This window comes from Pleurodeles waltl, chromosome 1_1, assembly GCF_031143425.1.
Source record: "Pleurodeles waltl isolate 20211129_DDA chromosome 1_1, aPleWal1.hap1.20221129, whole genome shotgun sequence".
In the NCBI taxonomy this organism is placed as follows: Eukaryota; Metazoa; Chordata; class Amphibia; order Caudata; family Salamandridae; genus Pleurodeles; species Pleurodeles waltl.
Window position 1 is genome coordinate 391478096 of NC_090436.1, and position 144179 is coordinate 391622274.

Here is a 144179-nt window from a genome sequence, read left to right on the forward strand (position 1 = left end):
GGGGGGCCCGGATGTTGCCGCCACCGCTAGGGAGCTCCCATCCGAGGCCGTGTCGGTGTCGCTGGTGTCACCACCGGTCCCCGTTGTGGTGCTCCCCTCGCCCTCCGTATCACTGGTGCCCTCAGTGTCTGTACCACGGCCCACCGGGGCCTTGTGACTTGCAGCTCCCTCGTGCTCCGATGCCAAATCTCCTCCGCCTGATGATGCTAATGCACAAGCAGATTAAGAAAAAGGGGGGGGGGGAGAAATAATAAAACAGGTTGAGTGCATGCAATGTCAACACCGTTGGCGGAGAGGACAGACACAGGAGCCTCATGCACTACGCTGCGCAATCGGGGTATACTACTCAGTACTTGTGACCAGGCCTACAGGTCTATGCACAACAAATACACACCTGGATGATGCAGGACCATGGATAGCTGTACTTGGCACCCTACAGAGGTGGGGGGCGGGGGCACAGGGCCATGCCTAAAGGAGAGGACTACACTACAGGAAACGCCCTGGCCTAATGTCACCCACAACCCTCCTCCCCCACCCAGACGCCTCCACTGCGCATAAAGATAGCAGAATGTGCTGATACTCACCCCCTTGTGTCTGCTGTGATGTCCTCAAGCGCCCATCCAAATCAGGGTAGGCCACCGCCAGGATCCGGGACATCAGGGGGCTCAGGGTACGACTGGCACCCCTCCTAGGTTGGGAGGCCATCCCCAGCAGTGACTCGGCCGTCTTCCTGGTCCCGCGGCGGATGTCCTCCCACCTCTTGCGGCAGTGGGTGCCCCGTCTGATGTGGACCCCCAGGGCCCGGACTTCCTTGGCGATGGCACGCCAAATGTCGACTTTCTGATGGGCGCTGACCTATTTGACATGTACAGGATGGGAAAGGAAAATTCATCATTTATCTGAATGTTAGATGCGATTGCCCCCCCCCTCCCCAACTTTGCCATGTGGCACATGCTCTCATCTGTCGTGCGTTGCACTCCTCATTCGCTCCCCTCCCCACCATCTTACATCCACCCCACTCAACACAGGCATAGCCCAATCAATGTGCACCCAGTGTACTTACCTGTTGGTCTGGAGGACCGTAGAGTAACGCATACTGGGGGAGGACCCCATCCACAAGTTTCTCCAACTCTTCAGACGTGAAGGCAGGGGCCCTTTCCCCAGTCGCAGCAGCCATTGTCTCTTCCAGACCGAGGTCACAGCAGCACATGCAGTATAGGTCCTCTCCTGTGGATGATCAGGTCTCGAGTGATTAAGCAGATAGAAAATGACGGTCACGCCCGCGGCGGGGCGTACCGCGGCGGTGCGTACCGCGACCGCCGGCGCACCTCGTCATTGGCTCCTGAAACCCATAGGCTTCAATGTTAACCAATGCGGCTTCGTATAGCGGTCTTCGACCGCCTACCGCCACGGTGTGCCACGCCAGCGCATTGACCTCACATCCCATTGTCCCACTTCACAGGTCAGGCAGCCGCCATTTCAAGGGCCCACATGGCCTAATCTGTACTGCGTCACACAGGCCTAGGCCTTGCATTGACACACATACACGCCTTTCAAAACATAGATAATCGTGTGCTAAGCAAGCTGTGGTGAACGTACCTGTGATTTGCTTGACTCTGTGCTCCATGTTGTCCTTCCTAGGCACCGTCCGCTGGGACTTGCGAGGAGAAGGATGAATCCTCGCGTGTACTGACCGCTGGTGGACCTGTCGACAATGGAAGAACGCCATATCATACTACGATACCGACTTGACCGAGCCACTATACATGAACTGTGTGCCCAGCTGGAGCCAGCCCTGATGTCCCCCATCTGCCAACCCACAGGAATTCCCCCTCTTGTGCAGGTTCTGTCAGTCCTCCATTTTTTGGCAAGTGGCTCATTCCAGACAACAGTGGCCATGTCATCTGGAATGTCTCAGCCTATGTTTTCTAAGGTTTTGTCCAGAGTGTTGTCTGCCCTGATGAAACACATGCGGATCTACATTGTTTTCCCTGAGGAGGTTGATTTGGCCACTGTGAAGGCTGATTTCTATGCCCTTGGACATATCCCCAACATCATTGGTGCCATTGATGGGACCCATGTGGCTTTAGTACCCCCAAAAGACGATGAGCAGGTGTACAGAAACAGGAAAAGTTACCATTCTATGAATATCCAGGTGGTCTGTTTGGCTGACCAGTACATCTCCCATGTGAATGCCAAGTTCCCTGGGTCAGTGCATGACGCGTATGTTATGCGTAATAGCAGCATCCCTTATGTGATGGAACAGCTACAGAGACAACGTGTGTGGCTAATAGGTGACTCTGGTTACCCCAACCTGCCTTGGCTATTGACCCCAGTGAGGAATCCCCGGACCAGGGCAGAGGAACGGTACAATGAGGCCCATGGGCGAACTAGGAGGATCATAGAAAGAACCTTTGGCCTCCTGAAGGCCAGGTTTAGGTGCCTGCATATGACTGGTGGATCCCTGATGTACTCACCAAAGAAGGTGTGCCATATCATCGTGGCCTGCTGCATGCTTCACAACCTGGCTTTGCGATGCCAGGTGCCTTTCCTGCAGGAGGATGGTCCAGATAGTGGTGTTGTGGCAGCTGTGGAGCCTGTGGAGAGTGAAGAGGAGGAAGACGACGGGGACGACACAGACAACAGGGACAGTTATCCAACAGTATTTTCAGTAGCACACAGGTAAGAATCAACCACGCCATTTAACATTTGCAGAAAGCCTCCTGCATCTTTACTTTGTGTATTTCCCCCCAGTTCTTTTAAAATGATGTTTGATTTTCCCTTCCCTTTTCAGTGCTGTATGACCCACTGCGTGACTTCAGCTTGGTTAGCCCATGTACTAATGCTTATTGACATCGGTATGTTGTCATCACAAAATTACCTGAACATTATTGATCAATAATGTGTTTTACATTTGTAAATAATACAGGCTGACTCCTGAATGATTTCAGTGCAATGAGTGATTTATTTTAGTGCTAGATATTGGTACATGATATTAAAACGGTGATGGGTGAGGGTGGAGTTATGTCCATGGCAGAGTCCAGTTCTCAGTCACACAGGTGCATTGTCCATATGCCTGTGGAAGGATGGAGCAGGGGCAGTTCAAGGTTGGACAGGGTGACAATGTGGGACAGTGGGATGACATCCGGGGGTATCTTATGCTGGCGGGGGTCTTGGCATCCTACTCTGTCTTCCTTTGGGATCTCAGGCTCCTCTTGCAGGGTGGTTGTTCTTCAGCAGGAGGTGGGGTTCTGGTGGCCTGTCGTTGTGGTGGGGCCTCCTGTCCACTAGCGCCGGCGGAGGTGGTAGGCTGTTCCTGGTCCTGGCTAGTGACAGGGGCCCTTTGTGGTGCCACATGGTCCCGCAATGTGGTTTCTATACGGTTGAGGGCTTGGACTAGGGTCCCCATAGTGGTACCGATGTTCCTGAGTTCATTGCTGAACCCCATGTACCGTTCCTCCTGCTGTGCCTGGATCTCGGTGAACCTGGCCAGTACCGTCGCCATTGTCTCCTGGGAGTGATGGTATACTCCCATGATGGTGGTGAGGGCCTCTTGGAGAGTCGGTTCCCTGGGCCTGTCCTCCCCCCCCGTCGCACAGCAGCCCTCCCAGTTGCCCTGTTTCCCCGGGCCTCTGTCCCCTGGATGGTGTGCCCACTACCACTGCCCCCAGGTCCCTGTTGTTGTTGGGGTGTTGGGTCAGCCTGGGTGCCCTGTAGTGGCGGACACACCGCTGATTGACGCGTCCTGGAGACAGAGGCATGGGCCCGCTGGGTGGGAGCTGTGCTGGTGGTCCCAGAGGGGGTTGGATCTGCTGTGGCCTGTGTCTGTGTGTGGGGAACCGACTGTCCAGAGGTCCCCGATAATCCGGGCTGGTCATCAGGTTCTAGGTTGACAGAGCTGCTGTCCTCACTGGGGGCCTGTTCTGGGGGTGGGATGGACATATCTGGACCCTCCGTGGCGGTGTGCTGGCGTTCGGGCCCTGCAGGGGTGAAAGACTATGGTTATTGTTTTTGTGTGTGCCATGGCGTGCATTTTGAGTGCCCTTGTCCCCCAGTGCTGGCATTCCCTTGTGGGAGGTGTTGTGAGGGTGGGGGGGGGGGTGTATGGGTATGTGCAATGGTCATGCTTTGGTGATGGCTGTCTATGGGTTGTGTTGGCATTCAGGGGTTGGTGTTGTTTAGGGTGGGTTGTGCTGGTGAGACATTGGCAGGGAGGATGTGTGCTGGGGGGTTGAAATTGGGGGTGAGGGTGGGGGTTGGCATGCTGGTGGTTGGGGGGGGTGAAGTAGTTGAGATTCGACTTACCAGAGTCCATTCCTCCGTGTACTCCAGCGAGGCCATCAGGATGCAGGATGTTTACTACCTCTTGCTCCCATGCTGTGAATTGGGGTGGTGTGGGTGGGGGTCCGCCGCCAGTCTTCTGCACAGCGATGTTGTGTCGCGACACCATCGAGCGCACCTTCCCCCGTAGGTCGTTCCATCGCTTTCGGATATCTTCCCGATTTCTGGGATGCTGTCCCACAGCGTTGACCCTGTCTACGATCCTTTGCCATAGCTCCGCCTTCCTTGCTATAGTGGTGTGCTGCACCTGTGTGCCGAAGAGCTGGGGCTCTACCCTTATAATTTCCTCCACCATGACCCTCAGTTCTTGGTCCGAGAACCTGGGGTGTCTTTGGGGTGCCATGGGGTGGTGTGGATGAGGTGTGGGGTGGTGTTTGTGGTGATGTGCGTGGTGATGTGTGGTGATGTGTGCGTAGATGTGGTGTGTGTGAGGATGTTGTGTTCCTGTGTGTGTTGTGCTTTGCATTCCCTGTGCTCTCTCTCAGTGTATTGCGCCTTCTCTCAGATATTTGTGGTTGTAGGGGTTTGTGGGTGAAGTGGGTGTGTGTTTTATAGTTAATTGGGTGTGTGGGAGTGGTGTGTGTATGTGTCTCAGGTGTGTGGATTTCGAATTGTCCAATGTGGCAGTGTTTTGGAGCTGTGTGTGTATATTGAGCGCGGCGGTGTGTACCGCCAATGGAATACCGCGGTTGAAAGACCGCCGCGTGGATTCGTGGGTCAGAATGGCATGGGCGTGATTGTGTTGGCGTGGCGGTGGAGGTTTGGTCATCTCCAGTTTATCGCTGCCCGCGATGAGGCGGAGTTCCGTGGATGTCGGGTTTTTGGCGGTTGCACAGTTGGTGGTCAGAATGACTGTGGCGGTTTACCGCGGCCGCGGCGGTAGAATGGCGGACTTCTGGCCGGCGGTAAGGGCCTTTTACCGCCGAGGTTTATTATGACCCCCTTTATCTGGTAGAGACTATCTTGCCACAGATTACTTACCGACCCTCCTATCCTTCCCTTTGTGCGAACTGTATGTCATTTACAAATGAAGAGGTCCTTCAGGACCTAACTTAGCTTACTAGGCTTTCTTCCTCAGCTTGGCTCTGTGCATCTGGTGCAGAAAAACAGTCAAGAACCGAGATCAGCATGCTGGGGTGGCACCTGTATAGGCACCTCACTCGTCACTTGCGGTGCGAACTACGCCACGCGGAGCTAAACAATGCCACCTGCCAGCACGCAGAGGTTTGCAAAAAAAATTCCATATCCAGTATCAGGCCTGGGGAATATTCTAAAGTAAAAAATCTGTGGCTAGATAGACTCTCTACCAGATAAGTGTTACCAAAGGCAAGTAACTTGTTCTTTTAGCCAAATCCTAGATTACACACCCAACCACCAAATCACCCTCAAGCCACCCATTAGAACCACTGCCCATCAAGGCATAAGTCTTCAGACAGCTACTAAGGCACTCATGGGGGTGCCTTCTGACAACACTCAGAGCTCTCCATGTCTGTGACCTGGCATTCCTGTTCTCTACTTCCAGCATCCAGATGTCTGTCAGGCAGCAACGTGGGCCTTCCTGCTGACATTTACCAAATACTACTGCCTGGACAGTCTGGTCCGTAGGGACAGGCACTTTGCCCATTCGGTTCTGCAGGACTTTGTGGTGTGGTCTGTGTTCGTAGACCTACTTCCAGGGGATGTTGATGCTTATTCTAAGGTAAGGAACCTGCAGCTAAATGTCTCTATCAGATGGACACGTTACTTACCTTCAGTAACGGTATATCTGGTAGAGACAATATCTAGTTGCAGATTCCTTACTGAGCCACCCATCCTTCCCTCTCTGTGAACTGATTTCTAGTGGCAGGGACTCCCCTTTCAAGGGCCTAGCTTTGATGCACCAGTGGCTCTGCGCTTCTGGTGTGGAAAGTCGTGAAAAGAAACTGACGTCAGCATGCCGGGGTATCACCTTTATAGGACTCGCTACGTCATTTCTGGCGTGAATGACGCCGACAATGAATGTGGATCTGATCGACACCAGCTAACGGTTCGCAGGGGTATTGCTCAAGAAAAATCTCTGGAAACAGACTGAAGCCTGGGTTTAATTCTAAAGTAAGGAATCTGCAACTAGATATTGCCTCTACTTGATAAGGCATTATCACAGGTAAGTAACTTGTCCACAAGTTTATTATACTGATTATGGAATCATCAGGAAGAGGCTCATAACATTGCTTTTAAAACTGAAGTATCTTCATATCCTGAATCAGTTGAGAGACTCAACAAATACGTTTTTGATATCCATTGCTTCCAAAATAAGACTCTTATTAATTCTGATCTTGCTCTAGGAAAAATAATAAATTATTCTTCAAAAAGATAAAATAACCAACCACTAGTTTTCATCAGAAGACAAAAATGAATAAACATGGTTTACGAAAAAAAATGAAACAAGCATTTGCAATGCAGTTGGTCTCACATTTGTTCGACTTAGAGCTATTAGCATTGAAAAAAGTCCTAACTGAACTTTTCTTGCCACATAATTTGAAAATGAAAAATAATACAGCTTTACATAAGCAAGCCGATTGAAAGCGCCATGCCATGAGCATGAAGGAGCACACAAAATGAAACAGAAGTTTGCTTGCAGTCAAACGTATCGGCAGTTACGCAATTATCTATGTAACAGGGTCGATGTCAAGCAAAGTGCTCGACTACTGCCCAGCGAGATCACGCTGCGTACGAAATTAAAAGAAAAAGTAGTCCAGAAGCCATGCGGAAAACATGGAGCCTCGTATGTTTTCAGTAGTTTACCGATGCTGTCCAGGAGGGCTAACCACCAGAAAAGGCATGATGTATGCATGCCTTTCACAAATGAAATAAAGTGAATTTTAAAAGGCAAGCCCACGAACCAACAAAACTGATGGGCGTGGTTAAAAGCCCACTGAGAAATTACAACAGGGGCCAGAGCGCTTGCGCGATCGACCCTAAAAAAGAATATAAAGTTGAATTTTCTAAATTCAGCTAAATACCCCTCTAATTTCCATATTATTTTCCTTCTGCAATAGTCCACATCTGTCTCAAACCAAGTGCAAAATATTACCTAATAAAATCTGGTAAATTAACTCCTCGATTAGATTTTGATCTCAACTTTTCTTAACATTGATTTTCTTATTCAATTTCACAAGAATTTGGATAGTTACCCAGCCCCCCTTAAAAAATAAAATATATTTCTGAGGGATACTACTAACCTCAGATTCTTTGCACCTAGAGTATACCCCAGGTGTTAGAGTGAATCCACAAGCCTTTCAGCAGTGCTCCCGCATGTTGCTAGGTTGTGCTGTGCTGCTACACCCTGCCTCCATACTGCCACAGAAAGGACAGCAGAGAACTGCATATGAGCACCCAACACTGCACACTGATGTCTCCCATTTTTTTGTCATGCAGTCTGCGTGGATTTGGAACTCAGCTCACATATTCATTGGCCCTTCACCCATCGAAAACCATTGTGCTAAGTAACTTTGTCCCTTCCAAAATTAACAGGCTTCAATCCATTTTATGATTGCAGAAAACAGATGTCAGTCATGGCCTAACATGAGGTGTGCAGCTCAGGTTTTGGCTTGGGGCATGGAGTGGTACAAGTCGTACAAGGGACCCCTAAGGTAAGCTTTGATCATGAGGCAAAGCTGAATGTCTTAGCGCATCAAAAGAAGTCGAAACCTTCACATACGATCTGCTCCTGGTCCGGTCTCACTACTGGGGCCATTCTTGCAAGAAGTCCACCTTGCCGTCGAAGTCCTCCAGTATGTGTAAGTTGAATTTTAAAAAACCACAATAAGGTTTAGCGTATACATCCCAATTCTAGCACTCAATGTCTAAGGAGAAGGTTTAAGGGTTACAATGCTAGTCAGTCTCCGCCAAGGACCTAGAGAATAGAACTGTTTCCCCAGCTGATCATGATGTGCTCCAAGTTTCCCTGGTCATCGACAGTGCTGCATCAAATTGAATCCTTCAAAGAGCCCATGTTGCAGATTTTCACCACTCCCTCTGGCACAACTATTGGGACAACTGCTGCCCCTCCTCAACACCACTGCCATCACCAAAAGAAGGTAAGATTCTGGTTCTAATGTCTGACTCTGAAACAACTTCAGTCCGATCCCAACTGATTTCATGTTACCAACCAATAGTCACAGCCTGATTCTGCACTGATGCCTCTACCAGGGAAGTTGCACCACCATAGACTCCATTATCTTTTTGCTCTGATTCTGAACAAGGTACACCACCAGCGGGAAATGATGATGATGGGCTTGATGTTGGAGATATTCCCCATCATTATGATGGCAATTTCTGTACTTACTTGCTAAAGGCCAGTGGGCTTGATATTTCCCCTGATACGGGGTTGGACTTGCCACTTAGGCTACATCCGGAGGTAGTGTAGTGTCTTTTCAGTGTCACTTGTGATTGTAGTTCAGGTCTTGGATTTACAGTTACCCTCTGTCAAAACCAAGACTAATTTTCTCCCCGAAATTCTTCACCCAAGGCCTGCCACATCTGAGGCCTTTGCTTCTCTTCATCGAGGCAGTCACAGATACTTTGATGGACACTTGATCCAAACCATGTTCCTAGCTGTCAGTGAATAGGCAGTTGCCTAGGCTTCACAAGCTGCTACCTGCAACTCTGATTTTCTCACTAAGCACCCTACGTTAGAGAGGTTATTGGTGTAGGCATCTACCACTAAGGCTAACCCTAATTCTTTCCCTATGACTTCTCTAGATAGGGAGTCAAAGCTGATTGAGACTTTTGGGTGTTCGTTTTGACCAGCCTGGTGATGAGATCACCCAATGCAGTTTGTTCACTATGGCGTTGTTTGCATGCGATTTGGGACATAGGCAGTGAGGTCTTGCTGGTGGTTCTTGAATACCTTAGGGTGTTTCTGGACCAAACAATACATGATGGGCAAGACTCAGACAAGTATTTGATTTGTGCTAGCCTAGACACCACTGATTGTTTGGAAAGGATGGTTGGCAACAGTGTAAAGTCGCATCACTACTTATAAATAAGTTCCTCAGGATTTTCATGAAACATGCAATCTTCTGTCTAAGAAATGCCATTTGATAGCCTATGCCTTTTTGGCGAAAAACGTGCTCTACCCTTGAGTGTTTTAAAGACAGCAGAGATACAGTATGCTCTCTGGAACGGTTTTCCACTGTCCAGCACTTCCCTCATCCTTTTAAAATATTTAGGGGGCTACTCCAGGTTGTTGGTGTATAGATAGCGTCAGTTGCCACAGCCACTACAGCAATCACCTCAGTCATTTCTAGGCCAGGGAGGAGGTGTGGCAGATATTGCACAGGCTAGCAGGGGCACCAGTTCTGCCAGTCCCCCTAACCTGCAGCAACTATCTCCAAGTCATTTAGTTTGCACTTAGGGCACACACCCATGTTGGGAGGGTCAGGCTACTTATTTTAATTCCATGGCCTGTATTACTGACACAGCCCACTCCCTGTTTGCGCCACAGTGCACCTTTAAGCAGGTGCACCAGGTGCAAGCAGGAAAAGTGCACCATATTATGAAGAATGGGCTGCCCTCAAGGCAACCGCGAACTTTCGCTGGCCTCAGGTGAAGTGAAATATGGAGCAGATGCTCAAAAGCTGCTCTGTGTTTCTCTGTGCAGGTGGCAACTGCCTGCACTTTCAAAAGGGATTGCAGATCCCCTTCTAGCAGGTGCAGTAAGTAACTGCATGTGCCTGAAGGGGGATGTCTGTGGGGTGCATGGAACCCCCATTTGCCCCTCCAAAAGGGCTGGCCTCAGGGGTAGCACTGACAGTATGTCACTTTTTTTGTTTCACACTTTCAGTGCGCCTCCTAAGGACGTGTTTGCCACTGCGCCCGCATCCGTAATACCGCATAGGCAGAGAGGCAGTGTGATTCCCACATTTGCATGGGGCCACGCCCCCAAGCAAATGAGGGAACACCCTCTCTCAATAGCTCTGGCAATACATGAGCTCCAGCCTAATCTGTATTACATAAGGGGTTGCACAAGGGTTTGCGACCCCTTTTGCAATACCCAGTGCTCTAGGGGCATGTAAAGCAGGCACAAGCACTAGTTGAGCCTCTGTGACATCTGTAACATGGACCCAGGGTGATAATCAATCTCATCCGACAGATGAGTCATTCATTTTTTCCAGCATAGCTAGGCCATACCCTTTCTGTCTACTCCATCTTCCCTCCACATCCTATCAACTTTCAGATGAGCACCTCTGTTCTGCTGCAGGAGGTGCAAATGTTGCTTTCCAAGGACACCTTAGAGAAGGTTCCGGACTTAAAAAGAGGAGAGCGTTGTTACTCTTATGATTTCTTTATGCCGAAATAGGAAGACGTTTCCGGCCTATATTGGACCTTTGACCTCTGAATACCTTCCTGTGGAAGGATAAACTAAAAATGCTGACTTCAGCCCAGAACAAAGCTGCACTGGAACTAGGAGACCGATGACATCATTGGACATGTATTTTCATATAACCGTTCAACGTATCCACAGACATTACTTACAGTTCAAGGTCAGCCATGAGCATTTCCAGCTCACAGTGCTCTCCTTTGGCCTCACCAGTCTCCCTCTGTAGTTTAAAAAAGTAAAATGGCAGTGCTCACCGCCCACCTTCGCTTGTTGGGGGATACCCGTCTCCCACTGCCTTGAGGATTGGTTGAGACAGCCTCACATCTGCCGTGCTGGCTGCTTGAGTGCAGTTGGTCCCTCTCCTTTCTTTGCCTAGGGTTGACGGTGGTGACAGTACTAGGTTGGGGGAAGTTGTCTGGGTGAGGTGGACATCAGAGGACTCTGGTCTCCAGCAGAAGCCTAGCGTCATGTGTCTGTTGGAGATGCGAGCCATTCAGTTAGTGTTGGAGGCTTTCCTGTCATCCATCAATGCTGGCTGGAGTGTCCGTGCATTTTTTACTGATCATGAATCTCCTGGCGGGATCATTAAAGACCAGAGACAACCTCAGTCAGCAGCAGCTTACAGATGACAAATGGAATCTACATCCCTAGGTTTCATAGGGCTTCCTCTGCCAGTGGGGAGAACCCTGGCTAGATTTTTTTGGTGTCATTGAGAACGCACCATGGCAAAGGTATTGCGCATTGGAGTTGCTGCAAAAGGATTCGCTAGTAGGTGCATTCCAGCTGGAATAGAACACAGGACTCATGTAAACGTTTCTGCCTCTCCCTCTCCTGCCCTGAGTTTTGAAAAAAATCATGGATGTCCATGCCAAAGTCATCTTAGTGGCTTCAGATTGAACAAGCGAGTAACTGGAACTTCTGGACATGAGCATCTGCACTTCAGCCAGGTTCCCACTTTGAGAGGATCTCCTGTTGATGCGGAAGGGTGTTTCACCTGAACCTGCACAATCTACACCTCCGTGCATGGAGTTTGAGCAGCAGCAAACTGCATTTCATCTGCTGCCTGAAGTGGTTGATTTTGTCCTTCCCGCCAAGTGTCCTCCCATGAAGTCCATTTGCCCCAAGCTCTGAGACAAACTTGTGGCTTGCTGTGCAGTCTGCAAGACAGACCCCTTTTAAGCTAAACTGTTGGATGTCCTGTTTTTATCTTTGGTCTAGAAAGGCCTTGTAGTGGGCACTACTAAAGGTTATTCATCCTCCCGTTTGGCCTAGTTTAAATCACCTCTTGAGATACAGCTTATTAAACTCATGCTCCCTCTCAAACCGTTTTTGATACCATAATGGAACCATAACTTGGTCTTGGCATTTCTTATGTGCATATGCAACTCTGCTTGTTGTGTATTTCGATATTAAAGCCTGTCTTCTTCATCACATTCACTTCAGATCGTTGCATGGGTGAACTTCAGGCACTATTTGTCCAACTGTCCTAAACCACCTTGCTTCCAAACAAATGGATGCTGAGGATTCTGATGGCCGTCTTGCATAAAGTCTTGACTTTCCACTTTGGAAAATTCATCATTCTCCCAGGGTTCTCTGCCCCTCCTCACTCCTTTAAAGCAGAAGAGAGGTTCCATTGACTGGACCCAAAATAGCTTTAAGATTATACATCATTCATACCAAGGACCACTGGGTGGACAACCAGTTTTTTGTGGGGTTCACTAAGGTGAAGACAGAGAGGGCTATGCAAAAGAGGACTCGGTCATGGTGGATAGTCCTGTGCATTAAGATCTGCTATGCGCTGCCCAAACAGCAGCCCCTGGAAGGATTGAGAGCCCATAACAGCAGAGCTAAGGTTGCTATTACTGCTGTGGCACGTGGAGCGCCTGTCCTTGACATCTGCCAGGCTTCGACGTGGCCATCTTTGCACACATTCACGAAGCACTGCTTCCTTGACAACCAGGTCTGAGGGGAAGGACATTTCGTCTGTTTGGACCTGCTGGAAGTTTGGTTCAAGTCTATTCCACAGACCCTCCACCTTTGGGAGATACTGCTTTGGTATCTGTTCAAAGAATGAGGAATCTGTGGGTTAGAACTGTCTATCAGAAGAGCAAGTTACTTACCTCCGGTAATACTCTTTCTGTTAGATACTCTTAACTGCAGATTCCTCTACGCCTTCCCACCTCCCTGTTCTATGAAGTGGCCTTTCTTTAACATCTGAAAAGGGCCGAAGTTAGAGAGCTGCACACTGCTACCAATTAGTTAATGCTTGTTATCTGAAGGTGCAGAAAGTCAAGCAAGACTGATGTCAGAATGCATAGGTGGTGCCTATACACATCCTGCTTTATTTGTTTTGTCTTAGACCTACCAGAGGACTTCGACCATAAGGTGGACTTCTCATGAGAGCAGGGCTGAGAGACCGACATGACATGCACCTGTGCCCTGGAGCAGGACCTACATGAAGGTTTCAACTTCTGCTGCTGCTCTGTAACATAAAGTTTTGCCTACCAGTCCAGGATCACATTAAGGTTCATAAGAGCACACTTGTTGCTTACATGACTTTGAGTGGCGCCCGAGCCCAGACTTTAGAGACATGTCAAGGAGGTCCGTAACTGACATCTGTTACTGCAATCACAGCACGGCTTAAAGCCTGTCATTTTTTGAAGGACACTGTTCCCTAGTGCACAGTTTTTCTTTTTTAGAAATTGTTGAAGGGCTGACAAATGTGGCAGCAGAGCTCCAGATCCACATCAGAAGTCATGAAAGGAAAGGAACTGATGTCTGTGCACAGGCACGGGCAATATATGTGGCACCGCTCCATTATTTCCAGGGCGGTACGTAACCAGCGTGAAGCTGTATGGCACTACCTAGCAGCACACAGGAGCATTGCGGAAAAGCTTGTAGATCCAGTCTGATGACTGCCAAATATCTAAAGGTGAGGAATCTGCGGTTAGATAAAGTCTCCTTCATAAATAATGTTACTAAAGGTAGGTAACTTGTCCTTTGGTTGTTTTCACAGGCAACATTGATGGGGTAAAATGAATAACCAAAAATCATTGTTTATTGTATCAAGTTTACCTTACTAAAAATGAATACTTCTCTGTCAGAGAACATCTTTAGTTTTAATCTCAAAATTAGAATTCCTTTGTTTCTCTATATTAGAGTACCAAATACCTAGGCATTTTATTTTAATACTCCTACACATTAATCCAAACCATTGAAATATTTGCATAAAGCAAAATTTGTTAAGGGGTAACACCTCTGATTTGGCAATATTTAATTTGTAGCATGAAACTCTGGCAACAAAATGCTGTTAAATTACCACTAGACTCAGAAACATATCATAAAATATAATCTGCTACAGCTGTTCACGTCACCTCTCTCCATTGACATGAACATACCCTACCATGGAAACAGACCTCCTCAACCTTTCTAAAAACAAAATGATTTCAGCACTAAGATAAACAATGTGTCAGGAGGCATTGCTTGCTGGTGATGGCTCAGCAGGAGAGCAATGCTCCAAACTCGCTTGCACCCAGTCAACTGAATGCAATGACAGGCTGGTGCTTTTCACGTAGCGTCAGTGCTGTCTGGAGTGAGGCTTCTTGAACGTGGAGAGCGCACGATGGAATGGTGCCCCGATGACAAACTATATTCTCCAGCAGTCTCTGAGGGTCCACTTTGCTTGGAGATGAAGGCGGTCATTTTGCACTGTGAGGTGCGTTTCCTTTTGTTTTACTGCGTCCTTCCTGAGTAAGCATGCTACATATTGTTACAGTCAGGAACCTGCTACTGAAATTTAGGATTTCCTTTTAGAAAACATCAGTTGCTTCTTTGCATGTTCGTTGGAGGACATTTGTGAATACAGAGAATATTCTGAAATTCAAGTTGTGTTGAGAAAATGAATTTTGAATTACTTTGAACAGCTGATTTTGAACATTTCTAAGACTTGAGAATTGTTCATTCAGACCTGGGGATGATCCTCTGGCAGAACAGGAAAAATTCTTATATCAGGATAAGGCTACACATAAAATGTAAATATGTTAATGCATACAGCAGTAGAGTTCTTTGTAAGTGATATTGCGTTATTATGAACCACAGAATATTAATTTATGTTACTTCCTTCTCCATTGCCACAAAGAGTCAAATACAACCTGCGCTTAACACTTGTTATCCTTCAGTGTGGGACAGCAAGTTTGATTAGAACACCGAGTTGGTTGCACAGAGATAGCGCTAGAGTATGTCCTTCCCTTTTATGGCGAGATGCAGGAACTTAACCATGGTTGCTAATTTATTTCTCATTTCGTTTATATATTTGCTTCGCAGGTGCCTGTGCCTAGCAGAAGACATGAGTCAGAGTGGTTCGTGTATGTGGTGCTTCAGTTTCCTTTCATATTGCATTGCCCTTTTCCTTTTTCAACTACTGACCTGATGTTTTCATTGTATGCGTCATTGGTGGAAGGAGTGAGAGGCGGAAAAGTACATCGCTCTAATTGGATCCAGAGTACAAGGATAGCACGTTCTGACACAAGCGAAAAAGAGGATGTCCCTGACCAGTCCCCCCTCTTAAGGGAAAAATAGGGAGAATGAAAACCAAAAAAGTTGGTTTAAGGCAACTGCAAGTAAACTATACGTATTTCAGAAATGAAAATCTATGGTCATTTGATCAAAACACTTTGCAGCATCAAGTGTAATCATCACCATAAATAATGCAGTTCCAGGTGAATAGTAATTACATTTAAAAATGTTGCAGAATTAACTTTTATGTAATGCCCCTACACAAAAATGGCTGCATTTCTTATGTCAACTTGGGTATAAAACTATCAGTGTGCTTAGCCTATATTTTAGCATACATCTTGCAGTTTAAAGTAATGACTGGTGGGCCTCTTTTTTGCATAATGGAGTATCATTTTGTTTGGTATCAGAGTAAACACAGCTTCTGAGATAGACCTTTCAGTCTTATTGCTAGAACAAAAACAATCAAGCATAACTTAGGTGCAAAATGTTTGAAAAGTTGCAAAACAAACTCTACTGAAAAACTATTCGGGCCTTAGGAAATTTGTTCAATTTCTGACAAATCTATATCCCTCTTCAGAGCTGTCAAATGCATTTTTTTTTTAGCCTTTGTTTGTAGAAATCTGAAAAAGTTGTGTTATAATGTCTCAGTGAGTGTTATTTGATGTATGTACATATTTTTAATAGTTTATTAGCAAACCATTTTCAAATGTCAATCTATAGAAATATTACTACCCTCCTCATCAATAATATTCTTAATCTGAAATTTCTGCATCCATCTTTATTTTAAGATAGTTAACTAGTGATGTATCTAGATCTGCCTTGGTTCCCATAATATCTTTCTCTAATGCTTAATAGAAAAACACAAGCAGTATCATTAGATTTCTCATTAAGTTCCCTTTTCGCCTTTGGAGGCCGTTCAACACTCTTTAGTATTGTGTAATGTGTGTGTTCCAAATGTTTAAGTATTGATAAGAATACCAACTGGTTCCTTCTCAGGCTTTTTTCTTTAGCATAACATAATTCTCCAACTAATTGTTTTTCTTTTTTTTTACCATAAAGCATCATCTTAGCTGAAATGGGATTCCAGAACTGAATGTCTATAACATTGTGCCAATAGTGGTTTAAAATAGCCATTGAGATCGCAGTAAACATCGAATCTACAAGGCTACATTTACCTTGTGAAATCAGTTTGTGTGATAATACCGCCAGCTTCGAGGATTTATGGCAAAGAATTGCTAAATCTTTCTTATTAACTTTTGGAATGTGTCCTATCTCACCAAATCAAGTTGTTGCTTTTGTTTACTCATAGCATCAGATGAATTAATCTTTTCTAAGAAAGTATTCTCAGTCTGGATTTCGTAAGCCTATGTCCTTTTATGTAACTACACATAAATTATGCTTTTAAAAATAAAGTAAGTGATCATGAAAACCCACAAAATGCAGAGTAAGTAAAGATGTGTGTTGAGATTTAAACATCCTCTTCATGGTAAAGGGTGTGAAGCTCTGAATGCCTATTGTACTGTTGTCTGGATCACTGATGCTGTTTTTATTGTCGTAGGCAAACATGGTTCATGTGTGTGCCCCAGGACGTCAGCCTATCTCATGGATTGAGGTCTTGTTGGACTGGGCGGGCAGTGGTGGAATACTACTGCCTTCACCAGGAGTTAAGCAGCACAGTTGCAGTGGTGGCAGCATACCATATAGTGGTCAGTAGGAGTATGCATGTCCTTTTTCCCTGTGTCACTGGCGTGAAGCCTACAGGCTCACTCACCTTTTAAAAAAGTTCAGCTGCTGTTTGCTTCATTCATCATTGGCCTACATCAGTTAGATGTAAAATGCTTCCCAGGACTAGTGACTGTGCTAGTTGCATGTGTGCCTGGAAAGGGTACAGTACAGGTATAGGGCAGTGCTCTGCAGTACATACATTGTGAGTGCATGCACTGAGTATATGTATTTCTGTGAAGAATCCATTACATGAAAGATGAGGCATGTGCACAGTGGAAGCATGTGCTGGGTGTATGTATGCATGCGAAAAGTACAGTACATGAAAATTTAAGTATTGTGCAGCACACGCATGATGAATGTGTGTACTAGCAGTGTGTGTGTTTACAAGTAGAACACCTTGGCACAACACAGAAAGGCTACAGCACTAAACAGTAGCAACAAGCAAATGTGTGTGCAGAATGAATGTGTGCTTGGTAGGGCACAATGCTTGAAGATATCAGTACTGAATACAGTGTGTGCTGTGTCCATACACTGAGTGCAAGTGTGCCTGCAATCACAGGGAGGACCCTAGGTTCCATTTTGGGAAGCTCAGGCCTGCCAGGTGAAGACATGAGGAGTAGAGTAAATCCCCCCGATATATTTGTGTATTGCTGCATTCCTGTGAGCTGGGTGGGGCACACTGGAGCAGGGTGAGAGAGACTCCACCTCTTCAGGTCAAGAGGTGCACTTTGATTCATTGATAGATCACAAGGAAAGAGCCTGGACACATCTCAGGGAGGAGATGGGGCTGACAGAATCGTGAAGAGTGGCTGGGAGCCTAGTATTAACCTTTTAATGCTCCTATCACTGTGGCTGGCATCCAGGTGTGAACTTGACTTGTGCTGGGGGACTATCGGCTTCAGAATCTCTCCTGGAGTGACAGAAGGCCTTCCGAGAGGAAGAAGAGAGAGGAAAGTGCACACTCGAAAGAAGCAGAACGCCAACATAAAAAACTTCATAGGCCTAGACCTTAAATCACATTTGGGGGCATATTTATACTCTGTTTGCGCCGGAATTGCGTCGTTTTTTTTAACGCAAATCCGACGCAAAGCTAACTCCATATTTATACTTTGGCGTTAGACCCGTCTAGCGCCAAAGATCTTGGAGTTTGCGTCATTTTTTAGTGTGGACACCTACCTTGCGTTAATGATATGCAAGGTAGGCGTTCCAGTCTAAAAAATTACTCCAAGGCATGTGCGCCTTATTTAAACTCCCGTGCAAAAATGATACATAGGAGTGGGCGGGTCAAAAAAAATGACGTCCAGCCGCTTTTGCGTCATTTTTTAACGCCTGGTCAGGGCAGGCGTTAAAGGACCTGTGGGCTCGGAAGGAGCCCAGAGGTGCCCTCCCATGCCCCCAGGGACACTCCCTGCCACCCTTGCCCACCCCAGGAGGACGCCCAAGGATGGAGGGACCCATCGCAGGGAACTTAAGGTAAGTTCAGGTAAGTAATTTTTTTTAAATTTTTTTGTGGCATAGGGGGGCCTGATTTGTGCCCCCCTACATGCCACTATGCCCAATGACCATGCCCAGGGGACATAAGTCCCCTGGGCATGGTCATTGGGCAAGGGGGCATGACTCCTGTCTGTGCTAAGACAGGAGTCATTTCAATGGGGGTTGGGAGTAAAAAAAAATGGCGCAAATCGGGTTGAGGCCAATATTTTGCCTCAGACCTGACTTGCCCCATTTTTTGACGCCCAAGCTCCATTTTCCCCTACGCCGGCGCTGCCTGGTGTGGGTCATTTTTTTTGACGCACAACGGTCAGCTGCTCCGGCTAACGTCATTCCATAAATAAGGCGCCCGAATGGCGCTTTGGAATGGCGTTAGCAGGCGTTAAATTTTTTGACGCACAACTGCGTTGGCACAGTTGTGCGTCAAAAAGTATAAATATGGCCCTTGGTGTCTAGAAATGGACTATAAGATGGGGAGGTTGAGAACACAGACTTTGTCATCTGTCAAGCAGCCAGACTGGCTGTGTAAGGATGGGAAGCTCTGCAAGACTTCTGCCTGTGACCAAGACTGGGGGACAAGGCCTGCTAGTCACCCTGCTGGGGGAGGAGACATCACCCAGGGAAACCAAGACCATCTGCTCTGGAGCACCAGCACCTGCCTGCTTTCCGAGACGAGTGTGCACTGTGAGGAAGAGGAGAGCATTGTGGAGGCAGTGAGGTCCAGTGGGGAGCTCTGCTGAGAGGACTAGAGGTGTGAGGGTGTGGCTGTGCACTGAGCAGGTTGCGTCCCATGTACAGGATCAAATTGTTGACCATCCATATGCCAGGAGAGGGTTACTGTGGAGTCAACTGTGAACTGAGTGCTGTGCGATGAGGGTGAAGCTCGTACCGCTTCATTACTGTGACCCTTGTGTGCCAGGAGGGGCCACCGCGAAAGTAACTGTTTCAGACAAAGCGCCAAGACCTGTATGAGCCATAGCAGCGAGCCCATATGCCAGATGGGGTTGCTGTGGTTTAGGTGGCTGCACAGTACGATACCTTGCGAGTAGGTACTGCAGCATCCCTTTATGCTAGGAGGGGCTGCCGGTTTCGGGAACTGCAAAAGTTTGGGACATCACCAGGGAAAACTTAAGCTGTGACCTTCGGGTCAGAAAAGGCTTCGAAACCTGCCCCCTGACCTGTCCTGTATACTCCGAAGGCACTGTTGGGAGCATGAGGATCAAAACCATCCCTCTGTGTGGGGAAGAGCTGAACTTACTGGATCAACAAAAGCCAGGAGCATCTTCGATCACTGTTGAAGCCAGATTCACCACTTCGAAGAGAGCCTGTGCCTGTTAGGTGCTGCTGCGTGTCCTGTTTGCAGGTGGATTCGACCAAGCATGACTGGAGCATTGCAAGTGTCCACGATCTGGGCACCCACTGTAATGCTCAATGCTTCCTTGCTGCTGGAATGGGTTAAGACTTGATAGGGGATTGTTAGGACTCGGACAACTTGCTGCTAAATGTGCTGCAGCACCATAGATACTTTAACTGTTTTCCTAAGAGTCAGAGTGGCCTACTAATGAACATTCCCTGGATGCGGTCACCAGTAAATGGGGAATAACCCGGACCATAGTACAAGATGGTGGGACAGGAATTAGCCAGCTAAACACTAGAGCTCCGACTTCAAGGGAACTGTATTATTGCTTATGAATGGCGTAATACTTCTTTGAATGCATAGAGTTAGAAACAAAATACTTCTTTTTAATATAAGCATTTGACTAGACATTGATTTATTGACATTACTGAGTGCACTTTGAGTTATGAGTTGTGTTCACTAACCTGTATCTACACTTTTCCCCCGAAGAAGCTTTGACTGCTCTTCCACAGCTACCACTAAGTATCAAGTGCAGAAGAGATACTTGGCTCAATTGCACAAGATTCATAGTAGGTCAGGTCACAGGACATCAGGAGTAAAAGGCCTCAACCACCACGGTTGGACTCAGTATCCCCAGAGTGCCCCGTTGCCCTCTGAAAGGGGTTTTGCCCATGTGAATTTGAAACTAATTTGTGGAACGGAAACAAATGAATACCAATGGAACATGAGAAAAGTAGGAAAAGAGGAAAAGCATAAATAATAAAGGGGAAACAAACTGACAAATCTGTATACAGTACATGAAGTACAATAAGAAACTATTAAGACCATGGCTATAAGATTACTGCCTTTGTTCATTTTTTTGCCAATATGATCAGTGTGTGTGTTCCTTGCTCTGGCCTGGAGGACACAATAAAGAAATCCACTGTAAAATACATAATGTGAAATTTGACTCACAACCATAAAATAATGGTGAGCCACATCAGAAAGAAAACCCACCTTGGCCCCCCACCACCGACATAAAGAAATTAATATGATCCATCATCAGAAGGTAGAATAGAAACTATACATATAAGATTCAATATTGCTGTAGCACTGCCTATTTTTATTGAATTTTATATGTGCTGTCACTTTATTCTTCATCTGTTAACTTTGCACAAGCACTGATGTCACTTTGTTTACAAATGTAGCAACCTTGAGTTTATTTCGCATAGAGGATTTTCACATGCTTCTGCTAAAATACATACATTGTGCAAGAATCATCTGTTCCGGTTGTGCCGTTTGTTTCCCTATTGTGCAGTTGACCTTTAAATAATTTGTTGGTCTCCATTGTGATTCCCCTCTGACAGGATTGTTGTTGTGTACACCAATTGTTACCCAGATCCTGAGGTTCACTGGCTACCCCATTAGATTGTAATGGCAGTTTGCCATACAACACTCCCCAGAGGTGTTTCTCCTCCTTTTGCACCTCTGGGTACTAAACACAGTATTATAGTGAATGCACACTTCCTTGGGTGCCATGAGTTCATTGTGAAGGTTTTACCTGGTGTTGCAGTCCTCTTAAGTAGCCATGCCTGTTCTTTGTTACTATGACATTGCAGATAAAATTGTCAGGTACTTGGTGACATCCGGTACATTATGCGGCTATCTGATGCACCTTTGCCTGTATCAGTGTCCCTCCTGCCTAATATGTACAGTGATAGGTATGATGAGTGCCTTGCTTGCAAATGTACTTCCTGATGTAAGAGTGATTGCTGCAAGCAAGCTCCCTCACAGTCACCTGCTATTAGTTGTGACCCCCAACTACAAAGTGGTACAAATAACTGTTATTCCTAAAGTAGAATTATTGGACACATTTCAGAAACGCATTGCTGTCAGTCATACCCATTTCTTAATAATTGGATTGTACATGTTAGAAACACAATAAAAAATTACCATATGCCACAGCTCAGTTTACCCTCTGGGTGCGGGCGTCGGCCACTGCCTGACGCTCGCACACCCTCCCTCGTGCAGGTCACGACCAGTGGCCAACACCAGGGAGGCGAATATATATATTTGCCACCAGTTCTCTTGCAGCTTGCATCTTCAAAGCACTGCACATACTTCAACTGACCCATTTCAACTGTAGCTTTTAGGCAGCAATAAAAAAGTCAAGTAACTCTTGTGATTATGTTTCTGCTAGAAAAGGATCTTATTTTTGTCTAGTGGCAGTTTTGATGCCATAAAGTAGAGCAGATGGTTTATACGCCTACTGCAAAGATCAAATCTGTATTTTATGTGAATAGCTGAGTGGATTAGTAAAGCCAGCCATTACCTGCGCTATAATACAAATGTGCGAGGGGGGGCTATGGAGAGATGAAGGGCACTTTTGCTGGGTGGTAGTGAGGGAATCCGAGGAGGAGGTCATGGGAGTGTCGTGGGAGTGGGAGCACCAATAATGATTGTTGGACTGGACGCCAGAGGTGCTAAAGACTGTGACGATTGGTATGTGACAAGGTGAAGTAATAGTGTGTCGTTTTTGTTTTTTGAGTGTCTTGAGAGAACATGCGGATCGAGGGAAGAAGTGAAGGTAAGGTGACCTTTACTGTTGCACGCATCACATACACACACCCACCAGCAATTTTGTGACTGTCTACGTAGGCTAGTGTTTTAGAGCGTCATGTTAGCCAGTAGAAGAGATGGCGTCTCGTTGGATGACTGCTGCTCAAACCCTAACTCTGGTTATAGAGGACAGCTATGACGTAGGAACAGATACTGAGACAGCATCTGAGATAAAAGACAATGGCACAGACTCTGGGAGTGATTTTTCAGTTGGAGGAGTCCCATCCGATAACTCTTCTTACAGTGATTCTGAGGGAGATGATGAGGACAGTCCTGCTGTCCCTTCAAAAGCACAGTGTGTGCAGCGGGACAATAGCAGGTTAGCCAAACCCAGAGAGCAGGTGCATGCGGCTGCATGCACAGAGAGAGTGCTCTCTTGGGAGCTCCCCAATTTAGTTCAGCCCCAAATTCCACTGCTCAAATCGTATTGTGGAGACATCAAAATTATCGATCACAAAACAACCTGGTTTTGTAAGGCAGGCACCTGCGTTTTTGATCCTGGGCTCAGCGGCCATATATGGAAACCTACCAAACCCAGACATTTCTGTAACCTAGACACCCGGGGGAGTCCACAGAGGTGTGGATCCCCCAAAGTTTTCTTACCCAGCATACCCTGCAAATGTGAAATGTTGAATATAAAGTATATTTTTATTTGCATTTCTGTCACACAAACTACAGGAATATGCTGGGATCCACAAACTTCCTACCACGCAGTGTTTCGCCACGTGTCCTGATAAAATTGCTACCCCACTCGAGTGCCTGTACCTAGTGCCTGTGTCAGGAATGGATCACCCCAGGGTCAACAGTTGCCCTCGTGTAAGGACTAACATTAACTGTTGTGTGATCTATTCCTGACACGGGGACTAGGCCCACCCACACGTGCTGTTTTTATCAGGAGACTTGGGGTAATGCTGGGTGGAAGGAAATTTGTGGCTCCTCTCAGATTCCAGAACTTTCCATCACCGAAATGGGAGGAAAACATTTTTTTTTTGCTTGAGGTTTGCAAAGAATTCTGGGTAACAGAACCTGGTGAGAGCACCACAAGTTACCATATCCTGGGTTGCCCTAGGTGTCTAGTGTAGGAGGCTGGCCAGGTTTGTAGTGGGTACCTTGAGTACTTACACCAGGTCTAGTTATCCCTTATTAGTGAAATGTAGTAGTGTTCTAGCAGCTTAGGCTGGTAGAGGTAGCTGTAGCAGAGCAGCTTAGGCTGAACTAGGAGACATGCAAAAGGCCAAAAATATCACCGAGGCAATACTCCTTCTGGAGGTAAGCATTATACACAATATATACACTAGACACAGAAATAAGGTAAGTAATTAGACATAGGATAGTGCAAACAATAGGCAGTGCTATAGAATGCAATAGGAGAAAATAGGTCTGGTTCAACACAAACCATATACTAAGAAAGTGGAATGCGAATCATGAATTCCCCCCTAGACAAGTGTAGTGTGTAGAGAATCGCTGGGAGAGTAGGAATACCACAAAGGTGAGTAAAGTACCCCTCCCCAGAGCCCAGGAAAGTAGGAGTAAAGTACTGCAAGTTTCCTTAGGACAAGTCATGATTAGAGTTATTGCAAGAACCAAGCAAGACTGCAAACAACAAATGGTGGATTCCTGGACCTGAAGACCTGTAGAGAGAGGAGACCAAGTCCAGAAGTCGCAGAAGATTCCAGGAAGGACAGCAGCCCCTGCCAACCTAGAAGAAGGTGCAAAAGAGGATTCTCTTGTTGGAAGAAGACTGCAGAAATGCACCAAGGGAAGATGGCTACCGGTTCCTGCATGATGCAATGGATGTCCCACGTGGAGATGTTGGATGCAGGCGAGTTTCAGCGCGGGATTCGTCCAACAAGCCTTGGTTCAAGCAATGTTGTGGTTTGCGTCAAAGTGGCACTGCCTGGACCCAGGAGGGACATGTGGGCCTCAACTCGGAATGAGGAGGCAGAGGGGGCTCCCAACACTGGAGGGAACCCACAGATGACCAGGCAGCACCCACAGAGGTCCCTGGACATGGGGACAAAGAAGGTGCAAATTGCAGTTGTTGCAGCACTACAAAAGAGGGTCCCACGCAGCGAGTTGAGTGTCACAGGATAGTGCTGGGGACCTGGGCCAGGCTGTGCACGAAGGATTCTTGCAAATAGTGCACAGAGGCCTCAGGAGGTGGAGATGACGTGGTGCACAGCAGTACTGTCGCTAACCGGGAAGGCAAGCTCTTACCTCCTCCAAATTTGGACAGCAGGACCTTAGGACAGTCTGTGTCGAAGGGGTCCACCACCTGTGTTCCAAGGAGCACGCTCGTCGCCAGGAGAGGATTCCAAGAAAACCGGTCATCGTCTTAGAAGGTGCCTGCTGGAGCAGGGAAGTGACTCCGTCACTCCACTGGAGATTTCTTCGTCCTTCTGGTGCAGGGTGAAGATAGGGAGTACCCAGAGCGTGCACACCATGGAAACTGTTGCAATTGCTGGCTGCAGCTGAAGTTGCAGAGGAAAAGCAGCCCTTCTGGATACTTTGTTGCAGTTACAGCGGTTCCTGGAGCAGTCTGTGGTCGATCCGAGGTCAGAGGATGAAGTAGTAGTTGCAGAGGATTCCTGATGGAAACTTACAAGTAGAATCTGAAGAGAAACCCACAGAAGAGACCCTAAATAGCCCTGAGAGGGGGATTGGCTACCTTATCAGGTATGGATCTATCAGAAGGGGTCTCTGACTTCACCTGCTGGCACTGGCCACTCAGAGGCCTCCAGAGTGTTCCCACACTTTGGAAAACAAGATGACTGAAGTCTGGGGCACAGTGGAGGAGCTCTGGCCACCCCCCTTTCCTTTGTCCAGTTACACGCCAGAGCAGGGACTGGGGGGTCCCTGAACCGGTGTAGTCTGGCTTATGCAAGGAGGGCACCATCTGTGCCCTTCAAGGCATTTTCAGAGGCTCTGGGAGGGTACCCCTCCCAAGCCTGTAACACCTATTTCCAAAAGGAGAGGGTGTACCACCCTCCTCCAAAAGGAAATACTTTGTTCTACCTTCCTGGGACTGAGCTGCTCAGACCCCAGGAGGGCAGAATCCTGTCTGTGAAGTGGCAGCAGCTGTAGCTGCAGTGCAAGCCTCAGAGAGCTGATTTGGCAATACTGGGGTTCCATGGTGGAGCCCCCAGGAAGCATGGAAGCGGCTCCCCTATACCAGATTTGGAATGGGGGGGGACAATTCCATGATCTTAGATACCTTACATGGCCATATTCAGAAGTACCATTGTGAAGCTACATATAGGTACTGACCTATATGTAGTGCACGCGTGTAATGGTGTCCCTGCACTTACAAAGTCCGGGGAATTGGCCCTGTACAGCGTGCGGGCACCTTTGCTAGTGCAAGGGTGCCCTCACACTTAGTAACTTTGCACCTAACCTTCAGTAAATGAAGGTTAGACATATAGGTGACTTATAAGTTACTTAAGTGAAGTGATAATGGCTGTGAAATAGTATGTGCACTATTTCACGCAGGCTGCAGTGGCAGTCCTGTGAAAGGGTTTATCTGAGCTCCTTATTGGTGGCAAAAGAAATGCTGCAGCCCATAAGGATCTCCTGGAACCCCAATGCCCTGGGTACCTAGGTACCATATACTAGGGACTTATAAGGGGGGTCCAGTGTGCCAATTGAAATTGATAAATGAAGTCATTAGCCTACAGTGACACATTTTAAAATAGAGAGAGCATAAGCACTGAAGTTCTGGTTAGCAGAGCCTCACTGACAAAGTTAAGCACTACTGACAACACACACATTAGGCCACAAACTATGAGCACTGGGGTCTTGGCTAGCAGGATCCCAGTGACACAGGCAAAACACACTGACATATAGGGTTTTCACAATGAGCACTGGTGTCCTGGCTAGCAGGATCCCAGTGACACAATAAAACCACACTGACACACACACACTCACAAACAGGCCAAAAGTGGGGTAACCATGCTAGAAGGAGGCTACTTTCTCACATCTAGTTTTCAGAAATGTCCAGGTTTGCTAGGATTTCCTAGGTGCCGGGTGAGCTAAAGGCTAAAATCCACACTAGGCACTTTGCAAAAAAAAGGTCAGTTTTCATAAGAAAAATGTGATATGTCCATGTTGTGTTTTGGGACATTTCCTGTTGTTGGCACTAGGCCCACCCACACAAGTGAGGTACCATTTTTATCGGGAGACATGGGGGGGGGGGGAAGCTGGGTGGAAGGAAATATGTGGCTTCTCTCAGATTCCAGAACTTTCTATCACTGAAATGTGAGGAAATAGTGTTTTTTGGGCCAAATTTCTAGGTTTCCAAAGGATTCTGGGTAACAAAACCTGGTGAGAGCACCACAAGTTACCCCATTTTGGGTTCCCCTAGGTGTATAGGTTTCAAAAATGCACATGTTTGGTAGGTTTCCTTAGGTGGCAGCTGAGCTAGAGACCAAACCCCACAGCTAGGCACTTTCCAAAAAAAATGTCAGATTTCAATGTAAAAATGTGATGTGTCCATGTTGCGTTTCCTGTCGCGAGCACTAGGGCTACCCACACAAGTGAGGTACTATTTTTATCAAGAGACTTAGGGGAACACTGAATAAAAGAACAAGTGTTATTTCCCCTTGTCTTTCTCTACATTTTTTCCTTCCAAATGTAAGACAGTGTGTAAAAAAGAAGTCTATTTGAGAAATGCCCTGTAATTCACATGCTAGTATTGGGACCCCGGAATTCAGCGATGTGCAAATAACCACTGCTTCTCAATACCTTATCTTGTGCCCATTTTGGAAATATACAGGTTTCCTTTATACCTATTTTCACTATTTATATTTCACCAAATTAATTGCTGTATACCCGGTATACAATGAAAACCCATTGCAAGGTGCAGCTCCTTAATTGGCTCTGGGTACCTAGGGTTTCTTGATGAACCTACAAGCGCTATATATCCCCGCAACCAGAAGAGTCCAGCAGACATAACGATATACTGCTTTCAAAAATTTGCCATAGGTGGAAAAAGTTATAGAAGAAAACGTGGACAGAAATGGCTCTTTTTTCACCTCAATTTCAATTTTTCTTTTATTTTAGCTGTTACTTTCTGTAGGAAAACCTTGAAGGATCTACACAAATGGCCTCTTGCTGTATTCAGACTTAAGTCTACATATCAGAAATATTTAGCTGTCTGGGATCCAGCATTGGTTTCACACCCATTTCTGGAGGCTGAAAGCACAAAATATTGTAAAAATGGTGTAGGTCCGAGTAAAATGTCAAAATTGTGTTAAAATGTGGTTTTGTGATTCAAGTCTGCCTGTTCCTGAAAGCTTGGAAGATGGTGATTTCAGCACCGCAACCCCTTTGTTGATGCCATTTTCAGGGGAAAAAACACATGCTTTCTTCTGCAGCCCTGGTTTCCCATTTTTCTGAAAAAAACGAAATTGTAGTTGTATTTTGGCTAATTTCTTGGTCTCCTCCTTGGGAACCCACAAACTCTGGGTACTTTTAGAATCCCTAGGATGTTGGAAAAAAAGGACGCACATTTGGCGTGGATAGCTTATGTGGACAAAAGGTTATGAAGGCCTAAGCTCAAACTACCCCAAGTAGCCAAAAAAAGGCTCAGCACTGGCGGGGAGGGAGGCCCAGCAGCTAAGGGGTTGATATATCTGGGTATCGTGTTTTTGTGGCCAGTTCAACAAAAACTATATACTTCTGTGACCAGCTGAGTCTGATGAACATAACGGTGTATTAGTTTAGTAGATCAGCTTTAAATAAAAAAAATTGCAGGTAAAAATATTGTCACCAATTTCTGTTTTATTCTACTTATGTTCACTATTTGTTTTATTTCAAATGTTACTTTCTTTGGGAAGTCATCAATGATGTACACAATTGACTACTTGCTGAATTTAGAATGTTCTCTACTTTTCAGAAATGTATATCTTTCCAGTTTTCAAACCCTCTTTCCCGCACAAACTGCAGCAGGTAGAAATCACGGCCATAGGAAGTGTTGTCCACCACTTAAAAACTATGGTGGCAAAAAAAATATTTGAACAACTTGGCCTGTTTTTCAAACCTGAGAAGGGGGGCAATCTTAGCACCACAAACCTTGAGTTGATGACATTTTTATGTAAAGAAAGTACCCTTTCTTGTACAACACTTTTTTCCTTTATTTATTTGCTACATTTTGGCTGTTTCCTTGGTTACTATCTGGGTATTCCACAAACTCCCTGGGTACCTTTATAATCCCCAACATGTATGGGGGCGGGAGTTTAGAATGAGGCACGTTTGCCCTGGTTATGTTTTGTTGAAAATAGTTAAGAAGGCTTAATCCCGAAATGCCCCAAACATGTTAATAAAAAAGGGCTCAGCATTTGGGGAAGGGTGATGATGGCAAAAGCCTCAGCCCTTAATGAGTTCAGGCGTTTATGTGTGGTAAAGTTATGGCCTATCTCCATACCAGGAACCCTGGAACGAGGAGCTGCTTACTACGTTTGAAAGTCAGTTTCTCGTTTTAGGAAATATGGCTATCGATGGTGGCCTGGATGGCATAGAAACTGGATTTTTATGAGTCCTGGGATAAAAGGATAAGTAGACAAGCTGATTTACTGGCTTGCTTCACAGGAAGATGACCTGTAATTGCCTAGACTAGCTGTAATTTAGCAAACAGGCTGGTCTATGGGGCTGAAAATATTGCTGTCACAGTTGCTGATTAACTTAGACAACTCTGTGGGCCTCACTTATGTTAATATTCAGTGGCCTTTGAGGAGTTCCTTTGGGACTTTCCAGTGCGACACCTTTGGACACCGACTTAACCACCCACCCTTGATCACCCAATAACTCCATAAAAACTTATATATTGTGTTTTATGCAGTTGTGGAAGACGCCAAGCCAAAACGGCTTCCCATTAGAATTATTTAAGGCACTTGCCCCTTGAACATATCATTCTTGCCTATTTAGTGAAACTAGGCAGACCTCCTGCCCACTCTGCTTTTTTTTCAACCTATTTCTTTAATTAATTTGCAGGTTAAGACTCTTGCTAAAGGCTGCACCAATAACCTTGTCCTTTACCCTCTCTTTCCGTGTGGTGCACGGGGCAGGCCAGCCTGTGTTGCTGCTGCTGTTCGCTCTGGCTTCAGAGACTTTGGCGGGTTGGATCAGATGGATGGCTTGGTGCAGGTGTTTGAATGGAGGGGGCATTGCATGATTGCGTATCTCTCTAGGCAGATGACATGCTATTATTTGAAAATGACCCTGGTTGGACAGGCCAGCAATTATTGGGGATCATGAATACATTCTGGAACATATCTATCTGGGTTGCAGATCAAGTGGGAGAAATCAATAATTTTTTCCGTATAGGATGAACAGTTTGTTTTAGTTGGTAGGCACAGCTTCAGATCGAAGGAGTCCGTTTCAAATACTTGAGAATATGTAACAACTGATCTCCAGCAATCTTGTGAACGTAGTATGGAGTGCGTACTCGTGATGTTTCACAAAGACCTACGGTGTTGACCATAGCTCATTTTGTCCATTTTCGACAGAATCGGCATTTTTAAAACGGTGGCTCATCTTAAGTTGCAGTATATTCTCTAGAACTTCCCTTATGACATTCCCCACACAATACCTCAACAAAATATGTTAATACTGTTGTTCAATCTTGTTGACTGGCAGAGCGCCCCAAGTGGAATTTTAGGTGTGTACTCCTGTATACAATGCCATTTTTGGCATGGCAGGTATACGACTGTATTACTGGGCGAACTAGCCAAATATTGTAAATGACTATTTTCAGCTGTAGAGCCGAACTAAACTGCCTATCCGCTTGGAACTTGATTTGCTGTCCGACTTTTTGGGGTGGATTTATGGCAACCCACTGCCTATGGTGGTTGCACATCCCTGGTGCCAGGCACTGCACTGTGGGATTGCATGTTGACCTAGGAGACTCCTTTGTGGCACAGGATCAGCGCGAGCCATACAGCACACACTGCAGAATACCGACCTTACAGACACATCCACGTTCGGTGCCGTTAGTAAGGTGGACCCATATGAAGTTATTATGCGACTTGAGTGATTTTCAGCTGCAAAGTTCTCCGATTTTTAAGGTATCTTGGATGTGACATGACCTTTCAACATACCAGCGATACTTGCTAGCTCTTTCGGAATTAAGTCCATTAAAATGCAGACATTTGGTCCCTGTTGGCCCCATTTTCAGATTTCCGTGTAATGTTTTTATCTACCTAGTAATGACAATGTATTGTATGGAGTACTGCCTTCTGCTTATGGGACTGGAAGGAGGAGCCCTCTGGAATTCATGTTCCTTAATTAATGCTGATTGTATATTAGCTATGCGCCTTTTCTGTCTTGCCTCAAAAGTACCATTAATTCTCTAGTTAAAAAAGATTGTACTTCTCGTTACCTATTATTGAACAAGATACTGAAATGTATCTGAATAGTAATGCTTACATAAGCTTCTCATGCATTTTTTAAACTCAGAAATCTTTGTGTTGCCTTTGATTGCTGCCTCATTAAGGACAACATTCAAATCTGCCTATTTTTGGGTACACAAGAAAAGCACAGGACCAGACCTCACTCTGCCCACTTAAGGGAACCTGGGTATGCTGAAACACAAGGCAGTTAAACTATGATACCTACGTTGTGGGTATCCATAATTCAAAGTGATCAGTCAGAAGCTTGGATGCTTTGAGTGAGTGGGTGTGGAGTGTTGAGTTAGTATTGACGGCAAGGTAGCTTTAACTCACCAGGAGAAGAGAACGTTTTTGAAATTGGGTAAGAACTTTACAAGTGCAAGATATGTGCAGTTGAGAGGTACTTATTCAGATGGATTTTTTTTGTCCTGAGGAGACCCACCATAAATAATTTGTGGGTCGAAACGTCAACAGTGACATGTGGGTCTCTCAATATGAAATAATTTTGTATCTTGGATCTGTAATTGTGTTGGACTGATTATTTTAAATTTTAGGTACCTACGATGTACATATGTATCATATTTACATTTTTTTCACTATTCCACCAATGAGCACTGAACAATCTGCATTTAATTTCTATGCTCCTAGTGTAAAGAACAATACAACTGTGATCTATGTATATGATCAAGATTGACATGTATCCAACCTCATGGATTATTTTCAGTGAGCCCCACTGAACCACTTGTGTTACATTTTCACGTACAAAGCATTTCTAAAGGGATGAACACATGATCCATATTTATGCTACTGTGGTGTCTAATGTGCAATATTGTGTATCCATTCAGCTCAGACAAAAAAGTGGTTGGCTAGTTTATTATCTATCCAAAATAGAGGCATTAGAAATCTCCTGTAATAAGAACAAGAAATTCCACATTTCTATGGCCACAAAAGAAACCAAAGTGCCTTACAATTGGGAAAACAAGTTGAAAATATAGATTTGTGCATAATGTGAAAATGGTTCATGGTGTTTCTCCAACATGCCTCAGATCAGTTGAGGTTTACAAAGCAGCAAAAGTATTGATTCACCTGCAAAAATACAAATATTTGTCAATAATACAAAAGGGACTCAGTGGATGGAAATCTGAAAGTCGAAGTCCAAGTTAAGGAATGCTCTTCCCGACTATGTAAACAACCGTATTCATTAGTTTTATTTATACATCCTAATTTGAACCCTTACTGGAAAAGGTTTTATGCACATTTTTTTATGTTGGTATTATTGTATGCTACTTTTAATATTAGCTGTAATTTACATTTTTGCTAAAGTTTTTATTTTTTCACACAGTTTTAGGTAGTTTGACATGTACATGACATTCAATGGTGTGTTCATAATAAAGTACTGCTATTATTGCACGGAATATGATTCTTTCTCAGCCCCCCTTACTTTACACTATCCTTAATGTGGCCTGCTTGGCTAAAGTTAGGTTTTGGGGAGAGGCGTGCAGCACTCAGCCCCTACCATAGTGCAGAGACTCCCTTGTGATGCTAGGAGATAATCTAACATTATTCTATTTCGTACGACTATGGCTTTGTTAGCATCTGATCAGTAATCAGTCCTGGTACGGTGGCGCCGGCATTCACTACTGCTTCCGATATCTTGGCATTGCGTCTAGTATCTTGAATAGCCTCCCCTACTACACACATGGGAAGAGCATGGACAAATATCCATAGAAATGTAACAATGGCTGTGCCGCTTCTGGAGAGGGTGAATAGCAGATTCTCTAAAGGCAGGTAGAACATAGCCAGGGTAACAGACCCCACCCACCCCTGTGGTAGCAAGGGATAGGCTCTAGACCCAAGATAAAATGAGCATGCACCTCTTGATGATGTTGTTTTTCGAACACTATACTAGTGGGAAGTGGAAGTCAATGTTCATACGGAGGAGATTCAAAGTCTGTAACCGCTACTATAGTATTGCACTTACTTCAGCCCACAAATGCCTTTTGGGTGCTTGGTTTGCTGTGCTTACAGACCTTTCCTTGTTTAAACACAAGAAGGTGGATGACATCGGGCAGGTAATGGCGAAAGGGTCGTTTTCCTTTTCAAGTGTTTTGTAACTCTGAGCAGAAAGGGCAGTACATTTAGGCAACCTGTGTCCATGGTAGAACACGTTGGTGAAAGTTAATTATTCTGAAGTAGGACTCTATAAATAGGCATGTGAGTGCAGATCCATCAAGAAGAGAGATTATTAGGTTGTCTGTATTTCTCAAGAAACAGAAGGTAGGAGTTGTTTGCATAAGGACTGCTTCTGTACAGTTAGCTTCTTGACAACTCCCCATTCCACAGCATTGATGTATCCCACCGCCAACCAATTACTAATGGCACCAGCAAAGATAGTTTCCAGACCCACAAAGTGATCCCATGAAGGCCGCTAACATCGGACGGAGGTTGTAACGATGGGGAGTGATGGCTACATCATTACGCAGCTGTGGAGGGCCAGCCAAAGCATTTGTGCCAAGCTGGTATTGTCCACTAGCAGGAGGTTGATGAGAATCAGTAACGACAGTGGTAGCAGAGAACCCTGGCTCACAGTTGGATGCAGGTCCAGAAGCAAAGGAGGGTGTGCTGTTGTCTGTAGGCAAAGATCCACATCACCATACCACGACTTTTAACAGCTATGGTGGTGATGAGCAGGACTTCATGTCAGTGAGGTTGCATACCCGTTTTTCTTTGGTGCATGTTGACATAGATGTAGATCCACGCTGGAGGGTGTGGCAGATCTTAGTTGGACAATCAGGTAAGGTACCTCAAATCTGAGAACAGAAACTGTAAAAATAGTGTATAAGCTTTCTGCAGTACTGTAGCACAGCATCATCATTCAGTATGTCTAACTTTCCATCTGAGACTGGAAAATTCAAAGGCAACCCCATAGATCGCCTTGAGATAATATTGTAGAGGCACAGTTAGGTTTTCTGAGTCGGTACTCCTCTAATAAACCATATTGCTAAGGATGGGGCATTGAGGCCATTTTAGCTGTATTTCCAACCATATCTTTGCCAACTTAGTCTTAAGAGTGCAATTGTTTTGCTCTTCCTTGTTCACTGATTCTGGATGGTATGGACAGTGAAAATGCTGATCTATCCCTTCAGCTTTCCAAACTTCCTGCACTACTTTTGTCATGAAGTGTGTTCCTTGATCAATTGAAATTTGATTCTGTATCCCGAATCTAGGAATGAAATCTCCAAGTATATGCTTAGCTACTGTAATGGCATCTGCTCTGGCATATGGATATGCTTTCACGCAACCTGAAAATATACAGTCAGTAAAAATAGAAAAGGATGCACACCTCATCATTTGGATACAATCTATCTGGAGGTGTACAAAGGGGCCCCAATGGGAATAGGAGCAGTGGGGTGGTCTTAATTCCTTTCCGGCACTGTGGGACTGACAAGCAGACAGGAGGGATAATGATTTTGAGCCATTGAGGAAAAGAAGGGCACATAATAAGGGATTGCTGGGGCAACTATCATACCGTCCTTGGGCATCTCCATGATACAGCCGTGTGAGGCTGGGGACTTGAACCTTTCAGTGCAACCACATAACCAGTGCCATCCCTCTGTATCCCCTTAAGAGTCTTTTTCACATATCCGCCTGATTCAGTATTGTTTCATGCTTAGATGGGCTTGTTCCTGCAATAGAGACAAATCTTCTGGGGTGGCACAGTAAATAAATCTGTTTTCAAGAGATACTAAGTTATTTGGGGGTACCTTTTGTGAGGTTTGATCTTGATCTACACTGCTTCCATCGATTATATAAACCCTACGTTATTGGCCTCTGTGGACCAAAACATGTACTGTACCAGGGAAACCAACTCAAATAAATCTGTAGACATAACATTTTTATCCTCACTGGACTGACAATTTGTATTTTTGCTTAGGAGGCAAGGATCCTGTACTCGCATTGTGGTATGTTTCAGCATAGATCAACAGGGGTACAAAACATGGTGCAGTAGAGCTTACACAAAATATCTCTACTTAATAGGTTTGTGGGTTAGGATGGACTAAATAAAAATATATGTTTATCATTGATAGGTCGTAGAGATAGACAAGATTAAAAATGTAGTGAGGAACCTGATTAGAAATACCATCTGCATCTTTGGAAGTGCATGAGAGAGGTAGTGAAGGGAATTCGGAAATGTTTAGGGTGGAGCGACTGCCACCTATGTCAATGAGGCTGGTGATATGTTTAGCATTAATAAGACAACTAAATAAGGGCCTTTTTTATCTATGGGGATTAAGGTATTCATGACACAGTTGGAACATCTTGTACTGTCCTAAAATTCAGGATAGGAATTCTAGGTCATTTTGTGAAATTCAGGCTGATCAGGGGGACCTGGTGCATTGGACATTCCCATTTCTAAAGGTCCACAAGCAAATTAAGAATCTCCCACAACTCAGCCGCCTCCAGGCCCATCTGTTCCCTTTCACTCTGCACTACATTTCCTGTCTCCTCTCTGCTCCCCCTTTGAAGGGTATCCATCCACAGTCCCTTCACTGTTTTTTGCAATTTGAGAGACACCAGCTTTGATTCAAAATCCTCTTCCTTTTTTTTAACTGTGAAGCCCCACAGTATTGTCAACAGTTGCTAACTCGGCCAACTTTTTTGTTTGCTACACAATTCATATAGTCATTAACTGGCTTCTTACTTTCGCTGGTACCACTGTACAAAGCTTCCGTTGGACATGCTATGCCCCATATTTTTCAAACATATCTTTAAGTCTGTAAAATAATCCACGGGTGTTTCTCCCTTATTCTTCCTAACAGTTTGAAGCCTTAGTCCAATGCGTTTTAACAGGACACACCTCCAAGCGCTTTTGCAGTGTTCAACAATCCTCAAGTCTTTTTCATGCCGAATTTTCGAAAAATCAATGTCTCAATTACCTGAGCACCACCACTCTCATCACCTGATTCATAACCACTCAGTTTGGTCTGTGTACTTCAAATACACCCTGCAGCTCCTCTCAAAATGAGTAGGTTCTGTCACATGTTCGGAATTCTTTTTTTCTAAATAATTTTATTTGGCATTTCCACTGTTTCAAAACAATACAACCTGTAGTACAGTACTTTATTAAACCCGCCTGCGGCAGCAACCTCATCAATATACAATCTTTACCAACTTTAACATCAAGTAAACATGTAAGCATTATTGCGGGAAAGAGCAGTGGAGTATAGTCATGGGACAGTAAAAGCAGGGGTTACATTAGCGAATATTCCTACCATTTGCTCCAAATTATTTGTGTGTTTTTTTTAAAAAGATGCATGCCTTGTACACACAGGAAATTGCTTCTTTGGCTGCGCTGTGGAATTATGGTCTAAAATGGACAGGGAAGGTCCTTTCTCATCAGCATCATTAGAATCGGAGAGGGAAACCATCTCCTAGCCAATCGGTCTGCTGTCCATCTTAAGCTCTTTCTAGTAATGGTAGGGCTGTGCCCTTGGTGGGTCTGTAGGAGGCTGGCCCAGTGTGTGGTGAACACGTATGGTGTTACACCTAATACTGGGTCCAAGCAACCCTTATTGGATAGTTTTACAGTGTGTAGGTAGCCAGGGCACTCTAGTGGTAGCTGTGGTGAGCAGCCAAGACTTATCTAGGAGGAATGTGAAGCACTTGCAATCCCACAGTAGTCAAACAGTAACTTACCACACATGAAAGGAACCACACAGTGTTGCAAAAATAAATGTACTTTATTACAGGAACACCAAACTAGATTACAATAGGCAAACCCCCTTCTGGAGGTAAATTCACACAAAATATACACAGGTAAGTATTAAGAAATAGCATAAAAAAGCCAGGGCCCCATGGGGGGGGGGGGGGGGAAAGCAAACCATATACTAAAGAAAAGTGGAATGAAAGAATGGGTCCCCCACCAGAGGATATGGAGTAGTTATCCAAGGGCTGGAAGAGAGTAGAGCCCCAAGAGGTGAGTATCTAGAAGACCCCCAGCAACCAGTAGAGGAGAGGTAAGTCACCTGGTCATCCCATAAGCTAACATGGGGACTCTTAAATGGAATATTGCAAAAGCAGGACCAGGCCAGTGAAACCCAGCGGTGGATTCTGGATGAAGAGGACCTGTAAAAGAAGGAGACTGAGTCCAGTCCACACAGGAGTGTCCAGGTGGGATAGGAGGCAATGCCCACCATCCTGTGGGTGAAGATCCGGGTCGAAAGTGATAGAGAAAGCCCAGCTGCAGAGTCCAGGAGCTGCAAAGGAGTCCCTGAAGTCACCTAGGAGCTGTCTCTCATCGGTCACCGGATTGCAGACGGGTCAGTGGTCAGGAGGACCACCAAGAAGCAAATGCAGCTGGAGCTGTTGGAGATTTGCAGAGCTGAAGAGGACCAGCAAAGTCCCAGGGACTTGACCCTTGGAGGGGAGTCTGGGCTGACCCTGAGAAGACAGGAGAGCCAGCAGAAACAGTCACAGCCCCCACGAATAACCCACTGGCAACAGGCACAGTAATTCACAGTGAAGCCAAGGCAGCACACTTGAAGAGGTGTCTCACATTGCTGGAGCAGCAGAGAGGAGACTGTCCTAGCAGAGGTAGAGTGCTGGGGTTCGGGGCTTCTTGGAGCCTGAAGATCCCTTGGAGCAGGAGTCAACAAGCTTTGGTTGCTGCAACAGTTGCGGTGTACAGGAGTTCGGTCTTGGAAGAAGAGGGCTCACTGTCTCCCAAATTGGACAGAAGGCAGAGCAGACCTAGAGGACCCCTCAGAACCATGACCTGTGTTGAAGAATCTTTGCAAGTCCAGAGGACAGCAGATCCCAACAGCCAGACATTGTTGGCTTTGGTGCCTGCGGATGCAGGGGAGTGACTCTTTCACTCCAACAGAGATTCCTTCTTGCTTCTTTGGTGCAGCTGAAGTCTTGCAGACCCCAGAGGATGCACAGCTGTGGGAATGTTGCAGGTGTCTGACAGGAGCCGCGGGAACAATGTTGCAAGGAGAGGTTGTCTCGGGGTTGCAGTCTTGTTCGGATCCTGTGGAGTCCAGCAGGGGTTCCTTTGGCCTGGAGCAGAAGAGAACTTTGCAGAGGATTCCTATTGGAATCTTGCATGACGACCCACCCTCGAGGAAGTCTCTAAATAGCCCAAAAAGGGGCTTGGTCACTCTGCAAGGTGACCACCTATCAGAGGGGGTCACTGACGTCAGCTACCTACCCTGACCAGTCATATACTCCCACGGGCCTCTGCAAATCTTGATTTCAAGATGGCAAAACCATGAAGCCACCTGGAGGTGCTCTGGGCACCACCCCTGGGGTGGTGATGGAGAGGGAAGTAGTCACTCCCCTTTCATTTGTGCAGTTTCATGCCAGAGCAGGGAGCGAGAGTCCCTGGACTGGTGAAAACCGTATTATGCAAGGTGGGCACCAAATGTGCCCTTCAAAGCAAACCGGTGGTGTGGGAAGGCTACTCCTCCCCAGCCCCATAACACCTACTTCCAAAGAAGAGAAGGTTGCACCCCTTGCCCACAGAAAATCCTTTGTTCTGCCTTCCCCCTGCTTGAGCTGGTCAAGCAGCAGGAGTACAGAATCCTGTCTGAGGGGCTGCATCAGCGTGAGCTGCTCGCAGTCCCTGAAAGACTGGTAGGAGCAATACTGGGATGTCCTCTAAGGAGCCCCCAGAGTGCATGGAATCATGCCACCAATAGCTGCATCAGTACTGGGTATGATTCTGACATGTTTGATACCAAACATGCCTAGGTTCGGAATTGCCATTATGTAGCTGGACCATAGGTAGTGACCTATGGCCAGTACATAGTTGAAATGGTTTCCCCGCACTTATAAAGTCCAGGGGATTTGAACTGGAGTTCATAGGGGCACCTCTGCTCCTGCGAGGGTGCCCACACACCCAGGGACCTGCACCCTGCCCTTAAGGCTGCAATGGCCTACCATATGGGATGCTTACAGTGACCTGGTGTAGTGACCAGGAGTGAAAGAATGCATGCACCATTTCACACAGGTGGCTAATGGCAGACCTGCAGACACAGTTTGCATGGGCTCCCATGGGTGCCATAATACATGCTGCAGCCCATTGGGGACCTCTGGTGTACCAATGCCCTGGGTACCTAAGTAACATATACTAGGGACTTACAGGGGTACACCAGTATTCCAATTGTGGGGTGTAAACAGTACCAAGACAACCAAATAGACAACCAAATTTAGAGGAGAGAGCACAATCACTGGGGTCCGGGTTAGCAGGATCCCAGTGAAAACAGTCTAAGCACACAGGCAAAAAGTGGGGGTAACCATGCCAGAAAGAGGGACTTTCCTACAGGGTCTATGAGCCCTGTAGGAAGAGAACGTACTTGCTCTCAAGTCTGATTCAAAGTAGTTGAACCGGCATATTGTCTACTCACTCCCACCCTTTTACTGGGCGCTGTACTCAGTTGCATCGCAGTGCTCGTACACTACCTCTTTGTGGTCAAAGTGGGAGGCTTATGAAGGAAACGACGTGCCCATACTTTTTTAATTAAAAAAAATAAAACAGGTCCCCCACTTTAAGTGAAAAGACAGCCATCCAAAGACAGTCAATTCAGAGAGTTGAAATGCTTTAGCTGAAGTGTATGGCATTGAATCTCCTGTGCTGTGAAACCAAGTATAAGAAGCTGGCCTGGTGAGTGGTGGGGACCCAAGGTACTTACACCTTATATCAGGTCCATGTATCCCCTCTTAGTGAAGTGTAGGCAGTTTTTAGAAGCCAAGCTCTCTAGAGGTACCTGTGGGTGAGCAACCAAGGCTTATCTAGGAGACATGCAAAGCTCATGCAAAACCACTGTAGTCACACAGCACTTACACACATGAAAGAAAACACTCATTTATACACAAATAAAGGTACTTTATTTTTGGAACCCAATACCACAAAATACTAGAAGGGCAAGCCTCCAATCGAGGGTAAGTAATACACTAAATATACACAGTAGTATACAGTAATAGACGGAGAAAAGGTTAGAAAACAGTGCAAATAGCAATAGCCAATAGTGACCCTAGGGAGAGCCCATACCATGTTCCAAAAAAATGGAATGCGAGCGCAGGACCCCCACCTAGGTAAGTATAATGTGTAGATGGAAGCTGGGAGTACTAGAAAACCACAGATGTAAGTAACACAGTACCCCGAGTAATCAGGAAAGCAGGAGTAAATCACTGGAATTTCCACAAACCATCCAAAAGGAGGAAAAAGAAGACATCCAGACAAGACTTCAAGAAACCAGCAGTGAATTCCTGGAGAAAAATACCTTTGAAGAGAGGGGACTAAGTCCAAAAGTCACAGTGGAGTCCAGGAGCAGTATGAGCTACTACCCACCCAGCTGTACTTGCAGGAGTTGGTTGATTGTGAGGAATAACAGGTCTGCACTGCAGCCCTGGAGCCGGAGAAGTGTTCCTGATGGATGCGGAAAATGCCCCATGCTGGAGTGAAGACTACAGATGGGTGTCGGTACAGGAATTCCACCAACAAGACTTGGCAAAGGCAAGTTCGCGGTTAGTGGAAAAGTGGAGCTGCCGGAGACCAGTACGGCCCAGGAGGCCTCACCCCGGGAGGGGGAGTCCCAGGGGACCCTCAGCGTTGCAGAGAGTCCACAGAAGCAGAGGCAGCACCCACAGGAGTCCCACTGGACCGGGACACAGAAGTTTCAGAAGGAGCCCACACAGCACTACAGAAAAGGATCCCACACCGCAGAAGAAACACGCAGAGGGCTGAGTATCGCTGGAAGGAGTGCTGGGCACCCTAGCTGCACGTCTCCTGAAGATCCCTTGGAGAAGATGCAAACAAGCCTTGGCAGCTGCAAGAGACACAGTGCATGGGAATACTGTCCTGCGTGGGAAGACAAAGGATTACCTCCACCAAAGTTGGACAGCTGGCAAAGAGGACCAAGAGGACTACTCCGGACAACACCCGTGATGCAGAATCCATGCATCTCAGGATGAAAGGAGATCCAAGCAGCCAGTTGTTGTTGCAGCAGGTGCCTGTGGATGCAGGGTAGTGACTCCTTCACTCAAAGGGAGATTCCTTCTTTCTTCTTGTGTAGGCTGAAGAGTTGCTGTCTTCTGAGGATGCGCGGCTGGGGAAATGTTGCAAAGCTGTCAGGAGCCGTGGAAACAAAGTTGCAGAAGAGTCTTCTTCGTGGATAGCAGCTTTATCGGTTCCTGGAAGGTCCAGTTGCGGTTCCAGTGGCCAGAAGTCAAAGTGGAGGTTGCAGAGGAATCCTGCTTGAGTCTTGCAAGTTGAATCTGAGAACCCAACCAAGAGAGAGACCCTAAATAGCACTGAAAGGGGTATTGGTCACCTAGCCAGGTAGGCACCTATCAGGAGGGAGCTCTGATGTCACCTGCCTGGACTGGTCACTCAGATGCTCCCAGAGGTCCCTGCCAACTTTATAAACAAGATGGCTGAACATAGGGGCCCTCTGGAGGAGCTCTGAGCATCACTCTTGGGGTGATGATGGACAGGGGAGTAGTCACTCCCCTTTCCATTGTCCAATTTCACACCAGAGCAGGGACTGGGGTGGGGTCCCTGAACTGGTGTGGACTGGTTTATGCACAGAGGGCACCAAATGTGCCCTTCAGAGCATACCAGTGGCTTGGGGAGGCTACCCTTCCCAAACCAGTCACACCTATTTCCAAAGGGAGAGGGTGTTACCTCCCTCTCCCAAAGGAAATCCTTTTTCTGCATTCCTGGGCTTGATCAGATCAAGCAGGAGGAGGGCAGAAACCTGTCTGAGGGGTGGCAGCAGCTTGGTGTGCCTGGAAAACTTGTAAGACTGGTGGTAACAATCCTGGGGGTCATCTAAGGAGCCCTCAGAGTGCATGGAATCATACTTCCAGTACTTGCAACAGTATTGGGGTATGATTCTGACATGTGTGATACTAAACATGCCCAGGTTTGGAGTTACCATTATGTAGCTGGACAGAGGTAGTGACCTATGTCCAGTACACGTGTAAAATGGCATCTCCGCACTCACTAAGTCCAGGGAAATGGAGGGTGCCCTCATACACAGGTACCTGCGCCCTGCCCTCTGGGCTGAGAGGGCCTACCACATGGGTGACTTACAGTGACCTGGTGCAGTGACCTGTAGTGAAAACGGGTGCATGCACCTGTTTCATGCAGACTGCAATGGCAGGCCTGCAGAACGCTTTGATGGGCTTCCTATAGGTGGCAGAATAACTGCTGCAGATTGTAGGGTTTCCCTAGTACTCCAATGCCCTGGGTAACTAGGTACAATATACTAGGGACTTACATGGGGGTACCAATATTCCAATTGTGGGGAGAAAAAGGTACAGTTGCCAAGTTTAAAGGAGTTAGCATAATCACTGGGGTCCTGGTTAGCAGGATCCTAGTGAACACAGTCAAACACACTGATAAACAGGCCAAAAATTGGGGGTAACCATGCTGGAAAGAGGCTACGTTCCTACACCGAGGGAAAAACAGGCAGCTAAACAAGCTTTCTTACCAGAGTGCCTGCTTACCTGCAAGAAATGTAAATGTGCACAGCTGGACAATGGGATAGTAGGCTGGTTGAGTAAGTGGGAATGGGAGGAGTCCAGACAATGGAAAGTGTGTTTGAATCAACAGTTTAGAACAATTTGAAATTTAAAATTGGAGGTGAGTAACCTGTGGTGCAAGAAAATAGAGTATGTCTCTTACTGAGGAAATCTTGCAACAAGAGGCGAATAATTGTATGGACTGTACTGCTGCCAATCAAAATATAATAAAAAAGAGAAAACAATAGGGGGGGATCCTGTGATGGTTACAGATGATTGCTGTTCAAATTGAAGCAGGTTCTCTATGGAGAAATAATGAGCCGTGGGATTAGAGGAAGTGTCTTCCAAGAAAGTAAGAGGATATACCGATTCTTGACAGCAGGGTGGAGTGTGATGAAGTACAACCATGGAATAATGAGAAACAGGTTCCCATATTAAATAACAACGTACCTTTAGTTTTTTTTAATATTGTTCAATATTATTTAGTGTTTGTCCTGAAGAAGATGGGGGAAACCAAGATACCACTGAAACGCCATTTTAACAGGTTTAGATTTTTATAAAGATTTTTTAAATGGTATTTTAAGATACACAGTCAAGATATTAGTAATATGTGCACTATTGAACGTATAATTTAATGGGTTTTTATGCGTGGATTAAAATAAATTAAATAATGTACATATATTTTTAGTGTTTTATGTGGTATACATTAGTGGCAACTAAGATGGAGATTATAGGTACGGGTAAATAGTCCTATATAATTAAAAGTGGAGTGTAACAAAGGTGAGCTATTTTGTCTTTGATTCTAAAAACCCTGTCACCTTTGAATATGAGGGGATACACTCTTTTTTTGTGCCAAAAAATCTAAACATAGGAATCCCCTGCCAAAAGGGACTCCTGCCCACACAATGAATCATTAGCAAGGTGAAGGCACACAAAGTATTTAAAAGACTGAGTGGGACTCGCAAACAATGATGAGAAAAAGTCAATTCCTAAACATGGTACTTTTGATATGAAAAGATTAAGGAATCTGCAAATGAAACTGAAGGATCCTGTGAATAAGATAGGCATAGAACAGTTACTGTTCTTCCTACAATGGCATGAGGAGGCGTACAAACTGTAGCCTGAATCCCAAGTCCTTGGTATCAGAAATACCCAGGGGAAGATAAATTATCAAATCTGTCACCTTAGGGAAGGAGTTAGGGCTTGTGCTCTAATTGGCCCGCCCCATTCCTATTCCTATCCCTTCTCCCAGATCACTGAACCACAAGAAAAGGAAAAGAAAGTGAGGGCCCCAGCGATCAGGACCCGCTTGATATGTTTCCCATGACAGCTGAGGAGACCGGGGATGCAGTCTGTCCCAGATGTGCCTGGAAATGGAGCAGCACCTGCAGAACTGCTGGTGAATGGGCCTTGTGGTCAAAATGCATTTATAAAATATGGGAACTGTGATGCTGCATGCAGTAGGGGTGAGGTCAGTGTGTCTGGGGATGAGGTCCAAGGTGTGGCTAGAAAAACAAAATATTCTGCAACTTTTTTCAGTCTTTCACCTTCAGGTAACTACATATAAAAGAATGCACATCTTAAATGGAAAATAAATTCAAGCTAAGTTTATAAGTGGGAAATGCACTATCATACATTATGGAAACTCTATTAGTTAAAGCACTACAGAGGTCTGTGTCTGTAACCAGAGAGCCACTGAATTGAATGCTAGTTAGTGCAGTGGAGAATAGTGACTTGTGTAAGTTTAGTGCCCGGAGGTTTCAGTCTGTGACTGCAAGCATTGTGTATATGTAAGTCATTATTTCAAACTTTCATTACACACAGTATAAGGTAAGCTGCTTCTAAATGAGCAAAATATTTTAAGACAAAAAAGGGCTTCCAAAATATAGATTTTCATAATATCAAGACTCTACATAGTCCAATTTTTTTATCTCTGTCCTTTAAAAGCACTGTAGCAATGTGGCAGTATTATGTGGTATGACTGAAGGGGGTCTTACAATGTAATACTAGCACATTACCCAGTAGTGGACTTTGGGTTCACACTAGTAAACCTTAGCTTAGTTCTGGTAGTGTGGCAAAGAGCAGTCAGGCTACTTAAAGGAACAAGTGTAAAGCATTTCACAATACCAACATGGATGATAAGTAAATGACACGACTCAAATGAAATCCAACTCCAATTTTGTAAAATAAAGCTTATTTCTATATAAAATTAGACACCAAAACAAGCTGTTTAAGTTATACACAACCGGAATTATGAATTTTAGAAGCTTTATAAAATAGGGTATTTTTACTGTTTAAATGGCTCCCATTGAAGTAAATGGAGGAAATCAAAGTGTGCACTTGGGCACTTGCAGTGTGAGTTCCGAGGAACCCACCTGGACTTAAGGTTCTGCGGGGCCCTAGACCGAAAATCAACAGTTAGTTTCTTATTACCTTGTCCAGGGAGTCCAGGTGCAGAGGGGCTTGGGCTGTCCTTGGTGCTGACGGAGTCCACGACTGCTGACACATTTGCACCACTTGGCAAACAGGTACGTGCGGTGGACACACGCTCTACCCTTTGAATGTGGAGGACTTTGGAGAATGGACAGGACCAGGAATCAACAGTTTGAACTTTGCCACCGCATCCGGTGGCTTTGGGTGTAGAGGTGGCTTCTGGCTGTCAATCACGGGAGCTGGTCGCGCCAGAGATGCTTTGCTGCTCCTCTCGAGGTCAGTCGTTCAGAATGTAGCAACGCAGGAGAGGGGTTGTTGCTGAAGTCGGTCTTTATGCTGGGTGTCTGCTGTGAAGTTGGTGATGTCCGAGTGGCCGTCGGTTTCCGGATCGGCGACAGGCAATCCTTGGTAGCTGCAAAAGTGGTCCGCTGGCACTTCGACGGTTGGAGGTCATCCGGCAGGGAGTACAGGCTTGAAACTTGGCAGAGACCTCACTCCCACTCTCAGGATGCTGGACACCGAGTTTCTTTTGGCTCACTCACACGGCGCCTGTTGGGTGGCACTTCTTCAACTTCTGCATGGCGTTTATTTCTGCAGTTTGCAGGGGACTGGTACCACCAGTCAGGGGAGTCTTTCTTGGCTTCTCGGTGTCCACAGGGGTTGCTGGGACCAATGAACTTAAACTACAGGCACACGTCAGTGACTCAGTTCCATTGGTTATGAGCTTAGGTCACTCCTGTGTCCTGTCTTCATGCTGCGGCTGGAGTCCAGGTCCTTTTGTTGGTGACATCTTCTTTGTACCTCTTCTTCTTTGAAAGTGAGAACCGAGGGTCTGGTGTCAGGGGAGCCCTTTAAATCCTAGTTTAGGGGGCATTAAGGTATAGTGGCCAATGGGTAAGGTCCCAGTGTCTAGTCCGCCCTTGCAGTAACAACTTCCTGTTGGATGAAGTCATTTTCTACCCAGAACCCACTACTCCTAAGGGTGTCCAAGATGGCAGAACCCTTCCTTGGCTGTGCAGACCTTCTAACCCACCCTAAAGGTGTGGCTAGACTTTTGGAGGTCTACACCTCTGCATAGCTAATTTTACTGCCTGTCGGGCTGGATAGGGCGGGAAGGGCTTTGTCCTCCACTGAAGGGGATGAGTAATTACATATCAAGAGCTGGATGTAGCCTTTGAGGCTCAACACCTTAATTACCTTTCACATTAGCCACCTCTGGAGGAAGGAGGTGTGACCTCCTGCCTGCCCAGGCCCTTTTGTCTCTGTCCTGGGGGAGTGCTAGTAAAACCAGTAGGAGGGCAGACTCTTGCCTGTGGTGGCAGAGGCTCGAGAGAGTCTGCCAAAACAGCAGAGATCTGGTTAACTTGGAGGGCACCCTCTAAGGGTGCCACCAGGGCACATGCTAGTTAATCCTGAGCAAGGGCATCATGTGCATGGTTAAAAGCAAGTTATTTGATACTAAACATGGGGGAAGTTGGCCGGGTCATCACAGAGCTAGACATGTGGTAGCTCCCAAAATGCCAGTGCATGTTATCCTATGAGCTACCAGTAACTTGTGGTAGCATTATGTTTTAAATGTTATCATAGGGTCATATATGCTCATGCATATATGTCCTCACTCCTGTTGGATGAAGTCACTTTCTACCCAGAACCCACTACTCCTAAGGGTGTCCAAGATGGCAGAACCCTTCCTTGGCTGTGCAGACCTTCTAACCCACCCTAAAGGTGTGGCTAGACTTTTGGAGGTCTACACCTCTGCATAGCTAATTTTACTGGCTGTCGGGCTGGATAGGGTGGGAAGGACTTTGTCCTCCACTGGAGGGGATGAGTAATTACATATCAAGAGCTGGATGAAGCCTTTGAGGCTCATCACCTTAATTACCTTTCACATTAGCCACCTCGGGAGGAAGGAGGTGTGACCTCCTGCCTGCCCAGGCCCTTTTGTCTCTGTCCTGGGGGAGTGCTAGTAAAACCAGTAGGAGGGCAGACTCTTGCCTGTGGTGGCAGAGGCTCGAGAGAGTCTGCCAAAACAGCAGAGATCTGGTTAACTTGGAGGGCACCCTCTAAGGGTGCCACCAGGGCACATGCTAGTTAATCCTGAGCAAGGGCATCATGTGCATGGTTAAAAGCAAGTTGTTTGATACTAAACTTGGGGGAAGTTGGCCGGGTCATCACAGAGCTGGACATGTGGGAGCTCCCAAAATGCCAGTGCATGTTATCCTATGAGCTACCAGTAACTTGTGGTAGCATTATGTTTTAAATGTTATCATAGGGTCATATATGCTCATGCATATATGTCCTCACTCAGTGCACCCTCCCTCCTGGGCTATAGAAGGCCTGCCTTAGGGAGACTGACGTGTCTATGGGCAGTAAAGGGAATATTCCTGCACTTGGTTGGGGCAGAGTCACACTGGAGTAGCAGGCTGCTGGTGCAGGCTGACATGTCAGCTCTGCAGTCTCACCTTTTCTCAGGTCACACAGGATATCACAATCAGTGATGCAGCCCTTGTGACCCTTTCAACACCCTGGCCCTGGGTACTATTGGTATCAATTACTAGGGACTCAGATGTGTGGTAAAGTACTTGCTAATTGGCCTATGAATTTGACATACAGTTTAGGGAAATAGCATTGGTGCTGAGGTCTGGCCAGCAGGCCTCAGTACGCTTACAGGTTGAAAGCAACAGCATCAAGTGGTAAAAAATGGGGCAACAAGTGGAGGGGGCATCTGCAAAATGCCCAGTGTCTTACAAGCACATACTTCACAGATTAGCTAATAACTCCCTTGCAATATCACTCAAAAGAATAAATTGGTGTCATCAGGAAGCTTGAAGTGATTCCATCAATTAAAGCCAATACCGGTTTCCAAGCTCCCTTTACATTTGCAGCCTAACCAGTTGGGCGCATTTATATTTCTTGCAGGTAAACGGGCACCCTGTGAAGAAGGCTTGTTTAGTTACCTGCCCCTCCCTCCGTTTCGTAGCACAGGAGACTCCATGCCTTACACTTCAGCCAAAGCATTTCAATGTAGCTCTGTAAAACAATTGACAGTGAAGCGCCCAATAGAAGTGTTGGAGTTACTAGACAAGATTTTGATTCCACTACTTTGAATTGGTCTCAAGAGCAAATACATTCTGTTCCTGCAGGGCTCATACACCTTCGGGACTGCAGCCCTACTATTACTTGAAAGAGCTTGAGATGGATGGCATAGCGATTGGTTTGGAGATGGTCTTCCTCTCCCCAGTCTAATGATGCTGATGATGGAGGGCTTTCTCTCTCTGTTTCAGACCATAATTCTACCCTGCAGCTGGAGATGAATTGTGTTCAACATTCCCTGGACCACCTCTGACCTAATAAGTATTAAGAAACAATTTCCCAGGTATACAAGGCTTGCAGCATTTTAAAAAAGCACATGAAAATTTTGAACAAATGATGGGAATATTCTGACATGCATAGTCAAACATGTACTTCCAGCCCCAGCAGCAGACTGTTAGTTAACTCTCTAAACATCAACTGCAGAGTCACCACATAGTTCTAATGAACAACTAGAGCGCTAGCATTTTTTTCCTGAATTTAAAGCCTTTCCTGGAAAGCAGCATGATCTAAAGGACCATTGAGATGTTAATGCAGGCATGAAGCCAGAGGGTAAAATATAGGTATGATTTTTTTATAATTTGAGACTTAATATATTATTAAAGGGACTAGAAATAGTTAAGCAGAGAGATGTGTGCATAAGTACAGCATCTTCTTTTCACATCTATTTACTTAGCGTACCCATCTTCTCAGTCACTTAACAGCTCCCTAATTTTAAAATGGTAACATATTAGTGGAAAAATCTGAGCATATAAATATATTCACTGAAAAAACTAAAGGTTGACTTGGAATCATGGTTAGGTGCTAAAACTTTAACTTATGTAACACAAATAACATTAATGGTTAATGTGACATTATAGTTAGGTGCTCGAATGAGATACTAGCTATGTTAGAAAAAACATACTGAGACCAAGTCCTGATGCAGACTAGATGCAGGGTGTGGCCAGGGGCTTTGACTGAGATATCATCAATTATCTCATTTAACATGTCATGGGTGTTGTAATTTGTAAGGTCACTAGCAGTGCATGATGGAGGTGCACAGTGTAGGCAGCTCAATAAATTATAACTAGTCTATTTCAGTGTGTTTTTTTTGGGGGGGGGTATATTTAGCCAGTGTCACGTTCTAACACCTAACTATAACATTGTTTTTCAGTAAATAAATACATATACACAGATATATGTGTGTGTTACAGTGACGATATGGTTAGCTTTTTTTTAACATATAAATAAATAAAAAAACTCAGAAATTAACTTGAAATAACACAATTGGAGTGCAGTTCTTCTTGAAAATGTATGAACAGTTTGTGTTTTTAGAAGGAACACTTACAAATGGACTACAATGTAAGGGACCTTAATAAATCTATGAAATGCCATCAAGTGTTAACCTTCTCCTAATACCATAATATGGTTGCAAATGAAATTTAAAAAACACTGAAATTCATATGTTATGGGTAGGACCACAATCCATACTTGTTGGCACTATTTGACCAATTGCACAAAAGTTTAGATACCAGAATGAGTTTAACTTGCAATCTGCATGTGTAGCTGGCAGTTGGCAACATCAGAGGTTAGTTACCTGCGGCAAACAACCAGTGTATGTGACCAAAAGTTACATGCAGTGGTGGTTGGTCGTAAGGTGGCCTATTGCCAAACCCTGTAGCTGATCCCTGCTACACTGAGGTGAAGGCCATGCCAAGCAGGAGCTAGGCTGCAGAAACATTAACATTCAGTCAGCGCTACACCTACCACACATCCAGCACAAAGGTCTATCTAGCAAAACATTATTACCTTTCCATCTAAAAAACACACCCAATTTGAACTTATGTTTATCTTTGGTCAGGATACATTAGTGTATGTTTAAAAACCTCTGGAATCCAATAAAGAAATCACAGTTAAAGTGTGTTTACAAAATGAAATTTAAAAAACTCTCAAATTGCCCAGTCATGGCTAGTTTTAGAAACCATAACTGGCACACCTGCCATGAAAGCCGTAACTCAGAATGAATGTAATGCGTACGACCTCGTGGTTTTTATGACAATAAATAGGAGGGCTTTTCACAACATTTTTAAATTACAACACTTGCTTAAGAAAAATCATACTGTATTCCTTATGACTAACTCATAACGTTAATGGTGAGGTAATGTTTCACTAGTGAGGTCACTTCTGCCATTTGTAAAGTCATCTGTTAACATCAAGGGTGAGTTGATGAGCACTGTGTTTGGTGTGCACATTTGGGTTTGCATGGCCGATGTGCACAGTAACAGATTTTTCAAGGTTTTCCGGTTTGACTTTATAGCCATAATTGCACTTTAACTGTATGTATGTAAATATATAAATATATATATATGATCAAGAGAAAGAGAAACAGTAATGTGGCAGCAACAATCTGGCAAGGATTCTGCCTTCACTAAAAAACATATATATGCATGTAATTAGAACATAAATCTTAATTGTGGTTGATTTATTGTTTAGTACTGTGGGTCTTTCTTAACATACATCTCTATTTAAATGTACAATGAACCATTCTTGCATTTGCAGTAGGTTAAATAAAGTTATTTTTTACTACAGTGTGTCGTTTATAGGAGCTTTAAATACCAGATTTCAGAATTTTCCAATTTAATAGTACTCAATTTACTCACCTTGGAAGGACGGAAGGTTGTGTCTCCCTTTTGTGAATTAAAAACTTGTGACGTGCAGGTCACCACAAATTTATGAAGTGACCATTCAACTCGTTGTTGTATCATTATTTTTGCTTACAGTGCATATTATGAATATGAATATGTGTGGATCTATGAGCCAGTATTGCTCATTCTACATGAATGCTCTCTGCTGATGAAGGGCTTACCCTGAAACACGTGTCCAGAGATTTACAGCACTTGCTGCACCTACTAAGGTGAAAAACTTTAGTTTACTTTATGGATAAAAAAACGAACTTGTACTGCATTTACCATGATGCACTGGGGCTGACTGTACGCTGGAGTGTGAGCAGGGTGCTCCCTTTCTGGTTTTTATGAATATATGTGCAATCTGTAGGTTTTACTTGCTCCCCCCACCACCCCCTGCAGTGGTGGATGACATCTGGACTAGCAGCCATGCGAGGTGCTTTACTTCACCTGCCAGTTTCTCAAGCTGTCAGCCGTATGTATCCCTGCTTTTCAGAAAGCACCTGCTGGTTCCCTTGTAGAAGTATGGTCTTCTCAGACCACCTGAAATCCCACACAGCACATCCCTCAAAAAAGGAATGAGCGTGAAAGTTGGTGGATTTCTCAACCTGCTGAATTGTCATCCGTTCTGGTTCCTATAGGTTTGGCTGGTAATTGCTTTCGAACTGAAAGTATATTCGGAGATTATGATTCTGGGCTGGGTGTCTTCTGCATTTCTGCGCCTGTCCTCCGTCAGGGGAGTTTGATTCAGTCCCCGGCAGCTGCTGCGACTGATTTACATGGGCTGCAACTGTGGCTCTTCATAAGCACGGCCTCTTATAGAGTTCTGCCGAACACCTGTTAGCTAATGTGTCAGCCCTGTGTGCTGGGATTCTCCCGCCATTGAACGTGCATTCCCCACACTCCGCACCCGATGCAAGTGGTAACACGAACTGGAAAGATACCATTATTTACAGAGGGTAAGGATAGTGTCCCCTGCATTGACCACTTACCGATCCATGTCACTACTTGTTAGAAGCATTGGCAAAGCCAAAAGGTCTCGGCTTTAAAAGGACAAACGATTGGCTTTGCCAATGCGTTTTTTCATTTACATTATTTAGTGGCAAAATAACCACCAGTGCAGGATAACCCAAGCACACACTTGAGTTATGAGGAATTGGGACGCATAGATGGCCACCTTGAAAAAGGGTGTGTCTTAAAGGAAAGCCATTTCACTATGGCCACCGATGTGCAGCCGTGCATCGTGACACACATTCATGTGCATTGTGAAACATACATGCACACGCGTTAGCATGCAGGCTTTCCGGTGTGTAAGAATGCATAAACGTGCATCCATGACTCAAGAGCAACAATTTTGACAGTTTTCATTTACTATTACATCATTGCCAAAACCATTTGAGTTCAGAAAATTAAAAAACAAAGACTGTACAGAGCAGAACAAAAAAAGGAAGTGACTGACCTCTCACAAAGCAGAGAGAGAGAGAGGGAAGCAACAAATGAGCGTGGAGGGTAGTAAATAGCATGTGGAGGGGTTGCTGGGGAACAAGTAGGTAGTGGAGAGACCAGGTAAAGACGTGTCCTTCCCTGGAGTGCAAAAAGTGGAAAAAATAAAGTCGGCAATGGAAGGATACAACTGATCTGATCTAACACCGTGTGACTGAAATGCTTCTGGGAAGCACAATCTCAGGGAGGAAAGTTATTGAGTCAAGAGCAGAGACCTGAAATAGACAACAAAGCCATCCAGTCATTAGCAAAGGGCTACCCCACTCAAAGTATATGGTTTGTATTGGAAATAATAGCCCCGCAGCAGGCAGCTAGAGCTGTTTGTAGCTGAGACCTAAAAATGTGCAACAAACAGTGTGATTTGTGATACCTTCAGCTCACCTCGGCTTTTGCTAACAGCTTGTAGCACTGCAGAGGCTGTGGTTTAGGGTTTTTGACATTGTAGTATGTATTGTAAAAGCTAGGCATGTAGTATTTATTGATGGCTGAAAATCCAGGACTGGATGAGCGTGACACACACAAAACAGGGCAAGTTTGCAGCTATGTTAATATCATCTCTGCTTTGGTCCAGTTCGAAATAGGAGCGGGTCGATTCAGAACAACAATTACGAGTACGGTTTGCAGTAGTACTCAAGTACTCTGTTTCACACTCTTGCATGCCTTTGGGCATTAGCTCAGAAACATCCGACTTCCAGTTATTAAAAGTGCAAAGGAGGCCTTGTCCTTTCTTTTTGTACTAACTGTATATGAATACTACCTAAATATTCTCAATTTATTAATGCTTCAGACATTTCAGCCCCAATTCACACAAAAAAGAGTACATAAAGGAGTGCTACTTCCTTTGTTACTAGGCCGCTTTGTCGTGACGTAGTTTGCTGTGTTGAAAAGAATCCAGTGTCGTTCCAAACATCTGGCAACCCTGCTCCTTTGTCACGTTCCATGAAAAAGCAGCCGCTACTTCCTGCTTAAAAGTTTACTTTTGTGTCGCTGTTTGTCACACCGTCAGTATGAGTTGCCTAGAATAACAAACTGGGCGGCCTGGGCGCAGAGTCGCTGCCCCCTCTTGGGCCTCAGACTTGGATTCCTGCTCCTTATCATCGAAGTGACAGGTCTCTCAGACTTCGCTGTGCCGCGTGGCTTCCCTTTCAACGGTTTTATGGCCTCTTCAGAGGAATACTCTAGGGGCTGGAAAGGCTAAAAGGTAGAAATGGAAACAGAAAAACACCGTAAAGTCGGGATTGTTGGTAATTCAGTGTCATTCTTCCGCGTCCTCTCCTAGTTCAGAGAAGATATAGATGCACAGAGATGAGCTATGGAGACGAGGAGGGGAGGGAGACCCGGTGTCTGCTGTTTAATGGCTTTCCTTGCACTCCTCTCGTTTTAATGTCGGAGGTAATGGCCGTGACATTGAAGCCACTTGAAGGGCTGACGCCTTGACATCCTGCTTTACACATAAATGTGCTTAATTTCGTACCGCAGCCATATTCCCCGGGCATCAGTCAGAGAAATGTCAGGTGCAGGCTTCTCTGTTGCATTTCTCGATAGACTGCAGGGTGGCATTTGTGATAAACCTCTCGTTTTTGGGGGTACTGGTATGCCCTTCTGCCTCTCAGAAGTAGGGTGACCACCTGGCATTGAGGCAAATTCTGGACAGGACTGTAAAAAATTCAGGACAAAGGGTCAAAATTCAGGACAAAAATTCAGGACGAAGGGTCAAAATTCAGGACACAAAATCAAGATTAAACGTCAGTTTCACAGACACACCCAAGAGAGGCCATGCCTCACTGTGTTATCAGTGCATTTTTTTAAACTCTTTTAACATAGCTCTATTTATTCACTGTCATCTTTTTGTGATTGCCTCCTGGTATGCTACATTCGGGAGTCACATTATGTCCTTGTTAAGTAGTGAATGAATGCTCTTCAGCACTGTGTCAAGGCCATCACCCTTACTAAAATCTTCCCAATCTTTCTTAAGTAGAAAGTAAACATTTTAATTATGTTTCTGAACATTTTAAAACCCCTAGAAAACAGTTTGGGAAACATTAAGGTAATTAACCTTATGCCAGTTTAAACAAATTAAACAAAAACATCTGTCTCACCCCAACCGCCCATGGACTTTCAACCTGAAAAAAAAGGTAATGAGGCAACAGCACTAGAGTGTATGTCTTGAACTCTACACTTATCTCAGAACTGGGAGCCCGGACTACCAATCAAGGATAATAAAAGAGGAGAATGAAATCGAGATCAAACTGGAGGTTGTAGCTAAGAACCGGTTAAATAAGGACGAGAGGGACAAAGTGGGGACAATTCCTAAAATCAGACAAGATGGGTTCACTAAGACTATTGGAAGGTATTGGGTACCTGGGGAGTTGTCTCCGCAAACAGGAGAGAAACAGAAGAGACACTGTCAAGTGGTTGAACAAGCAGCACCCACCCACCTTGGCACACTCTTCTGGTGGAATGATCCGCTGTTCGTGCTTGTGAAGGGTGAGCAGGGGCCAGACCCTTGCAAGGTTGTGCAAGCCAATTGCCCACTTTGTCCATGTCTTAAAATGATTTTGAAATTGAGCAAAAGTCAAAATAGTGATCTGGGGTATCCCTAAGTGTCAAGTACACATAGAATCTTGAAAATATTTGGGATATAATTTGCACAAACAAAATGTAAAAAATGTGTGTTTCTTTAACATATATGGCACTGGTTTCCCCTTTATTTACAATTAGACCTCAGATTGAACTGGGAACTAGTTACCTTTCGATACCTAGTGATTAATATCTACCATTCTCCCACTGTTTTGCAGGATGGAAATCTCGGCAGAGCATCATGGTCCCTTCGAGCCCAGTTTGCTTTTTGATCTTCTTTTCTGCCTTCTGTAGTGGGCCACGTGGCACTAGTGAAGATGGTGTGCTACCCCGATGATAGTATCACTTTGCAAACCTTCCCCTGCTCATCCTTCTTTCCTTCTTCAGACATACCACACATCTGATTTGTTTGCTGGGGTGCTGTTGGGTAGCTCTTTCCAGTCTACTGTAAAGCTACCTGTGACTGCGGGTGGATTAGGCCTTCTGGACTTAGAGCGCTATTATTCAGCTGGCTTTCTTCCCGCATGAGATGGGGTTTATCTGTAAAGACTTTTAAGGAGGGCTTACTGCCCTGCTTATTGTTTCCTACTGACCAGTCTATGGATCACCATCCGGGGTTATCATGCACAGCTTTTTCTTGCCTTGCTAGAACCTGTAAACTCACTGACATGAAGAAACCCTGTCCTCCTGCACTATCTTTGCTAAGCCTTCCCACTTGCATTGGATGGCTGTGCTCAGAGCAACTCCAACAGTGGCATGCTGCAGGTGTCTTAAAATTGGGGGATTTGTTTCTGGACTGCGAGCTACTAAATTTCCAAACCTTTGTGGCAGACTACCATCTTCACCCCGGTCAACTCCTTATTTATAACCACCTTAAACAATCATTAAATGCCCTGTTTCATATCTGCCACCTAGCACTAACCCTACATGAGGTGTGCCACAAGCTCCACACCATAGGGACTGGTGGCAAACTGACAGAATGGGTGGACAGACCTTTCCTGCAACATTGAGACCACTCCAGGTCTTCTCATCATACTACCTGGGGACCACTCCAGGTCTTCTCATCATACTACCTGGGTGATTGATGTGGCCAAACTTCTGCAAGATACAGACTGGACTAAAATACTGGACTTTCCCCACAAAGTATCCTATGGCTGTCACTTTAAGTACATTTATAGACCTTCCTTGGAAATACATTCTGCTCGTTGCTTGCCTTTGGGTTTGTGGTTTGTAACTCACATTTCATTGCTTTCAATTTGCTGGCTTTATTTGTTTTAGGCTATGCAGCCTGAGTACGTCCCTTCCCTTGCCCAAACCTTATTTACAGTATCCTTATGAGTGCTCTCTTTCTGTAAACAGGCCTGTAAATCTTGTTTTTATCTCATCACATTTGATGTGCATTCAAAGAACAAGGTCAAATGTCAGGCTCTGTCTTCGGTGGGAACTTAGTGTTCACTTTTCTTTCTCTGACTTCAAATTGAGAGGATTTATGCAACAATCTTGCTGGATACTGGGGTTAGGAAAGAGTTTGTTTTCTATCACATGACAACATTTAAATAAACTTCACAGCATATCTGAATTAGGAGTACAAATGAAGCACATTTTTGTTCATTCTGATCTGTGCTAGAAACAAATACCTTTGTACGATTAAAACAGATCATTGCATTAGGTGATGCAATTTCCACACGCCATCATCTGTGCACTGTATAGTTTTATTTGAAAAACTGTATGTCTGTGCAATGTAATGGTCATTTCAAATCAACAATGTGTTGTCTGTAATGGCAGTGTGTTACCACACCATGCATACTCCAGTCTGCTATGCACCACTCCACACCACTGCACCCTACTCTGCATCACTCCATGCTACACCACTCCATGCCACTGCACTCTTCTCCACTTCACTCTATGCCACTGCACTGTATGCTACTTCACACTACGCCTCTCTACTCTACTCTGTACCACTCTACTCTATGCCAATGCACTTTACGCCTCTCTACACCACTACGCTCTGCGCCTCTGCATGCTATACCACTCCAGTCTAGGCAACACTAATCTAGTCTGCACAACTCCACTCTATGCCACCCTGCAAAACTGCACTATACGCCACTGCACTCTATGCTAATACACTCTATGCTAGTGCACTTCACTCTGTAACACTCAACTCTATGCCCCTGCACTCTACATCAATACACTGTATGTCACTCTGATCTACTCTGTGCCACAGCACTCTACACCACTTTACTCTATGCCATCATACTCTATGTGACTGGAGTGGGGTTGATTCGATTCATTGGATTGGAGTGGGGTGCATTGGACTAGAGTGGAGTGGATTAAAATGGAGTGGATTGGAATGGAATGGATTGAAGTGGAGTGGGTGGGCTTGATTGGATTGGAGTGTTGTGGCCTTAAGTGGAGTTAGGTGCATCGGAATGGGGTAGAGTGGGGTAAATTGGGGTAGATTGGATTGGAATGGGGTGGAATGGGGTGGATTGGAGTCGAGGTGGAGTGGGGTGGATTGGAGTGGGGTGGACTGGCTGGGGTGGATTGGATTGGAGTGGGGTGTATTGAAATGGGGTGTATTGCAGTGGGTTGGGGTGGGTTCTGTGGGGGGTATTGGACTGGACTGGAGGGGGTGGGGTGGATTGGAGTGAGGGAGATTGGAGAGGGGTGAATTGGAGTGGGGTGGATTAGATTGAGTGGGGGTGTTTAGATTGAGTGGGGTGGATTAGATGGAGTGTGGTGGACTAGAGTGCGGGGGGTTGGATTGGGTTGGGATGGGGTGGAATGGAGTGAATTGGATTGTGGTGAGGTGGATTGGATTGGAGTGAGGTGAATTGGGGTGGATTGGAGTGGCATGGTGGGGTGCATTGGAGTGGGGTGGACTGGATTATGGTGGAATAGACTGGTTACAGTGGACTAGATTTGAGTGGGGTGGGTTGTGGTGGACTAGACTGAAGTGGAGTGGATTCGAGAGGGGTGAATTGGATTGGTGTGGGGTGGATTGGATTGAAGTGGGTGGGGTGGTCTTTTTTTGGAGTGGATGGGTTTTTGGAGTAGGGAGGATTGGACGGGGGCGAGGTATATTACAGTGGTTTGGTACAGGGTGCATTGGATTGGATTGGAGTGGGCTGGATTAGGGTGGACTGGATTGGACTAGAGTGAGGTGGATTAAGGTGAATTGGATTGGTGTGGGGTGGATTGGTTGGGGTGGATTGGACTGGAGTGGGGTGGATTGGACTGGGTGCAGTGTGTTGGACTGGAGTTGGATGTATTGAATTGCAGAGGGGTGGATTATGGTGGATTGAATTTGAGTGGGGTGGATTATGGTGGAGTGGGGTGGACTGACTTGGGGTAAAATGGATTGGATTGGAGTGGGGTAGATTGGATTGGGCTTTGTTGGATTAGTGTGGGTTGGATTGTGGTAGATTGGAGTGGGATGAAATAGGATGCAGTGGGTTGGATTGGATTGGGGTGAGGTGGGGCGGATAGGAGGGGGTGAGTGGAGTGGGGCAGATTGTTTTGGATTGTAGTGGGGAAGATTGGATTGCTGCATATTGTTTTGGATTGGAGAGGGGCAGATTTTTTTGGATTGGAGTGGGACAGATTGTTTTGGAATGGAGTGGGCAAATTGGAGTGGGGCACATTGTTTGTTTTGGTTTGAACTGAGACAGACTGGTGTGGGGCAGATTGTTTTGAGTTGGAGTGCAGCAGATTGTTTTGGATTGGACTGGGGCAGATTGTGTTAGATTGGAGTGGGGCAGACGGTTTTAAATCGGATTGGGGCAGACTGTTTTAAATTGGATTGGGGAAGACTGTTTTGGATTGGCCTGGACAGGTTGGAGTGGGGCAGATTGGGATTGGAGTGGGCAGATTGTTTGGGATTCGAGTGGGGCAGACTGGAGTAGGGCAGACTGGAGTGGGGCAGATTGGTCTGGATCAGAGTGGGGCAGATTGGTTTGGACTGGAGTGGGGCAGATTGGAGTGGAGCAGATTGTTTTGGGTTGGAGTGGGGCAGATTGTTTTGGATTGGAGTGGGGCAGATTGTTTTGGATTAGCGTGGTGCAGATTGGAGTATGGCAGATTGTTTTGGATTGGAGTACAGCAGATTGGAGTGAGACAGTTTGTTTTGGTTTAGGGTAGGGCAGATTGGAGTGGGGAACATTGTTTTGGATTGGAATGGGGCAGATTGATTTTGACTGGAGTGGGGCAGATTGTTTTGGATTGGAACAGGGAAGATTGGAGTGTGGCAGATTGGAGTGTAGCAGAGTGTTTGGATTGAAGTGGGGCAGAATGGATCTGGGGCAGATTGTTTTGAATTGGAGGGGGGCAAGTTGTTTCAGATTGGAGTGGGGTAGATTGTGTTAGATTGGAGTGGGGCAGATTGTTTTGGATTGGAATGGATCCGATTGAAGTGGGGCAGATTGTCTGGGATTGGAGTGGAGCAGATGTGAGTGGGGCAAATTGTTTTAGATTGGAATGGGTAGATTGTTTTGGATTGGACGGGGGCAGGTTGTTTTGGATTGGACCGGGGCAGATTGGAGTGGGGAAGATTGTTTTTGATTGGGGCAGATGAGAGTGGGTCCAATTGTTTTGGATTGAAGTAGGGTAGATTAGAGTGCGACAGATTTGAGTGGGACAGATTAGAATGGGGCACATTGTTTGGACTGGAGTGGGGCAAATTATTTTGGACTGGAGTGGGGCAGACTGTTGTGGATTGAGTTGGGCAGACTGTATTCAGGCTTATTGTTTTAGGTTGGAGTGGAGCAGATTGGAGTGGGGAAGATTGTTTTAGATTGGAGTGGGGAAGTGTGTTTTGGATTTGCATGGGGCAGATTGTTTGGGATTGGAGCGGGCACATTGTTTTGGATTGGAGTGGGGCAAATTGGAATGTGGTGGTTTGGAGGATTGGAGTGTGGTGGATTGGAGTGGATTGGGGTGAGTGGTTTTAGTTCGGAGTGGGGTGGATTGGTGTGAGTGGGGTGGATTCGTTTGGGATGAGGATTTGCATGGATTGGTGTGGGGTGGGGTGGAAATGTAGGGGTCGGGGAGTAAAGTAGTGGAGTGGTTTGGGGTGTACTGCACAATTATGTGTTAGAGCATAATTTCAGCAATTACACATAAGAAAGAAAAAATGTCGCTTTGCAATATTTAGAACAAGATAATTTTTATCTTTTGAGAACAGCGCCCAGAAGCAAAAACAAAGCAAAGTGAGAAAAGACTTGGCAAAATAAAAGAAAAGAGTTAACTACAGAAAATAAAACTTTACAATTTTGTTTGTCCTGCTGGGCACGTTTTTGCCAGTAACACGCCTTCTGTTTGCAGAGTTCTAGAAGTTAAAAAGAAGCACCTCAATTACGTTGGGAGAAGTGGACGGGCACGGATTAAGTTGAATCAATTATGCTTGGTCTCTGCTCCACAGACAGGAATGGAAATGATGCTTGGCCAGCAGTGATGAATTACAAGGCTTTGAAGAAGAGTGTCATGCAAGCCAGCAAATGGTAAGCAATAGGCTCAACCTTAAAAAGACATTCAGGAAGGGGTGTTGCTCAATCACATCACCTGGCTTGACGGGGGCCTAGTTGTTGCCCTGCCTTGCTAAAAAACAGATCAGATGGAAAGGGCAAGCAAGTGTTTTTGAGACGCTCCAGTGTGGTCTCAGGGTGCCCAGCTGTATCTGCTTTTCCACTCAGCCGGCCTTACACAAATTTAACCTCCTTGGTAGTCCACTAGACAGACCTAGCACTCATAAAATACTATTTAAATCAGGTGATGCCTGTGGCGTTGCCTGCGGCAGGCGTATATGCCACCACCTACAACTCACACTCATTTAGGATAGGGGCGGCAACATCAGTGGTAGGAGCTGGTCTCAACATAGAGACGGTTAAGACAATAGAGAGGTGGAAGTCTAATTGCTACAAGGACTATGTGCGTCTGAACATGATATAGGGAATGCTCAGCTCATTGAAAGTGATCGATTAATCACATTTTCTTTCCTACCCAATGTTTTCTGTGTATAAGGACACATGGCTACAACCAGTGTGTGGATTCCTGACCAATCTTTTGGGCGATGAGCAGGAACAGTCTTTAAGCAGAGTTAACTTATCAGACAAGCAGCCGAAGCAGAGCTGCGTTTACTTTGGGTTGGAAAAAGTCATCTTTGGCTCAATTATTGCAACCGTTGGAGGAGGTTGAACGCAGGAGGCTGAAGCCACTTGCACTTATTCTCCACATACACAGAAATGGTTTGCCCTTTTAGGGAGGAAAGGCATCTTTCAGAAGTTTTTGGCAGAAATATGGCTGGCAAAAAGGTTCTCTGGGTCGGTGATTGCTTGGTCTCATATTATCCCTTGTGTATAGCATGTGGGTCTTCTCTCCAAAGGACTGAACCAGTGCCTGAATAACTGAGTAAAGCATCTACTAAATACAGCCATACTTAAGATAATTCCTCAAGTTTGCTTTAGAGGCGACACCCTTTGACACAAAGATGGTGTACACCTGTCCACCCAGGGCAATGAATTGTTTGTGGACTCCTTGTTGGCTTTTGCAGCACAACACTTTTTCCAGTTTGCAGTGGATAGCTATTCAGGGGATGCTCCGCTGGTCAGTTAACCAACCAGGCCAGTGGCGGGAACAGACTCCGGTTTGGCCACAAAGCTAGCAGCATCTCAAAAGAGAAGGTAGGTGAATTTTGGATATATGTGTCTTTAAATCTTTGATCAAGTTGGGGCAGAAGTACTGCATTCTTTAAGGCAGGGGCGTACACTGCAGTGGTTGCCCTTGGCCCCCAGGGTAATTTATGGCGCTGCCTTGGGATTGCTGGTAGTTCGAGCTTGAACCTGTGGACCAAGGGCCGGCCCGGTTGCCTAGGCCCATCTCACGTAGGATGCCAGAGTGGGATCCCTCATGGATTGCTCTGTCATGGGTATTTAAGGGCTCAGTCGGCTTGCTGGCCTTGGCTCCTTGCCTTGTAAATATTATATCCAGAGGGGGGCCCGGTGGCTTGTGTCAGGCTCCCAAGTCAATTAGTCGGTGCTCGAAGTGCCTGCAGGATGTCCAAACATGACTCCAACAACATGGATTAGGACGTTCCAATGTAGATCAGTTTTCAACTTGTTTCATGCGAAATGTAAATTATGCACAATGTATAACGATTATCAAAATATGTTTTGTTGAATTCTGTTGAACAATACATGTTAATGCAGAACTGTTTTCTCAAACGCAACGTGGTCTTTGGCCAATGTTTTTTACTTGATGGTGGTCTGAACTAGTCGTTATGGGTCCTCTGCTACTACCATGAGCATTGGTGTGGTCCCCAGTGCTTAATTTGAGCCGGTGGTTTCAGGTGGGGCCCACTGGCACTGATTTTTGGAGACCGGAGCTTATTTTTCCCCATTAGACATTAAATGGACGAAGAGAGAGAAAAACACACAATTGGGAAAGGTAGAGAAAGTGAAATACAGAAGAAACCGCACAAAGGGAGAAAGAAGAGACCAACAAGAGAGACAGAAAGGGGCAGCAGTGCCTGTTAGTGGACTAAAGAGGCCTGAAGTGGATTCAAGGATACGGAGCATTGGTATTTGGCGCACTGGTTTTCAATAGCACAGCCGATGCAGCGTTTGGGCACCTGCACTCATTCTTTTACAAATTAAGCACTGACAGTCCCCTACCTGTTCCAAAGGCAGCCATATGTATTTTTTTTATCTCGTTGTTGACAGCTACGTGAAAGAGTGCATAAAAGCTGGAAATGAAAATTTCTTGTAAACCACATAAAACAAATGCATTGTTTTTAAGATCTGAAATTTTGCAAAGTGCAAAAGTGTACAATTTTGCAAAGTGTACAATTGGTTTATAGGTTTGTGTGATATTACACTTTACTATTCTATTGACATTCAGGCGCAACAGCAGAATTCGAATGCATCTGCCATTCTAACAACCCTGGAATGACTGCTGCACTATTTCTGCACGTTGAGCACCTTTTGGCATGTCCACTTCGAGGAAAGACCATGGTGGCAGCTTTAAAAGCCAAGATGCAAGCCCCAGAATGCAATAGGTTTGTGTGTTAAAAGTCAGGAAAAGCTGACTTGGAGCCACTAGGCCGCAGAATGGAAAGCAAAATAAAATGGAATTGGTAAATGGGTGTCTCTTTTATTCATCCGCTCCTCAACTGTAATTTATACATGTTAAGTTGGGAAAACCTTATTCTTTTTATATTTTGCTGTGAAATGTGAAAGTAGTTAGGATAACAACACTATATGACTTCCCTACCTGTACCCATTGCCCTAAGAGAACAATCTGGCCCTGCCCTACGAAGACTCAAATGGTTTTGAAAAGCGTGAATGTTTGTCAAGAAAAAGAGAACAGGATGGGTATGGCTTTTGAAGAGTAGATGCTTGCATCTCACTGCTAATGAACACACAACATTTATGATTACAACTTACAAAGTTACCCAAAACAAAGTGTGATGCTTAGGAGGCCCTATTTCACGAGACAATGTGAGTCTGTAGGTATTAGGAGTGTATATAGCACACCCTAAAATCCCCCAACCCCTCCTGTGACGTCTGAAAAGACAGATAAATTAGAAATGAAAATAAATGTGCTTCTTTGCTTTAGGAACCGCCAGTGTGCAGTTTGCTGTTGTGCAATCAAAGGCAAATTTCGGAACCTAGCTTGAGTTCTGGTTAAGGTCGGTGGCCTCCCCTCTCTAAAAATAGAGGGGGCGTCTACTTCCACCCATGTGTACCCCTTTTGCCCTGGGGATAACTATGAACATCGTTGCCCTATTCACTGAGCTTTTTCAAAGAATTGCTGTTTTTTGGTACAATTATGTGAGCATTACTAGAGAGGGGCATTGACTCTCCCCACATGTTGGGAGCCAGGCGTAAGTGTTTGGATTGGGCAGACGTGTTCTTCTACACAAAAAAGTGCTTTCTCTCTACACAGTGATGATCATTTTGTTTATTTATCCAGTTGCACAAGCTTGAACTTTCTGGAGCAGACACACGACACTGGAATGCAGTTAAAGTGACTTAGTTAATTAGATAATTTATGATGTTTTTCTCTGGCAGCAGCAGAGATGCGAGATGGGCAATCATTAACCTACAAGGATTTTTAGGTCTGGTTTAGCAGTGAAAGTGGCACAGGGCATTTTAACCTACATATACACAAATACATATTTATTCTCTTGCTATTTACTTGTTATGCTCCATTTAACATATTACGTTCTTTTAAAAGCCAGGCCTATTGGCATTGCCAATGCTTGTTTTCATGAGAAAGCTGTCCCTTTCCTAGAAATTAGTCGGTAAATCACACCTAAGCCTCGAGCTGCTCGCAGAATTTTTTTTCTGAATTTGGCCAGGGTTTTGAGTTGTAATTTATGCTTAAAACAGGAGTAAAAGACTTGTAATCTAAGAAGAAAAAACTTTTTTAATTAGAGCCTGTGTCCCTAAAGTTTTATGAGTACTCACAGTATTCTTTTTATGTGGATGTGCAGCAAATATGCATTTAAGTACTTCCTTACACTCATGCTTTCGCGCCCAGTTGGAAGTTATAGGCATGCAATGAACGCCTCTATTGCATACAGAATCTACGTATTGCGCACACATGCATACGTACCTGGCAGCTTTTCCCAGGGGTAAATGTACTTTAACTCCAAGGAACCTTCTGCGTGCCTTTCTGTTTTAAACCAGCTTCCATGTTGAATTAGTTTTTAAAGAATGGTATGCAGAACACCCCAACTTCAAAACAATGGGAACTTCCTCCCATAAAGTGCCTGGTTGCTGAGGTATGGGGCCATATAAATGCCAAATCAATCAAACAGGATTTATAGAGCGCACAAATCACCCCTAAGGGTATCCAGTAACTAGGTCCAGGCTGCTCAGGCTTCTTTCGAAGAGCCAGGTCTTAAGCCCCCTGCTGAATTCCTGTAGATAGGGAGAGGTCCTCAGGTCAATGGGGAGGCTGTTCCAGGATTTTGAACGAGGTAGGAAAAGGAACGACCTCCACTGTTGCTGCGTTGGATGTGGGGGGTATGAGCGAGGGAGGTGGAGTGCAGGAGTCTGTGGAAGTTCAGGCGGTGGTTGGTGTACGCAGGTCCTAGGTTGTGAAGGGCTTTGTAGGTGTCTGTCAGGATCTTGAATCAGCATCTCTTGTGTACAGGGAGGTTCAGGTGGGGAGTGATGTGAGTACATCTGAGGAGGTCGAGGATAGGTCTAGCCGCTGAGTTCTGGATACTTGTAAGTCTCTTCAGAAGGTGTGATGTGACTGTCATAAAGAGTGTTGCCATAGTCCAGGCGGCTGGTGACGAGGGCTTGAGTGACGATATGTCTGGTGGATATAGGGAGCCATTTGAAGATCTTACGAAGCATGTGGATGGTAAGGAAGCAGGCAGCATATACTTCGTTGATCTGGCTCTTCATGGTGAGTTTGTTGTCAGATGATGCTGAGGTTCTGGCTTGGTCCGTGGGGGTCCTTTCCAGGTCAGCGGGCCACCAGATTTCATCCCATGGTGAGGTGGTGCTCCTGAAGATCAGAACTTTCATCTTGTCTGTGTTGTGCCTCAGGCAGTTGTCTTGCATCCAGTTGGAGACGCTGGCCACGCAGAGGTAGAAGTAGGCTTTCGTGATCGTGGGGTGGGATCGGAAAGTGAGAGGATGAGTTGGGTGTCATCCGCAAGGGAATAAATATGTATTTGTGTGGAATGAAATAACTGTAGAATTATATTAGTGTAGGTGTTGAAGCAGGTGGGGCTGGGACATGAGCCTTGAGGGATCTTGGACTCCGAGGTGAAGGAAGGGATGTCGACCCTCTGAGTTCTTCCAGAGTGGAAGGATGCAGTCCATTTGAGGGCATCGTCTCAGACGACAATCAGATGGAGCCTCTTGATTAACGTTGCATAAGATAACATTGTTATCTACACAACATAACATTGTAATTGTTTTAAGACACAAAAAAGTGGATCAATTTGCATTCACATCAGAGGAAATGTTTGTGGTGAGTATGTTGTGGTTTAGCCTGTAACTTTGCTAAGCTTAGAGAATGGAGATACAGGTTTTAATTTCAATTGAATTAAAATGGCGCTCATCTGGCCATCTTTATTCTCCAGTTCCTCTCATCGAAAGTATGCTTATTGTTTGTTAAAAAGACAACCGGACTGTAAACCATCTACTGTTTTAATAATAACATGTCACCCATCCCCTTTATTTACCTTCTAGTTTTATAATCTGGACACAAATAAAAATATTGTTTGTGAAGCACTCTGCGTCTCCTTGAAGCTATATTAAAAGCTTTAAATAGGAGGGGCTATTGTCTGGGGGAGTCCCTTATTACCTCCAAGTCCACCAGTCCTCGTCCCCTTCATTACTGATGGAGAGAACTCTCTCTACATGACAGAAAAAAGAACATGAGGAATGCATAACACTCCAACTCCTTTCCCACTGGGAATACATAATACGTACCTTTCCAGCATTCCTCCTCTTCTTTTTTCTGTCTGCGGCATTTCATGGACGCGAGGACTGGTGGGTTGCCCCTGCGAGGCTTGGGTGGTTTCGTTTCGGCACACCGATTCATCCTCCGGCTGGGCGGTGAGGATGTTTCTTTCCTTCCGGCATCTGTCCCTGCCTGCTGGGCTGGCAGGGTGGGCGCATTGTATCCAGGGAGCTGGACGGCTGCTGGGCAGGCCATTGTTTCCTGCTCTGTGTGCTTTGCTTCTGGGGCCTCTCTGGCACTGTCTCCTCTGAGGTCTTACGCTGCTGCTGGGAAACGAGCTACGGGTTTTGCTGTTCCCGGGTCACAGTGGGGCATTGGATGCTGCACATGGTGTATAATTTGAATGCCGGTGTTACGTACGGTTAAGTCCATGGGGCAGGCCGTCGATCCCTTTTTCTGTGTTTTGCGGTATCCAGCTGGCATTTTAAGGAGGTGGCCCCAGGGTGAGTACTGCACAGCGGATTTCTTCTTCTTAGGGCAGCAGCTTCTGTTTTTGGTGCTTTTGCCTGTGTTTTGCGGGGCTTGCAATGGGGAAGCACACCCATAAGAGGAAGTATGTTGAAGTTTTCTCCTCTTCCTCTAAATCATCGTCTGCTTCTTCTTCCTCTCCAGCTCGTCCACAGACATTCAGGAGGGATGATGATGTGTGTCTGCAGCAGCTGATTAGAGAGACTTTGTTGGAGATGGGGGAGGTTCTAAATCTAAGGTCCTAATTCCGGAAGGAAATTCCCATTCCTCTGTCTCGGAGGAGGAGGGTCCTAGTCCAGAGGAACAGAAGGGGAAATATATTTCTCGTGATTTGTTGCCTGACCTGGTGAAACATGTTAGAGCCAGTATGGGATTTCCTGAGATTCCTGACACCTCTTTGGGGTCTGCCAGATCCAAAGTACTGGGACTGTTGATGTCACGATTCATCCTTGCATTCAGGAGGTGATTAAACGGGAATGGCGTAATCCTGATAAAATTATTCTTCCTCGCTTCATGGCCAAATTGTACCCCTTACAAGATATGTACCAGGTTCTGCCGGATTCCATCCCTATTGACTCCTCTGTGGCCAGCTTGGTGAGAAGGACTTCGCTGGCTGAAGATACAATTGCTAAAGATGCTGTGGATAAGAAGGTGGATGGTTCTCTTAAAAAGGTTTATTCTGGTGCTCATCTGGCCGTGCGGGCTGGCATCTATGGCACGTATGTTGCTCAGTCTCTGATTTCAGGTCTCAAATCCTTATGTTGAGCTTTCGATGAATCTTCAGATTGCGCAGGGTCACTTGATCTTATTGAGAGACAAGTGGAGTTCCTGCCTGATATTTCTTTTGATGTTGTGGGGGCTTGGAAGTGCCTGTGTGTCGGCTTGTAGGAATCTGGTGTTGAGAGACTGGAAGACAGATGCTACCCAGAAGTCGTCTGCTCTTCATCTGCCTTTTCAGGGCAATGTGTTGTTTGGGGCTGAGCTGGAAGAAAAGTTATAGATACTGTTTAAAGAAAAGAAATATTCTTACTCTCTTAAATCAGTCTTGGGAGACAGACAGCCTTTCAGGCATAGATCCCCCTTCTATCCTCCTTCCCGTAGACAATTTGTTCATTCTCAGGGGCAATTTCCTGTGACAGAGGTAGAAATAAGAAGTCCAAATCTCCCCCTCCCAAGTCACGTTCCTGACTAAATGATGGTTCAGGAGGTGGCTGTGGGTGGTCGATTGCAGCATTTTCTTCTGACTTAGTTGGACTCCACTTCAGACAATTGGGTTCTGTACATCATACGGCACGGTGGTCCCGCCTTGTTCAGGGGTGTGTGTCACTTGGTGGCCTTCCATTTCCAGCAAAAGGATAGCCTTGGAGCTGGGTATTCGCTCGCTGATTCAGAAGAGGGCAGTTTTGGAGGTTCCTCTATTGGAGAGATTCAAAGGACTCCATTCCATCATTTTTGTGGTGCCAACAGATACGGAGGCTTCCGGCTGGTTTTGGATTTGACAGCCATAAATAGATACGTCCTTTACCTCCCTTGCAGCTGATTATTTCCGTTGGTGGTACAGGGTCATTTCATGTGCACCTTGGACTTGCAGGATGTCTATTACCATGTTCCATCAGCCCTCTGACTCTTCACCGATGTGGTGGCGCCTCTGGTCATCTCTCTTCACCTCAGGGGGATACATCTTTACCCTTATCTGGACGACTGGCTGATACATGTTCCTTCGGAGGATCTTCTTCTTCAGGATCTTCAGGTGGTTTGTTCCACGCTCCAGCAACCTGGGTTTCTTCTGAACTGGGACAAGTGTCAGCTGCCTCCATCTCGGGATTTGACATTTATTGGGGCCAGGTTTAGCACAGATCTCAACAGGGTGTTCCTTCCGGGGAGCAGGGCCCAGACTTTGCAATCTCTGGCTCAGGAGGGGATGTCCCTGCTGTTAGCTCCAGTGTGTAGATGGCATCAGTTGATGGGTTTCATGGCAGCTGCTGTCTTTACTGTTCCATTGGCCCGTTTTCATCTCAGGACTTTGTGGGTTCACCTGCTGTCATGTTGGGATCTTCGCTCGGGGGATTACGACCAGTTGGTTCCTGTCTGCCCGTGTGTTCATCAGGATCTGCGGTGGTGGACTTTGGAAGCCAACCTTACCAGGGGGGTCCTGTTGCAGCCAGATACTTCTCTGGTCTTGACTACAGATGCCAGTGCTTTTGGTTGAGGGGTGACTCTAGGAGTCAGGTCTCTGCAAGGCCGTTGTTTGCTTTGAGAGGGGAGGCAGTCTTCCAATTGGAGGGAACTCATAGCATTATTCAGGGCAGTCATGGTTTTTCGTCATTTGCTGGTGGGGCACAACTTGGTGGTTTACTCAGACAACTAGGTCACAGTTGCATATCTCAACAACCAGGAGTGATTCATACCAAGGCTCTCAACGAGGTGGCTCAATTGTTGTTCCTATGGGAGAAAGGCATCTTCAGTCTCTGGTTGCCATTCACGTGAGGAGGGTGGACAATGGGGTGGCAGATGCTCTCAGCAGGTGCTTTCCTCCATCACAAGAACTTTCTCCCACTTGAGCTGTGTTTCTCAGAGTGTGCAGGAAGTTTGGTGTACCATACCTTGACCTCTTTGCTTCCCAGCTCAATGCTCAGGTTCCCCGGTTTTGTGCTCACAGTCAGCCGCTTGGAGCTTGGAGAGTGAATGCTCTGTCAGTTTCCTGGCCGGACCGTCTGTTATATGCTTTCCCTCCAATTGCCCTCATTCCCAGGTTTCTAGCATGGTTAATGAGAGAGGACAGGGTGGTGATTCTGGTGGTTCATTTTTGGCCCGAATGGTCCTGGTTTGCAGTTCTCAAGTTACTGGCTGTACAGGGTCCTTGGTTCCTTCCTTGCTTCCCCTCTCCTCATTGGTCAGTTCTGTAGGAAGTTGGCTCTGTATATACCATCTTAAAGTAAGAGATAGTGTGCACAGAGTCCAAGGTTTCTCCTTAGAGGTAAGATAGTGGCAAACTTAGATAGTTCTAATGCTCTATTTTGTGGTAGTGTGGTCCAGCAGTAGGCTTATTAGAGGGTACTGTTAAGCATTTGTTGTACACCCACAGGCAATAAATGAGGAACACACACTCAAAGACTTAACTCCAGGCCAATAGATTTTATATAGAAAAATATATTTTCTTAATTTATTTTAGAACCACAAGATTCAAGATTTGAAGTAAATACATAAAATGCCAGGTACTCCACACGGGTAAGTAAGGAACTTTGAATTAGAGCAGTAACATACACAGTTTTAGTTAAAATGGCAATAAGCTATTTTAAAAGTGGACACACTGCAAAAATCAACAGTTCCTGGGGGAGGTAAGTATTGGTTACTTTTTCAGGTAAGTAAGCCACTGACAAGTTCATGTTCCTGGCAATAGTTAGCCCACCGTTGGGGGTTCAAGGCAACCCCAAAGTCAACGCACCAGCAACACAGGGCCTTCAGGTGCAGAGGTCAAAGGAGGGCCCAAAACAAATAGGTGCCCATGGAGAACAGGGGTGCTCCGGTTCCAGTCTGCCAACAGGTAAGTACCTGCGTCTTCGGAGGGCAGACCAAGAGGGTTTTGTAGAGCACTGGGGGGACACACAAGTAGGCACACAAAACACACCCTCAGCGGCACAGGGGCGGCCAGGTGCAGTGTGCAAAGCAGAGGTCAGGTTTTGAATAGGAATCAATGGAGGGACCCGGGGGTCACTCTAGCAGTGCAGGCAAGGCACATGGGGGGCTTCTCAGGCCAGCCACCGACTGGGCTAGGCAGAGGGTCGCCTGAGGGTCACTCCTGCACTGGAGTTCAGTTCCTTCTGGTCCTGGGGGCTGCGGGTGCAGTGCTTGGTCCAGGCGTCGGGTTCCTTGTTTCAGGCAGTCGCGATCAGAGGAAGCCTCTGGATTCTCTCTGCATGCGTCGCTGTGGGGGTCCAGGGGGGTCATCTTGGGTTACTCACAAGGTCGCAGTGGCCTGGGAGTCCTCCCTGTAGTGTTGGTTCTCTGGAGCTCGAGCCGGGGGTGTCGGGTGCAGAGGGTGAAGTCTCACTCTTCTGGCAGGAAGAGTGAGTTCTTTAAAAGTTGCAAGAAAGTTGCAAAGTTGTTGCTGTTTGTGAACAGTGCCGCTGTTCTCAGGAGTTTCTTGGTCCTTCGGGTTCAGGGCAGTTCTCTGAATCCTCAGAGGTTACTGCTCCCTGTCGGATGCATCGCTGTGCAGGTTCTTTGAGTCTGGAGACAGGCTGGTAGGGCTAGGGCTGGGGCCAAGTCAGTTGTCGTCTCCGTCGTCTCTGCAGGGCTTTCAGATCAGCAGTCCTTCTTCTTGTTGTAGGTTGCAGGAATCTGATTTCCTGGTTTTTGGGTGTGTTTAGGTCAGGACGGCAGTAGCCAATGGCTACTGTCCTGGAGGGAGGCTACACCCTCTTTGTGCCTCCTTCCTGAAGGGAGGGGGACACATCCCTAATCCTATTGGGGGAATCCTCCAAAACCAAGATGGAGGATTTTTAAAGGCAGGGGTCACCTCAGCTCAGGGCACCTTAGGGGCTGTCCTGACTGGTGGGTGCCTCCCCCTTGTTTTAGGAGGCCAAAAGTGGGGGCTGTGTCCAGAGAGGAGGGCATCTCCACTAGCTGGGATGCCCTGGGGTGCTGTAACAAAAGGCATGAGCCTTTGAAGCTCACCACCAGGTGTTACAGTTCCTGCAGGGGGAGGTGAAAAGCACCTCCACACAGTGCAGGCTTTGTTTCTTTCCTCAGAGAGCACAAAGGCCCTCACCACATGGGGTCAGAAACTCGTCTCTCAGCAGCAGGCTGGCAAAGACCAGTCAGTCCTGCACTGAGCAAATGGGTAAGATACAGGGGGCATCTGTGTGCATTTTGTAATAAATCAACCACTGGCATCAGTGTGGGTTTATTATTCTGAGAAGTTTGATACCAAACTTCCCAGTATCCAGTGTAGCCATTATGGAGCTGTGGAGTTCGTTTCGACAAACTCTCAGACCATATACTTAATATGGCCACACTGTACTTACAATGTCTAAGAATAGACTTAGACACTGTATGGGCATATTGCTCATGCAGCTATGGCCTCATCTGTGGTATAGTGCACCCTGCCTTAGGGCTGTAAGGCCTGCTAGAGGGGTGACTTACCTATGCCACAGGCAGTATTTTGTGGGCATGGCATCCTGAGGGAGATGCCATGTCGACTTTGCATTTTTCTCCCCACCAACACACACAATCTGCAATGGCAGTGTGCATGTGTTAGGTGAGGGGTCCCTTAGGGTGGCACAACACATGCTGCAGCCCTTAGGGACCTTCCCTGGTCACAGGGCCCTTGGTACCACTGGTACCTTTTACAAGGGACTTATCAGTGTCTCAGGGGTGTGCCAATTGTGGAAAGAATGTTACATTTTTAGTGAAAGAACACTAGTGCTGGGGCCTGGTTAGCAGCGTCCCAGCACACTTCTCAGTCAAGTCAGCATCAATATCAGGCAAAACGTGGGGGGTAACTGCAACAGGGAGCCATTTTCCTACAAGTTCCATCCCTGGCTCTCCAGAAACTTCACCTATTGGTCGGGAACTTGAAGTGGGGCTTGCAGCTCAAAGGGATTCCCAGGCATTTCGCTGTGGCAATAATTTCCAACGTTGGTGTGTTCCTCTTCAGTTGTTACTGTTGTATTGTTTTTTGACTAGTGCTTCAGTTTTTGTGGTAAGGGTTTGAGAAGCGTTTGTCTGTCTCAACCTTGAGAGAGCAATGGGCTGCTATCAAGGGTTTTCATTCTTGGGGCAATCTGGCTGATATTGGTGATTTGGTGTCTTGATTGGTACGCAGTTTTTCCCTAGCCCATCCTTTGGTGAAGCCTTGGTTTCCTTTTGGGGATTTACCTTTAGTGTTGAGATCCTTGGTGTCTGCCCCTTTTCAGCCTTTGAAAGTGGCGGATATTACGTTTTTGACTTTCAAAGTGTTTTTTTTTTGTTGCTATCACCTCCGCCAAACGCATTGGGAAGTTGGGGGCTTTGATGGCTAAGGAACCCTTTCTGTCTTTCTCTGCAGATGGAGTGTTGTTACATTTGGATTCTTCTTTTGGTCCCAGAGTTGTTTCCCAGTTTCATCATTCTCAGGAGGTGGTGCTACCTTCCTTGACTGTGGCTTCTGAAGGTAATTTGGAGTGGTCCTTACTGGATGTCAAGAGGGTGTTGTTGGTATACTTAGATAGGACCAAGCCGTTCAGGAAATCTGATTCCTTGTTTCTTTCCTTTGGTGCTTCTTCCGGGGGTGAGAAGACTTACTCTCTGTCTGTCAGTAGGTGGATCAAGCAAGTTAATGAATTGGCCTATTCTCTGGCTAGTGTTGCTACTCCGGCAGGGGTACAAGGAAGCTAGACAAGGGGTATGGCAGCTTCTTGGACAGAGTTGAAGGGGGAGTCCATTGCTGAAATATGTAGAGCAGCTACCCGGCCAGTTTCTAATACTTTTGTCCGCCAATACAGACTCCAAAATGTGTTGGGGGGAGACACATTTTGGTTTAGCGATTTTACGGGCAGTTTGCTCCAGAATTTCTGTTTTTGTATTGCTAAATAAATCATTACTGCGTGCTGCTTATTTTGTTGGATACCGTGTGATTCTTTTTTCTGGGTTTGTTTCTTTGCTCAGGCCATTCTGATTTCTTGGCTTGGGTATTCTCCATCAGTAATGAAGGGGACGATGTTGGACCTGGGGGTAATGAAGATTACCAGTAAGTAATAGGACATTATTCAGGACTGGTTTCTCGTTCTCCTTTGCCAGTGCGTTTTTTATTCGTAAATCCCTATTTCTGCAGCGTTGGGAGAGAATTGCAATTTATATCGAAGTTCTAAAATCGTCCCCAGGCTGAATGATGAGGAATGGGGACCGGCGGAGGAGCGCTTCCCGTGCAGAGGGAACAAAGAACAGGAGGCGGTGAGCGAGCGGGCAAGAGGCAGAGTTTATAGTTGACATTATACTTCAGAGTTGGTTCTAATTCAAGTTACATTCCTCGCAACCATTATGTAGCTCATAAATTCAATAAAGTGTTTTACTGTTGCGATAAAAATGACGGGGGGTGGGGAGTTATGTTGTAATTTTAGTACGGTGCTCTTTCTTGCCTTTTCTGCTGGAGCGCGGCTCTGTTTAACACTCCGGGGGTCACGTTGGAGGACGTCCTCGCGAGGAGGGACGGAAGTCCAACGTAACTTGATGCTCTGCTCTGTTATTGCCCACAATTATAGTATATTGAATATAAGGCTGGTGTTTCTGACCGGCGAGAACACTGGGGTTTTTAGTTAGCTGCCCCGAGCGAAAGTGCTTGACGGGGCTATTTTTTAAATACATTTTGCTGTATTTATATACTACTGGAGTCTTTGGAGAGTTCGTAGAAGGTATGTGAGGTTACGGGGTGCATACGACAATTTAGAAAAATCTCCAGCGGTACAAAGTATAAGTGTTGAGGGATTGCACAGAGGAGGGACGACTTGGGTGCAGGCAGTGCTTAATTTGTAAATAAAAGCGTGCCCAAAGCTCTTTTCTGAAAAACGCTGCTGCTGCAATTAAATGTGCTAGGACAGAACGCTGAGGCACTGAGTAACCCTTAAACCATATCAGGCCTCTTTAATTCATTTACAACCACTCCCCCTTTAGCTCATTCATGCAGCTTTCTGCCTTTCTGCTCTTTTAAGTCTTTCTCTTACTCCATCTTTCTCCTATGTGTCTTTGCCTCGCAGTAAATGCCTTATGCAGAAAAATAAGTACCGCTGCACCCCCCCTCAAAATTAGTGCCGGTGCCCTCCACTAGAATCCACCGCCTCAAATTAAGCACGGGGTACAGAGCTGGTTTCAAGGCGGGCTGTGAAATAGCTGGAGTGGCGTGGGTCCTAATGCAAGTTGGGCAAACTCCTGCTAGCGCATGTGTTTTAATAAAAATTGTTAATAGGTGTCTATGTATTCTGAGTAATGGATTTGTGTAGAAAATATAATAATGTACAAAAAGAATGCACATATTTGAAAATGTGATCATGAGTGGCCACCAATGTTAACAAAGTGTACTTATAAATAGTCTAATGCTATGAAATATTGAGGATATGTTTGATTAATGTAGTAGTATGTCACATTAAAAGTTATGCATTATGTATTAGCTTTATTAATTGTATGCCTTAACTTGGCGAAGGTCTTGGCCTAGTTGCCAGGACTCATGTCAAGCTGTATTTCTTAACGTTTAATAAATGGCTGTCCTAGAGAGTTAAACTGGTATTTTCCATTGCATTGTATAAAGGTGCTCGCAGCTGAGAATCTTTTCTCATGAGAACTGACTGCTAGAAGATGCTGTTCATGCTAAATGTAACATTATGGGCCTGATTACAACTTTGGAGGAAGGTGTTAATCCGTCCCAAATGTGACGGATATACCACCAGCCGTATTACGAGTCCATTATATCCTATGGAACTCGTAATACCGCTGGTGGTATATCCGTCACATTTGGGACGGATTAACACCTCCTCCAAAGTTGTAATCAGGCCCCATGTGTGTCATATGTGTAAGACTGACTTTCTCAGGAGGAGAACAATGGTGACTCTGACTGGAGCAGAAACTGCAACAATATTGTTACCTGACGAGCCAGATGATGAGGACATTGCAGGAAAAACCAATCAGCGACATGTGAAAGGAGTAATGGTAGAATTCATAGATTTTGAGTTTTAGTTTTATTGGACAAAGTGTGAACATGCGATCCCTTGACCAATAGGGATTTGGGAAGTAGTTTTAGTGAATTTAACTTAGCGAGTCTGCACTGAGAAGAAAGCAGCATTTGCCATTTGCCATTAGCCCATTGCCCATTTTCTCGACAAGAGACGTGCTTAACTTTATTGCTTAAAGACTGTGGCCCTCATTACGACCCTGGAGGTGGGTGATAAAGTGGCAGTAATACCGCTAACAGGCTGGCAGTAAGTACCGCCAAATTATGACCATGGCGGTGATATCTCCCATAGACGGCTAAGGTACCACACCAACCGCTAGGGCGGAAACAACAGCCACCAAATTGGTAGCCGCCAACAGCCAGGTGGAAGTCAAAGTTACACCCACCTTATTTTGACCCTGCAAACCGCCACCTTTTCCGTGGTGTTACCAACGCCAACAAAAGCAGAAGCAGAGCACAGAAGTGAAAGGACCCACCATTGGAGACACAGGAAAGAACCACGCCGCCATGGAACCCGAACTGTAAGTTTTCCCGATGATCTTCTATGTCAAGCTCCACCAGGAACACCAACTCCGGCGAAGACGGTGAGTACAGCCGCCTAGCACACAAGGGAGGTTGGGAGAAAAACGAGAGTGACACACACACGCACTACACATACCATTCACATACACACCATACACACAACCAGCTGCACTACAAAAACAATTTGACCCCGAAAATCAGCAGAATAATGCAAGGACAACAGGAATTGACGAAAGTGATTGTAATCAGTTCAACATCAAAATTAATAATCCGATTTGGCAATGAAACAGATATGTACACATGTATTAAAAAAAGGACACTGCCCAGTCCAAAGTTCAATGGGCCCACATGGCCACAGGGCATAGTCGAAGGTCCAACTCAAATCCTGACCACATCCGGATAGAACACTGCAGGGGTATCAGTTTGCAAATAGGCAGGCACCTCAGGGAGGGAGGGGCACCTCAGCTGGATGCAGGAACAAGCCTACTGGTTCTGGAGGGAGCAACATGCCCATTGCTGTTTGTCCTGGGGAGTGCAAGGCCACAGTCTCTCGAGTGGGTGTCTTGCCCACTGGTTCTGGAAGGGGCAAAATGCCCATTGCTCTTTGTTCTGGGGAGTGCAAGGCCACAGTCTCTCGAGTGGGTGTCTTGCCCACTGGTTCTGGAGGGGGCAACATGCCCATTGCTTTGTCCTGGGGACTGCAAGGCCACAATCTCTCGAGTGGGTGTCTTGCCCACTGGTTCTGGAGGGGGCAACATGCCCGTTGCTTTGTCCTGGGGAGTGCAAGGCCACAGTCTCTCGAGTGGGTGTCTTGCCCACTGGTTCTGGAGGGAGCAACATGCCCATTGCTCTTTGTTCTGGGGAGTGCAAGGCCACAGTCTCTCAAGTGGGTGTCTTGCCCACTGGTTCTGGAGGGGGCAACATGCCCATTGCTTTGTCCTGGGGAGTGCAAGGCCCCAATCTCTCGAGTGGGTGTCTTGCCCACTGGTTCTGGAGGGGGCAACATGCCCATTGCTTTGTCCTGGGGAGTGCAAGGCCACAGTCTCTCGAGTGGGTATCTTGCCCACTGGTTCTGGAGGGGGCAACATGCCCATTGCTTTGTCCTGGGGAGTGCAAGACCACAGTCTCAAGTGTGTGACTTGCCCACTGGTTCTGGAGGGGCAACATGCCCTTTATTTTTTCCTGAGAAGTGCAAGGCCACAGTCTCTCAAGTGGGTGACTTGCCCACTAGTTCCAGAGGGAGCAGCCTGCACAGTAGCCCCTGGAGGGGGCGTCAGCCGGCGGTGATGGCTGGTGGTGGTTGGGGGAGGCTCATAGGCAGCCCCTGCACTCAATGATGGCTTCATGGTGGTGGTTGTTGGAGGAGGGTCCAGGGCAGCCTCTGCATTCACTGATGGCTGTATGCTGGTGGTGGTTGGAGGAGGCTCCTGGGCAGCCCCTGCACTTACTGATGGCTGCATGCTGGTGGTGGTTGGGGGAGGCTCCTGGGCAGCCCCTGAACTCACTGATGGCTGCATGGTGGTGATTGTTGGAGGAGGCTCCTGGGCAGCCTCTGCACTCACTGATGGCTGCATGTTGGTGGTTGTTGGAGGAGGCTGCTGAGCAGCCCTGCTGTCCCTGATGGCTGCACATCCACAACGGGCAGTGGAGGCCCGTGACAGCTGGTGGTGGTGGTGGTGTTTGCCTGACAGCTTCTGCTGCCTGGTGGTGCAGGCTTCTTCCCCTTCCTCACAGCTCGTACAGGCTCCTTCCCCTTCCTCAAAGCTGGTGCCGAATTCTTCCCTTTCATCCCTGGTGGTGAAAGCTCCTTCCTCTCTCACAGCTGGTGCCGGACTCTTCCCTTTCATCCCAGGTGGTGCTGGCTCCTTTCCCTTTAGTGTTGTTGGTCTTGTATCCCTAACACCACAAGTAGGAGATGCTGCCGCTGTCCCCCTGTACTGTTTGGCTGAGGTGCTGGGCTGTTTCTTTGGTACCCTGCCCATACATGCAGGACGGGGGGGAGGGTAGGGAAGAGGTCAATCCGGGAAAGGAAAAGATTTTTAGGGACATTGGGGTGGGAGGAGTAATGGGAGTGGAGGATGAGAAAGTGGTTGTTGGAGGAGTATGTCTGCTGGATTTGGGTGCAGGTGCATGGGCTGCATGCTGTTGTGAGGTGGATAGCTGTTGGGTGTCTAAGAACTTGCGTTTGTGTCCTTTAGCGGGGTACAGACATGGTGGAAGAGGACACAGGGGACACATGCATGGATTCTGTGGAGGAGTCTGCCAGTGAGGTGTGTGTTCTGCTTGGTGTGGTGATAATGCTGGTAGTGGATATTGATGTAGTGCATGCAGGTGTGAGTGTGGACGTAACTGGGTGGGAGGTGGAGGAGGAGGAGGAGGGAAGACAGTGGAGGCAGTGGATGTTGTCGTGTCTGCAACTGTATGGTGTTTGTGTGAGTGCCTGTGGGATGAAATGTGGTGCTTGTGTTTGCCTGTGCCACTCTTGTGTGTTGTCTTGTGTGCATGCTCGTCTGCCTGTGTGCATGCCCGTGTGCTTGGGATGGGTTGGGGTTGAGGAGAATGGGACTGGGAAGTGGAAGTTGGAGGGGGACGGTTGAAACAGGGACAATGGCTGCCATCAGAGGGGAGGCCAGAGCCTGAATCGATCTCTGTTGGGCCGCCAGCCCACCATGAATGCCCTCCAGGAATGCATTGCATTGCTGCATCTGGGACACCGACCCCGGATGGCATTCACAATGGTTGATTGCCCTACATAGATGGATCTCAGGAGGCCAAAAGCCTCCTCACTCAGGGCAGCAGGGCTCACTGGGGCAGAGCCTGAGATGCCTGGGGCGATGGAGATGCCCACCCTCCTGGGTGAGCGGGCACGGCAACTCGCTGAGGGGCTACTGGGATGGCGGTCCTGGTACAGGGGGTGGTGGCTGTACCTGCAGCTGGGATGGTCACAGAGGTGTCCACCACCATCAGGGAGCTCCCATCAGAGGAGGTATCGGAGTCTGTGTTGTTCCCTCCAGTCTCCGCCGTGGTGCTCCCCTCGCCCTCCATCCCACTGGTGCCCTCAGCATCGGTGAACTCTGCCTCCAGGGCCCTGTGGGATGCATCTCTCTGTGTCACCAGTGCCTCTGCTCCTCCGCCAGATGATGCTAATGCACATAACAATAGGATGACAAAACAAGAAAGGGAGAGAGAGACAAAGGATACACTGGGTCAATGACTGCACCAACACCACCGTTGGTGTACACAGCACCCTCTCACACAGGGAACAGGCCTACCCACTATGCATTGCACCAGCAGTGAAATGGCTAGTAACCAAGGCATGAGGAGGAGCACACACTGCCAACTGCAGCACACCTGGGACCCACGCAGCCCTGCGTAGAAGTGAATACTGACAAGCTAGGTAACCAGAATTTTCCTTCAAGCCTTAGCCTCCATGGGACCTACGCTGCTATGTCTGGCCTGGCCTTAGGGGCACCCACTAACACACAACCACAACCCGGATACCAGCCCACCAGCCATAAGTTGTAATCATAGCCACTGTACTCACCCTCTTGTGGCTGCTGTGATGCCATCAAGCGCCCATCCAGCTCAGGGTAGGCTAACGCCAGTATGCGGGGCATCAGGGGGATTAGGGTTTGACGGGCACCCCTTCCTCGTTGGGAGGCCATCCCTAGCTGGGCCTCTGTGGTCTTCCATGCCCAGCGTCTCAGGTCCTCACACCATTTCCGACAGTGGATGCTCCATCTGCCATAGACCCCAGGGTCTGCATGTCCTTGACGTTGGCACGCCATATTCCCTTCTTTTGATGGGCGCTGACCTGCAAAGGCAATAGAGACAGGTGAACACCCTTAGTCAAACAGTGCAGCCTGTCACACCAATGGCCCACCATACCCGTTTCCATCACCATTGGCACACACATAGCCCAGCGCACACCATGTACACCACCAAGAGGAAATCCACCCACCCTTACACAACGCCTTCACACACAACTCCATGCATTCATGTCACATGCATCGTGCCCACAGTGTACTCACCTGTTGATCTGGAGGCCCATACAGCAGTCCTTACTGGGGTAGGACCCCATCCACCAATTGCTCCAACTCCTCCGAAGTGAAGGCTGGGGCCCTTTCCCCGGTCACACAGCCCATGGTAGTTTCCAGACACAGGTCACAGCAGCACATGCAGTTAGGTCCTCTCATACGGAAGGTCAGGAAACAAGTGAGGAATGTGAAATAAAATGGCGGTCACATCCGTGGTGGTGCATACTGTCACCACCGGCGTAGATCCCCATTGGCCACTGTACCCCAGAGGGCTCAATATAAACCAATGAGGAATTGCACTGCAGTTCACGACCCCCTACCGCCTCGGCGCACAACGTTGGTGGCATTGCCTCACTTCCACCTGTCCCTCCACACAAGACAGGTGGTCGCCATTTCAGGGGGGGGTGAACAGGCCTATCGATAATTTCTGCGTCACAGGATATTTAGGCACATACTTTTAAATTCCACTGTCCCAAAACATGAATGCACGATGTGGACTGCTGTTGTGGTATAGTTGTTCAAATTGTGACAGAATAATTCACTCTTGTGTCCCTTAGGTACCTACCCACTGCGGATGAATAGGAGATGGAGACATACCCCCGTGTACAGACCCCTGGTGGACTTGGCTACACTGGAGGACAGGCACATTATACTCACCTATAGAGTGGATAGGGCCACAATCACAGAGCTGTGTGCCCAGTTGGAACCTGACCTGATCTCAGCTATCCGTTATCCGACTTGATCCCCCCCTATTGTGCATTTTCTATTAGTGCCTCATTTTTCCTCTCCTGCCAACTGGTTCTTTCTAATTGACAGTGGGTTTGGCAGCAGAAATGTCACAGCCAATGTTCTCAATAGTGGTGGCAAGAGTCTTGTCTGCCCTGATAAAAGACATGTGCAGCTACATTGCATTCCCCCAGGTGGAGGATTTGGCCACTGTGACAGGCGGGTTGTATGCAATGGGACAATATAATTGGGGCGATTGACGGAACACATATTGCGTTTGTCCCCCCCCTGGCAAAATGAACAAGTGTACAGAAATCGTAAGAGTTTCCACTCCATGAATGTGCAGATAGTATGCCTGGCAGACCAGTACATCTCCCACGTCAATGCTAAGTATCCTGGGACGGTGCATGACGCCTTTTTTCTGAGGAATAGCAGCATCCCAAATGTGATGTCCCAACTACAGAGGCACAGGGTGTGGCTAATAGGTGAGCTTTGGTCCCCACCCAGTGTATGTTGGTATATGCCTATGCTGTTGGCCAAATAGGATAGTGTGTGGCTAAATGTTGTCCCTCAATATTTGCAGATGACTCTGGTTACCCAAACCTATCGTGGCTGCTGACTCCTGTGAGGAATGCCAGGTCAAAGGCAGAAGAACGTTATAATGAGGCACATGGGCGAACCAGAAGGATAATTGAGAGAACCTTCGGCCTCCTGAAGGCCAGGTTCAGGTGCCTCCATCTGACAGGTGGATCCCTGTGCTACTCACCTGGGAAGGTCTACCAGATACTAGTGGCATGCTGCATGTTGCACAACCTGGCCCTCAGACGTCATGTACCTTTTCTGTAGGAGGAGGAGACTGGAGATGCCCCTGTGGCAGCAGTGGACCCTGAGTACAGTGAGGATGAGGAGGCAGAGGATGAGGATGTGGACAACAGAACATTAGTGATCCGTCAGTACTTCCAATGACACACAGGTAAGACAGTGCAACTTCACATATCTATGACTATTGGTATATTCTGTGTGGCTTTGGCATACAGGCATTACCCAATTATTTTCCCTACTTACTGTTACCTATGGCTATTCATTTTACAGATGTTGGTGATATGACAACAATGTCCTCATGTGATCACAACAGCCAGAAACAGGTCATTCATTCTATGCTCACACCTTGTACAGTCCATTTACAATGGTTGTAGCTTTTTCAATGAATACAAATTTGCAATACATGAAATACTAGTAGTCAAGTTTTATCCAAGTGTGTTTATTATTGTGCTAAAATATAGAGGGGAGAGTGCAATGGAATGGGGTGATGACGGAGGAAAGATTAGGGTATTGTTCCAGTCTATTTGTAGCACAGGTGCAGTGTCCATGGGGATATAGGAAGGGGAGCAATGGCAGTTGACTGAGTGGGACGCAAGGGGGACAATCAGGAGAGTCTCATTTCCTGGCGGTGGTCTTGGCGAGTGTCTCTGGCTTCTGTCTGGTTCGCAGGGAACGTTTATGGGGTGGTTCACCTTCTGCAGGGGGAGGGATGCTGGTGGCCTGTGGGTCCTGTGGCAGGGGCTCCTGGCCACTAGCGGCAGCAGAAGCGGAGGGGTGTTCAGATGACTGGCTAGTGGTAGGGGCTCGCTGGTGTGCTGTTGCCTCCCTCATGATGTTGGCCATGTCTGCCAGCACCCCTGCTATGGAGATCAGGGTGGTGTTGATGGCCTGCAAGTCCTCCCTGATCCCCTGATACTGTCATTCCTGCAGCCACCTGTTCTTTTGCACATTGTCTAGGATCTGGCCCATCGTTTCCTGTGAATGTTGGTAGGCTCCCAGGATCTTAGTGAGTGCCTCCTGGAGAGTCGGTTCCCTGGTCCTGTCCTCCCCCGGCACACAGCAGTCCTCCCAGTGTCCCTGTTGGCCTGTGCCTCTGTCCCCTGAACGGTGTGCCCACTGCCACTGACCCCAGGTCCTGATTGTCTTGTGGGCGAGATGTTGCCTGGGGTCCCTGTACAGGTCCTGGGGACAGAGGCGTGGGTACGCTGGGTGGGTGCTGTGGTGTTGGTTCCTGATGGTGGATGCTCTGTGGTGGTCTGTGAGTGGGCTTGGGTGACCGGCTGTCCAGTGGTCCCTGATGGGCCAGGTAGGTCCTCCAGATCTATAAGTCTAGAGTTACTGTCATCACTGGGGGCCTCTTCTGTTGGGGGACTGGATTGTGGTGGCGCCTCCTCTCCGCTGACATTGGCTGGGGTACCTGTGGGAATGTAAATGATGTATTATGCTTTAAGTGTATGACATTTGTACTTCCATAGCTTCCCCTCTATGGTTGGTGTTACCCTGCCAGCTTTTGCTTGTGTATGTTGGTGTATTGTGGGATTGTTAGTTTCCCTATGCTGTGCATGCTTTAGTGATGGGTGTCCATGCAGGGCTGGGAGGGGTGCCCATGCATTGGTACAGCACGCAGGGCCTGGCATTGGGATTAGTGAGATGTGTTGGTGGAGTGATGGGAGTGAGGGTGAGGGTGTGTGATGGCATGCAGGTGTGACAGGGATGGGCGGTACTGAGGAGTCGGAGACGTAAGTAGTGTATATACAAGAGTTTTATTGTATGTAAGGGTGGTAATAGTAACTGATACTGAGGGGTGCTGGTCGCTCGGTTAATTTTCTCTTCTTCTTCTCTGTTCCTGTCGCTCTTCTTCTTCTCTGTCACTGTCGTCTCTTCTTCTAGGTCTTCCGATGGTGGCAGTTCTTGGGCCCCAGGTGTAACCGGCAACACAAACACAGGAGGAAATGAAGGTAAGTCTTTTGGGTAATTTGGGGTTGATTATGTGCACTTATGCAAGGGGAAGTGTGGAAGAATCGGGTAAGTGACCAAAGATAGCCCGATAGTGAGGTTATATAAGGGCAAAGCCAAACTAGTGACATTCAACACCTCGCTAGTGCTGGCCCCGTAGAGATAATTGCCTTATGTCTTTTCTTCTTCCCTCTGGGTTCTTTTATACATGCTCTCTTCTCCACTCCCCTCCCTTCCTCCTCCTCCTCCTTTTGTTAGTGGTAATATCGCTCTTCCCTGTCCTTGCAACAAGGACCGTACCTTAGCAAGCCACGACCCTCCAGGGTCGTGGCGGCAAGCGCTCGTCTCGGGGGTCCGATTTCCCCCTTCTTCACGGTCTTCCAGGATGTGCGCGTCTTCCAGCTTCGGTTTCGGCGTCTCTCTCGCGTCTCTCTCCCTCGGCGTCTCCAAAGGTAACTCCTCCCCCTTTCCGTCCCCCAAGTCCGTCTTTTCTGTTCCTCCGGGACTCCGGAAATGCCCCCTGTACACGTCAGGCGGCGTTCCCATGTTTCCATGGGAACGCGCGAGTTGGTCCGGTGTGACGCAGTCGAGGCGCCAGGCCGTGGCAGAGGTAGGCGTGGTGGTGGAGACCCGGCTACACTCCCCATCCCAAGAACGGGACTGGTAGAGGACCGAAAAGTCGGGGAACCGGGAAAGGAAGTCCGCAGGGCCTTGTTGGGAGCCAGGAATGTGGGGGACCTGAAAGGTAAAGGGTTGGAGCTCCAGAAACCATTGCAACACCCTGGAATTTGTGTTTATGGGAGGCTAGCCAGGTCAACGGGGCATGATCAGTGTAGAGGATGAAGGGACGACCCAGGAGATAATACTGTAAATTTTCTACGCCCATTTAATAGCCAGGCATTCTTTCTCGATAGCAGGGTAGTGACATTCCCTAGGAAGTAGCTTCCTACTTATAAAAACAATGGGGTGTTCATACTGATCAACGTCAGGCTGAGTGAGAACCGCACCTAAGCCAACGTTGGAGGCGTCTGTTTATAAGTGGAAGGACTTGGAAAAGTCTGGACAAGCAAGGATGGGTTTGGTAGTGAGGGCCCGTTTCAAGAGCTCAAAGCTGTGTAACTGGGAGTCGTCGAAGAAGGGTAGCTTCGAGGCGTACTGTTTTTTTAAAAGGTCGGTGAGAGGGGAGGCCACCGTAGAGTACTGGGGAATGAACCTCCGGTAGTATCCCACCAAACCTAAGAAGGATCGTAGCTCCTTCTTTGTTTTGGGCACTGGTACCGTCAATATGGCTTCTACTTTATCCTTTTGCGGTTGTAGAGTCCCGTTACCAGTAAGGTAGCCGAGATGAGCGATTTGGGTATTCCCTAAAACACATTTTTTTGGGTTGGCTGCAAGGCCCGCTTCCCGTAGGGCGTGGAACACAGTCTCTAGATGGTGGAGATGCTCAGACCATGAGTCACTAAAGATCACAATATCATCTAGGTAGGCTGCTGCATATGCCTGGAATGGTTTTAAGAGCCTGTCCATTAGGCGCTGGAAGGTAGCGGGTGCCCCATGGAGACCGAAGGGTAAGACAGTAAACTGATACAGACCGGACTGGGTGGCAAAGGCTGTTTTCTTCTTGTCAGCTGTGGCGAGGGGGATTTGCCAGTACCCCTTCGTTAAATCTAGAGTCGACATATATCGGGCCCTTCCTAGTTTCTCTAACACTTCATCTACTCGAGGAATAGGATATGTGTCAAAGAGCGACAGGTCATTCAACTTACGGAAGTCGATACAAAACCGAACCGACCCATCTGGTTTAGGAACCAAAACCACCGGAGAGCACGACGGGCTTGTGGAAGGCTCGATAACCTTTAAGGCTAGCATTTTCTCTACTTCTGCTTCAATAAGGTCTCTCCGGGCTTCGAGAATTCTGTAGGGTCGTTGGCGGACGGTTTTGCCTTCTGGGGTTCTGATACAATGTTGGATAAGGGTGGATTTCCCTGGTTTCCCCGAGAACAATAGGGAGTGTCGCTGTAATAGGGTATGTAGTTGGGTTTTCTTGGATTCAGTGAGGGACTCATTTACAACCGGTTTTTCCCATAGTTCTTCTGTCTCGTGGGGGTACAGGTCCATCTCTAAACCCGGGGTTGGGGTAATTGAGAAGCCAGAAGCAGAAACAATGTGGCTGTCTTCCGGTGTTTCCCATTTTTTTAGTAAATTGACATGGTATATCTGTGTCTTTTTTGGGTGTTGATTAAGTTCAATAAGATATGTGACAGGGGAGACGGCTTTTATCACTCGGTAGGGTCCTTGCCATTTAGCTTACAATTTATTATCAGAAGTAGGTCGCATTATCAAGACCTGATCATTGGGATCAAAGGATCGCAACCTAGACCCCTGATCGTAATAAGCCTTTTGTTTTGTCTGTGCTTTTTCAAGATGTTTCCGCACATCCTCCCAGACTGTATGTAGGTGATTTTTTAAATTGTTGACCTAGTCTAACAGGGGTCTTTCCTCCTCCCCCTCTTTTTTGCACCTTTCTGCTGCCATATCAAGCAAATTACGAGGTTGCCTCCCGAAGACTAACTCGAAAGGACCGGTGGAGGATTGTTCATGAGATCGAATGGCATAGAGAACCAGAGGAAGTTTCTGGTCCCAGTCCCTTCCGGTGTCTTCTACTGTTTTCCTCAGCAGATTTTTAATTGTGCGGTTATAGCGCTCCACTAGCCCATCAGTTTGAGGATGGTATACAGAGGTTTTTATCTGGGTGATCCCTAGTATCTTGCATATTTGTTTCATGAGGGAGGACATGAATGGAGTACCTTGGTCTGTTAGGATCTCCTGGGGAAATCCTACTCTGGAGAAGAAGTTTATCATGGCTTGTGCCACTACTTTAGTGGTCATGCTGGATAAGGGGATCGCCTCAGGGTATCTGGTAGCATAGTCTACCAAGACCAGTATGTAGGTGTGGCCCTTGGAGGAAGGTAATAAGGGTCCTACCAGATCCATTCCCACGTGACTGAAGGGGATCTCAATGATGGGTAAGGGTTGTAAAGGGGCCTTCCTCAGGGCTCCGGGTTCTATTAATTGGCACCTTGGGCATTGTGTGCAAAATTTTCTAATGTGAGCATACACCCCTGGCCAATAAAAGTTTCTTAATAAGTATTCCTACGTTTTGTCTCGACCGTAATGCCCCCCCCGGTTGACTATGGGCTAAGAAGAGAACTTGTTGCCGATAAGGTTCTGGTACCACTAGTTGTCTCTTTTCTCCTTGTGCGGATGAAGTGACTCTATATAACAGGTTCTTCTGGACTAGAAAATAAGGACCCACCTCTTCTGCGGGCTCCGTTTTAGCAGTTTTCCAGGCGTGTGATAGAGTAGGGTCCTCACGTTGGCTAGCTCTGAAGGAGAGGGTTGCATTGTCGTTGCTGGCTATTACCTTCTCTGGCAACGATTCGGGTCTCGAGATCTGGTACCTGTGCTTCTCCTGTCTTCTCTCCCTCCTTGACAGTTTTGTGCGAACTGGGGGGCTCTCAATGTCACTTATGGAAAAGGGTGCTTCCGACCACCAATCAGAAGATGGCCCCTGATTTTTGGCTTTTTCCAAAAGATCATTGAAGTGGATATAATCTGTACCAATGACACAGTCCTCAACTAATCTGTCCATAATCCCCACAGGAAGGAAGTCGCGGAATCCCCCCCCATTCTATCCTGATCAAGGTTAATGGATAATTCACCTTATCACCATGAATGCAACAGATAGTAACCCACTGACTCGGGGTTGGTTCCGTTTGGTTTACGAGGTCACTACGGATTACCGACTGGCTACAGCCCGAATCAATTAGAGCTTCTACTGCTGTTCCGTTTATTTTGATGATCAGTTTGAACTGACGGTGTCCCCTTCCAGTGCAGAGTATTCTACCCCGGGTGACCCCTATTTCCATAGGTTCTACCCTGTCACCTTTTCTGGGACATACTCTCGCAATATGTCCCCACTCCCCACAGCTAAAACATTGTGGCTGTTGCATGGGGTTTATTTCTCCGGGTCTGGATGTCCCTGGCTCTTCCACTATTCGGCGAGGAGGATATTTGAAAGCACCCACAGGAGGTTTTACATTGATTCGGGTACCTAAAGCCTTGACGTCTACGGATCTGTGGCAAGTGTCTATTCTGGGGTGTTGTCTTATCCAGTTCCTAGTACTGCCGGGGAGCGAGTCCAGATATTGTTCAAGGATAACTGCTTTAATAATATCCTCTCGGTCGGATCCTAAGGGTCCCAGCCATTTTAGACCCAGGTCTTTTACTCTGAAATAGAATGTGCGAGGGTCCTCACTCTGTCCCCATTTCACCTTTCGGAATTTCATCCTGTAATATTCGGTATCGTGCCCCACTCTTTCCAAAATACTACTCTTAATATCTTTGTAAGGAGTGGTACCTCCGGGATTCGCGGCTTGGTATGCAGTCTGAAGGATACCCGTCAGGAGTGGGGCAACATATTGTCCCCAGCGTTCTTCCGGCCATTGGGCTGAGGAGGCCACCCGTTCAAAATTTGAGAAGAAGGAATCAGGGTCCTCTCCTTCTTGAAATTTTTGTAAGACTGAGCTCAGGACATTAGGGTGTACCTTACTTGCAGCGATAGTGTCAGTTAGTTTCTGCAGTGCGGTCTCATGCACCAACTGATTGTTCACCATAATGGTGGCTTGACTTTTCAAAGCGGTTTGAAGAGCCTCCCGGTCCTCCTTTGCTTCCCTTTGTTGCGCCTCCCATACCAATTGGAGGTGTCGTTGACCTTCGGCCAACTGTTTGACCATATCCTCCAGCGTGGGTTTTTCCCCCATCCTGTCTTGCTCGTTGTACCGCCTGCTATGTCAAATCCCACCGCTGCCACCACTGTGACGGGGATAGGCGGTACGGAGGAGTCGGAGACGTAAGTAGTGTATATACAAGAGTTTTATTGTATGTAAGGGTGGTAATAGTAACTGGTACTGAGGGGTGCTGGTCGCTCGGTTAATTTTCTCTTCTTCTCTGTTCCTGTCGCTCTTCTTCTTCTCTGTCCCTGTCGTCTCTTCTTCTAGGTCTTCCGATGGTGGCAGTTCTTGGGCCCCAGGTGTAACCGGCAACACAAACACAGGAGGAAACGAAGGTAAGTCTTTTGGGTAATTTGGTGTTGATTATGTGCACTCATGCAAGGGGAAGTGTGGAAGAATCGGGTAAGTGACCAAAGATAGCCCGATAGTGAGGTTATATAAGGGCAAAGCCAAACTAGTGACATTCAACAACTCGCTAGTGCTGGCCCCGTAGAGATTATTGCCTTATGTCTTTTCTTCTTCCCTCTGGGTTCTTTTATACATGCTCTCTTCTCCACTCCCCTCCCTTCCTCCTCCTCCTCCTTTTGTTAGTGGTAATATCGCTCTTCCTTGTCCTTACAACAAGGACCGTACCTTAGCAAGCCACGACCCTCCAGGGTCGTGGCGGCAAGCGCTCGTCTCGGGGGTCCGATTTCCCCCTTCTTCACGGTCTTCCAGGATTTGCACATCTTCCAGCTTCGGTTTCGGCGTCTCTCTCGCGTCTCTCTCCCTCGGCGTCTCCAAAGGAAACTCCTCCTCCTTTCCGTCCCCCAAGTCCGTCTTTTCTGTTCCTCCGGGACTCCGGAAATGCCCCCTGTACACGTCAGGCGGCGTTCCCATTGTTTCATGGGAACTCGCGAGTTGGTCCGGTGTGACGCGGTCAAGACGCCAGGCCGCGGCAGAGGTAGGTGTGGTCGTGGAGACCCGGCTACAGCAGGTATGGGGGGTGATAATTGTTAAATGTTGACTTACCTGTGTCCAGTCCTCCAGCAACTCCAGCGAGTCCCTCAGGATGCAGTAATGCCAGTTCTTGCTCCTCCCATGCTGTGAGCTGTTAGGGAGGAGGTGGGGGTCCACCGCCAGTCCTCTGTATGGCGAGCTGGTGTCTTGCTGCAATGGAAGTTACCTTCCCCCGTAGGTCGTTCCACCTCTTCCTGATGTTGTCCCTTGTTCTTGGGTGCTGCTCCACGGCATTGACCCTGTCCACAATTCTACGCCATAGCTCCATCTTCCTTGTTATAGATATTTGCTGTATCTGTGCTCCAAAGAGCTGTGGCTCTACCCTGACGATTTCCTCCACCATGACCCTTAACTCCTCCTCAGTGAAACAGGGATGCCTTTGCGGTGCCATGGGTGTTGTGTGATATGTGTTGGTGAGGGTGTGTTGGGTAATGTGGTGGTGTGTGTGATGTGGAGTGCCTGAGGGGTGCATGGGTGTAAGTGGTGTGTGTGTCTAGTTGTCTCTGTGCTCTTCTTCTCAGTCTCCTGGTGGCAATTGTTCATAATGGGTTGTGGGTAATGTGGGTGTGTGTTTTATAGTGGTGTGGGTGTGTGGGTGTGGTGTGTATATGAATGTCAGGTGTGTGTATTTGGTATTGTCCAATGTAGTGTTGCTTTGTATGTGGGTGTCCATTCTGAACACGGCAGTGTGTACCGCCAATGGTTTACTGCAGTTGAATGTCCGCCGTGGTGATTCGTGGGTCATAATGCGATGGGCGTTGTTCTGTTGGCATAACGGTATGGGTTTTAGGACCGCCACTTAATCACTGACCTTTGGGCTGGCGGATTTGTTTATGTGGCTGTATTCTGTCAGATTGGTGTGTGTGTCATAATATGGTGTATGGATATTCACCAGCGCTGCGGTAAGCGGGATTTACCGCCAATGTCATAATGAGGGCCTTTGTGTTTTCTGAACTTTGATGCAGAATCCTGATGCCTTGCTGATCGACTGATGTCCTGATGATGAAGACAATCTTAGCTTGCCTATCCAACTGAAGAGAGGTATTATTGTACCTATGTATGATGTGCATATTTGCTTTTTCTTTCCAGGTACCAACCGCACTGTTTTGCGAGAGCCATAGTTAGATGTTTTTCCAAATTCGTGTTACTAAATTTTTTGCATGAAGCCCAACATGCTGATGCTAATCTGGTGATAGTTAAGGATCCTCACTAATGAAAATCTGCTAGTAGAGAATAATGCTTGATGAATTTCTTTGCTGAATCTAAATGTATCATAACCTTAGAATACGTAATAGTTCAAGCTTTGATTAGATTACGTTTCTTCCGTTGCTTTGGACAGCCAGTGTTGTTTCTGTATGTGTATCATTTGATTCTGAGATTAAGTTACATGACGTTAGCATTGTTAATATTGGGAAATACATATTCTAACTTTTATTAAAAGGTGTGGTTAGTCATGGCTGAAAGGTCATGGTGCGTGACAATTACTGACTCTATTGATTAAAATGTCATTGATTATTAATTATTATTGATATTGTGTATTGGTTATTGATTATTGATCTGCATGTACTGGAATCATTGTGGGATCATCTTAATTGCGAGTCCAAAGGTTCATCGACCTCTTCACTTCACCTTGTAAGTTTACTTATTAAGGTCAGACGCGCTAACAGAGATAGTAGCAGAGGTAATAATTTGTCTCCTTAAGAGCTCACCATAGACGACTGGTACAGAGTAAGAGCAGAGAGGTAAGGGTTTGTTTCTTTAGGAGCTTACCATAAATGTCCGGCACAGAGTAACAGATTCTTACAGAGAAGATAGCAGAGGCTGAGGGTTCATCTCCCTAAGAGCCCATCATAGGTGTTCCCAGAGATGGTAGTATAGACATCTGGAATAGAATAACAGGTATTAACAGAGATAGTAGTAGGATTGACGGTCCCAGAGGTGATAGCAGGAAGACATAAAGATCAACAGAGATGGTAGTAGCTTGATGATTTAGTCTTTTGAGAGTTCATTATTACTGAGATGTGGATTTTATTTTTCAATAATGTTAACTGGAGAGAAAATGTTCCCCTGAGTCCAGAAATGACTTTCCCAGAATCTCAGATCTTGCTAATGGTTGTTTGAGGATATTCTCAACATTCTAGTGACAGTGTGAATGAAGTAGGTTGCACTTGCACAGCTTATGCAAATCACAGGTGAATTTTGGGGTTTGTGAGGGCTTAGGGAGTTTGCGTACTCCAAATGAAGTTGTAGAAGAAGTGTGCGTACTCCGCAGTGTGAGAGTAGGGAAGTTGTCGAACTTCACATATGTGTGGAGCTTTGTGCTAAAAAATTGTCCATGTGGTTGTTGATGTACAGACCATGCGTGGTCTAAGACTCCAGAGTATATTGAAAAGTCTATGAGACACTTGATTTTATGTTGTAATTTGTCTGGTTTAGTAGGTCGATCGGGCGTGGTTGACAAGTCAGAGTGTGAGTCAAAGTGAGCGAAAGAAAATTTTGACTGAGATTTGGCAAGTCCTATGTGCACCAGGACAGACCCACTGATCAGTTGAGAGTAAAATTTGCGGATCAAATTTTGTTTGCGAATCTGGGAGACTGAGAAAGAAGAAGTAGCTGTAAGTGCGGGAAGAGCCGTCAGTGAAAAATCCATAAAGTTTCTGAAGCGATTGCGTTACCTTTCCTGTAGTAAACCAGCAGATTTGGGTTATTGGTTTTTGATTAGTGCTCGCAATCTTGCATTAGTTTTGTGTGAATCGAAGTTTGGAAGGACAAGCTGCAAGACTTTGTCAGCCGCAGTACGCGTGAGTGTGATGTCATTGGAGCCATGCCGGGATAGGTCGGTTAGTGAGAAAGTTTGCGCACGGATTGGCAGCCGTTGATGAGAAGCAATTGGTTGAGAAAGTAGGTGAAGGGAATTCTGGGATTAAAAGTCACTCCCTGATTTGATTTTGACTAACAAAAATGTCGAAAATATGAAAATTTTCAAACCTTTAAAGAGTGCTTTAAGGGGAGATACGTATATTACAAGTACAGGCGAGACTACACCACCAGAAGGTACACCAGCTTACATTGTAATGAAAAAGGGTGTCGTGCCATGTTTTTGGCTAAAGCAGTAGTGCAAAGTGACAGAAAAGGATGGGAACTTAGCATTTCCTACAAATGGGACATTCAATTTGAGTGTTTTGGATCATTTAAGGATGGTGCTATATGAATCGAAGCCCCTTCCGAGACCAGCACAGTTTGAGGCATTAGCGATTTGGGAGCTAGTAGCCAGACAGCAACAGAATTTCGAGAGGAGGATGAGAAAGGCAGAAAAGACTTTAACAGAGGCTAGGTGGGACAGTGATCAGAGAGTTTGGAGACTTCATGGAATTAAGTTGTTTCCGGCAATTACGCAGGACAATGAGAAGGAAGGAAAGAAAACTACTAGAAAGACTAACAGAAGTCCGTCCGAAAGTAGGGAGGCTAGAAAATCTTCAACAGTGGAGGAAGAATCGGATGATGATGAGTTTATTTTACATTTATTGAGAAATCGCCCACCACCATATGCTGCACACGAGAGTGGTCAGAGTATCAGTGCTGATCCCACAGCTCCGACACAGGTTAATGGGATAGAGAGTCCGATGCAGGTTAATGCTAGCCTGACACAAAATACGATGCAGAGTGGTCTTAATGTGCCTACTACTCCTGTAGTACCAAGCCAGGTGCATTCACCAAAGGTTCAGAGAATTTACCCTGATGTGCCCGTTATGGAAACAACTTCGAATTTAATGGTTCCTATGGAAAAGGTTTACTCAAGACCGATATTGGTTCAGACTGAACCAACTCCACTTTTACTGCGCCAAGTGCAGCCACAGGTCATTCCAAGATTCACTCCAGTAACAGGGACACAGTCAGATATGACTTCAATGATCAATCAGAACATGGGAGTTACTATGCCACAGAGCGTAAGTGCCAGACCAACCCCAGATGCTATATCGTTACCTATTACTGTTGGTCCAGCCACACCCTTTTTTGCACAGAAGAAACCTACTGTAGGTGAGCAGCGTGCCATGTCCCAGAAAATATTGAAGGGAGGATATAATGAAAATGCTCGGGTAGTCTCTCCTCGTGGGACAGACTTGTGACGGATCAAGATCATTATTAGACCTCAGTCCATTTGTAGTACTTCCAGATACTATGATAGGGTCAAACGTTAGCCAGAGTTTGAAATTATTGACACCACAGACCCCCGAATGCAGTTGGACAGCAGGTGCCACCAGTTCAAGCCAGTAACATTTCGTTGCAAGGATTGACAGCTCAGCAGTTGACTGAATGGTTAGACAAGCTGAATACCCCACAGAGTGTTCCTAGGGGAGAAGAGTGTTTGAATTATGCTGGGCTAAGTATGGAACGGGTGAACTCATTGAGGGGACTATGGGTGTGAACAGGTTAGAATCCTACACAGAAGCCGAGTTTAGATATTTGTGCCCGAAGATTACAAGGGAAGGGAGCAATGTGCATCAGAAACTAGCAGACCTGGCAGAGAAATACGGCATAGAGATAGAGAAGACCAAGTATTTGAAAAGGAGTTACAGATTAGACTTTGAGACTAAATATTTTGAACACATGAGATCTGCCGGAATGAAGGCACACTTTAAGGAATTGCTTCAAAGTGCCCAGACTTGGGGAGCATTAGACGAATGGGAAGGCAGATGGGTAAAGAAAAGAGACAAGAGAAAAAGGGATTCTGTGGAGTTGACTGCAAATGTGCAGCAGGATAAAGATCCAGTGAAAATTTTACCAATGAAAGAGATTCCAGGAGGGACTTTTATTCATGTCCCTTGGAGCAGAAGTGACATTCTACCAGAGAAGCCAGTAGAGTGGTATCAGCAGACAGGTTTGTGAAACTTGCAAAGTGCCTGTGGGAGGACTTGAATACATTACTAGAGATAGTGGTTCCAGCTGATCTGTGGATAGAGTGTAAGAGGAGTGTAGATTGGCCAACAAGCGAACCAGAGAGAGACAAGAATACAGGTGCACCATCTCCTGAGGTGATGAAATATTACTATAAGGTGATTGAATTATTTTAAACGAGACTTTCGCCCAAGAATATTGATTGGCAGAGGATTGACAGGACAGCTCAGAAAGCAAAGGAGTCAATACATGCTTATTATGAGAGATTGTTACAGGCGTTCAAGCACTACAGTGGTACAGAGACAATTGAGGCGAAAGACATGAATCATTTTGTGTTCAGATTTGTGGAAGGGTTGAGACCTGAAATTAGCCAGATGATTAAGAGTCATTTGATTTGCTGGCAAGCAAAGGCGATTGATGAGGTGTTGCAGTATGCAAAGTACTGTAGTGATGAGATTGAGTTGAAGCAGAGAAAGCTGAAAGAGGAGGTGATGGTGATGCAAATTAAAGCTGCTCAGACAGACGTGCAAGGGAATTTTCCACAACAGTTACTGCAGCAGCAGTAGGGAAATATGATGTTTCGGCCCCAGATGAGAGGTAGAAGTCGTGGAGGTAATGTGAACTGTGGTCCATGCTTGGGTACTATATTGGTTCAGAATGATTGGCAGGGAATGAAGAAATTATTGTCGTGTCACGTTTGCGGAGCCGTTGGACATTGGAAACGGGAGTGTCCGATGATGGTGCAAGAGGGTGTCATTCAGCAAAGTAATGACATCAATTCGTTCCAGAACGTGAGAGGGCTGAGAGGTCCTAATCTAAATTTTCAAAATAATGTGAATCAAGGGCAGAATTTTCAACCCATGCAGCAGCTGCAAATGCCACGTGTACAAATGACATAGTTACAGCCAATGCAACAGCAGGTTCCCATGGTACCTAGAAAGCAAATTCAAATACCTCAAGCCCCAATGGAACAGCAGCAGATGATGCTTTTTCAAGAGGTCACAGGTCAGAGGCTTAACCAAAGTAGTAACACAGTGCACCAATTCCCGGTACACAGTGAGAATGGAATAAATGATGATTGGATGAGCGACAGTTCAGATGAGGAGCCATGTGTGCTTGTAACTTCCTTAAAAGTAGATCAGAGAGATCCCTATGTGAAGGGAAAGGTTATGGGTCACAGAGTTTCATTCTTGGTTGACACAGGAGCTACACGCTCTACAGTGAGAAGTGCAGAAGTTACAGACTTGCTGCTTTCAGGTAAAACAGCTCAGATTGTAGGGGTTCAGTAGGGGTTCAGTAGCGAATCAGTATTTGACTAACCAGATTACAGAACCAGTTCAGGTTAAAATTGGCAACTTTCAGGGATTGAACAAATTTGTAGTCTGCGATTGAAGTCCGCTATCCCTAATGGGAAGAGACTTGCTGTGTAAAACGAAATGCTTGATTACTTGTTCAAATGATGGAATTGAGATTCAGACGAATAGTAATGATAAAGACTACCAAGCCCCAGAGATAGAATGTGAAACTACAAATGAGGAGTACCCTCTGATTGAATTTTTTTCGATGTTCACAGTGAAGGAGCTTCATCCTAATTTGCAGGGAACGGTTAAGGAGAAAGTGTGGGATTTGACAGGAACAGAAGTAGGTCTGATAAAGGGAGTTGAGCCAGTAAAAGTTACTGTAAAGCTGAATGCAGTTTTTCCTCAACTTCCGCAGTACCACCTGTCATAAGATGTCCTTATGAAGGTAGGTCGCCCAGATAATTGCAGACTTTGTGAAACACAAGGTTTTGAAGGAAGTATTGAGCAGCCTATGTAATTCACTGATAATGGGTTTGGAAAAGCCCTGTGTGAAAGTTCGAATTGTCCAGGATTTGAGAAAAATTTATGAAATTGTGGTCAAATGTTGTCTCGTGGTGCCAAATCCAGCTGTGATAATATTTCAGATTCCATGTGATGCTGAATGGTTCACTGTCATTGATTTGTCGCAAGCCTTCTTTTCTGTGCCTCTACATGAGGACAGCCAATTTCTCTTTTGTTTCAAATTTCTGGATCGAGTTTATTGTTGGTTCAGAATTCTTCAAGGGTTTTCAGAGTCACCTTCCATATTTAATGAGATCTTGAAAAATAATTTGGAGTCATTGGAATTGCCTTTCCAATCGACCTTGGTACAGTACATTGATGACTTGCTGATTGCATCTACAACAAAGGACAAGTGCAAGTATGATACAATTGCCTTACTGAACCATTTGGGAAATAATAGTCATAAAGTGTCTCTGCTTAAATTGCAATACTATAAAAAAGTAGTGAAATACTTGGGTCACCAGATTGAGAAAGGATCAATAAAGATATCCAGAGAATGGATTACAGCCATATTGCAGATAAATCCCCTGACCACACAGGGAGATGTCAGGATGTTTTTAGGGATGGTAGGCTACTGTTGCCAATGGATTCCCAATTTTTCAGTCATTTCGAGACCATTGCAGAAGCTGACTCATAAGGAAGTCACTGATCCCATAGTGTTAGACCAGGCTGGAATGAAAGCGTTCCCTGAATTGAGAGAGCGTCTGTGCAAGGCTTTAGCTTTGGGTATGCCTGACTACACGAAACCTTTCACATTGTTTTGTCATGAGCATGATGCATGTTCTTTGTCTGTCTTGACACAGGTCCATAGAGGTATAAACCGCCCAGTAGCATATTTTTCAGCTACTTTGGACCCAGTTGCAGCAGCCTTACCAGGTTGTTTGCGTGCAGTAGCAGCGGTTGGTCAAAGCCTTTTACAGTGTGAAGGCATTGTGATGAGAATCCCCTGGGTATAATGGACCTTCACTCTATTGAGATTCTACTTACAAAGACAAAAACTCAATATTTGACTGGTGCGAGGTTGACCACATATGAAACGAGTATTCTAGGGTCACCAAATGTGTCATTGAAAAGATGTACAGTGCTAAACCCAGCAACCTTACTCCCAAATGACAATGTTGAAATTGAGAAATTGGAAGACGTTGAGCATGATTGCCTTGAAGTAATTGACTTGTGCACAAAACCGAGACCTGACATTAGAGATAACCGATTGGAAGAGAATGACCAAATTATCTTTGTTGATGGTTGTTGTCTGAGAGGCAATGCAGGGGCACTGAGAACAGGATCTGCCATATGCACAATTATTGGTATTTTCGAAGCTTCTTGGCTTCGAGGAGTGTATTCTGCCCAAGTAGTGGAACTGGTAGCCCTTACTAGAGTGTGCCATGTTTCTGCTCAGCTGAAAGTTACAATCTAAACGGATAGCCAGTGTGGATTTGGAATAGTCCATGATTTTGGCCAGTTATGGTCACAGAGAGGTTTTAATGAACTCTTCTGGTTCACCAGTGAGAAATGGTGAAAGGATTAAAGAACTGTTACATGCTATTCAAATGCCTGAAAAGATTGCCGTGGTAAAATGCAGTACACATCTGAAGTTGGAGGGCTTTGTATAGTTGGGAAATGGATATGCGGATCTGTCACGAATTACGTGCTGCTTCACCCTGGAGGCCGCAGAGCGAGTGGCGTGGATCCTGTTCTTGAAGGTTCGGCCTTGGCCCAAGTAGGGGTGACTCTTTTTGGTAGCCACGGTGCTGCAGGCAATGGGTACGCCAAGAGCAGGCAGTGCCCCTCAGAAGTAGCGCCAGAGGGAAAAAAACCCTGAAAGGGGAAAAAACCTCCACAAAGAATGTTCCTAAAACAGGAACAAAAACGAAGAGAATATCAGCAAGAGCAAATACAGGAAAAAGTATTCTGAACTGACGAGAACCAGTACAGGAATACGAGGAAGCAGGAGCGAAGACACCATCCAAACAGAAAGTGTTGCAGCGCAAGGAGAGAAAAAATCACAGCCCTTAAATACCAACAAACAGGAAACGACCAACAGGAAGTAAAAGGACACCATCTTAGATAGGGAAAAGCACATAGAACAGAATGGACTAGGAACCATAGAGAATAGGGAACAAGGAATGCTGGGAAGAGAAAGGAAACATAGGAAGGAGTAAAGAACATAAAGGAAGGCACAACCAGATGTCCAAGAAAAGAAGAAAAGAAAAAAAGAAGAGGTGAGTGGGGGGGTCAGACATACCTGACAATGCGGTGAACAGCAAAAGAACGAGGCCCCATGCCCAATTTGGGGCCTTTGTAAGCACACAGCAGACTGGGGTCGCGTCGTGTCAGATAAACGCGTGCTGCGGCATGAGCCGAAGGTTCGGCTCGTGCTGCGTGCAGCAGCGCAACAGTAGGTTCCCCCCCCCCCGAAGGCCCAGGTTTGTGCGGAAACAAGCGGTGAAAATGACGAATCAGAAGAGGTGCATGAAGATTCATCTTCCCAAGAGCAGTCACTGAGGGGGTAACCCTTCCAATGAATTAAGTACTGAAGATGTTTGTGAAAGATACGAGAGTCACAAATCTCCTGTACCTCATATTCAGGTACATCATCCACTAACACAGGAGGAGGACAGGGAAACTGACGAGAGTAAGGATCAGGCACATAGGGTTTTAGCTGAGAAACATGAAAGACCAGGTGAATCCTCCAGGTACGAGGCAAGTGAAGACGGACAGTGACGGGATTGATCAGCTGAAGGATTCAGAAAGGACCATAGTAACGAAGTGTGAACTTATTCTGAGAAAGGCGTAAAGGTAGAAATTTTGATGAAAGCCAGACTTTATCCTGAAGGTGATATTCTGGAGCATCTCTCCGTTTCTTGTCCGCTGTTCTCTTCATGTATCTCTTGGTGTTCAACAAGTTAGAGCGAATCAATCTATGAATCTGTAAAAGTCGTCTGGAGAATTAAGTAACAGCAGGAAGAGAGGAGGTAGACTGAGGAATAGTAGGAAAAGAGGTAGGATGATTGCCATATGAACAGGAAAAAGGAGTGACCTTGGAGGCACTATGGACAGAGTTATTGTAGGAGAATTCAGCGATACGGAGGTAAGTGTTCCAGTTGCTCTGAGTAGAATTACAAAAGCAGCGAAGGTACTGTTCCAATCCTTGGCTGAGACGCTCATTCTGTCCATTGGTTTGAGGATGGAAACTCGATGAAAGTGCTATGTTGATATTCAGTGTCTTACAAAAATGTTTCCAAAACCGGGAGATGTACTGAGGTCCCCTGTCAGATATAATGTTGTGTGGAAGTCCATGGAGACGGAAAATATGATGAATAAATATCTGACTTAGTTCTTGGGAATTAGGTAGTTTTTTCAGAGCAGTGAAGTGAGCCATCTTAGTAAAGGAGTCTATGGTGACCATGATAACCCGGTTTCCTGCTGATGGAGGTAATGAACACATAAAATCAGTAGAAATGGTGTGCCAGGGAGCCGGTGGAACAGGTAATGGTTGTAGTAATCCTGCAGGTCTGGTACGGGGAATCTTTACTTGAGCACATATGGGACAAGCCTGAACATATCTTTCGACATCTGATTTCCAGGTAGGCCACCAGAAAGATCGCAAGAGTAATTCTTGTGTGGCTTTAATGCCTCTATGACCAGCAACTGGTGAATCATGGCACATTTGTAGTGCCTTTTCTCTGACTCCATTAGTAGTAGGGAGAAACAACAAGTTCTTATAATAATAATATCCTTGCATCTTACATATGTTCAGTTTCTTTATTTCTTGATCAGTCAGATTGGAGTATTCCAGTTGTACCTCATCTAGGAAAGACTGAGCGACTCCGATGATTTTACCGGGCTCAAGAAGATACTGTGATGGGGTAGAAGTACAATCTGGATAACGGCGAGATAGGGCATACGGCCAGAATGTTTTGAGATCCAGGAATATAAGTGACATAAAAGTCATACTGACTGAAGAAGATGGCCCAACGAGCCTGACGACTGTTCTGGCATAAAAAGTTACGCAAACATTGTAGATTGCAATGGTCTGTTCGTACCTCGAAGGGCTCTTTGGAACCCATAAGAAACTGTCTCCACTCAAGGCAGGCTGTTTTTAGGGCTAACAACTCCCTTTCAAGTACTGAGTAATGTTGTTCCGACGCAGAGAGTACATGGGACAAATAGAACACAGGATGTTCAAGACCATCATCTTCTTATGGTTGGAGTAAGGCAGCTCCGATGGCTCTTTCGGAAGCATCTGTAACAACAATAAATTGTTTGTTTGTATCTGGGTGCCTCAATATCGGGGCCTGAGTGAAGGCCTTTTTTAGACTCTGAAAAGCTTGTTCAGCCGCCTTGCTCCAGACGAAGCCTTTCTTTAGATTTTCCTTTTTTAATGTTTGAGTTATGTGGCTGGTTTGTTCTGCAAAGTCCAAGATAAACTGCCGATAAAAATTAGCCAATCATAAAAAACATTGTGTTTCCTTAATAGAGGAAGGAGAAGGCCAATCTAGAATGGTGTGTACCTTTTCTTGGTCCATAGCTATGCCAGTGGGACTCAGGTGATATCCCAAATATTTGATTTCGGTCTTATCAAACTGACACTTTTCGGGTTTACAGGACAGTTGATGTTCCCGGAGTCTTTGGAGGACCTGTTTAACATGAGAGGAATGAAGTTCAGGACGTTTAGAATAAATAAGGATATCGTCTAAATAGATGACAACCGTATGGTCCAAGAGATCAGAGAATCGTGAATCCATAAATCTCTGGAAAATGGAGGGGGCATTAGTAAGACCAAAAGGCATAACTCTGTACTCATAATGACCAAATGGGGTCCGGAAAGCAGTCTTCCACTTGTCTCCTTCTTTAATACGTAAAAGGTGGTAGGCTCCACGAAGATCCAGTTTGGTCAGAGGTTCCCAAACTGTGCGCCGCGGCTTCCAGGTACGCCATTAAAGCCAGCCAGGGGCGCCGTGAAAAGATTCACTTTATGATACAATTATGTGCTGATGGTGCCAATTAATCTTATGACCTAATAGGAAATCAAATTTTAAAACTGTAAATTTATATAAGAATCGTTTTTTTGTTCATTCCTTTGTTACTGGAGTTCGTTAAATTGCACAAAAGTCACATAATTCAAATATACAAACAGATACCAATGCCCTAATTTGGCATTTTCATCGAGGACTATGCTAGTTCCATAGACAGCATTTCATAGGCTCGGACGCCACCTACTGGAGAGGGATTGAATATTTCATGTTAAACTACTTCATTTATTTCTGTATGATATACATAGCATGGTTATTTATTACCTAATGAACTTGCTTATTCCAATGCTCAGCATGTGGGCAACCTGCCGGTTGAGGGGGAAACTGCTTACATATATTTTCCCACAGGTTCTGTGTAAACACCTTTATGTTTTTTATTGAGCAAACACATTCCTGCGCATCGGTAACAATCCGCGTTTCTCAACTGAGAAAATTCCTCTGTGATGTTAGCCCAGTTTGGGTCTATTGTTTTTAAAAAATCAAAATGTACACCCAAGTGTTGAAGAGTATTGTTTCTGACTTTACAAATTAAAGTTTGTTTTTTTAAATTAAACAATTGTTACATTTTAATTTTGTTATATTTATGAATATGGCACCTTCATCGGCTCCATCCCAATTAAGTTTTACAGTGAAAAAAGGAACTACTCCAGGGCCGGGCTTACTTCCCCCCGCCCACCAAAAAAAAGTAACATAACGGGGAGCCATGGCCAGTGGCCAATAGGTCAGGGGAGCCGCGGGTCAAAAAACTTTGGGAACCACTGAGTTTGGTAAATCGTTGAGCCGCTCTGACTGCCTCTAGGATATCCTTAATGAGAGGCAAAGGATAACTGTCCTTTATAGTTATCTTATTTAGTCCGCGAAAATCCAGGCAGGGACGAAGATCCTTCGCTTTCTTGGGTACAAAAAAGAGAGGTGCCCCAGCCGGAGAGGATGATGGTACAATAAGACCGCTATGTAAGTTTTCTTGAAGATATTCTTTTAGCACTTCTCTTTCAGGTTCAGTGAGTGAATACATCCTCCCAAAGGGAACGATAGCTCCGGGTTCCAAGGGAATAGCACAATCGTAATCTCGATGTGGGGGTAAAACAGGTCTGATTGGTTTTTGGAATACATCTTGAAATTCTAGATAGTGATCAGGAACTCCTTGAACAGTATTGATGGAACATCCAGTGATACTTTCAGTAGGCATCAACCTCTTGGGTGACCAATAAGTGTCAGAAGCAAAGCAGTTCTCATGACAAAACTGGGAGGACAGGGAAATGGTCCGGGTTTCCCAATTTACATAAGGGTTATGTCTTATGAACCACGGAATTCCTAAAATGATAGTATGACTGGGGGATGATATTAGATCAAAAGAGATGTTTTCTTGATGGTTCCCAAATTGTAAACTCAGTGTCATGGTGGTGGTATCGACTGGACTAGAGGATATTAAAGACCCTTCTTGACGGCCGTCCGGTAAATGTAACGTCACAGGTAACATAAACAAAGTAGTGGCATTGTCCTTGAAAGAACTGATGGAAGGGATAGCTGATGATCCCGTCCCCTCCCTTCTTACAGAGGACGGAAAGTGGCATTTCCCGATGGCCTTTGAGGACGAACGGGGCAGGTCCCGAGCATGTGGCCGGCAGCACCACAATACAGGCATAATCCCCTTCTACGTCTGTCTTCCCGCTCGCCAACGGAAAGTGGTCCTCGAGTGGTATCCACCTGCATAGGTTCACCTTCGGTGTCTCTGGCGGGAGGACGAGGTTCCTCGGGACGATGCATAAAGACACGGGAAGTGCTTGGCTGAGATGGTCCTCTACTCTTTCTCTTCTCCATACGTCACTCTTGGAGACGGTATTCGATGGAAAGAGCCTGATCCATCAGACCACGAAGGTCTTCAACTCGTGTGGAGTGTACCAACTCGTCTTTGATTTCTTCTTTAAGTCCATTTTCGTTCCACCCAAGTGGTCTCAGCCGCTAGCTGTCGAAAGCGGGTAATATATTGGAGGACATCTTGTGAGCCTTGTTGGATGTCACATAAGTCTTCTTCCGCAGAGGCCTCCAATCCTGGACGACTGAACATCTGTTTAAACCGACTCACGAAGGCAGGATAGTCAGATAATACTGGGTCATTGGAGGATACCATTGCGGTTGCCCAGGCCAAGGCAGGACCGGATAAGGCACTGATAAGATATCCCACCTTTGTCTTGTCGTGGGAGAATTGGGTGGGTCGGAAGGCGAAATACACAGTTAATGCATCGAGAAACTCATGCAGCTTAGTTGGTTCACCAGAGAAACGAAGAGTAGAGGTGGAGACGGCCGTAACATCCGCACTGCGAAAGGCCAAAGCTTGTCGCAAAGCAGCATTCTCGTTGCGTAATTGTTGCAGTTCCTGAGCCTGTTGCTGAATGGTTGCCAAAAGAGATTGATCAGGATCTGCAGCCGCCGCCACTGTATCATCCACGATGTTAGACGACGTCGGGAGTATTGGGCACTGCAATCTGTCACGACTTACGTGCTGCTTTACCCTGGAGGCCGCAGAGCGAGTGGCGTGGATCCTGTTCTTGAAGGTTCGGCCTTGGCCCAAGTAGGGGCGACTCTTTCTGGTAGCCACGGTGCTGCAGGCAATGGGTACGCCAAGAGAAGGCCGTGCCCCTCAGAAGTAGCGCCAGAGGGAAAAAAAAACCCTGAAAGGGGAAAAAACCTCCACAAAGAATGTTCCTAAAACAGGAACAAAAACGAAGAGAATATCAGCAAGAGCAAATACAGGAAAAAGTATTCTGAACTGACGAGAACCAGCACAGGAATACGAGGAAGCAGGAGCGAAGACACCATCCAAAGAGAAAGTGTTGCAGCGCAAGGAGAGAAAAAATCACAGCCCTTAAATACCAACAAACAGGAAACGACCAACAGGAAGTAAAAGGACACCATCTTAGATAGGGAAAAGCACATAGAACAAGGAATGCTGGGAAGAGAAAGGAAACATGGGAAGGAGTAAAGAACATAAAGGAAGGCACAACCAGATGTCCAAGAAAAGAAGAAAAGAACAGGTGAGTGGGGGGGTCAGACATACCTGACAACGCGGTGAACAGCAAAAGAACGAGGCCCCATGCCCAATTTGGGGCCTCTGTAAGCACACAGCAGACTGGGGGCGCGTCGCGTCAGATAAACGCGTGCTGCGGCCCGAGCCGAAGGTTCGGTTCGTGCTGCGCACAGCAGCGCGACAGGATCAAGTCGCAAGGTTTTGCGCATTGAACTTTATATCATTCAAAGATAAGTGGGGACTGTTACCTGAAGAAGATGAAACATGTCCAAATGTTGCATTGAAAGTAATCCACTCTTTGAAGGAATTGAAAATGTTGCAGAATAATTCCAACACTGAGGAAAAACATTCATGGAGTAAAATGAAATGCGTGCAAAGACAAGATGAATTGTGGGTTTCAGAAGAAGGACAATTGGTTTTGCCAAACAGTTTGTTGTCTCGAATGGCTAGGTATTATCATGGTCAAGCACATGTTGGGAGGGATGCCATGATTCGGTTGTTCAAACATGATTGGTTCAACCCACGGTTTAGACAGGTTGCTGAAGCAGTTTGCCACTGTTGTGCCATTTGCCAGCAATTGAACGTGGGGAAAAGGACAGTGGTTAATTTGAGACAAATTGGAAGAGCAAGAGGTCTATTCAGCAGAATTCAGATGGATTTATTGAGATGCCTGTGTGTGGAGGTTTGAGATATGTGTCGGTGATTGTTTGCATTTTTAGTCACTGGATTGAAGCTTACCCTACACAAAGAAATGACAGTCTCACAGTAGCGAAACTACTGCTTAGGAAATTGATACCGCGTTTTGGGTTTCTGATCTCTTTAGAATCAGATAGGGGAAGTCACTTCAACAATGAAGTAATTAAATTACTGTGTGCAGCATTGAACATTGAGCAGAAGGTGCATTGTAGTTACCTCTCTGAAGCATCAGGACTAGTGGAGCAGATGAATGGTACCTTAAAGTCGAGAGTTGCAAAGATGTGTGGGTCCATGAATTTGAAATGGCCTGACGCTTTGCTTTAGTTTTGATGTCAATGAGAAACACACCCGAAGGAAAGACAGGATTGTTGCCACATGAGATCCTTATGGTCCGAGCCATTAGGTTGCCAGCGGTGCCTGCAAATGCACTTGTCAACATGACAGATGATATGGTGTTGGACTACTGCAAAGGTCTGACTGATGTGGTTCTCTCTTTCTCTCAGCAGGTGGAGGCTACCACACTGCCACCGATCCATGACCCAGGGCACAACCTGAGAGCCGGAGACTGGGTTGTGGTCCGGAAACACGTGAGGAAAACGTGTTTGGAGCCTCGTTGGAAAGGACCTTTCCTGGTAGTTCTGACAACTATCATAGCTGTGAAGTGCGCTGGAATTCCGAATTGGATCCATGCCAGTCACACGAAGAAAGTGGCATGTCCACTGGATCATGAGGAAGAAGAGTTGTTGAAAATACCAACAACAGCGAAACAAGTCTCAGGGCCAGAAAGAGAACAAAGAGGAACTGAGACCGGATCTGAGCCAGTTGAGGACGGTTCAGTCACTCCTGTGAGAGATGAAGGAGAAGACCTCCAGGAGGGTGACAAAGAGCCTATTTTAATTGAGGCAGCAGGAGAGCCTAGTCAGAGGAGGGCCTTCCCAGAAGCAGACGATCTTGAGAGACAAACAGAACAATTGCCAGACCCAGAGGGTAAAGGAGTTCAGGTGGATCAAAGTCACTACGATCTAACTCCTCCTGAACCTTTTGCCGGTCCGTCAAGAGAAAACACTGCAGAACAAGGGGAAGTTTCATGGTCGACTGTGAAGAGAACACTGATAAAAGGTCCACTGAAAGGAGATAAGTGTCCAGAGTCGCAAGGAAAGGGAAAGTGAGTGGTTGTTGAGACAACAAACGAGGAAGAAGTAAATACAACAAGGAGAGAAGATCTAAGTGAAGGAGAATTGAATGGTGATCAAAAGTTGAAAAGAAAGAGAATAGCAAGTCGAAGATACGCAAGTCCTGAATGGGCGTATGCAACTACAAGTGAATGGCAGCAAGAATTTTTGTCTTTTTGTTTTGATAGAGACATTTCGGGTCAGTATTTTGGCACTTGAAGGAAGCTGATTAACTAAACTGTTGAAACAATCTGAGAGAAACGCTTTGAGAAAGAAACTGTCAAAAGTAACTTGAAGAGACATTGATAACCTGATCAAACTTTTGAAAACTGATTTTGACAAGCTGCTCACCAATTTTGACAAGGGATCCTTGAAGTGAGATTGAAAACTGTTAATAACTGCTGAAAGAAGATTTGTTTGTTTTTGATTTTTGCTGCAGTTTTTCTAAATTTTCTCCTGCTTTCTGATTCTTTACAGATCATGAGTAACATTAGCCAACAGGGCAGGAATACTAGGCCCTGTAAATATATGAGTATATTTGTGGGATATTGTTTGTGGTATTGATTGTGGGTATGCCTGCTCTTGATAAGAGTGAAGCCAACCATACTTCTGCTTTTGAGACAACTACTGCACTAACGGCAATAGAGAAGTTTAGGTAAGATGAGAAATATTTGCATGAGTGTACTAATGCACAAGGAGAACTTTCTTCTTATGTCTTCTATTGCTTGTTGAGTGAGTATGTTGAGATGATGTATGCGAGGAATTGTTATGTGTGTATGCAGATTCCTTCATCAGTTGAGGAAGGAGTTACATACCATAGTTTGCCTTTAACATATGGAATAAGTTGGAGTCTGCTACTAACAAGATTCTATAACCAGGAGTACATTCACTATTTCTATTCAAATTATGACATGGTGTTTTCATTTGTCCCTATAATTAGGTATCTGAGTAGAGTAGCTAAAGATAATGACATAGTATTAGGTAGAGGTTTCTTTGAACCTACATTGACATTTGGCACAGCTTATACACACCACAATAATTTAACATGCTTGCTTACACCTTTAGAGAAAAGCTTCTTAGATCACACAGATGACAGGAGAAAGGCATTGAAGAAGAAGTTAGAAAAAGCCTTAGAGAAGAGGACTTACAAGAATGGTTATGCTTATAGTGCAGTTAAAACGCAAGGAAAATTAGTTTTAGATATGTAACACGTAGGGAAACTTTGTATATACAGTATAGGCCTAGCTCATGCACTGACACTTTATTTGTGGGAACGAGTGAATGTAGACATATGTTTTTGTTTCAGAGTAAATGGATGGTTATGTGGAATAGACAGGACCCAACTATTCCTGGGATTTATTACATATGTGGTCTTAATGCTTATTACAGTCTTCCAAGAGGATGGTATGGGACATGTTACTTGGGAATAGTTTTACCAAAGATTTATCAAATGAATGAATTGAAGAAGTTTCCAAAAGTGACTGAATTACATCATATGAGACAGAGTAGGGAGTCTCCTTCAGGTATAGTGGGAGATATATTTGGAGCAATGATTCCATCACTAAGAGTTAATCTACATTCAATAAAGATTCAAAAAATTTCAGGGGCTATACTCCTGATAGATTCTGAATTAGCTGCTGAAAGAGGTATGACTCTTCAGAATCGCCTTGCTTTAGACATTTTCTTAGCAAAGGATGGTGGAGTTTGTGGAATGATTAATTCTAGGCATTGTTGTTCGTATATTCCTAATAACAGTAAAGAATTAGAGACCTAATTACTAATCTGACTAATGAAAGTGCTGATTTGAAAGAATTGAAAGAACCAAGGATCAGATGTAGCAAAGGTTTTTACCCATTCTGTGTCTATGGGAAAAAGTTTCCGTACATATGGCCCCAGGTGTTTGGGAAAAGATTGGCAAAGGCTTTGCTTCAGTGGAAAATTAGCTCAGCAACATTTGGAATGGGATTCTATTGAAAATCCTACAGGCGATATTAATGATCATGGTTTGCCTAATTGGGATATGGGTAATGTGTAAATTATGCAAAAGGATTAAAGTGAAAAGGTCAAAGAATGATCAGAGTAGGGAAGAAAAGAAAAGGGAAAACTTGTACAGGGAAAATTCAAAAAAGGGAACAAAGATATGAAGGGATTAAATTGACAGAAATTTAGCTGATGCAAACATTTGTGAGTGGTAGTTAGTGTGATGACACATTTAGTCGTCAGAGGAGAGATTGATAGCGCAGGTATTTTAATAAAAATTATTAATAGGTGTCTATGTATTCTGAGTAATGTGATCACGATGAGTGGCTGCCAATGTTAATGAAGGGTACTTATTAATAGTGTAATGCTATGAAATATTGAACATATGTTTGATTAATGTAGTAGTATGTCACATTAAAGGCTATGCATTATGTATTAGCTTTATTAATTGTAGGCCTTAACTTAGCGAAGGTCTTGGCCTGGTTGCCAGGCCTCATGCCAAGCTGTATTTCTTAACGTTTAATAAATGGATGTCCTATAGAGTTAAACTGTGATTTTCCATTGCATTGCATTGCAAAGGTGCTTGCAGCTGAGAATTTTTTCTCATGAGAACCGACTTCTAGAAGATGCTGCTCTTGCTGAATGTAACATTATGTGGGTCATTATGACCCTGGCGGTCGGTGAAAATGTGGTGGTAGTACTGTCAAAAGGTTGGCGGTACATACTGCCCAATTATGACATTGGCGGGTTAGCTGAAGCCAACCTGCCAATGTACCACACCGACTGCCATGGCGGTGGCAGCCGCCGGGCTGGAGATAATAATCTCCATCCCGGTGGCAGCTACTGTCCCGGCGGCGGCATTATGACCCTGCCTACCACCATGGTTTTCGTGGCGTTCGTGATGCCATGAAAATCATGGCAGTGGGCCCTACCAGTTACAGGGAATTCCTTCCCTGTCACTGCTAGGAGGACACCCACCCCCCCAACACTCCCCAGACAACCCCCACCCTCCTCCATCCACGCTTCCCCTTTTCTAATCCCCTCCCCCATACACTTACAGTCGCAGGCACACACCACACATTCACACACTCGCTCACACTGGCATTCACTCATGCACACACACACGCAAGCAACACTACACACTCATTGGGGTGCACCCACACACTCACACATTCATGCACACACCCCCAACACACATACACAACACCCCCCCCTCCTCTGTCGGAAACCCGACTTACCTTAATCGAGGGAGTGTTCCGGCTGGGGACGGGATGGGACGAGGCGCTGCTACCACCAGCAGCACCCACCAGCAGAACACTGCCAGTCCGTATTATTATTTTTCATAATATGGCTGGTGGTGGTCTACTGGTGTGGCGCTGCTGGTGGTAGCAGCGCCACCTTAACACCGTTAGCCAGCATGGCCACAGCCGGATTTCCGCCCTTCTTGTGGAGGAAATCCGTCTGTGGCCATATTATGGCGGACGGATGTTAGCAGCGGCGACAGTCTTTTGGAGGCCGTCGCCACAGTTGTAGGCGGTACTTACCGCCTAAGTCATAATGTGGTCCTATCTGTGTAATATGTGTAAGACTGACTTTTTTCAGGAGGAGAACAATGGAGACACTGACTGGAGTAGAAGCTGCAACAATATTGTTACCCGACGAGCCGGATGATGAGGACATTGCAGGAAAAACCAATCAGCGACTTGTGAGCGGAGTAATGGTAGAATTCATAGATTTGGAGTTTTAGTTTTATTGAACAAAGTGTGAAAATGCGATCCCTTGATCAATGGGGATTTGGGAAGTAGTTTTACTGAATTTAATTTAACGAGACTGCACTGAGAAGAAACCAGCATTTGCCATTTGCCATTAGCCCATTGCTCATTTTCTTGCTGGCCGAAAGGTCAATATTTTCTCGTGCGTCTTGGCAAGAGATGTGCTTAACTTTATTGCTTAAAGACTTTGCGTTTTCTGAACTTTTATGCTGGATCCTGATGCCTTGCTGATTGACTGATGTCCTGATGACGAGGACTATCTTAGCTTGCCGATCCAACTGAGGAGAGGTATTATTATACCCATGTATGATATGCATATTTGCTTTTTCTTTGTAGGTACCAACCGCACTGTTTTGCAAGAGCCATAGTTAAATGTTTTGCCAAATTCGTATTACTAAATTATTTGCATGAAGCCCAACCTGGTGATGCTAATCTGGTGATAGTTAAGGATCCTCACTAATAAAAATCTGCTAATAGGGAATTATGCTTGATGAATTTCTTTGCTGAATCTAAATGTATGTGATCTTGTTTGCGCAATTGTTCTTGTTATTAATTTGCACCATAACCTTAGAGTGTGTAATAGTTCAAGCTTTGATTAGATTACGTTTCTTTCATCGCTTTGGACAGCCAGTGTTGTTTCTGTATGTGTATCATTTGATTCTGAGATTAATTTACATGATGTTTGCATTGTTAATATAGGGAAATAAATATACTAACTTTTACTGAAAGGTGGGGTTATTCATGGCTGAAAGGTCATGGTGCGTGACAATTTTATGGCAAAACCGGAGGCTCCTATTATGCTTAAGTCTTTTCTTTATTTTAATAGCAGCCGCAGTCAAGAAGAGAACTACAGATCCCATAAGGCCAATAACAACGGCCAATGAGGATCAAAAGGTAGTTCTAAGAAACGCACCAATCACCAACAAACTAAGCTGATAATACCTATCTTGACTGGGAACAGCCCTCTTTTCTTGCTGCTCTCAGTCAAGATAAGTACAGCTACTTTTCATATCCATTATATACTGTATGCTCATATGTTCTTTGTTACGTATGTTTATAGATAAAAGTGAGGTACTGGTGTATTTCAGTTATACTGTGTTCATTTTTGTGTTCTAGTCGGCTTGTAGCCGCAGCATTTGTCTGCAGGACAGCGCGAGCCGCGTCCGTTCCAAATAACGGCTTTTCCTCGGCACGCGCCATTATCTCGGTGCCCGCTGAGCCGAAAATTGTTATTAGATTTCACGCTTCGTTAAGCGCGTCTCCCTGGGCTGTTTTGCTGTTAGGCAGCGCTCGGGTAATTCTGCCGCGCTCCTCCTTTGACAGCCGCTTTACTTCTGGCATCCCTGTCACGCTCCAGGGATTTTATTATTGTACACCGGCAGTGCGGTGTTAATTACCCGTTGCACTTCAGGTGCTTTAGGTACAGTTCTTCACGGCTCAGTATTTTTGAATTTTTTATTACTGTTAGCCTAGTTTCATTTTGTTTCGTTCTTTATCAGTTCCGAACTCCAGATTCAGTGGAGGTTTCGGTTTCGGTTTTATTTTTTGACAACCTGCCGTTCCGCCTAGAGGTGGGACTCTTTGTTCAATTCTCTTAGGGAAAAGAATATTAACCCTTTCTTGGGCAATTTTTTCTAGTTTCACTCTCATTGTTTTTTCTATACCATGGGCAGCTCTCACCACCCAATGCTGTCTCAGGAGGAGGAGGAAGACGTCCTCAAGGAAAATCTGAATTATTTTATTCAGTCCTCAGTTGAGCAGGCTATGTCTGTTTCATGGCAGAAATTATCTAAAAATCTTGAAAATTCAGTGGTCTCTCTGGTGTAAAAAACCATGCTGGCCCAATCTGCGGGGGAAGGCAGAAAGCGTCTCAATCCTTCTAAAAACATTGAAGCGACGCTAATGGCAAGTGACAAGAGTTCACATGTGGCAGAGGACGTGGCTCCTCAAAGGCCTCCAACAAAGGAGGGGTTGTCAAATAAAACACCGAAAAAATGCATGGTTAAAGCCAAACATGTTTCTTTGCCAATTTGTATATAAATAATTTTGGACACCGATGAGGAAGTGCAAGACCTTGATTCGGATTCGGATAATTCTGACAGGGACGTTGGAGATGTCTTCTCCTCTCCTCCTCCCAAAAAAGCCAAAAGGGGTTCACAAGATTTTATGGGATCTTGCGCAATTCTAGATGCTGAAGGGGTGCCAATGTTCGATCCTTCCAACATCCATCATCCTAACTCGACGGAATGGTTCCCTACAGACCATGTGGCAGAGTATGTTACCGCCAGATTGCGTACCCCCCTTGATAAACAAGTACGGGCAAAACTCAGATCGGAATGCCCGATTCCCGCTCTTTCCTAAAAAATTACTGCCACTCTATCTATTGACACTTCTCTGATCACCTTTTTTACTAAATATGGCAAGGACCCACGCAAGGGGGTTGATAAAGCGTGGTCTTCTTGCCAAGACAAACTGCTAGATGTGGTGGGTCCCCTAACACAGATATTTGGCTTGGCAGGATCTGCTCGATTAGAACAGTCTTCGGTCGACCCAGCGGAACTCTCCCTGTGGGCTCAACGGGCCATTTGCTTACTGGAGAACGCCAACTCTTCCATCACTCACGAACGTAGGATGGGTCTCTTTCTCAAACTTGACCCGAAGCTGGTCAACCTGGCTGGTACAGACCCCGGGGTCAAAGCAGAAGGCATGCTTTTTGGTGACTCCTTTATCAAGGAGTTGAGTAAATATGTGGCAACTTTTTCGTCCCTTGATAAAGCCCAACAATCTCTGAAGAAGATGTTTTCGGCACGTGTTTTTGCCAGGGCCGGCAGAGGCAGGAACCGCTTTGCTGGCCGTACCTATGCCAACCAAGGTTCCCGGGGCTACTACGGCAATACAACACCTCAAGACTACAGGCCACAATTCTACCCCCAGAGGAACAGGGGTTTCAGGAACAAAGGGAACTGAGGCTCCAGGTTCTCCGCACAAGCCGGTAAGTCAAACAATTGTTTCTCATGTTCTGGGGGGGGGGTCGTATTTCAACATGTCTGGCAAAATGGAAAGAACTCACGTCAGATCCTTGGGTGCTAAATACCATTCAGGGATATATTATAGAGCTATTCTCAGAGCTTTTTCAAACTGTGTTTCCTCCTCCCCCTCATTTTTCTCTATTAATGATAAACCTAATTTCCTTAGAAATTCAAGCTCTTCTTCAGAAACAGACGATAATCCCTTGTCCCTTAGATCCTTCAGGGTTTCTCAGTTCGGTTTTTCTGGTTCAGAAGAAAAACAAAAAGATGCGACCGGTTATCAACCTCAGGCAAATCAACCAGTTCGTTCTTCATCAAAATTTCAAGATGGAAACCATCCTACATCTCAGGGATATCCTACTCCAAGGAGATTGGATGGTAAGTTTAGATCTAAAAGATGCTTATCTAACCGTGCCCATTCACCCCGACTCCCAAAAATTCCTTCAGTTCCAATGGGCCGGTCAGACTTTCCGGTTTACTTCTCTCCCTTTCGGTCTCTCCTCCGCTCCGTGGTGTTTCACAAAGCTAATGAGACCAGTAGCAGCTTTCCTCAGGGCTCGAGGCGTCAGATTAATTATCTACCTGGTCGACATTCTCATCATGAACCAAAACCGTTCCTCCCTTCTCGCTCAAGTGCGTCTTTCTTGCACGCTAATTTCAGACCTAGGTTTTATCATAAACTACGAAAAATCTTCCTTAGAGCCGACCCAAAAGATCGAATTTCTAGGTTTCCGCGTGGATTCTGTTTCGGCTTCTCTTCTTCTTCCATCTTCAAAGATAAAATCTATCAAATCAGAAATTCTTCTCATCCTTCGCAGTTCTCGACTTTCTCTTACGATCCCTTGCAAGAGTCGTAGGACTTCTCTCTTCCTCAATTCAAGCTATTTTTCCAGGCCCTCTCCATTATCGAGCCTTACAACGGTTAAAAATATGCCACCTTCAAAGAGGGTTGGCCTATTCAGATTCCATAGCGCTGGATCAGGACTCCTGAGCAGAACTTCAATGGTGGATAGACCATTTAGATGCCTAGAACGGCAGGACCATCTTCACATCAGCCCCAGATCTTGTATTAGAATCAGATGCAAGCCTTCTGGGCTGGGGGGCCCGTTGTGGTACAGTCTCGACTGGAGGCTTATGGTCTCGAGAGGAGTCAAAACTGCACATAAATTATTTAGAGATGCTTGCCGGCTCCTTTGCAATCGCCTTGCAAGAGACAAAGTTTCCTGTTCTGTTCTACTCAGGATGGACAACATTTCCACGGTCCGCTACATCAACTGTTTGGGAGGCACAAGGTCCAAGCCTTTAGCAGAATTGGCGAAAGGGTTCTGGGAATTTTGTCTCCAAAACAGAATCTCAGTTCAAGCGGAGTACCTACCGGGCAACCTCAACGTTGTAGCGAACTGGTACTCTCGACATTTTCAGGATTCCAGCGATTGGATGCTCAATGTGCAGGTCTTCAAAAACATTCTTCACAAGTGGGGACCTTTCGACATAGATCTCTTTGCATCACGTCTCAACGCACAACTACCGAAGTTCTTCAGTTGGCATCCGGATCCCCTAGCTCGGGCATTCAACGCTTTCTCTCAGGACTGGTCCTCTTACCTCAATTACGCCTTTCCTCCCTTCATTTTGATTTCCAGAGTCCTAGCTCATGTCAGACGCCAACAGGCTTCAATAGTAATCATAGTTCCCTTTTGGCACTCCCAGGTGTGGTTTCCATCTCTCCTAGAACTATCAATAGAACCTCCTTTCTTACTTCCTCCGATCCCGAACCTTCTAACCAGTCCTCAAGGTTTATGTCACAACCTAATTCTCCAGAACGCTCTCACTCTCTCAGCCTGGAAAATCTCAGGAAATCCCAGCCTAGCGCGTCTATTTCGACAGAAGCTTCAAATTTCTTGGACCTGGCTAGAGCTCCAGGAACAAGGAAAGCATATAGATCAGCATGGGATCTCTGGCATAGCTGGTGTGTGGGCAAACAGGCTGATCCCTTTACAGCAGATGTAACAATGATTATTAATTTTCTGGCAGCGGAAGCTTCCAAAGGTAAATCTTTCCGTACCATTAACTTGTATAGGTCGGCTATTTCTTCTTCACATGTGTTTCTACAGGGAAAACCTATTGGTGAACACCCCTTGGTTTGTCGCCTGTTAAAGGGAGTAAAATTTTCGAATCCTCCAAAACCAAAATATAGTTCATTATGGGATGTTAATACTGTACTGAAATTGTTTGTGTCATGGCCGGATAATAACCTTTTATTGTTGAAGCAGCTTTCAGCTAAATTAACCATGCTTTTATGTCTGGTGTCTGTCAAACGTTTATCTGATGTTAAAGCTTTGGAAATTACAGCTCGTCAGTTCATTCCGTCTGGTGTTATATTTAATGTGGTCAGATGTACGAAAACTAACCTTTCATCAGTTTTTTACCCCTTTTTTCCAGATCACCCTAAACTTTGTGTAGGTCAATGTTTAAAAGTTTATGAACAACAGACAGCCGGTCTGCGGAACTCCTCTTCTACCCAGCTCCTGATATCTTTCAGGAAACCTTTCAAACCTGTGTCCTCTCCAACTTTAGCTCGTTGGGTCCGCTGGATTATGTCTTTAGCTGGTATTGATGTCTCTGACTTTGGGGCCCATTCGGCTAGGGGGGCCATGGCATCCAAAGCTTTTTGGGCTGGTTTCCGCTTAGAGGATATTCTCAGGTCGGCTGACTGGTCCAATGACAATGTTTTTAAAGTTTTCTATTGTAAACCGATTGAACATGCCTCTTTCAGTGTGATTAATACGCTTTAAAATAGCATAATAGGAGACTCCGGTCTTGCCATAAAATCTAGATTTTCCTAGTAATTTATGAAGGAAAGTCTTAATTTTATTAAAGACACGGAGGTGAGTATTATCCTGCCGCTACAAAATTAACGCTGTGATTTTGTCTCCCTCCCTTTCAGCTTCTTCATCGGGACAACAGTCAACTGCATAAGGTTCCTGCCTTTGTCTCTTCGGCTACTTCGTTCTTTACCTCTTCTGCCTCTACGATCTTCCAACCGTCAAATCAAGGCACCCTTCCAGAGTGGACTCAAATACTGATTTACGCTTTGCAAGAACTTTTAGCACTAGGCTTAGCTGTTTTTATTTGTGGTTTTATTGTTCCTTTATTTTCTACGGTTTAAGCTTGCACAAGAAAAGAGGGCTGTTCCCAGTCAAGATAGGTATTATCAGCTTAGTTTGTTGGTGATTGCCGCGTTTCTTAGAACTACCTTTTGATCCTCATTGGCCGTTGTTGTTGGCCTTATGGGATCTGTAGTTCTCTTCTTGACTGCAGCTGCTATTAAAATAAAGAAAAGACTTAAGCATAATACTCGCCTCCGTGTCTTTAATAAAATTAAGACTTTCCTTCATAAATTACTAGGAAAATCTACATTACTGACTCTATTGATTATAAATGTAATTGATTATTAATTATTATTGATATTGTGTATTGGTTATTGATTATTGATCTGCATGTACTGGAATTATGGTGGGATCATCTTAATTGTGAGTCCAAAGGTTCACCGACCTGTTCGCGTCCCCTTGTAAGTTTACTTATTAACGTCAGACGCTCTAACACTCCCAATCCCCTCCATTCTCTGCCGAATGCATAGCAGTGCTGGAAATGGAAAAGCATTGCTCTTTATCCCATAAAATGGGGGTGAAGAGTGGCATCGGAAAGCAGGTGAAATCACCAGCGGTGCAGTCATGAAGAGTGTAGGCTGACAGTCAACATTTACATTATGGGTGTGATTTATTCTTTGGCGCAAGGCATGCAGTCTGCCAGGGCGTCGCCAAGATGGAGGTACTGCTGGCCAGATTTAAAAATGGGTGCTTGCCAGAGGATATTTCTAGCATTAGCAGGATCCACTGCCATGGTGGTTCCTGTCAATGCACTGTAAATTTGCCTTATGGCTCTGTAAACGTGACCTAGCTGTACGGCAAGTTTACAAAGTTTATTTCTATAATTAAAAAGAAAATCCCAATGCAACCAGGTTTTTTCTGGGGGTGATTGGTTATTGAAAAACAGCTGTATGTCTGCCCACCTAAGTTAGGTGGGTGGATATAAAGTAAAACCTCTGATAGCCCGATGAAGTAAGTCTAGCCGTTGTCAAACCATGGCCCTCCCGCTTCTAAATCAGGCAGGCTGACCATAATGTTGGCAGGGAGGGAACTCTGTGGCCATTGCAACAGAGTTCCCTCTCCACCAACATGTAAATCGGGCCCTTATTTTTTTAACTGCCTCAAAGAAATCAGCAACAAGGACACGTGATAGCACATCTGTTATGACTACTTAATTGCTTCATTTTACATCCAATGGGCTAATGCACCAGCTGCAAAAATCATTGTGTACCCAGCAGTGGTGGTTTGCTGAACTTTGAAAGTAGTGGGACGTAAGTATTTAATTCATATAGGCTTGAGTAAGCAAGGTAAACAAGTGTGACTCCCTTTAGGTGGGTAAAGTAGTTTTTGAAAAATAATGGCCAAATGATATATTTTGCAGCAAATTGTCACATAAATTGGCTACAGAGCCAAATATTTTGTGGCATAATTTTCACATAAACTGGTAATAAGCCAAAAGGTTGTGAATAAATTATTCCAATAAGTATGTGGATAGCCACGAATGCCCTTTTACTCTCCTTATGGGTCTAACCTTCTACAAGAAAACATTTAAACAACAGTTTTTTTTTTTTACACAATATCCCTAAAAAACTGATGAGGCAAATGTGTTACAAGCAGTTAAAATAACCTGGAGATGCAACGTAACATGACCCATCATTTTATGAAGAATATGTAGCTTCTTTCTCCATTTAATTTTTCCATCCTGCCTCTTCAGTGACATTCTGAGTCATATGTTATGACTGAACTTCTACTTTGAAGGGGTAAGGTGGAATAATCTAATGTTATGAAAATCTACATTTTCTTATAGAGACTTCTAACCACAGATTGCTCACCACTGAACAATCCCCAGGTGTCAAACTTGATCCGAAAAACCTTGAGCAGAACCTCTGGGCCTGCGACAGAAGTGAAGTTGAGGTTCCCTTATAAGTGCCTTCCCAGCACGCTGACACCAGTTCCTTTCGTTCTGCATCAGTAGCACAGACCCTGAGAGCCACCTCTGTCATTTTTTGACCACCTTTTTACACATTTTATTGACTTTGTTTGAGCTGGTCGTCCAGTTTGCTAGGGACATGTTCCCTACAAAACGTACAGGGTTGAAACCTTGCTGGGAATGTCACAGGTGGATGTCTGTGGCTGATCCTACTTGTTCTGTCTCTGGTCCCTGGGGTCAAGTCACGACTCCAAGGCCTGCGCTGAGTGCAAGTCAATGCACCCCAAAGTGATTTCTGAGCGGATGATGAAACTGTTGTTGATTTGGCAGAAGGCGGCTTCCCGCCCCTCTTGGTCCTATTCCCGAGGTAGAACACAGGGCTGTTCTCAGAGCCATTCCCGCAAACAATAGTTTTTACACGTTAAGACCTCATTGTTCGAGTTGGGCAAGTCAAGGAAGCACAAGAAAAAGTAGTCTAAGCGTTCCTCAGCTTCTCCATCCAAAGAAGATGCTTCTAGACCCTGCTCACAGACTCCATCTGCAGAAGTGACATGGTGGCCAAAAGAGCAATGAATTGAAAAGCCACCCTGAGTGATTGCCAGTGGTTAAACTTATTGCAAGCATTTCTCCTATCACCTAGTGTGTTTGTTGTATTTTATGTAAACAACTCAATGTATTACTGATTTTGCTGTAGAAACCCTTTTGTTACCTGCATGCCATAAGTTACAATCCTTGTAATATAGGTTAGTGAGTTTGAAACAACTTAAAGAACCTGCAAGCAAACTGCAGGGCATAGCTTATCTGTCCTTAAGTCAGCAATATGCACGGAGGCAAAGCCAGCACATTTAGTAGAGGATAATCTGGACTGTGAATCTACCTCACTAGCTGGATCTGAGCTCTGGATGGATTCTTTTCATTTTTGGCAGGTTGGGGTTTTAAAAAAACTGTTTTAATTGGGGTGCAGGCAGCAGCAACTCGGAAAGTGTAGCAAGGTTTCACTGAGCTGATTGCCGCACAATTTTTACTTACACAGTGCTTAATTTGAGCCAGTTGTCGCAGTTGGAACCCACATTACTTAATTCTGGGCACCAGCACTTATTTTTCCTAATTAGATTTTGACCTAAAGCAAAATTGGGAAAATCATAAAAAAAGGACGAGGAAGAGAAAGACAGAAAAACAGTGACAAAGGGAAAAGCAGGGAGGAAAAGAACATACAGGAGGGAGTTTGGGGGAGAGTAGCTACAAAAAACTGCTGCTGGGTGTTTTTTGGCCCCAGTCTCTGCACCACAGTCCCCCCGCCTTCCCTCTTTTTTTATTCACTATGTTTTTCATTATTTTTGCAGAAGCCACACTGCCAGGCGGGTGCAGGTAGTGGCATACTCTAAATGAGGTCCTATGTCTCTTTCAAAAGACTGAAGGCCTGATTTAGATTTCGGCTGATGGGTTAATGAGTCACAACAGTGACATATATCCTGTCCGCAGAAATATGAATCCCATACGGTATAATGGGATTAATATTTCGTCGAACAGGATATCCGTCAATATTGTGAAGGAGTAACCCATCGCCGAAATCCTAATCGGGCCCATAGACTAAATCAATCCACTGTGATACTAATGTATTATATTTGTATTTATATAATGCTTGCTACGACTGATGAGGCATTGTAGCACTTTAGTGCGAATAGCCCACTACTCCAGAACCCAATGTTATTGGTTATTCCATTGGTTATTGTAAGCTATTGGGATCGGTCTTGTAATCTTAAGGAAACCATTCCATGCATTTACTTCAGTTTCTTTGTGGCCAATGAAATTAATAGGAGTTAGATGTGGTCATTTTTTGAAGCTATGTGAGCTAACACAAATGGAACTGGATATGTCCATACGAAGACTGCTTGACATCTTTGGGTCTATGGTTGCTACGTTGGTTTTCGGTACAATCAGTGCCGATGGATTAGCCCCATTCATTAATTGGGCCTAGTCTGCTCCTACAAATTCCTAGACTGGGCTTTCAGCATCTGGGCATTTATATGAACCTGGACAGGGATGTATATCTGGAAAGGAATCTTTCAGCCTCTGTGGCCCGTTTTAGCAAACGTTGCCTCTCTCTTTGTTGGGAAGGGCACATGTCTACAAAATGTTTGTCCTTCCTAAATTCCTCTATATTTGGCTAAATGGTGTGTTCTGAAATGACAGAAATTTTCTTTGTCAAATTAGACAGCTCTTCGTACCCTACTTTGTGATTGTGATCATCTTAGAATATCTCTTACCTCTGTCTATAGGGATATGTGATGATGGAATCGCTATTTTTGATATGAGAGAGTACTACTAGGCTTAATATCTGGTGGCACTCAACAGTTGGGAATTCTCAGCTCTTCAAGAACATCCTTTAGCATAAACAGACATGCCTTTGGAGCTGGAGGACACCCAAGTGCCATCTATTAGAACGGAATCCAGACACATCTGCCTGTGCCTAGCAGGAAATAGATATGTACCGTAAGCCTGTTACTGCAGCTCTAATGTGGAAAGGGTTGATTGCCTCTGGATCCAACACTGTGAGACATTGCTTTTGTGAATGATGATCCTGACCATGAAAGGTTCCATAAACCAGACCTTATGGGGATCCCCTAGGTGGATACGCCGTGGGACTTAAATTGACTATTAGAGGAATTCTCCTTGGAAAGTTCTCAATGCTTTACATTCATGTAGTTGAATCACACCCTGCACAAATATGCTGACATGCTACAGGAGTTGCTGGGCTCATCCTCCTTGGAACACAGGGTTGTCATAGTTTGACTCTTGCTCTAGGCAAGGCTGCTGGTTTAGGAATGTACGTTTTGTTTGTACGTCACTAGGACAATCCTACAACTGTCGGCGCAGCTCTCCTGGCTCACAAGCAGTACCTCACCAAAAACCCAAGCAGTAAAAGTTGATTTGTGGCAGCCTTTACGCATGGACTCAATAGTGTGAGATTTTGGGGGAGTCGTGGTTAAACAGACATTACCCTTTTCTCACATGAGCAACATGTCTCATTCATACACACAGGCAATGAAGGAGATGCAGTGACGTTTCAATACGTTTTATTAATAAGACTGCAGTCTACTGTAAAATTCATGGGATGCAATGATTAGTATAATGAACAATGCAAAAAACAGAATGGTAAAGATGAGAGTCATGAATACAAAGACCCCCACCATTTTGCAATAACATAAGATGTAAAGCAGGTATGAATTAAACCCTTCTACCCTGGCATGATGAACTTAATCTCTATCCTAGAAACAGCTAGGTGTGTTAAACCTAATCTGCCAGTACCATGTCCGTGAAAAGAGCCACCCAACCCGCGTTACCTTGGAATGAGGTCTCTAGATCAGACTCCGTGGTGACATGAAAACTGGGTCTGCATCAAGGCAACGTATAGGATACATAGCGTCAATGGCATCTGGTATGAATCCCTCTGATAATCATGTCTGTGTGAGATGTATTTATACAGATTTTGTAGGACCCTTGATGCAGGTATCTTCCCAAACAAAAGATAAGGCATACTTGGGGAAGCAATTATATAAACAATTTCCTGAAAAGGTACATTATGTTACTATCACACAAAAATGGGAAAGTACATGATGTAAATACCTATGTATCTCATTTATCTTTGACGCTGAAGTGACGCTTTACAGAGTGCCACTTATAACGTGAAACTAAAACATCTTCCTAACTATAATCATGTCAGCCATTTTGGAAGAAATAATTAAAACAATGTGCTAAAACAGAGCAAGCTAAGTAGGGTAAAAGTCACTAGGTATATTGATGCATTGTAGTTTACACAATAGTATTTACATTACATAAGAGATGGAAGGGAGAGTCAATGTAGTTATTTTATGGTTCAGGGGATATTTGTTACTTTTAAGTTATTCATTTTATACTGCTCTTCAATGCTGGATCAAACCAGCTTCTAGGTTCTAACATAGTAAACTCAATACAAGCCACAACACAAAAAAAAAATATGTAAAAGCCTTAGAAACCCACTTATGCTACATATAAATAGGTATAAAACAGACACTGATCAGAGCACCCGTTTTGACTGAATACTTTGGGGGGTACAGCAGCAATGTGGTGGATACCAATAGTGGAGAGAGACGACCCACTGTTATATAATTATCTAGCCTAAAAGGCTGAGTTGAAAAGGTTGTTTTATCGTCACACATTCATTCAATTCATGGACACTGAATTACTGAACTTTCAACAAGGTAACACAGATTTATTGACATATATTACCAAGTTCAATAGATTTGTGGCAGAATCAGGATGGCTGGAGAGCAAAGGGAGTTCCTTGTTTTGTAAAGGGTTGCATGATGAATTAAAAGATTTACTGGCCCAAGTGGTTGACCACTCAGAAAAATGTAGTGAGTTAATAGACCTAATAGTAAAGCTAGATCACTGCCTGACAGAGCACAGGCGAGACAAAGGGCAGTCTTAAACAAAGATAGTGGTTTAGAAGGACAAAAGGTCTGACCCTGACAAAACAGACAAACCAGAACCCAGGCAGGTAGGGAGCCTTAGAGGACCGTTGAGTGATGAGGAATGACAAAGGCGTAGGACATTAAAACTTTGTCAGTATTGTGGAAACAAAGGTAATTTCTTTCCTGAGTGTCCAGGAAAACCCAACGAAAAAGGAGAGGTGGGAAACTAGGCACCAGGAACGTAGAGAGGTGAGCGTTTCGGGTGTAGAAGCTAGCTGTCCTAGCTTAAAAAACTTTAGCACAAACATATTGTATCAAACAATATCGTCATTTATATGTAACAGCTCATTTGTTCTGGGATGGCGGCTCGGTTTGCTTCAATCTAATAGGAGATTCAGGAGCTACAGGGAATTTTATGGACCAATTCCTTGCTTCAATATATGGTATCCCATGTGAACAGAAAGATCAAGTTGACAAAGTCAAAACTATTGACAGTAGCGCCCTGAATTAAGGTCCTACTACTGCCTTATGGCTTGACATTCAGGGAACCCATATGGAGAAGAGTACATTTGACATGAAACAAGCTCCGTAGTTTCAGGCTATTTCCTACTGAAAAGAACATTGTTTCAAAGGTCCTTCTAGTGCATATCCAGAAAACATTGCAGTAGTAGCTCCCGGTGTAGCTGGTCCTCATGTTATCAAGACCTAGCAGATGTCTTTGATAAACAAAGAGCACCGAGTCTCCCACCACATCGCCCATGTGACTGCCAGATCAACCTGATCCCTGGGGCTCGCATACCATGTTTCAGGATCTATGTACTAACCGACAAAGAAAACATCCCTCTTAGGGAATATCTAAAGGAACTCCTAAGCATAGGAATTATCAGTCCATCCTGTTCCCCAGCCTCATCCCTTTTATTTTTTCTACCAAAAAAGAGGGTGAGTTACACAGCTGCTTAAATGTGTTGTTCCTTTTCTCCTGCAGGTCCAGAAAACGCTTTTAATATCAGGGTGAAGAATCGCTATCCCCTGCCTCTCATTTCCAGTTTATAAGACCAAGTAATGGGTGCACAGGTTTTCATCAAATTTGATCTGAGAGGAGCGTATCATCTAGGGTGAGTGAGGAAGGGAGATGAGTGGAAAATGGCATTTCATACTAACTTCAGTTTGTATGAATATCTGGTAATGTTGTTTGGTTTATGTAATGTCCCTGCTGCCTTCCAAGTCTTCAAAAATGAAGTATTGAGGGAGTTTGTGGATGTGTGTGTGATGGCTTACCTTGATGACATCTTAATATACTCCCCTTCCATGCACAGAATATGAGAAACATGTAAGAGCTGTGCTACAACAATTTCGAGATAATAAGTTCTTTGTCAAATTAGAGAAATGTGAATTTCACACTCCTGGAGTCTCCTTTTTAGGGTATGTCCTCTCTATACAAGGCATTAGTATGGACCCGCAAAAGGTTACAGCTGTTCTGCAATGTAAATTTCCTAAAATACTGAAGGAAGTACAAAGTTTTCTTGGGTTTGCCAACTATTACCTGTGATTTATAAATCATTTTTCCATCTTGGTAACTCCCATAACACAGTTGTTAAAAAAGGGAGTAGTATTTAAATGTACTGAGGCAGCAGAACAAGCTTTCCAGCAATTGAAATAGACCTTCATCAATGCCCTCATTTTGCAACATCCCGATACTTCACAACCATTTATAATGGAGGCAGATGCATCTCAAGTGGCAGTTGGCGGGGTGGGGCGGGAATCATCGCAGCGAAACAAGGAAACAGGTCACCTTCACCCAGTAGCCTATTTACTCACATTCTTAGTCCAGCCAAATTAAATTATTCTGTAGATGACAAAGAACTCTTAGCCATTAAGAAGGCCATTGAAGAAGGGAGCATTATTTGATGGACGCCTTGCTTACTGTCACTGTAATCATGTATTACCGGAATCTCAAATTCCTGGAATCAGTTAAAGCTCTGTCTGTTAGACAGCTAGATTGGGCCCAATTCTTTACTGCCTATGATTTCATAGTCGAGTTCCAAGTCGGTAGACAGCATGGAAAATGGCAGGCCTACCTTTTCGCAGGAGTGAAATGGACATGCCGCAATTCCCTGCTTACCTGTAAATCAAGCAGACCACAAGCTGGTCATGCCTGACCTTCCGGGACGAAGGGAGGAAGTTTGCTCAAGCAGACTCCAGCCTTCCACCTGGGGAAATCAGATTTGTAATCCAGTTTCTAGAAAATTAAGAACAGAATTTATGGGTTAAGACATTCATAAGATTACTGTCAATACTTCAGAATAAGGCGGCCCATCTGTGCATATCCAAATCCCTTCCTCTTAGCTATTTGGGTGTTCTTTATGGCTGCATTCACTATGTCGCTCTATCTACGGAACAAAACTCAAAACTGTTAACTTCACCAGATTGTCATAAGACAATGATTCAATAATTATGAGCAAAGATGTCATTTGGTTCAGAAAAGCGACATACCAAAAACAGTTTTCATCACGTTATAGTCCAGCGACCTTAATACCATATGTTTTTTTTTATCATTATCCATCCGTTGGTTTATCACTGTTCATCAGTGCATCAAATTTGCAATTTAAATACGTCACTCATAGTGAATTTCATTGTTCACTAGTTCATCAAATACATAGTTTGTGCATGTCTATAACTGTTCATTAGTTCATCAAAATAATAACTATTCTTTCTTTTAGCTCTGAAGAATACTGAAAAGAAAAATGGTTAGCTTCACCAGTTTCATCTTTAAGGAGAGTGCTCAAAAAGTCTCTTTCTGTTAAATTCCAAGTTGAAGTAATGTTACCAAATGGATGAGGTTGCTGCTTAAATGTGTTGTTCCTTTTCAGGTCCAGAGAAGGTGAAATGCTAGTGCGGAGAAGAGGAAGGAAACCAAAGACCCTGGCGCGGAGGACCTAGAACAGAGAAACTCTCAGCGTTTCAGACAGAGGAGCAGCAAAACCCAAGGATGCCAACAGAAAACGCCAACGAAACAGGTAGGTACAGAAAGCATACAACAACCACAAGTGAGCGGCCCGGTGCAGCATGTAGCCTTAAAGGCTTCACGTTCCACCCCTTAAAAGGATAGCTCAGACAGGACGCTGTGCAGGCAGTGGCCCGACAGGAAGGCAGATGCGTTGTCACGTTTTGGTCATGAAGTTGAAGAACAAGAAACCAAGGGCCAGATGTAGCAAAGGATTTGCGCCTCGCAAACGGGAAAAATCGCCGTTTGCGAGGCGCAAATGCCTCTTTGCTATGCAGAAATGCATTTTGCGAGTCGGAACCGACTTGCAAAATGCATTTCCGACTTGCAAATAGGAAGGGGTGTTCCCTTCCTATTTGCGAGTCTGAGTGGTATGCAATACCATACGCGGTCGCAAATCGTATCGCAGTTACCATCCACTTCAAGTGGATGGTAACCCACTCGCAAATTGGAAGGGGTCCCCATGGGACCCCTTCCACTTTGTGAATGGACCCACAAATATTTTTTCAGGGCAGGGAGTGGTCCCAGGGACCACTCCCTGCCCTGAAAAAAACCCGAAACTAAAGGTTTCGTTTTTTTTTTAAGTGCAGCTCGTTTTCCTTTAAGGAAAACGGGCTACACTTAAAAAAAAAAAAAACTGCTTTATTTAAAGCAGTCACGAACACGGAGGTCTGCTGACTACAGCAGGCCTCCATGTTTGCGAGTGCCTATACTCGCTATGGGGCCGCAATTTGCGACCCTATAGCGAGTTGCAGTCGGTGTCTGAGACACCGTACTGCATACCAATTTGCGAGGTGCAAATTGCGAGTCCCATGGACTCGCAATTTGCACCTCGCAAATTTTTACGTTGCTACATCTGGCCCCAAATGTCCTCCAGTCATACCCTCTGACTGTATTCTAAGGGCAATAATGTCAGGAAAATCTTTTTTGGCAGATGTAGTTATAGCACAACAAACAAGAGAAGCACAAGAGGTTCTACATAAACAGGGTAATAATATGATAAACATTACGTATTATGTACAGAATGGTCTGTCAGTTCCCACTCCAGTCTTACAGCGACAGCCATTATATTGGTGTCATAACCATGTACTGGCAGGGCATCCAGGAGAAGCGAAGACAGTAGAATTGGTTAGGTGTCATTTTTGGTGGCTTACACTGGTGACTGATGTAAAACAGTCCTTACAAAGATGCACCATATGTGCTCAAAATAAAAGCTACATCAAGCACCTGCTGTGTTACTCCTCCACACCAATGGCATTCTGTCTCCCTAGATTTTATATCAGGACTACCTAAAACAGACCATGGCTATACAGCAATCATGATTACAGTAGATATGCTTTCCAAAATTGCCAATTTTACACAATGGCCAGGCTCGCCAACTTCTAAGACACGTGCGGACATTTCTTTACAATCCATAGTACATTTGCATGGTCCGCCATCAATAATTGTGTCCAATTTGGATCCTCAGTTTATCTCAGAGTTTCTAAATGCGTTGTGTGGGGATTTATAGATTAAAATCCATCTGTCTACTGGTTATCACCCACAAACTGATGATCATACAGAAAGGGTAAGTCAGTGTTTAGAGCAATATATCAGGTTCCAGGTATTGAGAGATACTGCAGGTTGGGTCAAGCTACGTTGGGCTTCAGAATTTGCCTATAATAATGCACAACATAGTTCTACCAAGGTAACCCATTTTCAATGTAATTATGGTTTTCTTCGCTATTTCTGTTGCTTTCATTAACCTATACAGCTGAGGTTTCAGCAGTTCAGAATTATATACAACTAATAAAGGTTTTTTAAACACACAGCACAAACCAATATGGATCCAGCATTCTGACCTATAAAGAAAATGCAGATGAACATTGATGAATGAGCCCGGATTATGGAGATCAAGTATGGCTATCAACACAACACCTCAGTTTGAAGGGCCAACGAAAATTTAAACCACAGTACATAGGCCCTTATCTGATTAGCAAGAGGATCAATGATGTTGCCAGGCAACTGGATCTGCCGCCTATGAATACACCCCGATTTTTGTGTGCCTTTGTTAAAACCAGTTTCCCTTGGAAACCCCCAGTTATTATGGTAAATAATGAACCGGAATCCGAAATTGAGGTGATCTTGGACTCCAAATGGGTACATCACAGATTTTTTTTATCTGAGTCACTGGAAAGGATATGGAACTGAGGATAACACTTGCGAGCCTGCGTGTAACGTACACCCCTCGCCTTTTACGCTTCTTTCATTGTAGGTATCCTGATAAGCCCAAGTTTTGGGGGAGGACCTTGGATGGGGTGTGAGGTCAGGCACGCTGCCTGCGCGGCGTCCCGGCTGTGCGGTCCTTTTAAGGGGTGGAACACGTAGCCTTTAAGGCTGCATGCTGAACCGGGATGCTTACTCATTGTCTGTGCGTTCCCCCCTCACCTGCTCTTACTTACCTGCTTGGGTCAGTGTTTGCATCTCTTTGCTGCTCCTCTTGGTGTCCTCCTGTCTTCTCTTCAGCCTTCGTCCCGAATGCTCAGCAGTCTCTGCCCCTTCAGGATTGCAGTGGGTTCGTCCTCTGGCGTCGGGTTTCCCCATACTTGTTTCTGACCTCTCGCGACCTGCAAAACACAAAGCACAACATATTAAAGCTGCAATCTCTTCACACTAGGTAATGTTATTCCAACTTCTGATAAAGTATATGAGAGATTATCTGATCGTTTTTTGTTGATGGAACTGGTGAATTCAACCATCTTTTGTTTTTTCTAAAAAAAGGAAAATAAATACTTTATTATTTGTGCAAGTTCTGATGAACTGATAAACAACGACAATAGGAGTAGTAACACATATTGTTGTACAATATTGATGAACAGATGAAGACTGATAATACTAGGAGATGAACTTTGATTTAAAACTATGAATGGTACTACCTTTGATGAACTAATGAACACTGATAATACCAGGAGATGAACATTGATTTAAAACTATGAATGGTATGCATTATGATCTTGTGACACATTTTCCAGAACGACTGTTGTTAAGATAGTATTCAGCTGCTTAGAATCCCAGAGTCTAGAAAATCTAGTCAGGTGATAGGTGGTTAATGATCTTTACTCATATATATCTTGTGAATGCTCCCTTGTAAGAGTTTTAAGGAATTCACGGTTCTATTTCATAGAATAGCAAATTCAGCCACAAGCAACCACCTATTAACTAAGGAAGAAGGAACATTAGGTAATGCAGGAGTGGGTCACATTATTATAGAAAATTATATTTGTGAATGTTCTAAGCACTAAAGTTGGTTTATTTATTTTCTAGAAGCTGGAAGTCAACTCCAACGCCATCAGGTGTGAGGCTGGTGTCTGCCTTGATCAAGCTTCGTCTTGGTGGGTCAGACTTGACCATTTTATGGTCTGCTTGATTCACAGGGAAGAAGGGAATTACTTCATGCCCATTTCACTCCTGCGAAAAGGTAATAGCCTGAAAAGCCTGGACAGTATCAGTGTGGTGACTTGTTGCATATTTGTCTTTGATAACATAAACTTTAGGCATTTTTTTTGGATTTTTATATAATTGGCTAAGAATTTACCAGCTTGTGCATGCTCAATAGAATTTGTGTTGAATTGAAATTTAGAAGTAATGATGCATGATAGTGTGTCCTTTCGGTTGGAACTGAAATATTTGTGTTCTAAGACTTTACTATGTTTCACCATGAAGGAATATTCTTTATGATGAAGTTTCTTTTTAAAGGCAACATAATCACTGGTAAAGTCTCTGGCTGCTGACTTATAAGCATCACAGATGTAATTAATTTGAACCTCTTTGATTTTATTAAGAGCAAATCGTTTTTGGGAGAATTCCTCACATTTTTCTACGAAGGAATTGTCATGTGATAAATAGTTGTTAAATCTCCATCTATTGATGAGCATATATTATGAGAGTAAGTCTATGTCGACAATGATAGGACCGTGATTAGATATGATGATGGAACCATTTTGCCTGTGTTGCAAAATATTATGCATGGCAAATATATAGGCTATCCTGAAGGTAGATTGGTGAGCAGGTGAATACAAAGTAAACTCCATACTATCAGGATGAAGAAACTCCAGTCATTGGTAAAGCCCCTGAAATGAATTGTTTTCATGAATATTTTTTGCATTTTGTTGGTGACATCTCTAGAGTACTGACGATTTAGGAAGGGATCCATGAATTGATTATAATCACCACCCACAATGAGATTATATTGAGGGCATGTTTGGAGCAAAAGAGACAACTGGTTCCAAAATTCATAACTAGCCATCTACCATTGTCATCTTTAACTATTCAAAAATTCATCCAAAACAGATTATTTGGTTCTTTGTTCTTCTCCTTCACATGATACTAACTCTGCAGGTTTTTATAACTTCTCGCCATTCTCTCCTGAAGAAATTACCAAGTGCCTTAAGAAAATAAAATCGGGCTCACTTTCTGATGTTTGTCACCTAGAGTTATGGCTCCAGTTGCTGAACCATTGGCATCATCCATTTGTCGTTTATTTAATTTATCACTTACAACAGGGATTTTTCCCGTGAAGTGAAAGAAAGCACAAGTCAGACCTATACAAAAAAGACCATCTGTCACCACCTGACTTATCTTACTATAGGCCAATCTCACTGCTTCCTGCGCGAAGTAAGGTTTAAGAAGGGCTTGTGAACAACGAGTTAACTGCCTATCTTTAGGAAAACAATATTCTAGAGTACTCACAATCAGACTTTCGTTCAGCACATAGTACAGAAACTGCCCTTCTAGAGATTAGCTCTTGATGATGACACCCCATTTATGCTAGTGCTATTAGACCTCTCGGCTGCTTTTGATACAGTGTTACATCCCAGATTACTTCAGAGACTTCAGGATTGTGGCATCAAAGGGTAGGCCTTAAATTGTCTCCGGGACTACTTGAACAAGAGATCACAAGTAATTTCTCTTGGACCTTTTAAATCAGGACCTAAACATATTGATAAAGGAGAACTGCATGGTTCTTGCTTAAGTCCTACACTTTTTAATGTTTATTTTGCTCCCCTTGCAAAACTCGTTAGGTCGTATGGGCTGGAGATACACTCTTATGCCGACAACACACAACTGATGATTTCCTTTAGTAAGGCATCTACTATCTCCAAACAGTGCTTTTTTCCTGCATGAAAGCTATCGCAGCCTGGATGTCCTTTAACTATCTCCAACTAAATGCGGCTAAGGCAGAGATAATGCTACTTGTTAAAGAACAACATATCTGGGCCGATGATTGGTGGGCACTTGACCTGGGCCTTGTGACCACCCCTAAACAGGCAGTGAAAAATCTTGCTGTCAAATTGGACAATAATCTTTCCATGAAGGAACAGATTCTAACCACTTCTGATACCTGTTTTCATATCCTTCATATGTTGAGGAAAGCCCTACCATTTTTACCAACTTCCTCAAGAAAAGCCTTAGGGCCATATTTATACTTTTTGACGCAAAACTGCGCTAACGCAGTTTTGCGTCAAAAAAATTAGCGCCGGCTAACGCCATTCTGAAGCACCATGCGGGCGCCGTATTTATTCAATGACGTTAGCCGGCGGCGCTGCCTGGTGTGCGTGAAAAAAAACGACGTACACCAGGCAGCGCCGGCGTAGGGGGATATGGAGCTTGGGCGCCAAAAAATGGGGCAAGTCAGGCTGAGGCAAATTTTTCGCCTCAACCCGATTTGCGCCATTTTTTTCGACTCCCAACCCCCATAGAAATGACTCCTGTCTTAGCAAAGACAGGAGTCATGCCCCCTTGCCCAATGGCCATGCCCAGGGGACTTTTGTCCCCTGGGCATGGTCATTGGTCATAGTGGCATGTAGGGGGGGGCAAATTAGGCCCCCCTATGCCACAAAAAACTTTTTAAAAAAACACTTACCTGAACTTACCTTAATGTCCCTGGGATGGGTCCCTCCAGCCTTGGGTGTCCTCCTGGGGTGGGCAAGGGTGACAGGGGGGGTCCCTGGGGGCATGGGAGGGCACCTCTGGGCTCCTTCCGAGCCCACAGGTCCCTTAACGCCTGCCCTGACCAGGCGCTAAAAAACGGCGCAAAAGCAGCCGTACGTCATTTTTTTTGACCCGCCCACTCCCGGGCGTGAATTTTGCCTGGGAGTGTAAATACGGCGCACATGCCTCGGAGTAAATTTTTTAGACGGGAACGCCTACCTTGCATATCATTAATGCAAAGTAGGTGTCCACGCTAAAAAATGACGCAAACTCCATGGACTTTGGCGCTAGACGCGTCTAACGCCAAAGTATAAATATGGAGTTAGTTTTGCGTCGGAATTGCGTCAAAAAAAACGACGCAATTCCGGCGCAAACAGAGTATAAATATGCCCCTTAGTGCAAGGGCTAACTAGTGGCCAATTGGACTACTGTGATCCTTTACTTGCCTCGGCAAATGACAATCTTTTGACAAAACTCTAAGTAGTTCAAAATACTGCCGCCAGTCTTATCTGTAACAAACCATCAGGCACTGCCTCTGCTCCTCTCCTCAAGTCATTACACTGGTTACCAATTAGGAAACATATCATCTTCAAAGCTTGCTGTCTTACCCACAAATCCCTTTTGGGATTAGGACCCTATTACCTGACACAGAAACTTAAACCTTACTGTCTAGTTAGGAATTTGAGATCTTGTGATAAAGCACTATTCACAATACCTAGGATAAAGAAAGCCAAGACAGGTGGAAGATTTTTCTCTTATCTGGTCCCTGTATGTTGCCATATGAACTTCGTTTTTGCTTCCAACCATCTTACTTTTAGAAAGATGCTCAAAACCACACTGTTCTAAATTAATTTGCCTCCTACGCTTTCCTATAAGCACCAAGTTACCCCTTTTGGGGAGATTTGTGCACCATAACAAGTAAAGTTACAATTTAACAATCCAGGGCTAAGGATTTATGAAATAGGATTATAACAATCATAACACTATTCTTATGATTAGCAGCAGGAGAACAAAATGCAATGACCACCCATCGATTTTGTAAGGAATTCAGATCACTTTCTATGAGGTGAGCGTCCTGCATTTAACCAATGTGGCATTTCAACCTACATGGATGAGTCAATACTCTTTGTTTTTTAAAGGATTACAAAGACCTTTAACATTCCATGAAACAATGCGAAGCCTACCTATTTTTAATACTGCAGAATAAGCATATATTTATATATATCTGAAAACCAAGTCTATAATATAGGAGTAAAAAGGTGAATAGCTAAGATACAGACAAAGATTATCCATTAAAAAGTGTATAAGTATACATAGAAAATATTGAATATATAGGCTAGAAAGGAAATAGCTGAGAAGAAAAGGAGAAAATACAAAAGAGGGAAAAAACAAGGAGAGTAAGGAAGGAGATGGGAAATAAGTGAAAAGTAGACGGTCAAAAATACAAAGACTTTGGCAATGAATGAAGAACAGAAGACAATTAACAGAGAAAGTAGAGGAGTGCATAAACAGAGGACTGGCCAAGAGCCCGAACCCCCCCCCCCCACGGACCAGGAGGGTCAGTCATAATAGGAGGAAGTGGGGGGGCTTGGTCAGGCAAATGGCCAAGTAGACGTGTTTCCCAGATTTCCCAGTTGCTCCTGGCATGGAGACTGAAATCCTGTGACATTCTGGGGTATAAAACACTCACAGACCTTTGCCGAGCTGCTGTGGTGCCCATGCAACTTCAGGCCCCTGAAAGTATTGCCATTACTGATCCTAAAGGGCGGAAGAGCAACAGTGCCAGGCGGGCGGTCTGATGTGCAGAGACTCTGGGTGCCTGTGTAGAGAGCCGCACAGCGCTTGGACTGAGAAATTAAGTGCCCAAGACAAACAACTGTCGGGAGGGGAAGTGGGAGACACCTGGGGACTGTGCAGTAAGATGGAGCACAACAACTGAGACTGTAAGTCAGACCCAAGAGAGTGCGCCTTCCAATGCCTGGGAGCACACACTAAAATTGCGCTGAGCTCCGATGCAGCCTACATGGAGGTCCCTTGCAAAGGTCCCTGAGGCAGGCGACGCACTGGCGGGTGTCGTGACAGGAGATGTTGTGTGCAGGAAGTGGTGAGGTGCCCTCCTAGGAGACTGGGGTGGACGAGGTCCATGCATGGTGGGAGACCGAGGGGGCTGCTGTGAGGCCCCAGGTGTTGAAGGGGACCAAAGCAGAGATCCTGGGCCACGGGCATGACCTAGAGTGGGCCCACACAGACCTATCGTGAAGGGGCTGGTGCCCTAGCCTGGACTTGCCGCCAGGGATTGGGGGGGGCGAGTGAGTCCCATTGCCGATTGTCATTAAGGAAGAGACCTACAATGACATGAAATGCTGCAAGACCTTCCAGCACCAGAGGGTGAGAAAACGAGCCAGCTCAGTCGATGCTGGAGGCCGTATTTGAAATATTGCCTCATAGTGGCTGAGGATTATGGAAGTGATTTTGCCCACCTGCGGGCCACCCAGTGGCCAGTGCTAGGAGCTGCAGCTGGAATTGCTTTGCGTTGTAGGCCCAGTGGGGCTTGGACTGGAGAACTGGTAGCTTGCTGACCCCTGGGGATGCGACACGCCACTGCTGTTGTCAAGGGGCAAGGCTGGTGGACCTGAGAAGCCCATGGGTAACTGGGGCTGGCAGCCAGAGATGGCTACAAACTGTTGAAGATGGTCTGTGGGGGACCTTGAGGCAGAGAGGTAGGGGCTTTCCCCTCAAATTCCTGCTACCCTGCATGCAATAGCAGTACCGATATGGGGAGACTGGCCCAGCAGAGTCCTGTGAATTTGAGAGGCTGGAGATAGCAGCAGCACCCAGCTGAGAACAGCTGAGATTGCCAGTGATAGCGGTGCCCACCGTGCAGCAGATGCAAGCCCCTGAGCCGTGGGGGGCAGTGGAGGAAGAATATCCTTTTGCACTTGCCCTGGTGGCAAGCCGCAATGCTGTGGGGATAGCACCTTCCACAGAGTGACTGTGACCATTACAAAGACCTGAGGGTCGGCCTATTGATGCTGCTAATTAAATAGGCCAGGAGAAAGGAGCGAAGGTGGTGCAAAACAATAAGATTAACTAGTACACAGTCGCTAGGAACAAGGCGCCGATGCAGAGCGCATGGAAGACTGCACACCAGAGATGAGGAATCCCACTCCTGACACAACGGAAATCTTGGCAGCGATACAAGGGTCCTGAGTCACTCTGGAGGGCAAGATGGATACAGTGGCCAATTAAATGAACCACCCCGCATGGACCTATGCAAAGTGGTGGACAGAGTCACTACCACAGAAGAGGATGTGACTACCTTGAAGAGGGAGGTAAAAAACCCTGTAAGCCAGAGTAGTTTGCCTTAGGTGTAGTGCGACCTACATGGAAGAACACCTGGAAGATGCAGAGGGGTGCTATAGGTGGAACAATATACACCTGGTGGGGCTTCCCTGAGCAAGTAGAGGGCCCCTCTACAGAACTCTTTTTGGAGGAATGGATTCAGAAAGCACTCCTACTCAGCCGACTCTCTAAGTTCTCCTTCATAGAATGGGTGCACAGGGCTCTGGTGGCAATGCCTAAACCTGGAGAGGGGCCTGAAAACACCCATTGCCCATCTCAAACAGAAACAAGGGGTCTGTGGCTGCAAGTCTGCAGGGCCCGCATAGAGTGGACAAGGGACGTACACTGGTTTGCCCACGTTGGGCATTGCAGACAGCCCCACTGGATATTACAGATCAAGACTCCTCATAGATTTGTATGATCCCGGACACCCTCAGTGACGGCACGGATGCTGGATAGGAAGTTATTTTCATTATTATTATTATTATTATTATTATTAGCATTTATAGAGCCCATGTTTTACCCAAAAGGTATCATGGTGCTAGGTGCCTTGGGTATCAAAGGACAGTAGTAACACAGTCCAACCAGGTATATACACATGTTACTGAGGAAAGAGCCAGGTCTTGAGCGCTTTCCTGAAAGACAGCAAGTCTTTCATTAGTCTAGGGGGGGCCGGGAGCTGATTCCATAGTTGCACAGCTCTAACTGAGAAGGCCTGCCCTCACATTCTTGATTTCTTAGCATTAGGAATGAAGGCTAGGAAAGCTGATGAGGAGTGAAGTTTCCTCCTCTGGACATATCTGGAAAAATGATTCTGCAGAGACCAAGGACTGGTCCACGTCATCTGAGGCTTAGGACCTTCTGGCATGATAGCCGCAGCAATCTGTACTCAATATAGTCTGTTCATTAAATATTCTGGGGCCCCATGCAGGAGAGAGTTGCAATAGTCGAGCCTGCTCAGGCTCACACTACAGATAATTAATGTTTTCGTATCAGCTGGCAGCATGGGGAGCAGTTTCTGCAGGCCCTGCAGGAAAGAGAAACAAGTCCCAGCTACTTTTGTGGTATGAACTTCAAGGGACAGTTTACTGTCAAAGGAGACTCCCAAATGACAAACTGAGTCTGAGGGAATGGGTACCTTCTTTGCCGGAAAAGGCCAGAAATGTACGGGAAGATTCATGGGGAAATGTTTGCTGAGCAACATAAGAACTTGGCCTTATTCCCCATTGAATTTGAGAGAGTTGGAGTTCAGCCATATCGCAATATCTCTCACACAGTTATGGAATATGTTTACTGCGGTCTGATGATCACTGTCCAAAGACAAAATCAGCTGAGTATCATCTGTACAGTTAACTTCTCCGAGACCATGAGATTTAATAAGACTGATAAGAGGTTTCATATAGAAATCAAACAGGATGGGACTAAGAGCAGACCCTTGAGGTACACCATTTTTCACCTTAAGTGAAGGCAGATCTAAAAGGCGGGAGGGCAACTTCTTGGCTCCGTTGAGTTAAATAGGAACACAGCCATTTCAAGGTTGTTCCTCCGACTCCAGATGAGGCAAGTCTGTTTAGCAGGATGCTATGACTAACCGTGACGAACGCGGCCGATAAATCAAGAAGAATCAAGATTACAGACTGCCCATGAATGACTCCCATCTGTAACTCGTCCAAGGCTAGAAGTAGGGCTGACTAGGTCCCATGTCCTGGTCTGAAGCCGAACTGTTCCTATTCTAAAAGATCATGTTGCTCAAGGAAATTAGAGAGCTTTTTTCTCACAGATCGCTCCAAAAAGTTTTATGGGAAAAGGCAACAGAGATGTTGGACGGTAATTACTGGGAGCCTATGGATCCAGGGAAGGTTTCTTCAGGATATGGGAGACAATGGCCCTTTTCCAAGACAATGGCACTAGACCTGACTTTAGTGACTGATTACAAATCTGTTGTAATGTGGAAACAATTCACCCACCAGGCTTTTCCAGATCTTGTGTGGCAGACATTAATGACAGAGTGAACAATGGAGCCCTATGAGGCATGGCCTGACCATGAATACATGCTGAATCAGAGGGGAGACATACTGGATGCAACCAATACTTGTTGGTCTAGAGAATCACCTCTGGATGGGTCTTGACACTGAGATACTTGACTCACTAGTGCTGAGACCCGAGCGCCAGATGGAGGCCTGGCACAGTAGACTTGTTCCACTATTACTAACCATTTCCTTCCTACAGGGGTATTGGGGCCCTCTGGAGCCGCACACTGGACACAGAGGCCCATATTTATACTTTTTTAGCGCCGCATTTGCGCCGCTTTTTGACGCAATACAATTGTATTTTGTAAGTTTGCGCCGCTTTTGCGTAAAAAAATGATGCAAATGCGGCGCTAAAAAAGTATAAATATGGGCCAGAGTGTGGGGTTCACGTAAATTGGCAGATGTGGATGAGAACCTGACCTCTGTTGGACCACTGAGTCCTCGCTTGGAGTCGCGGACAGCTGGGTTTACGGTGCCTTGGGCAGAACACACACCTACAACTTAGAGCAATTTAGTGGGGAGGAGGGGGTTGGAAGGGAGACTAGGCGGTGACCTGTACCACTTTACTAATGGTTGTGATGAGGCGAGTTCTGCATATTCTGCCTGTGGGAGGGACAGAATAAGGGAGTTTGACGGAATTGTTGTGACCGGTTGTTGAGTTATGTTGGGGTGCTCCTACTGTTAAATGGCAGAGTGGGAAAGTGAACCGCAAAGGTGGCCCAGTGACTGGGACCAGGCACCTATTTGTTATCAAAATGGTGAACACAGGAACTAGTCATACATTTCTCCTCTGGAATGTGTGTGTGCGAGGGTTGAAACGGCCAGAGAAAGGTTGTAGAATATGTGAATTTCTGAAAAGTTATGGGGTAGCAATTGCCCTAATACAGAAAACACACACATGGGGTGACTGCATTGGGCATCTAAGGAAAAAACGTAGGGGCCAAATATACGCCACATCTTACTCTGGATTTGCATGTGGGGCCTTCATATGGGTGGCTACTCGGGTCCCATTCTGGATGATGTGAGTTCAAGTGGACCTAGAGGGGAGGTATGTAATTTTGCTGGGCACACTAGATGAGCACAAGATATGCCTCATAAGTGTGTATGCACCGAACACAGTGGCAAGTATTTTGGGACAGTGCTGGCATTGGAGCAGGGTCCCATGGAAACAGAGGCCATAGTAGCCAGTGATTTCAACTGTGTGATAGATGGTGAGGTGGGCAGGACCCCACCCTGGAGGGGCACCAAGCCAAAAATGACAGCAGCACTCACAAGGCTATTAGTATAGGGTTAGTAGACATATGTCAGACACACCGCTCAGACCCGTGCATTCTCATGCTACCCCCTGCGACAGGCAGGTTGGTCTACTTCCTAGTGCAGACAGATAAGGCTCAACGGGTGTCTAGCTCAGGATACTTGGCTCATTACCTGTCAGACCACTAATCCCTCTCTTAATGACATACACCCTAGATTTGCAGATGCCACAGATGCCGCTGTGGAGATTGAGAGCAGAGGCTCTGACCATCCCAGTGTTCACAGAAACACTAACAGATGCTTAAACCGTGTACTTTGAGACTGAATGGGGTAGTGTGACACATAGAGCATTTGAGTGGGATGCGATGAAGGTGGTGATGAGAGGAGTGTGTATATCTACTAGCATACAACAAACACTTGAGAGGGATTTAATGGGGTAGAAGGACAAACTGGCAAAAATGGAAGCAACCTTAGCAACACGCCGGGAAATGCTTCAGGAATTAAGTGAGCCCAAAAGGTACTTACCCTATGGCAGCAACTGAAGTAAGATGCATGAGTATCATATTGGAGACATTTACACATGGAGAGGGACAGCGTGGGAAGCATGCTGGCTAGGCTGGTTTAGAATGAAACACACACACAACCGATCCTATCTGTTAAAGACCAGACAGGTCATCGGAGGTCTGTACCCAACAGGCATTCAAGGGGGGTTTTATGGACCACTTACAGAGGGCATACACTGCGCCACAGCATACAAATAAATCTACGATGACTAATTATGTGACGGCACTACCGCTGCTGAAGCTCACGGTGGAAGAGAGCACAGAACCTGGTGTGCCCCTTACAAAGCAGGAACCCCTTCAAGCAGTAGACTCCCTAAAAAATGCCAAGGCAATGGGAGGAGCCGGCCTCCAGGCTGAATTCTATAAAACCTTTGCGGGGCCCTCACGGACAAACTGCTGCTGATATATGCAGAGGCACTAGAAAGGAGAGTGATCCCAAACTCAATGAAGTAGGGCCTTATAGACCTGGTGCAAAAACCGTGGAAGGATCCAACTGAAGCGACTTCCTAAACCACTCAATGCTAAACATGAATCAGAAGATACTTGGGCAAATCCTAGTGGTGTGCCTACTGAGATACCTGCAATGTCTGGTCCATGTGGATCAGTTGGTGTTCTTTCCACACCGAAACATGCTATGTATTCTGAGGCATCATTCATGGATGTCTTGCACATCCCTGAATTGAAGGACGACTGATAAGTATTTGCTTTTCTAGACACAGAACCGGCCTTTGACACTGTGAACTGGGAATATGTGTGGATGGTGCTGGAGGGGATGGGGCTGAGGAACACCTTCATTCATTGGGTCAAATTACTCTATACGAGACTGGTGGAGCATGTCTGGACTTAGAGGTGTGTCTTGGCCGTGATTGTCCTCAAGAGGTGCATACGGCAGGTGTGCCCGTTGTCTCCCCAATGAAGCCTTAGGCGTGTCAGCTTTTCCGGGTGCTATGCGACTGGAGAATCTGAGTGATTGAGATGGTTCACGTGGTATCACTCTATGTAGATGATGAGATAATATATCTGCAACGGCCGGACACATCCGTCCAGATACTGCTGAATGCTATGCAGGTATGCAGAAAACTGTCTGGATTCCATCCTAATCATGCAAAATCAGCATTGTTCCCTACTGGGTCAGCTGCGGGAGAGGCCCTGTGCTGCACTTCCAGAGTCAGAACTTCCGTGGATGACTGAGAGCATTAGATACTTGGGAATGGACATAGGTCATGGGGTGCAGCAGTGCTTTGACCTAAATCTGGGGAGGGTGATCCATAATCTTCGACCCTTAATAGCCTTCTGGATTTGACGTAAATTATTCCTAATGGGGAAAATTGCCCTGGCCAAAATGGTGGTGCTGCTCAGATGCCTCTATGTGCTTCAGGGCACCATGTATGAGATTCCACAAAGTGGGTTTCGGGAATTAGATCAGCTGCTGGTGGAAGTGCAATGGGCTGGGAGGAGATATAGGGTGGGACTCAACACGCTCAAGCTGAACTGAGACAAGGAGGGGATGGAGGTACCCGACCTTGTACTTTGCTATTTATCAGCGCAGCGACAACATGCGATACACTGACTAGATGAGAAAGGAATTGGGAGAAGACTCTTTTAGAAGGCACATACGCACTGCACAATTTCTGGACCCTGCTGATGAGAGGCAAGAGATTCCCTGAGTCCTTGCCACATGTGATACGAATTGTGTGCCGGTTATGGGAAAGAGCAATCCACAGAGTGTTGCACTGAGCGCCATCGGCCAATGGAGAGACAGTAGGTACACAATGTTGTCTGATTTATATCTGGCGGGCAGGTTAATCGATATGCAAGTGTCATTTCAGACATTCCAGTTGGGCCTGTGGCAGTATTTGCAGAACACAACAGATTAGCAGTGACATCCAAAGAGACCTGGCCCTAGTTCCCTGATGCCCCTGAGCCTACACAAACAATAGTCTCCATGTTCTCAATAGTGAGGGGTTGGAAGCTTATCATTCAGTTGTACAGGGCACTCAGAGCAGATAAGCGAGAGGCTAAGAGGTGAAGAAACCTGTCAGAGATTCATGATGACCCCATCACTGCTAAAGAATGACAAAAAGTAGGTGGTGGGGTTCACAATGTATCAATAAATGCTAGATTCAAGTTGGTGCAGTATAATTACATACACTTGACATATCTTCCTCTGGAGCACCTACATAAGATATATCCATCTAGGAACCCAGGATGTGTGCAATGTAAGTGGGACTGCTGATTTCCTGCTTGTGGTACGGAGTTGCCTGGTTATCACAAAGTATTGGGAGAAGATGCTGACTCAGCTCAACGAGGCAATGAGCTGGCCTGTCCAGAACACGATTTAACCCTGTCTGCTGGGACTGCTCCCCAGTAGAAGCAGGAGAAACTGAGCAGGAAGTTTGTAATGCTTAGCTTACTACTAGCAAAACAGTGACTGAGCCCCAGACCTCCTCAAGTATGGAGGTGGCATTGGGATATGCTGGAGTGGGTGGGAGAACAGGAAGTACACATGAGAAGGACTCTGTGAGGCGAAAAGCTAGCAAGTGATCTGATCGCATGCGGTATGATAGAGGGTTTAGCAGATCCTCTGGATGCCAGACATCCTTGAGGGACCTACTGGGTAACAGAGCCAAATGATGGAAAGCGAAGAGAAGTGGGCCTTCCCGGGGGTGAGGAGGAGCTAAAATGAGGCCTTCGTGGATGATGTGCCAATTAAAGGTGGTAGAACTTGGGTTATGTGGACCAGATACACAGATAGTAGCATGGGGGATGTTATGTTTGGAACAAAATGTCAATAAAAACAACATAAAAAAATAGGAGGAATTAGTGAGGAGGGTGTAAACACATGACAGAGAGTGAGGGAGAAGAGAGGACACTGAGGAGGAAATTGTGAACATAACAAAATAAGAAAGCAGTTAGAGCAACAATCAGGTACATACACACTGCTGACTGTAACATATGGGAGTAACAAGACAGGGGACCACATAACACAGCTGTCTAGAATCTGCATATATGGAGCCTTTAAAAAATTAAAAGGCTTCACAACAGCATGATAGACAGAGTTTGAACTAGTGAAGTTAACAACAAGGTAGTTAAGTAAACTCAGTGTAACAAAGTGGTGAAAAATGTAGTTCAAGTTTTGCCGAGATCCATTGCCTTTACTTTATGTAAATTAATTTTTTTTAAAATCACGTCTTGTGGTTTTATAAAAGTTTTGGACTGGTCTTTGTATGTAACTTTGAAGAGGCAAGGGTGTATAAGACTGTAGCGTGCGTTCATAAATCTCAGGGTGGGGTGTAGCTCAAGGAATTCCTTTTTTCTGAGAGCCGTTGAGCGAGCTACGTCCTGGGTAATGAAAATCTTCTGACCTGACCACATAATTTGTTGGCATTGTTTAGAGACCAAGAACACTGTCATTGTATTGGAAAGATTGGAATACTGGGAAAAATTGCTAGTATATCTTGTGGATGGGCAGCCAAGAACAAGGATGGTGAGCCAACTTGGCGTGCTCTTTGAACATTGAGGGTAGAGCAATCCTTTAGACCCACAATAATAGGAAAAGTCGGTCGATGAAAAATTCAATATATCCAATCCCCTAAAGCCTTCAGGTAAGCTATAGATTCTGAGATGATTGTGCCAAATGCAATTTTCCAGGTCTTCAGTGTGTTTTTCAAGTTGAGACATTTCCTTAGACATGAGATCCACATGCACCGTAATGTCCTGACCATCGCTAATCCATTGTTCAATTTTGGATACTCTAGAATTAAGATTGGACCATTTGTCCTCGAGCCACTCGAGAGTAACATTTGTTTCCAAGACAAAATGTTTCGAATTTTTGATTTCGTTCATGATGTTGTAAAAAGAAAGAGTCAAAGGAGACTTAGAGGGAGATATTGGGCCTTCTTTGCCCACTTGTTGACATAACTAGACTCTTCCTTCCTGGGAGCAGCGGAGGTGATGGGAGAAGTAAAATGCTTAGATGTGGATGGTATGGAAAGATCTATGATGAATGATGAATGCAGAAAGCAGGATAATAAATGATACCTCAGGTGAGAAGAAAAAATGAAGAGCACCAATAAGAACAAGTGAGGGAAGTGGATCGATGTGGTGTACAATATGTTTCCAGTGATGTGTGATAATGAGAAGATAAATAATTCAGTAATAAACAAGAGCAGATATGTGAGAATGTCTCAAAAATGCCAATGGAAAATGCCAACAGCTGATCTGAAGTGAGAGTCAGTGGATTATACAAATATGAAGAAGTCCTCAGCTTCTCCTCCTGTCAAAAGATGATGTGAAATATGTGCCTCAGCGCATTGCTGGGGTGGTGGGAAGAATCCTCATAAAATGGCATCCACGATGACCTGGTGTGAGGAGCAGCATCACATGCAGTCAAGTATTGAAAAAAACAAAAATGTTCTGAAAACTCCCCAGCAGATCCTGGACCATCACATACATCTTGCTGGAGACTAGAGACGGTAAAACTGCTGAAATTTGTCCTGCAGCTCTGAGGATAATGGAAGGCTCAAAACCTGGCCGCCATCTTGTGCTCCGGCACACGCTCCAAAACACATGCCTTTAGAGGATCAAACACAAATAACGTGGTGTAGGGATGGCATGAGGAGGTTCCACAGTTTAGCACTTGCTGAACTGAGCTGTAAAGTTTTCCACCCTCCCGTTTCTAATTGACCTTAAAGGGGCCCTCAGAATTTCTTTGCCTGGTCTTCATGTTGGCTGTGTTGTGCAGCCCTGGTGGTGAGCAGGACATTACCCCCTTGAGGCAGGATAAGGGTTCAAACAGTGGAAATTTTGCATGACTAGGCTTGTGTTTGTAGAGGAGGCTCCGCTGGTACCATGCTGTCTAGATGTTTTCACAAAGCCATATAAGCAGATGTTGGAGTTTATGTGAAACTCAATATACTTTGTTCAGGTGGTTAGTCAGGGAAAGAAATCATTATGATTCATGTCAGAGCATCATGTTTGCATTTGTGATTTAACTCGCTGTCTTCAATGAATACCATTCCTGTTTTGGTTGAGCTTGAAGTAGACAGAGGAGATCAATGCTTGAATCAGTGGCATAACAAAACTTGAGGGGCTCCCTGCAAAGTACCTGGAGAGGGCCCCCTCCCTCCGATACTCAGTCAGGGGCCTACCGCCCATGCGCAGTATACTTTGCTGAGGGGGCCCTTTGGAGCTTGAGGGCCCACCCTCCTGCACCATATGGGCTGTGGGGGCCTTTGTTATGCCACTGGTTTGAATGTTTTTGATGCATTATGCCTTGTTCTGCATGGTATTAATGACACTTTGAGGTTGTTGTGGATTTGTAAGGAGGTATATATGGTTGGACAATGCACAGGCTGAGCATCCTAGTGGTCAGTATGGAACCATGTGGACACCAGTGGTGAAAAGAGGGGAACACCCAGGAGTGTCTACCTGAACAAATTGCTGTCTGTAAAACAGAAAGGAGATAAATCAGTCCAAGTCAACGTCAGTGGTGCTCGTGTGGGTTAAGTGAGTGTCTAATAGAGGAAGTTGTTAACAGTGACCAAGACTACAAAAAAAATCTAACAATAGTAGGGTGTAAGCATCTCCATTATTAGCTATACTTAGGAAATAAACAGCTACGTGTATGATTATTGCATTGGGAAAAAGCCAGTCTGGTGGCTGTTGGTGTTGTCATGGAGCTGGATGGTTGCATCTCTGTCAAAGATCTTTCCTAGGAGGTAGAAGTGTACAACATAGTGGTAGTTTATGTGGATCAGATGAATTTTTATAATGAGGGAGAGAATCTCGTCTATTTTTACTGACAAAGAATACGTGGTACGTAGGGTGAGTTGGCAATGCTGAGGATGAAAAAGCAGACATCCAAAGAGCGGGTCCTAAACATACTGTAAACATCCTAAACCACTGTCCCCAGGACACGCCAATCCGCAGTGT